Source organism: Podarcis raffonei, chromosome Z (assembly GCF_027172205.1).
Source record: "Podarcis raffonei isolate rPodRaf1 chromosome Z, rPodRaf1.pri, whole genome shotgun sequence".
Lineage (NCBI taxonomy): Eukaryota > Metazoa > Chordata > Lepidosauria > Squamata > Lacertidae > Podarcis > Podarcis raffonei.
The window spans coordinates 19,940,360-20,084,538 of record NC_070621.1 but is presented as its reverse complement, the minus strand read 5'-3'; the positions used below and the strand labels follow the sequence as shown (position 1 = coordinate 20,084,538).

The window sequence follows — 144,179 nt, the reverse complement described above, 5'->3', positions numbered from 1 at the left end:
ATGTGCAGAGTCTGTAACCTGAAGCGTATGTAACCTGAAGCGTATGTAACCTGAAGCGTATGTAACCCGAGGTGCCACTGTACGTGACCATTTAGCATCCTGGTCTCCCTCCTCTGCACAAGTTCAACTTAATCAACTTGCCAATATATGCTCCTCTCTCCCAATTAACCTCCATCTCCAGGGTTTGCCCTGTGACAGCACCTGGGGCCACCTCCAGGTCTCCAATTTCGGCCCTGAAATCTCAGGATCTGGGATGTTCCTGCCCTGGCAATGCTGGCTCTGAATAAATGTTGGAATTGGCTCTGTTGAATTTTGGCACATTTCTCTCCCCCTCCAGCCCCCTACATGGGTGTTGTGTGATTCTTGCAGTGAGCAGCATTTTGTGAACAGAGCTGATCTATTTCCATCCGATGAGCTCATTGCTGGGCTGGAATTTGCCCCCAGGGGATGTTCTACTCACACGCTGATGTCACTGAGCCAAATCCCCCCCAAAAAAAACAACTCAAGAGGGTCTTCCCTCCCTGGAGCTGTCAGTAAATATCTGTCAAACAGAAGCAACACTGGACGTTTGCAGCGAGGAGGGAACTCTGGAACCCGAGACACTGTTTTCAATCAAAGCCTGCTTCAAAGACTCACCACAACCTCCCTGGATAAAATAAGAACCCAGCTGCCTGCAACAGTTTTAAATCCATCACTGAGAGATTAAATTCTAAAGGGATTTGAGCTTTTCAATATACACAGCCCAGCCTTAAGTACCTCTTCAGTTTCTGCATTTAGGAAGTGGGGAGGGTGGGAGTGGGATGGAGAGAAGGCTCAGAAAAGGCCTGACAAACTATTCATATGATCTCAACCTTATTCTGGTGATAGTCATATAACTTGCAGAGTCATATAATTGCAGAGCTGGAAGGGACCCCAAGGGTCATCCAGTCCGACCCCCTGCAATGCAGGAATTGCAGCTAAAGAATCTTTGGCAGATGGCCATCCAACCTCTGCTTAGAAACCTCCAAGGAAGGAGTGTCCACCACCTTCTGAGGGAGTCTGTTCTGTGGGATATTGCAGTCAAATATAACTAGCAAGCATTAGACTAGTTAATGCATGAAGGGGTTAAGATCATAGAATTGTGCTCCTAGACTCTGCTAGGTCACACAACTCACCTGGAAGAAATTTATGTTTCCTCATTTGTTCATTCTCCTTTCACCAAGCAAACTGACCATGCCTAAGATTGCTCCCTACAAGCTAAGACTGCTTGTGTGGAGCTAGTTCACTATCTTTGGTGTCTCAAGATTTCTGCCTGTGTTTACTTGCGCTGCATGGATAAATGCATGAACCTGACTTTTGAAACTTTGCAAGTAAAGAATTTTTAAACTTACTAAGGTGTGTGGTAGAAATGAGGAAGCTCTGGTAGTGACTCAGGATGGGATATGTAAAAGGTTTAACAGCCTATATTCCCACGCTACACAGCTGCTCACTTTTGTGACTTTAAAACTCTGATGTGAGCTCTCTCTGGCTGGAGACTGTGTTTAACCCTGCATTTTGAATCTAGGGATCCAGTCTTTTATGAATCCCCCCATGCAGGTGATTTATATATTTCCTCCCATAAGTTCCACTGTCAAACAGCTCATGCTGTCAGGAAGTTCTTCCTAATTTTTAGTTGGAATCTCCTTTCATGTAACTTTAATCCATTGATTCAGGTCCTCCCTTCTGGAGCAGCAGAAAACAATCTCACTCCATGTTTCCTGTGTCAGCCCTTCACATATTTGAAGATGGCTCTCATGTCACCTCTCAGTCTCCTCTTCTCCAAGCTAAACATCCCCAACTCCCTCAACCATTCTCACAAAGCTTTGTTTATTCAGACCCTTTATCATCTCTGGGATCCTCGTGACATGTCAACCTTAGGTTTTTAGATGCTTTTGAAAGGCACAAAAAATGAAGACTCCTAAAGGCAAAACTTTGTATGTGTGTGAGTGTCTGGGTATGCAATTGCTTTAGAGGCAGGCAGGGTAGGTCATCTTCCTCTTCCTCTTCCAACTCTCTACCTGAATCCTTTTCTCCATCCATTCCTCCACCAGGTGGAGGTTGAGGGGCCCCTTCCCAAGTGCCAAAATGCAAACCTGTCAACCACGAGGGGGGGGCTTTCCCCACCAACAAAGCTGCCAGTGAGGGTCACTGACCTTGGCCCTGTCTTTCAGTTGCCATTCCAGAGGAGAAACAAGGTCACTGTTTCAACTTCCGGGTTGGCGCCAGCGGTTCATGGCGGCGTCCCTCTGTTTCTCTGAGGGGCGAGCTCCGTGAGTTCGGGTCCTGTCCACTACAGCGAAAGCGGGGACCGTTTTAAAACACAGGCGGGAGAAGCCTGTGACATGGAGACTCGGCTGGCAACCTTAGCGCCCCCTCCATCTGTAAAGAAACCCCCCTTTTTTCGGAGGTTTTCTGAGCGGAGAGGAGAGAGCGGCACAGTGCTGCGAGGTGATCGCTTCCTCGCAGAGTGAAGCTGCATAGCCGTGACCGGAGAGCGCCAACTTCTTTCCTGAAACTAATTGGACTTGTAACAACTACCCGTGAGTAGAGCAATTTGGAAGACTATTAAGAGCCTTTTAAAGACTGCCTAACTTGGGAAAATACATCAATCTTTAACCTTAATTCGGATCTACAGCGGGGAGGCTTAAACAGGAAGTCCGCCTTCCACTTTTGTAAATAGAATAAAGCAAAGAGGCTGCAAGCAAAGTTCTGGAAAGTTATTTATAAACACTAAAATCCAGTTCTTTGGAAGATTTCCCCCCCCCCTTTTGGCAGGAGAAAGGGGGGGTGCCTTTTTATGGACATCCTGAATACCTGCAGGGGTTTAGCTTTTTATACATGAAGAAATCCACCATCTTAAACCTGGACTTGGTCTGCTGAGGGCTTATTATACTTTGTTACTTGGAATGAGTTCTCTCTGGGTGAGAAAGTAGAGACTTTGTTTCCAGCGGCTCATAAACTTATAAAAAAGGTACAAAAAGTAACAAAATTGGACTATAATTGAAACTTTAAAACTTTTCCTAAGTATCAAAACTTTGAGATCTTATTGCAACTATCCCCCCCAAGAGGTTGTTTTGTGAAACTGTTACGAGGACTGGGACTAGGAAATTTCCATTGCCACAGAAATGATTAAGAAAGCCCAAAAAACCCTGAGAGACTATTTTGAGATAAACTTGAGCACAACGGTCAAGAAAAGAGTAATATGGGACACAAGTAAAGCTGTTATGAGAGGATTTTTGATACAGCAGAATGCAATCAGAAAAAGACTACAAAATGAGAAAAAGATAAAATCTTGGAAAAAATAAAAGAAGGAGAAAAGAAATTGAGACTGAATTCAAAATCACAGGAAATCCTGAAAGAGATAAAGTTATACCAAGTACAGTATACGAAACTGATGAATCAAGAAATAGAATGGAAAATTAAACAAATGAGACAAAAAACCTTCGATTCGGCAAATAAATGCGGAAAACTGTTGGCTTGGCAATTGAAAAAAAGACAAAAACTGAATACTATTACAAATTTGGAAGTGGAAGGAAAGAATATACAGAACCCAGGAGCGATAAGAAAGTGCTTCCAGAGGTACTTTAAACAGCTATATACACAGGAGCCACAGAAAGAAATGGACATTGATTGCTTCTTGAAATTAAATGGTTTACCAACAATTTCACAAGAAAATAAATTAACGCTGAACTATAAAATAACAGATCAGGAAGTGGAATCGGCCATTCAGAACATGCAATTGGGCAAGTCACCAGGTCCGGACGGTTTGTCCGCGAAGTACTATAAGTCACTGAAGGAGTGGATAATACAACCATTAAAGGACGTTTGTAATGAAATACTGGATGGGAAAAAGGCACCTGAGTCGTGGAAGGAAGCTTATATTACACTTATACCGAAAACAGAATCGGAAAAGACACAGCTTAAAAACTACCGCCCCATATCCTTACTTAATGTGGATTACAAAATATTTGCAGACATTTTGGCCAAAAGATTGAAAAAAGTATTAGCAGAAGGAATCCATAAAGACCAAGCGGGTTTTCTCCCGGGCAGACACTTGTCTGACAATACAAGGAACATAATAAATATTTTGGAGAAACTACAAGAGGACATTAATAGTAAAGCTGTTCTTATATTTGTGGATGCGGAGAAAGCCTTTGACAATATTTCTTGGAGCTTTATGAAGAAAAATCTACAAGGGATGGGGGTTGGTCAGGGGTTTGAGAATGGTATAGGTGCAATCTACTCAGAGCAAAAGGCCAAGCTAATTGTCAACAATGTAGTAACAGAAGAATTTAAAATTGAGAAAGGTACACGACAAGGTTGCCCAATTTCCCCATTGCTTTTTATATCTGTTTTGGAGGTCCTGTTAAACATAAGAAGAAGGGACCAATTGGTAAAAGGTATTCAGGTGGGAGCAAAACAATATAAATTGAAAGCATATGCGGATGATTTGGTATTGACACTGCAGGAACCAGAGTCCAGTACAAAAAGGGTGTTGGAATTAATTCAAGACTTTGAACAGTAGCTGGCTTTAAACTAAACAAGATGAAAACTAAGGTCTTACAGAAAAATTTAACAGATAGTGAGAAAGAGAAATTTCAAAGAGAGACAGGGTTAACTTTGGTTAAGAAAGTGAAATATTTGGGGGTGAATTTGACAGCAAAGAATGTTAACTTATTCAAAGACAACTATGAAAAATGCTGGTCAGAGGTGAAAAGGGATTTAGAGATATGGTCAAATTTGAAATTGTCATTGCTGGGCCGAATTGCCGTTATAAAGATGAATGTATTGCCTAGAATGCTATTTTTGTTTCAAGCTTTGCAGATTATTGATAAGATGGAGTGTTTCAAGAAGTGGCAGAAAGATATTTCAAGATTTGTCTGGCAGGGCAAGAAACCCCCGAATAAAATTTAAGATTTTAACTGATGCTAAAGAAAGGGGTGGTTTTGCCCTGCCGGACTTCAGATTGTACTATGAATCAGCTGCGTTTTGCTGGCTGAGGGAATGGCTACTTCTTGAAAATATGGATGTTCTGGATTTGGAAGGTTTTAACAATGCATTCGGTTGGCATGCATATCTGTGGTATGATAAGGTCAAAGTACACAGAGCATTCAAGAATCATATTGTTAGAAAATCCCTTTTCAATGTCTGGATAAGATATAAGGATTTATTGGAAAATAAAACCCCAAGGTGACTGTCTCCAATGGAAGTGAAAGCTTTGAAAAAACTCAATATGGAGGCCAATTGGCCGAAGTATTGGGAAATTTTGGAACAGAAAGGAGACCAGTTGAAATTACAGAGTTTTGAAAAGTTAAAGAATAAGGTGTGTGATTGGCTCCATTATTATCAAATAATGGAGGTTTATAAATTGGATAAAAAAATTGGATTTCAGATGGAAAAATCAAAATTGGAAACACAGTTGTTAGACTCCAAAAGTAAAAACCTGTCAAAAATGTATAATCTGCTGCTGAAATGGAATCCTCAGGATGAGACAGTGAAATCAGCTATGATTAAGTGGGCGCAGGATGTTGGACATAATATTATGGCGGCTGACTGGGAACAGTTATGGACCACTGGTATTAAATTTACGGCATGTAATGCCTTAAGAGAGAACATTATGAAAATGGTTTACAGATGGTACATGACACCAGTCAAGCTAGCAAAAATTTACCACTTGTCTGATAATAAATGTTGGAAATGTAAAGAGACTGAAGGTACATTCTTTCACCTTTGGTGGACATGCCCAAAGATCAAGGCCTTCTGGGAAATGATCTATAATGAAATTAAAAGGGTATTTAAGTATACCTTCCTAAAGAAACCAGAGGCCTTCCTCTTGGGCATGGTCGGCCAATTGGTGCCAAAGAAGGATAGAACTTTCTTTATGTATGCTACGACAGCAGCAAGAATACTTATTGCAAAATATTGGAAGACAGAAGACTTGCCCACCCGGGAAGATTGGCAGATGAAAATGATCGACTATATGGAAATGGCAGAAATGACCAACAGAATTCGAGACCAGGGAGAAGAGAAGGTGGAAGAAGATTGGAAGAAATTTAAAGACTATTTACAGAAATACGGCAAAATTAAAGAAGTTTAGAAAGAGACTGGAATTAAACAATTTGACTTTTGCAAAAGTGGTTTTTAAGAATATGTGTAATATATCATTGTGGGAAAGCAGGTAATGTTAAATCATAAGGATTTGCTAAAATAACAATTTGAAATAGAATGCAAAAAGGGAGGTGAGAGGAAGTCAAAGGAACAAGTTATGAAAAGATACTTTGGAAACTTTAAATTTATGTGTTGTTTTTTTAAGTGTTTGTTTATTTTTCTTCTTTCTTTTTTATTTTTATTTTTTGTATTTGTGTAGTGTGTAGTGGTTTTTGTTGTTATTGTTATTGGTATCGTTAGAGTTTTATTGTTAAAACCTCAATAAAAATCAATTTTTTAAAAAAAACAAGGTCACTGTTTCTTCGCAGCAAAGTAAGGCAAAGAGAAGTGCAGGGGAAATTTTATTTATTCATATTTTTAAAAATAATAATAATAATTTTATGTGAGTTATGTGATCCTTTTACATGTTTTTGTTAATGCATTGTGGTATTTTATATATTGCGACCAGCTGTTCTTTTTATTGATTATAGTTCAGTAATGATTTTCTGTAGTTGTTGAGAGTGAACGTATGCTTAATTATTATTTGCTGATATTCTGAGAATTAAATTTATCATGTGACTCTGAGGCATAATAAATAAATAAATCTTATTTAAACAAGCCTGCCCAGATGTTCAGAAAGTCTGCATGAGTTTTAATTTGTTTTAGTCTATTCTATTGTGGTGTTGAATATCTGTATGTTTCAAATTGTGGTTGTAATTCTTTTTAGTGATTTTATTGTTTTATCTTTTTTGTAATCCGCTTTCAGTTTTTTTGTCTACAACCAAAAAGTGTATAAATTTCATGAACTAAATTATTGAATATTACCAGTACTTTATTTGTTACAAGTTTATTTTAATTTTTTTAAAAAAAAAAAATTATTCAAAGTTATAACAAAGCATATTTTCCAAAAACATATCCTTATTCCCTCCCCATTTTTCCTCCCCCCTCCCCCCACAAAACCCATCCCCCCACCCCACCCCACGACTTCCCTCAGTTCCAGTCTTTGGTTTCTCCAATAATGCTATTTTCTGCATGTTACAGAGTTGTATAGATCCTCCAACTGTTTAGCTAATTATTATCAGTAAAAAAAAAATAAAAAAAATTGTGGCTGTTTATTCAAAACCTGCCAAGGAGTCCAGTTCGCTTTGTTGTGTCTTCAAATACTTTGTGAAAGGTTCCCATTCATCCTTAAAGTCACAGTTATCCTTGTCCCATAGCTTATGAGTCAATTTTGCCAGTTCTGCATAATCCATCAATTTTTCTTGCCATAATTCTTTAGTTGGGATTTCTTCAGTCTTCCATCCTTGTGCTATCAGAACTCTCGCGGCCGTTGTCGCATACATGAAGATGTTTTTCAACTTTTTTGGCAAATTTATATTTTTATTATGGGTTTTTTTGCATTGGATCGGATTGTTATGGGATGTGTGGTCATATAGAATAATAGATCCGTAGAGTTGGAAGGGACCGTGAGGGTCATCTAGTCCAGCCCCTGTAATGCAGGATTCTTGCTTAACGTGGAGCTCAAACCCATGACCCTACAATTAAGGGTCTCATGTTTTATGGCATGGGTAGGCATTGGATCCGGCCCAATGGCCTTCTCAATCCAGCTCGCGAACGGTCCGGGAATCAGTGTGTTTTTACATGAGTAGAATGTGTGCTTTTATTTAAAATGCATCTCTGGGTTATTTGTAGGGCATAGGAATTCGTTCATTCCTGCCCCCCAAAAATAGTCAGGGCCCCCACAAGGTCCGAGGGACAATGGACCAGCCCCCTGCTGAAAAGGTTTGCTGATCCCTGATCTATGGACTGAGCTATCTTCGTTGCATCTTTTGTTGTTTCTTCAGCTCATAAGCTGCATTGTGCGTAGTGATGTATAAAGGTAGTAGACAAACTTAAAGTGATAATAATAATGATGATGATGATGATGATGATGATGATGAAGGCTGGCTTCTGGAAAGTTGCTGAGTGAAGGGTAGCATGCAAAACTCATGCAGCAGCAGGCACATGACAAAGACCAGGAAAGGGAGCTTTCTTTCACCTTCCTTCCTGACCCATTCCTGCTCCTGGATGACCCAGAGAGACCACCCGCTCTTCAGGAGTGGAGTTGCCAGTCACACCTGCCAGCTTTTGAAAATCTGAAACAGCAAAATCAAAGCATGCAAAAAATAGTCAGTTGAAGCTGTCCATGCTCTGAAGAGGGATCTGCAGGCAAATGTTTTCAAGCACATTAATTTTGGTTCCTTCATTGCAGGGGCTTGGGCTAGATGACTCTACAATTCTATTATTCAGTGGAAGTTTTTAAACAGAGTTCTTATGGCCACCGGTGACCAGGGGCTTATGGGACCAGGGCTGGTGGGAGTTGTAGTCTAATACATCTGGAGGGCACCAGATTGGGGGATACTTTCTAGCTCCACCTTCAAGCTCAGACTGGAGCATTCTGAGCTGTGGAATCCACCTCCTCCTGGAATCCAGCAAGGTGGGTTTTTGAGGGGTCGTTCACACCTCATTAAGGAGGTGTGAAGTGTTGGGATTAATCCTCAATTACCCCTGAACACATGTGTTCACACTTCCATGGAGACCCTGGGGTTTTGGAGTAGGCTGCGGTAAGCCACAAGAGGAAAAAAGACCTTCAAAGCAGGAGCAGACTGTAGTGCAGGCTTCCTCAACCTCGGCCCTCCAGTTGTTTTTGGCCTACAACTCCCATGATCCCTAGCTAGCAGGACCAGTGGTCAGGGATGATGGGAATTGTAGTTTCAAAACAAGCGATTGCCAAAGAAGAAGAAGACTCTGTCCAGCTCTGGGTACCACAATTTAGGAATGATATTGACCAGCTGAAACATGTGCAGGTGACCAAGATGATCCAGGGTCTGGAAACCAAGCTGGATGAGGAACGGTTGAGGGAGTTGGGTATGTTTAGCCTGGAGAAGAGGAGACTGAGAGATAACAAGAAAGTCATCTTCAAATATTTGAAGGGCTGTCCCAGGGAAGGTGGAGCCAGAGGGGAGGACCCAAACCAATGGATCTGAATGAGAGAGAAAAGAGATTCTGACTAAGCATTAGGAATAGCTTCCTAAAGGCAAGAGTTCTTCAGCAGTGGAACAGACCCTTTGAAGGTGGCAGATTCTCCTTCATTGGAGACTTTTAAGCAGAGGTTGGATGACCTACCATCAGGGATTCTTGAGCTGTGATTCCTGCATTGCATGGGGTTGGGCTTCATGATGCGTAGGCTTCCAACTCTACCATTCTGAGGCCTGCAGCCTGGGTCTGAACTGGTGAATCACCAGGCAGATCACAGAGGACTTATGATCCAAGTTAAGAGCTTGGGCTCTGTGCTGAAGGGAGATAATTGTAGAGTTGGAAGGGACTCCAGGCGTCATCTAGTCCAACCTGCTACAATGCAGCAATCTCAACTAAAGGCCACCTCCTTTATTGGGAAACTCAGGCGGTGGGTCCTGCTAGCCCTGCAATAGCAAATGTCTTCTTGACAAACAGGAGTGAAGAGGAGGGCTGTCAACCAAGCTGGCTCTGGGCAGATGCAGCCACCTTCCTCTTCTGCTCCGGGAGGCAATTCTGATCTTCCAATCTCCGCTGGCAGCTGCTCACCTTTTCTCTGGTTCCTGTGAGTGATTTCAGCCACACACAAAGAAAAAAGGTCAGGCATATATTTTTAGCTATGCTGCCTCCGAGGCTGAGAGATGAAAATCTCGCCCACTCATCTCATCAGTTGCATGTTGCTGAACCTTGCGAGTTTCAGAGCGGAATTTGCTTGTGTGGACCAGCCACCCAACAGATGCCAGGAATGCTGGCAGGAGGCAGGGATGGCCACCAACTTGGATGGCTTTAAAAGAGGATTGGACAAATTTAAACTTGCTCAGCGCGTCCGTTTGGCACAGCTCATAAGGAGTTCCATGTGTCAGGAGACCGCCTGGGCCTCTCCCAGCGCCCCTAATCCAAGCCTTTTTGCAAGTCGGAGCGGGCTGAATGAAATCTCACACAATGCCAGGGGGTTATGTTTACAGGCAGTGATTGAAGAGCCAGCCTGGATCCTGCGAGGCTGCACACAATGGCCTCTTTGTCCCACTCGAGCCAATGGACCTTGGAACAAGCATTCAGAAGAGAGTGTGAGCCTTTGTGCAAGCTGCTGAGAGGGGAAGCTTTTCTCCCAGCCCCCAGGAGAGAATCATAGCATCGTAGAAATAGAAGGTACCACAAGGTTCATCTAGTCCAACCCTCTGCAAAGCAGGAATCACAGCAAACGAATCCCTAACAGATGGTCATCCAACCTCTGTTTAAAACCTCCACATTCCTTGATCATAGAATCATAGAATTGTAGTATTGCAAGGGATTCCAAAGATCATCCAGTGCAACCCACTGCAATGCAGGAATTACAACTAAAGCATCTATGACAGATGACCATCTGACTTCTCCTTAAAACCCTCCAAGAAAGCAAAGCCCAGGGCATGCCCGATGCTTCTGCAGCCAGTAAAAGCTTTCCCCATTGTGTCTCCCCCGGTGGGCATGGAGACGGTTGCCCAAAGACAAGGGCTAAATCATAGAATTGTAGTGTCAGAAGGGACCCCCAAGGGCCATCTATTCCAGTCCGCTGCATTGCAAGAATCACAGCTAAAGAATCCCTGACAGATGGCTAGCCAAGCTCAGCAGGGAGTAGGGAAACCCAGTGCTGCTTGTGGTATCATGTGCACTCTGAGCCACAATTGTGTTTGGCGAAAAATGGCAGCACAGAGGATGCCTCACAATTGTCAGGGTCTTCTGTGCAGTGCAATCCCCAGTAGGAGATACAAAGGCTGTATTGCCATCTTTCATGGATTGTTTAGTTGTGATTTCTCATTGCAGAAGGTTGGATTAGATGACCCTTGGGGTCCTTTCCCAACACTACAGATCTCTGGTTCTATAATTCCAAGCCCCATATTTGGAATGCAGCAATCGAAAGCTAGAACTGGCTCAACAAAAAGAGATAAAGCAGAAATGGGAGGCAGAATAGAATTACATCATCTGTCCCCGTCCCCACCCTGGGAGGCTGTGGTGCAAAAAGACACTTCAAAAAGTACAACACCCTCCTACCTGAGAGCCAGTGTGGTGTAATGATTAGAGCATCTGTCTTGGACCTGAGAAGGACCAGTGTTCAAATTCCCACTCAGCCATTAAGTCACTTCTTCTCAGCCTAGCCTATGCCACAGGGTTTTTTTTATTAGAGATTAAATGAAGAGGTGGGGAGCCATGTAAACCACCATGAGCTCTTGGAGAAAAGGCTGGGATATAAATTAAATAAATAAAATGTATTAATTGCTTAGTGAAGGAATGGTGAAATTTGGAATTAAAAGACTTTTGGAATTTGAAGGATAAGGCTTAAGGTTTGAATGGCACAGATATTTTTGGCATGATAAAAAGGTAAAGGGACCCCTGACCGTTAGGTCCACTCTGGGGTTGCTGCGGTCATCTCACTTTACTGGCCGAGGGAGCCAGCGTACAGCTTTCAGGTCATGTGGCCAGCATGACTAAGCTGCTTCTGGTGAACCAGAGCAGTGCACGGAAACGCTGTTTACTTTCCCGCCGGAGCGGTACCTATTTATCTACTTGCACTTTGATGTGCTTTCGAACTGCTACGTTGGCAGGAGCTGGGACAGAGCAACGGGAGCTCACCCCGTTGCAGAGATTCGAACCATCAACCTTCTGATCAGCAAGCCTTAGGCTCTGTGGTTTAACCCACAGCGCCACCCATGTCCTTATGATAAAGTCAATGTAAATTATGTAAATGTGGATGTTAAGAACCACTTTATTAAATGTGTTAAATTAATAATCTGGAATAGATATAAACTTAGGTGATGCACCAAGACACCATTATAGTTTTCACTGCAAGAAGCTTTCTGTAGAAAAGAGCTGATGGGTAAAGAGAAATGGTTAACTTATCAAGAGTTATTAGAGTGGAACCAAGGATATTGCAAAATTAAAACAAGGGAACAATTAACAGTGGGATGTTATAATTTCCAGTGGTTTTTTCAGTTACAATTAGCAGAGAGATTTAAGTTGGATAAAGAGACTTGGGGAATGGAACAAAGTAAGATGGATTTTGTGATACAATTGTGTAATAATGATGAACATGTTAAATTAAAAATGTATAAACTGTTGCTGTAAATAGAAATGGAAGAGGAACAAGTTAAATAATGCATGATTAAATGGACAAAAAATGTTAATAATACATAGATGAAACTGTGGGAACACATGTGGACAAAGGGGTTAAAATACACACTAAGTTATGATTTAAAAGAGAATTTTTATAAAATGATGTACCTTTGGTATCTAACTCCCGATAAGTTATTTAAAATGCATAAAAATGTTCCCAATGTTTGTTGGAAGTGTCAAGTACACAAAGGGGCATTTTATCATGCTTGGTGGATGTGTAAAAAGCTAAAAAATATTGGCTACAAACACATACATTGATACAAATGATTTTGAAGGTAAGTGTTCAACTGAAATGAGAACTGTTCCTGCTGGGACTACTGGATATAGAACTAGAAAAAGAGTATAGAAGATTATTTCAATAGATGATCACAAGGGTGAGATTGTTCTATACATAAAGTCAGAAGGACTTATTGTTGTGTAGTTTAAATGATGGATATTTATATTTTAGTAGCTTGTGCGACTTGGTTTCTATACCTTGTGAATGAGACTATTTTGGCACTGAATGAAATATAAATAGATTAATCATGTGATAATCAAAAGACATTTCCAGAAACAAATGACAGATATGAGCTGCAATTCCTGCCTTGCCAGAGGTTTCTCCTAGATTACACATTCGGCCCCTTCCAAGTCTATGATTCTATTATTCATTGGAGGTTTTTATACCAAACTTGGATGGCCATCTGTCAGGGATTGTTTAGCCACAATTCCTGCATTACAGATATTTGGTCTAGATGACACTTTGGAGTCCCTTTCAATCCTACAATTCTAGGACTTCAAGGATGCAGCTAGCTATGAGGGACAGAAAATACCTTGATATCTACTTGGAGACAAGCACTCTTAAAGTGTGTCATCACCAATGATCTCCCAATCTCCTCAAACCTGCCCTGAACCCAGACTGAAATAGGTAAAGAAACTCCATTTCCTCCAAGCAGATCTGTAGCTGAAGTCACTACCCTAATCAAGCACTTACCCCCACCCTTCAAATGGGGTATTTGTGACGAGACAGTTGTTTTCAATTACCTGAAGGTTTAGAGAGGACTTCTTTAAAAACAAAAAGCCATCTGCCCATTTCCCTGTTTTTTTTGTTTGTTTGTTGTGTTTAATGTATTGTATTGTTATGTTTTTGTTGTTATAAAAAAAAAAATCCTTTAATAAAAAAATTAAAAAACAAAAACAAAGTATTGGAGCCTCAGCTTCACGATCTGTCCTTCCAGTGAGCACTCAGGGATGATTTCCTTCAGAATTGAGAGGTTTGATCTTCTTGCAGTCCATGGGACTCTCAAGAGTCTCCTCCAGCACCATAATTCAAAAGCATCAATTCTTCGGCGATCAGTTCCGTCCACTTCCTGTCTTCTTCCCAATAACCCTTGCTCCAAGTAACTGCTCCCCATCTGACAGCTTGCTCCCCTTATCCAGACTTCTGTTTTTCAGACAGACGCATTTTTTTCCTGTGTGACATCATGCCTCCTGAAACCTCCCCCTTCCAACTCTGCTCAGAGCTCAGACAGAGGGCCAATGACTGGCCATTGTCCAGTAATTACACCTGGATGGCCCTTCTCCCAGGTGATTTCCTGGTTTAACCTGTGATTTAAGTTCTATTACCTTAGATCCATAACATTATGCATGGAATGGAGAAGAAAAGTCTTTCTTCCTCTCTCCTAACACTGCAACTCACGGACATCCAGTGAAGATGAACAAGGGAAGATTCAGGATTGATAAAAGAAAGTTAAACTGTGGAACTCATGCCCACAGGAGGCAGTGATGTCCACCAACTCAGATGGCTTTAAAAGAGGATTGCTTCTGAATACCAGTTGCTGGAAGCCACACAAGGGGAGAGAGCTCTTCAGGTCTTGCTTGTGGGTTTCCCATAAGCGGTATTTGGTTGGCCACTGTGAGAATAGGATGCTGGACTCCATGGGCTACTAGCCTGATCCAGCAAGCAGGCTCTCTCCTTATGATCTTATGTTCGCTCAAATGCTTGAGATCAGTGCTATTTTAAGACCTTTGGTTTTTTAAAAAATCAGTATTTTAATTATTGCTAAAATGCTTTCCCAGCTACATATTTTTAATGAGAGGAATAATAATAGAAAATTAACATGTTGTTAATTTTTATATAACAGTGCTATTACACAATTGTACCATTACACGGTAATGGTAATTAATATATTTTAAATATATCTTGGGTCATTGCCATTTTTGCAATGTAGTTAATTGCAAGGATTAGGAAAGTTTCTTTTTTAAAAATAGGATAGCATTATGATGCTATAGCAGTGAACCACACACACACACACACACACACACACACACACATATATATGACTCAAAACTGGTTTAGCAGTACATAAAGAATAAGTTAAAAGCCCCTGCCCCACCATGGGATTGTAAAATGGTACTGTACTTGAGATGCCATTGAATACTGCTAGATGGTTTCCCTCTGGGGCAGGTGTAGTGCACCCACCTCTTTTCACCGCCAATTAATATTGTGGCAGATCCATTCAGCCAGCTGCCCCCAATTAAATATAGTGCACCCACCTCACAGTACAAATTAAACAAATTTCTACAATTTACCACAGATTATCTAGTCTGGCTCTGCTGTCCGTTACATGGGGGGGCCCATTGCATGGCCTCAAGGCCTTTGTCAGTAGTTCTTGGCAACGCCCCCCACCCACCATCCGCAGCGCTCACTCTGCCTTCCCAAAGGCTGGTAATCAAGGTGCTGGGCTTGGGGAAGGAGGTGTGAGGGCTCTGGTAGGGTCCTAGTGTCCTTCTGTCTACTTCCTAAAACCTACCGGTAGTTAGCAATTTCCCAGCTTTGGGGAGGATGGAGGAGGTTTTGGGACCCTGCTGGAGCTTCACACCTTCTTCCCAAAGCCCATCACCTCACTTAGCCAACTTTGGGAAGGCGGGGGGGGGGCATCAAATTTTGGCCTTGCTCCCCACCCTGCATGACAAGGCAGTGTACAGCCTATGGATTCTGTGTCAAAGTACTCTTGTGGCCCACTAGGTTTGAACATTTGGATCACCCTACATGGGTATAGCCAGCTAGGTACTCAGCTAGGTAAGTATTTTTATGGATTTACTTAATTTGCATGGGCAGCTGCCTCCCTGCCACCTCTTGACTATGCCCATGCCACCCTACTTTGGGGCATCTGGTTGGCCATTGTGAGAACATGCTGTTTGGCTCAATAGGCTGTTGGCCTGATAATTTTAATGCATTTACTGCTTGCAATGCTTTATATTGCAGAGGTTTGGACTAGATGACCCTCAGGATCCTTCCAACTCTAAAATTTCGGGATTCTATTCTATGATACAGCAGGCTCATCTTATGTTCTTAAACCACAGTGCTATGTCCCTTTAATCTGTCAGCTGCCTCCAAAACTCCACACAGTCTATTGTTGCTTTTGAAGGCTGCCAATAGCATTGGGCAAAGATGCCACAGAGCTCTTTCACTTGAGAATTAGTGATGCGGCAAATAGGGCAAGCAGAGAGAGATACACACTTGAACACAGCAAGTTTTGGCTTGCACCAGCTTGGGCGAGCCAGGCGCCCTTCCCAATTGCTCTGTGATCAACGCATGCATTTGCAGGGCTTGAGCAAGGAGCTGTGAGTAATGGAGCATGGCAGAGGTGAAATGCTGCCTTGCAGAAAGGTTAGAAGCAGAGCAGCCTTGGGGGACCCAAAAATGGCCTGCAGAACAGGGTTTTCTGCTGTGCTCAAGTCAGCACCCACAAGGGAACCCCATAGGAGGTCCAAAACAAGTGGCACAACTGCTGCATCCTGAGATTTATTTCCATATTTTGGAAAGTGGTTTGTCTGCCTTTCCATCTGTCTGTTCTCTGTCAGATTGGCTGCCTTTTGAGATATTGTTGCCAAATTCTAAGAGTTCCCAAGCTGGGGACAGAAAATTTTGTTGCTGTTTACATACCTTCCAACATTTCTCTGATGAAAATAGGGACCTATTCCATAATGATAATTTTACTATTTATACCCCACACATCTTACTGGCTTGCCCCAGCCACTCTGGGCAGCTTCCAACGTATATAAAAACATAATGAAACATTGCTATCTCCAACTGTGCAAGGCAAAGCATAACCATTGTGGTTAGTAGTCATTGATAGCCCTCTCCTCCTCCATGAATTTGTCCAGTCCTCTTTTATAGCCGTCCAAGTTGGTGGCTATCACAGCCTCCTGTGGCAGCAAGTTCCGCAGTTGAACCATGCAATGTGTAATTCCTTTTATCTGTCCCAAACTTTCTAACATTCAGCTTCTGATGTGTGCAAGAATTGTAGAATTGAAGATAGCCCCACAGGTCATTTTTTCCAACCAACTGGAATCACAAATAATCATGGGGATAGCCAAGGGGGAGGCGGGGGCAGTGGCGTAGCGTGGGTTGTCAGCACCCGGGGCAAGGCAAGTAATTTGCGCCCCCTAGCCCGTGGATTTGCGCCCCCTAACCCCCAAATGTTGCGCCCAGTGCGGCCGGCCCCCCTGCACCCCCCACGCTACGCCACTGCTGGTGAAGGCGCTGCAATTGTGCGTAATTGCGCGGCGAGGTAAAACCAGAGTCCCGAGAACAATAAGCGAGGCTGCCACAAACCCCCGAGGGGTATTTAGCTGGAGGGTCGCCGCCGCCCGAAAGAGAAGCAGCCGGAGGGCCCCGAAAGAACCCGGCTCAGAAGAATCCTCGCCACAGAAGGGCGACTGGCGATTAGGAACTGCGCTAGAGGGAGTGTGACTATCTCTCCAGAGGGAAAGGCCGCAAAGGGCGCCCCACATGCCGGTCAAGGAAGACTCCCCTCCTCCAAAGCAGACCCGATCCAGGCGGCTCCATAAAGCTCCTGGAGAGAGGCGGGGTGGGGGGGGGCGCGGAGAGACAATGCCAAAACTCAGGGGGCTCCTTGAGCAGAGACACTTGCGGCAGTTTAAGACAATTGCCAGAGATGAGCCCCGCAGGGGGAGGCAGGGTCCTCTATCGCCCACCCCAGCTGCCCTTCTTGTATCTACAGCCAGTTTGGCAGGGGGCGGTGGAAGGGTCTGGAAGGAGCGGGGACCACCGCGGAGCACACATACCGGGAGCTGGAGAGGCGAGGCCCAGCCTGATAAGCCGAGAAGGGGCCAGCCCGGAAGGCGCAGCTTCACAGCCGAAGCTGTCCTCGGCTTGGGGAGCCGGAGAAGCTGTCGGGTCAGGGCCCTGGCGCAGGCCTAGCCGCTCCCGGGATCGGGGCCGCCAGCTCAGCGCTGGAGCCGAGGGAGCCCCCAGGCAGGCCTGCGAGCAAAGGCAGAGCCGCCGGGCGGTGGCCGCTTCTGCAAGGCGGCCGGAGAAGCGGGGACCCCCTCCCCTCCCCGCGTCCCTCCCCCCACTCGCTCCCCCCTCTGAAACTTTGCTAACACTTCCGCACTGAGCCTCTGACAATAGGGGCGGGCCGAGGGCACGACGCGGCTGGGCCCTCTGGACTCGCGCCCCCCCAGATGTTGCGCCCGGTGCGGCCGGCACCCCTGGCACCCCCCACGCTACGCCACTGGGCGGGGGGCAGTTGCCCCCACTAGGTAAAGTAAAACAATAGAAAAAAATAACTGATCAATCACATTGGTTCTGCCCCCCCCCAAGTCCTGCCCTCCCCTAACAAAAATCCTGGCTACACCTATGCAACTAATCATATATAACTTTTTAAACTCCACAGTAAAACATCCAAGGATGAGATTTTAGGAAAGATAGGATAAAATAAGATAACTAACAATGAAGATGGGTTTGGGCTCAACTTTTCCCAGTAGTGAAACCTTGTGAAGTAAGGCAGCACTTTAAGCAGATTATGACTGGAATATGGTGAGCAGAGCCCATCACTCTAGTCTTAGAATAAGGGAATCATGGAGTTGCAGAGTTGAAAGGGACCCCAAGGATAATGTAGTCCAAGCCTCTGTAATGCAGGAATCACTGCTAAATAATTCCTGACAATGAAGTCGTGGACTCTCATTTGTTAGAGGCTTTTGAGCTCTTCAGCTGTGGTTCCTGTGTTGCAAGGAGTTGGGCAAGTTGACCCTAGGGGACCAACTCTACAATTCTATGAAATACAAGGGGAGAAAAAGGAATCCCAGGACCTAGAAACAGAAAAGGTCTCCTTGGTTGGACCCTTCTGTTGTGGTGGGTGGGTGTTTGGAAAAGCAGTGGGGTCAAGAGTTTTCCCTGGTCATTTAAGAACTCCTCCTGAAGACTCAGCTCCATCCTCTGGCCTTATCTTATTGCAAGAAGATTACAACAGAAAGCCAAAAGCTTCTGTCCAAAAGCTCCTTAAGAGATCCCAGCAGATACAACAAAAATAGATTGAAATTTAATTTATAATTTGGCTCCACAAACATATTCCTATTGTAGAGTTGGAAAAGGGCAATCAAAATGATGCAGCGTTTGGGACTTTTTAGTTCAGAGAAAAGGTGAGTAAGAGACAACATGATAGAAGTTTATAAAATGATAAATGGCATGGAGAAAGCAAATGGAGAAATTTATTCCTTCCTCTCTTACTTGGGGACATCCAAGAAAGCTGAATGTTGGAAGATTCAGGGCAGATAAAAGAAAGTCCTTCTTAGTTCAACCGCAGAACTCTCTGCAACAGGAGGCAGTGATGGCCACCAACTTGGATGGCTTTAAAAGAGGATTGCACAAATGGGTTGGACTAGATGAACCTTGAGGTCCCTTCCAACTCTATAGTTCTATGAAATTCATGGAGGAGAAGGCTGTTGAGAGAAGGTTGTTAATGGCTGCTAGCCATAGTAGCCATGTTCTGCCTCCATGGTTGGAGGTAGCAATACTTGCTGAATACCAGTTGCTGGAAACCACAGGAGCTATTGTGCTAGAATTTGGCTGGCTAGTTTCCCATTGTGGCATCTGGTTGGTCATTGGCCATTGGCCTGATCCAGATGGCTTTTTGTTTTGTTTTTTTGTTTTTTTTAAAATATAATTTTTATTAAAGAATTTTTTATAACCACAAAAACATAACAATACAATACAATAAACACAACAAACAAACAAACAAAAACAAAAACAAGTACAATTTCAGATCTTATTTTCTTATACCTTTCTTCTCCGACTTCCTCATGCCTCCCTTTTCTGTGTTCCAATTTCTAATCAATTATTCAGCAAATCTTCCCTTATTTTAATTTAGTTTAATCTTCCTTATTCTCCTTATCTTATCCCTTACTAATAGTAACCATTTATTTTCTAGTCCAACATCATTCTAGCTTTCATTAATTTTGTAATATTTCTTTAAATAGTCCTTAAATTTTTTCCATTCTTCTTCCGCTGCTTCTCTTCCCTGGTTTCGGATTCTGCTCGTCATTTCTGCCAAACCCATGTAGTCAATCACCTTCATCTGCCATTCTTCCAGAGTGGGTAGATCTTGTGTCTTCCAGTACTTCGCAATGAGTATTCTTGCTGCTGTTGTAGCATACATAAAAAAAGTTATATCCGTCTTTAACACCCCTTGGCCGACAATACCCAAGAGAAGGGCCTCTGGTTTCTTAGGGAAGGTATATTTAAATACCTTTTTCAGTTCATTATAGATCATTTCCCAGAATGCCTTAATCTTCGGGCACGTCCACCAGAGGTGAAAGAATGTGCCTTCCTTTTCCTTACATTTCCAACATTTATTATCAGGCAAATGGTAAATCTTTGCAAGCTTGACTGGGGTTATGTACCACCTATAGATCATCTTCATAATATTTTCTCTTAAGGCATTACATGCCGTAAATTTCATCCCAGTGGTCCACAACTTCTCCCAGTCAGCAAACATAATGTTATGACCAATGTCCTGAGCCCATTTAATCATACTTGATTTAACCGTTTCATCCTGTGTATTCCATTTCAGCAGCAAATTATACATTTTTGACAAATTTCTAGTGCTGGATTCTAACAGTTCAGTCTCCAATTTTGATTTTTCCACCTGGAAGCCAATTTTTGAGGCTCCAATACTTTGGCCACCTCAGGAGAAGAGAAGACTCCCTGGCAAAGACCCTGATGTTGGGAAAGATGGAGGGCACAAGGAGAAGGGGATGACAGAGGACTAGATAGTTGGATAGTGTTCTCGAAGCTACCAGCATGAGTTTGACCAAACTGCGGGAGGCAGTGGAAGACAGGAGTGCCTGGCGTGCTCTGGTCCATTGGGTCACGAAGAGTCGGACACGACTAAATGACTAAACAACAACAAACAACATGAAGGCCAGAACCATCATGGCAGGCTGGGAATGAGGCATGGAGATGGCATGCAGGATTCTTCGGACTCCACTGCTGTGGGGAACAAGCCCCTCTAGAGATGCAACGCTCTGAACTCTCTCCAAAGTAGAGATGTAAATATGCATGCAAGTTACAACAATAACAAACCATATTTCTTAAAGATACTAATCTCCGCTGAGGCTTGATTTCCCAATGGAAACACAACCCTTGGTGAGCTCTGGAACCCCCTTGGAATATTGCTACTGCTCAGCAGATATTAGGGGTGGCGCACAAAACTCTGCAGCAATAATTTTATACGCTTCTACCATGTCGCCTCTAACTCGCCTTTTCCCTAAGCTAAAAAGTCCCAAACACTGCAACCGTTCTTCATAGGGGAGTCGCTCCATCCCCTTTGCTTGCATATGCCCAGTGCAGAATCAGCTAGCATATGCCTGGAAAGTTGCCAGCTTCCCCATCACCCGAGCAGGGCTTGCTCCTTGGAGCGGAGTCGCGCTCTGACACATGGCTCCCAGCTGCCACGGCTGGATGCCACGTGGGCTTGGAGAGCTTGTGCATGAAACGGAGCCAGCCAGGGATGAGCCAAGCCTGGGAGCAACACAAAGAGCTGGCTTGTTTACTTCCATTCGGTGTTTAACAAGCAGGATCTGGTGCAGCGCCTTGTTTACAAAGGATCTTGGCTCTCAGGTGGCGGCAGAGGCGTCTGACGCTTTCTTGCATTTCCTCACAACTGCTGTCATAGAAGCCTTGAAGCCTAGGGTTGGAAGGGACCCCTGGCCCTGGGGGGGGGTCATCTAGTCCAACCCCCTGCAATGCAGGACACAGCTAAAAGATTCCTGACAGATGGCCATCCAACCTCCATTGAAAAGCTCTAATGAATCATAGAATTGTTGAGCTGGAAGGGATCCCAAAGGACATCTAGTCCAACCTCCTGCAATGTAGGAATCGTAGTTAAGAATATCTGACAGATGGCAATCCAATCTCTTTTTCTTTGGGGTGGGGGTGGGGAGCTCACCCTTTACAGCCACACCTCTTCTGCTTCTAGGGCCCTCAGCAGGGCAGATGGTTTGTTTCCCCAACTTATTAATGGCTAATTATCCCTCTGTTGGTTTTAGGGGAGGATACCAGGAATATTTATGAATCAAGGCTCATCCCCCCCCCTTTTCACCCCACCTGAGATTCATTTCCCCTTGACCCTCAAGCTGGATGACACACTTCCAGATTTGCTCCAGAGAAAGACACTGTGGGCTTTGTTTGGACTGCCCTTTTGAACGGAGGATCACTTTTCTCATCAAAAGTTCCAAGTCCGCTACCGAATATCCAAGATAAGCAAAGGCCAGCCTGGAGGATCATTTGAATCCAAGGGAGGAGGAGATCAAGCTCCATCTCAGTCCAGGCTCCACACACTCTCTGCCTTCTAAGATTTAGGACAGATAAAAGGAAGGACTTCTTCAACACAGTGCATACAGTAATTAAACTGTGGAACTCACTCCCACAGGAGGCAGTGATGGTCACCAAGATGGATGGCTTTAAAAAAGGGCTGGACAAATTCGTGGAGGAGGGGAGAGCGATCAATGGCTACTAGCCATGATGTCTATGCTCTGCCTTACAGGCCAGAGGCAGCAATGCTTCTGAATACCACTTGCTGGAAGTCACAGGATGGGAGAGCTGCTCTTTTTTGCAGGTGCTGCTTGAGGGTTTCCCATCTGGTTGGCCTCTGAGAGAAGAGAATAAGGGACCAGGTGGGCTTTTTGTCTGATCTAACAGGGCTCTTCTGATGCTCCTGTGGAACCTCCAGGTTCAGATACACTCTATCTAGAATAATCGAATCATAGAATTGTAGAGTTGGAAGGGACTCCAAGGGTCATCTAGTCCAACTCTGTGCAATGCAGGAATCACAACTAAAGCTTTCATGACAGATAGCCATCAAGCCTCTGTTCAAAAACCTCCAATGAAGGAAGACGCACCACCTTTTAAGAGAGTCTGGTCCACTGTCAAACAGCTCTTAGCACCAGAAAGTTCTTCCTGATGTTAGTTGGAATCTCCTTTCTTATAACTTGAAGCCATTGGTTCGGGTAGTACCCTCCAGAGCAGGAGAAAACAAGCTTGCTCCCTCTTCCATGTGACAATCCTTCGGGTATTTGAAGATGACTCTCATGTTACGTCTTAGTTTCCAGGCTAAACATGCCCAACTCCCTCAACTGTTCCTCCTAAGGCTTGGTTTCCAGACCTTTAATCATCTTGGTTGCCCTCCTCTGCACACGTTCTAGCATGTCCATTTCCTTCTTACTGGACCCAGTATTCCAGGTGTGATCTCACCAAGGCAGAATAGAGTGTTACTATTACTTCCCTTGATCTGAATGCTAACTTCTGTTGATGCAGCTTAGAATAGCATTAGCCTTTTTCCTGCTGCAACACACTGTTGACTCATGTTCAGCTTATGGTCTGCTAAGACCCCTAGATCCTTTTTATATGTACTATTGGCAAGTCAGGTGTCCCCCATCTTATTTTTGTGCAGCTGGTTATTCCTGCCTAAGTGCAGAACCTGACTTTTGTCCCTATTGAAATTTATCTTTTAAGCAGACGTTTGGTGGCTAATTGTCATGGATGCTTCAGTTGACATTCCAGCATTGCAAGGAGTTGAACTAGATGACCTTCAGAGTCCCTTACCAACTCTACAATTCTATGATCTTATGGTTGGATTATGCTTCCCTGCTTGGAGAGACCTCTTGCCTGAGGTTCAGTTCACAGGGTGACACCCCAAGGCCACCCAAGAATCAGAACCTGGTCTTAGCTGTGATTCCTGCACTGAAGAGGGCTGGACTAGAGGACACTTGAGGGTCCGTCCAACTCTACCATTCTATTATTCTTTACTGGACCTTGGGGCAGGATCCATCTGCAATCTTCTTCCCCACAGTGAAGCACTCGTGGGCCTTCAAGAGGTTCTTTGGTCTAGCATCTGAAATATTTTCTCTACACAGGAGGACACCTGCAAAACCTGACCCCAGTAGGAGAGCTGAGAGCCTCCACAATCCTGTTTCCTTTAGAATCAACTGGTGTCTCTCTTCCTTTGCTGGCTCTGGAACATCACAGAGACCAACGACAGTCAATTCTGCAGCAAGAACTTGGCACTCAGCTCACTGCTGGGGGAAGTGGGTGGGGCAATTACACCAGCCTGCAAGAATTGGGGGTGGAGGTGAAATTCTAGATGCCTGCACTACATCCCACCAGAGTCTGAACAGAGCTGAGTTCCACAGCAGAGCAGAGAAACACAGTCCAAATAACTTCCAGCAGGATCAAATGGGTGAGTGGTGAGGTGCATTAGCCCTTTTGTCAAATTGGTCAAGATGGGACAACCTGAACTTAATTAAGTGGAGGATAATCCTGCACCAGGAGCCCCCTTGTCCAGCAATGTAATAGGCAAGAGAGGTCACATCCACACCAGACATTCAGGCACTTGAAGAGTCACAGTTTCTCTTCCAGAAACCCCTGAGAACTGTAAGAACATAAGAGCCTGCTAGACTGTGCCAACGGTCTACCTAGTCCAGCATTGTGTCCTCACAGTGGCAAACCAGGTGCCTCTTGTGGGAAACGAGCAAGCAGGAGTTGAGCACAACAGTGGCTCTCCCCTCCAGCAGTTTCCAGCAGCACCTGAGCAAACTACAGTTCCCAGGATTTATTTGGAGGTGGGGGTGACCAAAGTGATTGGGGGATGGAGCGACTCCCCTATGAGGAAAAGTTGTAGCATTTAGTTTAGAGAAAAGGCAACTAGAAGTGACATGATAGAAGTTTATTGAATTACACATGGCTTAGAGAAAGTGGATAGAGGTAAGTTTTTCTCCCTCTCTCCTAACACAACCAATGCGGGAAGATTAAAGACAATTAAAAGGACTTCTTGGTGAAACTGTGGAACATGCTTCCACAGGAGGCAAAGATGACCACCCACCTGAATGGCTTTATAAGAGGATGAGACAAATGCATGGAGGAGGAGAGGGCTATTGAAGGCCAAGGTGGCTATGCTCTTTCTCCATAGCTGGAGGCAGCAATCCTTATGGTTACCAGTTGCTGGAAACCACAGGAGGGGAGAATGGCTCTTGGATCTTGCTATGAGTTTCCCATTGAGGCATCTGGCCATTGTGAGAACAGGATGTTGGACTAGGTGGTCCATTGGCATGATCAAGCAGGCCATTCTTATGGTTTTATGACTGGCCTGGAGGGCCTTACTTACTTATTCATTTTCACTTATAGCCCAGCTTTTTTTCTGCAAAAAAACTCAAGGCAGTGCACATAGGTTCTCCCCCTTCTCATCCAGTCCCTGCAACAACCCTGCAAGGGTAGCTTAGACTGAGAGGCAGGGACTGTAACCTAGCGTCACCCAGTCAACTTCATTGAGTGTGGATTTGAAACCTGGTCTCCCAGGTCCCAGTCTAATCCTCACAAGAACCCTATGAGGTAGGTCAGGCCAAAAGACAGCGACTAGCCCTCAACATCACACCCAGTGAGCTCCGCAGCAGAATGGGGATCTCTGCCCTGCTCTCTCACAGGTCCTAGTCCTGACACTCTAAGCACTATGCTACACTGGCTTCTCCCAGGTTCTTCCACACATGAACATCCCAGTGCAGCTTTGCAGGGTTGGCGGTCAGGTCAGGTCTTGCATGTTGCAAATGCACTTTACACCCCAGCCCTTACATTATGCTGGAGGAGAAAGGAGACTGGCCATCCTCATCCGTACTGCAACATCTGGCTCGGGGAAATTTATCAGCAGGGAATTGCATCATTTTAATCTTTAAAGCATCTCCCTCCTCCCCTGCTAAAACCTTCCCCCCCCTGCAGAATTGCTCAAGGAAAGGAGGCAGGTTTTTTGGGGGGTGGGTGGAATTACTCCCCTCCCCAAATGCAGAGGCGGTAAAGGATCTCTTTACTGGCAAGCAATGGGGGGCTGGGAAGGGGCTCCCCAAATGCCATTGAGTGCTGAGACAGAAGAGGGGGGGCCTGAACATTCATGTCAACGAGAGATTAGTGGGGGGAGCATTTTAGGTCTCTTGCCAGCGGCCAGGTTGCCATGGTGACCTGCTCAACCTTTCAACATCAAAGGGCTGCCTGTCAGTTTCCTGCCATTGAAGTGGGAGATGGGAGTCCCCCCTTTTTCCTCTTCTGCAAGCCCTCCTGTGGGGCAGGAGTGGTGTGTGGTGAAGAGCAAAAGACCCCCTCCTCCTTGAGCAGAAGGCAGACTGGCCTGGCACGAAGCCAGCCTCTACCCCCACCTTGAAACTGGCGGCCACTGACTTCTGGAAGCCCACAAAGGACCCTCACCTGCCAAGCTGGGGTGTTTGGGGGTGGGGGAATGGGAGAAAAAGAGCTAGCCCTGGGAATTGGGGGCAGGCTTTGTCCCTGTGACAGATGTCAGGATTTCCACTCAACTCAGCTTTCCACACCAACACAGGCCACCCCCACCCCAAGGAACCATTTTTTTGCTCCTTTCAACCCTTTCTCTCCTCTTCTTCCTCCTGCTAAAGACTCAGGTTCATCTCGTGGGAATTGAGGGGGGAATGATGGTACTTGCCAGAAGAGAAGTAATGGGGCCCCACTTGGATGCTTGCAGCCAGCAAGGGAGAACAGCTGATCTGTCCTTAGAAGCACAGATCCCACTGTTGGTTTCCCTGATTGCAGGGTGGGGGGTGGCATGTCCGCACGAGGGAATGGCCACATTTTACACATAAGAGACATTCCAGCATTGCAGGGGGTTGGAATAGATTCCCCTCAGGGTCCCTTCCCACTCTACAATTCTATCATTCTATGACATACAGACATAAGAAGAGGTTGATGGGCCCATCTAGCCCAGCATCCTGTCCTCACACTGGTCAAATGCCCCTGAGAACCTAGGAAGCTAGGTAGGCTACCTCTTTGCCTGGAGGCTCCATAAGAGCATCATAAGAGCCCTGCTGGTTCAGGCCAATGTGCCATCTAGTCCAGAATCCTGTTCTCACAGTGGACAACCATATGCCCGTGGTGGGAAACTTGCAGGCGGGATTCAAGCATAAGAGCCCTCTTCCCTCTTGCGTTTCCAGCAACTGGGATTCAGAACATTGCTGCCTTCAACACAGTGAAGGCAGAAAATGGCCATAATCTCCTAAAGGTAAAGGTAAAGGACCATTAGGTCCAGTCATGACCAACTCTGGGGTTGCGGCACTCATCTATCTTTATTGGTCGAGGGAGCCTGCGTACAGCTTCCAGGTCATGTGGCCAGCATGACAGAGCCGCTTCTGGCGAACCAGAGCAGTGCACGGAAACACCGTTTACCTTCCTGCCAGAGCAGTACCTATTTATCTACTTGCACTTTGGCGTGCTTTTGAACTGCTAGGTTGGCAGGAAAAGGGACCAAGCAACAGCAGCTCAGCCCGTCGTGGGAATTCGAACCGCCAACCTTCTGATCGGCAAGTTGTAGGCTCTGTGGCTTAACCCACAGCGCCACCCGTGTCCTGGCCATCATGCCTAGCAGCTGCAAATAACCCCTTTCCCCTTCTAATGTGTCTTTCTCCCTGGCCACCATTTTGTATCTCTGCACTCATTCCAGGGCTCGTTGTGGGGTGAAAATGGGAGCAGCCACAAAAATGAAATGATGAAATATTTTTGCAAATATATATATATTCTATGTGGGCCTTTTCCTTTTTGTTTTGTTTTGTTTTGTTTTGTTTTGTTTTCCTGGAGGAAGGAGGGAAAGAAACATCTCTAAAATTCTAGAGTTTTCCAGAGGAAAGGACTTTCATGGAAGGACTTTGCCCGGCTGGTGAGCCTTGCACAGTGGACATTATTGAATCATGGAATTGTAAACTTGGAGGGGACCCCTAGGGTGATCTGAAAAAATGCTCTGCAATGCAGGAATCACAGCTAAAGCAATCATGACAGATGGCCACCTGACCTCTGCTTAAAAGCCTCAAACAAAGGAGAGTCCACCACTTTCCAAGGGAGTCTGTTCCACCGTTAAACAGCTCTTCCTCAGAGAAAGTTCTTCCTTTCTTGTCATTTGAACCCATTGGGTTGGGTCCTCCCATCTGGAGCAGCAGAAAGCAAGCGTCTTCCATGTGACTCAGGCATATGAAGATGGCTCTCATGCTACCTCCAAACTCCCACAGCCGTTCCTCATAAGGCTTGGTTTTCAGACCCTTCGTCATCTTTAATCACCCTCCAGCTTATCAACTGGGGCACCCACAACTGGACACAGTACTCCGGGTGGGATCTGACAAAGGCAGAATAGTATGGCACTAATGCTTCCCTTGATACTTCTCTTGATGCGGTCTAGAACTGCATTGACTTTTTTTTGCTACTGCTGCTGCATCATACTGTTAACTCATGTGAAGCTTGTGGTCTAACTAAGACCCCAGGATCCTTTTTGTATCTGCTATTGACAAGCCAGGTGTCCTCCATCTCACATTCCTGCAGCTGGTTCTCCCTGCTTAAGTGGAGAACCTGACATTTGTCCCTGTCAAAAGCAGCCTTGGCAGACCTAAGGAATATGTAAAGGCAAGTATGATTTTTGTCTAGTTATATTGATATTTTTGCAACCCCATTTTTCTTTCTTTTCAGCTCATTTCCTTTTATGAAATAGAGGAGACACTAGATATTAATATTATCTATACTGCATCTGCTGTCCATCAAAATGTGATTCACCATTTCTCCCGCATTGTGTTTGTTTTATCGTTTTCTAAACTATGTGCAAAATTGATAAGAGAGTTTTTTTTCATAAGTTTTGTTAGTTTTGGCCCAGTTCTCCAATCTGTTAAATTCATCTTGTGTCCCAAATCTGTTTTCTGAGGCATTACGTAGTTACCCCTCTCAGTTTGGTGTCATCTGCAAATTGGTTGAGCATCCCCTCAATTCCTTCACCCTAGTAATTTATAAAGATGTTGAACAACAACAATGGGCCCAGAACAGAACCTTGTAGCACCCCTCTTGTCCCTCCCCCCCCCAGGATGATGAGGAAAACCATTAGTTTGGGTTCGGTCAGCCAACCAGCTATAAACCCACCTAACAGTTACCTCATCTGGCCCACGTTTCTGACACACAGCAGGAACCTGCTTTACACGAAACAAATGTGGCATCTTATATTCCCTCAAATCCTTTCCACCAAGATTGCATGTGACAGAAAACTCAGTCTTTCTTCACATCTTGTGTGGTGACTGCCATATTAATTTCGCATGCAAGAGCAAGCAGAGGCACGGGGGCTATTCTCTGGATTGGTGTCACCAGAGACAGAGATGGACCTGGAGTGGAGGTGCAGCGTATGCTGAAGCAGGAGCAGAGGGCTGTTTACATTGCACAAACATCCCACTATGAGACAAAGATATATATATATATATATTCTTAGAATCATAAAATTAAAGAGCTGGAAGGGACCCGAAGGCTCATCTAGTGCAACCTCCTGAAATGCAGGAGTGTTACATGTAGTCACATCAATTTTTCTCAACCCATAAGGGAGCAGCAAATCCCAAAATTCATAACGTAAGAAGTTTCCTGCTCAGTTGGGTCAATGGCGCATCTAGTCTGGAGTCATGTTTTCACAGTGGTCAACCAGATGTCTCTGGGAAACCCACAAGGAAGAGCTGAGCACAAAAACCCTGTCCCCTCCTGCAGTTTCCAGCAACCGAGATTAAGCATTGCTGCCTCCAACTATGAAGGCATCATGGCTAGTTGCCCTCAATAGTCCTCTTCTCCATACATTTGTCTAATCTTCTTTGGAAGCTATCCATGTTTGTGGCCCTCACTGCCTCCTGCAGAAGGAAGTTCCATAGTTATCGATGCACTGGGTGAATAACTTTATCTGTCCTGAATCTTCCAGCATTCAGCTTCCTGGGATGTCCATGAATTCCAGCGCTAGGAAAGAGGAAGAAAAGCTTTCCCTGTCCCCTTTCTCCAGGCTACGTGTATTTTTAGGATTTTTTATGATCCTCCCATTCGACTTTTTTTTTCTAACCCAAAAAAATCCCAAACACTGCAGCCTCTTCAGAGTTGCTTCGCCCTCTGTATCATTTTGGTTGCCCTTTTCTGAACCTTTTCCCCCCAACTCTGCAAAATCGTCTGAGGCAACCAAAACTGTACTGAGTTTTCTAAATGTGGCTACACCATAGATTTCTATAATGGTGAGTTACTTTGCCCCTTTGATCATTTTAGCAGGCTTTTCCTATCACCACTGCACCTTGCTTTATCGTCTTTCTGCTCAAAGACTCATGGAGAGGCACAATTAAAATACGAGAGACAAATGATCCTTTAGGGATCTTAAAGTGAATGCAAAGGACCACAAGAAACTCAAAAAGTGACCTACAGATGTTAATTGTTGCTGTTCCCAAACCCCACTAATGCAGAGTACTGCCAATTAGGCTACGAATTATTTTCCAGGCCCAATTCAAAGTTCTGGTTTTGACCCTTAAAGCCTTATGCAGCTCAGGACCCCAATATCTTGAGGGCCATCTCTCCATCTTCTCTGGCCTCTCTAGATCTGCAGGGGTGGCACCTGATGTGCTGGACTGCTGTCTTGCCTTGGTAATGGACTGGATGAGAGCCAACAAATTGAAGCTTAATCCAGATAATACAGCGGCACTGTTAGGGCGTGGTTTCCTAGAATGGATGAATGGGAGGTTGCCTCCTCTTGATGGGGCTACACTTCCTCTCAAGGAGCAGGTACATAGTTTGGGGATTCTTCTGGATCCACTGCTGTCGCTTGAAGCTCAGGTTGGCCTCAGTGGTGCAGAGTGCCTTCCGTCAGCTTCAGCTGGTGGCCAAGCTGTGCCCCTATCTGAATAGGAAGAGGCTAACTGTTGTTAACTATGCTCTGGTAACCTCTACTGCAACATGTTATACATGGAGCTGCCTCTGAATATAGTTCAAAAACTTTGTCTGGTGCAGAATTTGGTGGCCAGGTTGCTCGCTATACAATGCCAATTCTGGCCTGACTGCACTGGCTGCCAATCAGTTTCCAGGACCAATTCCAAGTGCTGATTTTGACCTTAAATGGCTCAGGACCGCAATACACCAAGAACTGCATCTCCCCATATGAGACCCAGACTCTGTGATCATCATCTGAGGCCCTTCTTCATGTGCCTCTTCTGTAAGACCTAGAGGAAGGCAACATGAGAACGGACCTTTCTGCAGTGGCTCCCAGACAAAAACATTCCTATTTCATGATGCCTTTGTGTGCGTGGGATGCTTTAATGTTAAGGGGAGCCCCCCTTAAAAATGCTGATTCTAACATATATATGTGCTTGGATTTTGGTTGCTTTGACCAAAAAAAAAAGGGGGTGACTAATCATAGAATCATATAGTAGGAAAGCACACCAAAGGCTCATTTAGTTCAACCCCTTGCAAAGCAGAATTCCCAGCTAAAGAATAATAGAATTGTGAGTCTAATCTCCAACAGGTCCTCTATTCCAACCCTTGCCATGCAGATACGACAGCTAAATTTAATATTTATTCCTTGACCCAGTTTCTAAAGGAGAACAACAACAACAAAAGACACAGAAGACCACCAAATTCCATAGGAAAAAATATTTTATTAAACAATATATCAGGCTCCATCATGGCACCAGGGAATGAAAATCCCGTTATTACTGATTTTACCAATGACAATGATGTTATGATAACTGGGTGAGAACAGTGTGTGTGTGTGTGTTTGTGTGCATTGAATGAATGTCTACGAAGTGACAAGAATGTCAAGGAAAAATTAAAAAGATGTAACTGTTCCATTAAGTTTGATGACACCCATAGGGGCCCCAGCATTCCCTGAGCCCCTGGCACAGAAATCTGACAATGCTGGAAGCCAGGATGGGATCAACCAGTGGCAGCCTAAGTTGCTGCATTCTATGCCCCCCCACCCCCAGCATAAAAACCCAGGGGGGAAAACCCTTAAGTGAGGGAGGGGTATTAAACTAAAGCTTCAAGTTCCCCTACCGCCTGCCCGCCCGCCCCCAGTGAAAACATAGTGAGGGAAATCACAAAAAAGGGGAACTGTTTTTCAAAACCTTCGTCCCACGGGGGGGGGGGGCTGGATGTTGCAAAATTAGGGTGGTAGAGTTGGCAGGGGTGGGCCACCCACCTGGACCACCCAGGCGACTGAAGGAGACTCACATCCAAGGGAAGAAAAAAACGGAAGGTAGCATTTATCACAGAACTGCAGGGTTGGATGGGTCCCAGAGGGCAATCTGGCCCAACCCCCTGCAATGAGGGAATCACAGCTGAAAGTGGCATGGGATGAGGTGGCTCACGAAGGATGTATGTGGATGGGTGCAAGGCATGGCACTCTCTCTTGAGAGGCTGTGTGTACTAACACAGTAGACACTCAACCCCCTATGAGATGGGCTGGTTCACGTCTCTGAAAGGTCAAAGATGCTGGGCTTGGAAGTGTGTAGATGGCTAAGCTTTTACCACACATTAACACACACTCCTCTCTCAGCCTCATCAGCACAGCAGTCCTACCTCCCAGGGCTGGCGTGAATGAAGGGGGTTCTGCAGTCCCAGGCGGGCATGGCTGGTGATATGCTTTGCTTACATGCGGCCGGGGAATTTGGGGGGGGGGACTAGCTGGATGCAAAAAGTGCTGATTCAAGGAGAAGAGGAGACACTGTACTTAAGAAGAGACCTTGGCTATCAATTACCAGAATTCAGGAGCCTTGCAGCTTCACAATGCTCATTCGCACAGGAGCGGAATAAGGCTGTGGCCGTGACTTCTGCTCTCCCAAGTCTGACCTGGCAGGGAATGTAACCAGGACACAAAGCCGTATGTTGGAATCAGAGAACTGTAGGAAGGGACTCCAAGGTTCATCTATTCCAGCCCCCTGACCACTAGAAATTGTGCAGAGCCAATTTATTTCTGAAGGGCAAGCAGGGAACCTAACAATTTCAGGGGGAAATGACCAGCACCCTAAAGGAATTTCAGCTCCAGGGAAGGCTGGAAATATTTATGAAATGCCATTCCAGCCCCATCCAAACTGGCCATCCAGTTCTGCTGGGGCAGGGGGAGAGGACTGTGACAGATGCAGGACTCCAAAATGAATCTGAAACAACCATTTTCAAGCAGAGGTTTTGTTTGCCAACCCAGAGATTTCCAAATGGCCAGTGCCCATCCCGTGTCTCCTCTCCTCTCCCACAGAATTGTAGAATTTGAAAGGACCCCAAGGGTCACCTAGTCCAATCCCCTGCAACACCATCTGATGATGCCCTTTTTTTTGCACTGGGACTGTTTTTTCCCGCTGTGGATTCCCCGCCTGGCTTTTGGGAGGGTAGCACGCAGGAAATGACACCCCATGTTTGATGGATGAACCCTGCTAAGCCGGACTGCAGCATGACAAAATGTTTTACACCCGTTCTTGTGTGTGTTTTTTTTTTTTAGGTTCTTATTTGTTTTGTTTTGTTTTTCTAAGAAAAAGCAACCAGAAAATAATCCAGAGTTTATACAAAACATCTTTACATTATATTTTTTTCCAAAAAAAGACTAGATATTTACACAAAATAAAACCTCAAAAATACAGAAAGAAATGTTCTTCTGAAGGGGCGGGGTGGGGAGAACAACAACAAAGAAACTGTTTTAGGACCCATTAAGTCAGACACACGCAAAAATATCTGATCCTCCTCCTCTCCCCCATTCCCCTTTTTTATTTGGCTGCCCACAACTGGATGAGTTTGTTCCCTTTTGGACGAGGACCAAAACTAACCTTGGCGTTGGAACCTCCTGCAAGTGATTGCACACAAACCTATGGCGACAAGTGATGTCAGGAAAGATCTTACTGATTACGGTGGCAAGGATCACGGACAGGAGGACAGCAAAATTCCCTGCAAAGTCAGTTTTATGGAGGGGAACTGCCTCCCCTGTCGTGGTGGACATGTACGTGTGTTTGACGTATTTCCCTCTATATGCAAAGATGAAGAATATGCAATTTCCACGGTTTTCTTACAGGAAATCAAGTTTCTCAACATAGCACATTCAAAGAGAGTGATTTCGGTTCTGTTCAGCCTGCCATTTCATACCTTCCTGTTTCTTGTTTGCCTCCCCCCACAGGATCTGCTATCTAAGAAATGTATCTATAACGCCCCCCCCCCTTTAAAAAAAATAGCAAAAGAAAAACCCTGGCCCCCTTTTTAAAATGTCGTTTTGAGTCTAACACAAACTCTCCCTGACTTGGAAAACAGTGTGATGACATGGTAAAGCCAGCCTGGATTTGGTAGTCATTGATTTCCAAAAGTCGCTGAACAGACTCTGGGACCCCGCCTGACCTGCCAGTTAAATCAAGAAAACGGACAGATGTATTTGTCCAAGGCAGTATGATTCGAGAAACCTATTTGTGCTGCAGGGAAGGTAAGAAGCAAAATACAAACCACAAAACCTTAGGCTGAAACCAGCATCATTCCTTCCAATCTAGACCTGGGGCTGGCATTTCCTGCAGATATATCTACCACCCATGGATGGCCCACGGCATTTTGCCGCTTGAGGCAAAACAGAAAACAGTTGTCCCTCATGCCATCTCCTCCACTGCTGCTGGAGGCAGTTTGGAGAAGCCCCAGTGAGTGGAAGAGGAAAAAGGATGGAGAGAAGCAGGGGTGGCAGCAGCAGAGACGATGGTGGAGGTGGGAGAGAAGCAGAGGAGATGGGGGGGGAGTGCTTCTCTGGGCCGAATCTGCTGTCCCTTCCCAGCCTGCCATCTGAGGCGATTGCCTCACTTTGCCTCATGAGTGTACCAGCCCTGCTACCACCCACATTCTAAGACAGAGGGTTCTCTCCCCCCCCCCAACAAACACACACTGCTTTGAACAGCCTCGAAGGACCCTGCATCTGTGGCACCAAGAAAGGGATCGTTTGTATTAGGAGGAATGGATAGATTTTCAAAAAAAAAAGAAAGGAAGGAAGGAAAGCTTCAATTCTTTTTTAAATAAAAAATAATAATAGCAATAACAACAACAACAATAATAAAAGAGACTGTTGGTTATTTGTGGAGTCCTGAGAAACCTGCCTCCTTGGCTGATCTCCACGGAGCATGCCTGAAAAAGTGCAAGGTTTACCTAAAGCCCTTACGGGGTTTCCCACCCACCAACAGCTTCTGGATCCTGCATAGAGATGGGGGGAGAGTCAGTGCATTGGGGGTGGGGGCGGTGGTGGTGGTGGGGTGAAAGGCAGGAAGAAGCCAAACTGCATTGGACATGAAGAAGGTGCAGCTGAAGTAGCCCAACTGGGGAGACCTCAAAAGATTAGCTGGCTGTGTTTGGGTGTGGGTGTGTGATATGTGCGCCTGCTCAATTCTTCCCAAGTCCATCAAGCCTCAGATTATTGCCTTGAGCAGAAGTTTGTATCAAAAGGGAAGGCAGAGAGGGTTTAAGGGCATAGCATGCTGGCAGCTGTAATGGGGGTGGAGGGCGCCCTGCTGCGGTGTCTCCAGCTCCCTTCATGGCCTTCCGAGACCACCTGGCCTAGTCAGTATGAAAGCAAAATCTACCTATGAAGTGGAGAAATAAGGCTTTGATGAAAGCAGGGACGGCAGGCAGCTACAGCCTCAGGGAGGCATGGGTGCTGGGCCCATAGGTGTGATGGAGTAACGATGTCTCTCTCTCCCCCAGAGTAGTGGGGGCAAACCAGGCCTGGGCCTGGGGGCAAGGGGGGGTTCCTCCTCCCGTACACAAAGTAAGGCCTCTGGCATGACAAATTCAACCCAAAAAATTGAGGGCAAATGGCTGTCATTTGGGGGGGTGCCCCCAAACCTTTAGAACGTCACAGCCCAGTTGTGGATCAGGCAGATTGGGTGTGTTAGTGATCAAGTGGAGTGCAGGGCTCCCCACCCATGGAAAATGTGCTAACCCATCTGGAGACATGGGACATGGGGACAGGTTGGTGGGGAGGTGTCTGTCGCCAGACGACAAAAGGAAAAGGTTGGAGCAGGGTCTTTGATTGGCGCTTCTGCCCTGATCTGAGCACCCAGCTGGGAATGCTGGTGTGATCAGAGGAGGAGCTGAGCCCCGCTTCTAGTGCACAGCAACAGGGGCCAGGATTCCCGGAGTGCCAGCCGACCATCAAGATTTGTTCCCTCTCTTCCGCATGTGAGGCAAGCCACAGGACAGGCAAGATTCCCCACCCCAACCCCCAACTCTCCTAGGGGTTGTGGAAGCCATGGCTGCAGTTCCTTCCACTGGGGATGCGCCTCAAAGTCAAGACGTCTGACTGCAATGGGCTTCAGCTAGAACAGCCATGTTAAGTTGGGCTCTGTCCTATTGCAATAGTATCTCATAAACTCCGGGCCCCTAACTGGATCTGCTGAAGCTTGCTGTAATGGTCTTGGTTCCGTGTTTTATTTAAAAGCTGTTCCCTCACTTGGGTAATGAACTGGTGGTGGAGAAGAAAATTCTTACCACACCCTGGGCAAATAAGAACCTCAGTGCTGTTGCTAAATGGGCTAGTGGGTGACATCAGTGATGGGCTCTCTCCCTTCCACACCATATGGAGTTTGTCTGAGGGATGACGTGGTCCAAAAGTCTGTCTTTTCCGACAGAATTTTTTTTGGGGGGGAGGTGTTGCTGGGTTTAGATACAGACCTCTTGTGAGAACGGATAAGGTGACGGCTTTCTCTCTCTCTCTCCCAGCCCCCTCTTGGCCTCAGACAACTGGCTTTTGTCACTCAAAACCATTTGAGACTGAATCCAGCCTCAAAGTTCGTCAACTCCTCTGAGCTCACTGCTTGCTGGACACACCACGCCAGCAATGTTGGGATGCCTGAGAGAAGCGCTTTTGCACACCTCAAGGCAGCTTCTGCGGAACAGAAAATGATTATCTGCACAGGCCTGCACATGCATCCCTTTGTTCTCACAAAATCCCTCAAAACTTAAAGCAGACTGCGTCATGTGGCATTTTAATTGGTGCCAAGAACCAGGAAGCAACGTGGTCTTCAGTGCCGGAGCCCCCTGCCTCTGGAAAAAAAAAAGGTTGTTAACAGTCCCTATCTGTACAACTTCCGAGAGAGATTAAGGGCTCATCCACATTTTTGCTTGACACCGTATTTTGATCGTATCATGGACCGATTCATTCCCTCGGGTCTAAGAGCTTTTCTCGCCGTTCTGCGGCTGTACCTTGTGAAAATCCGGTCTTACCCAGTGAATCAGATCTTATCAGATATGTGGAAAATCTGAAGAGGGATTTTGCTTACCTGAGCTTCAGATCAGCGGGTGAGATTGGATTTTTGCAAGGCACAGCTGTGGAACAGCAAGGAAAGCGCATAGACACAGAGGAATTAATAGGGACAAGATGCATTCCAAATAAGGGCCAAGGAAAAGTGTGGGCGAGCTCTAAGAAGCAGGATGAGGACACTAGAAAGGGTAAAACAGTGGGCTTGATTCCTAATGCCTAGGGCCATTGGGTTAGAGAGCAGGTGCAGGCCTCACTGTACAGTGGTACCTCGGGTTACAGACACTTCAGGTTACAGGTTCTGCTAACCCAGAAATAGTACCTCGGGTTAAGAACTTTGCTTCAGGATGAGAACAGAAATTGCACAATGGCAGCGGGAGGCCCCATTAGCTAAAGTGGTGCTTCAGGTTAAGAACAGTTTCAGGTTAAGAACGGACCTCCGTAACGAATTAAGTATGTAACCAGAGGTACCACTGTATTGGTTTTTCGTCCATGGAAACCGCAAGTGCTGAACTTTGAGATTCTGCTTTCCTTGCAGCAGCAAAACACGCCTTGTAAGCCAGTGGTTCAGTTCTCCCTGAACGGACCCTGCACAGGAGGAAGGTGGCAGCCCATGTCTCGGACAAGATACAAGGCAGCATCCCAAACGACCCTTCCCAACACCCATTACACACATGATAAAAACTTTGACCCTATTGCCTAACAGCCTGGAGGTGAGGGCTCTTTCCTGTTAAGGTTCCTTTCCTGCTTGTTACAGAACCTGGGCCTCTTTCTGTCTGTCTCTTGCTGACTACTGCAGACCTTTATTTTAATTTTTGAAATCTTTTTCTGTTTTCTAAACTAAAAATAAAGAAGAGAGGCCCAAACCGGAGAGAGACGGGGAGAGAGAGAGGGAGAGAGAGAGAGCGCTGCTCCAAACGTCCAAGAGCAGAAGCTCAAAATGGCAAAGAGGGTCATTGGAGGAGAGGGGAGGATGACGGTCTCCAGGGCCCTGGTGCAGCTCCCGGCTGGGGGAGTTATGTGTGTAGCAAATAGTTAAAAGAAGCTTGGGAGGCTGGCGGCAGTGACTCTGAGTTCCAACATTCCGCGACTTCAAAAGGAAGTTACAAAAAAGTTGATGTCGCAGGAGAAAGTCAGGACCAGACACCTCCCCTCGCTTCGCAGGTTCTCCATCTTTGCCACACCGGCAAACAGCTCCCTTTCCCAACTTATCCTGGAGACCAGGTTTAAGGACAGCTGACCTGGCGTGCACAAACACACACACATTTACACCCCGCCCTGAGAACACCTGAAATCATAAAAGCTTGGAGTAGTGGAATCGAAAACAAAAAGGGAAAGAGTAAGTGACGGCGACGGCAACGTTCCCTGGACATGTCCGAAGAGCGAGGGAAAAGGCACAAAGCCCAAGCACGGACAGCGGTACGTGCTGGGGGGGAGGGCGGCGGTGAAGACCTCGGCACTCCCGAGGCAGGAGGGTCTGCTGGCGAGGTCCTTCTTCCTCCTCCTCCACCTCAACTACAAAATCTCCGAACTACAAAACTAAATTACTGGAGAAGAGGGAGAAGGGCGTGAGGGGCAAGGGTGCTCTGCGCTTCACCGTGGCAGCGGGTGGACCGCCTCCCACTCTCTGCCGTGCAGTGCAGTCGCAAGCACGTTTCGGGCAGGAGGGGTTCCTGGCAGAGGCCGCCCTGCCCCCCTGAGCCCCAGTTTCTAGAAAGCATTTCCAAGGCTGCTGCTCCCTCAAACCTTGTAGTAAATGTTTGCCGGGCTCTGCGGGGGCATCTCCTGGACAATGTAGACGGGGTGCCCGTAGTCCCCGCTCACTTTCTCGTAGTGAGGGCAGTAGTTGTTCTCTGTAGTCCGCAAGGGGATGATGATGTCGCTGGGCTCCGAGCCGCCGCTGCCGCCGCACTTGGGGCTGGCCAGGGTGCTGAGCGACAAGGCCTGCGCCCGCTGCTGCGTATGCTTCCGGTGGCGCTTGCGCAGCTTGATCAGCAGGACCACGAGGAAGATGATGATGAGGATGAAGATCACGCAACCCGCCCCAATGGCGGCGAAGACAGCCACCTTGGAGCTGAAGAAGCCGTTTCCCGGGCTCTGGCCGTCCTGGCCGTCCTGGTTGACGTGGTCTGGGGGTGCGAGGGGAGGAAAGAGAAAGATGGGGGGAAAGAAACTTTGGTGAATTGGCTCTGGGCTTGGAAGAGGTTTCTAGAATAGCAATCAACCTAAATCTACTAACCAAACAAAATTAACCTTAGCGATCTTTAAAAGAAGCTGGATTTATTTTGAACCGAATTCATAGTTTTATTATAAAGTAGCATGAAAAAATGCAAGCTCTGATACCCTTAACAAAGTTTTGTTAAAAACAATGGGGGCAGGATATGTGTTTTTTTGACATGGGAAGGGTTTGTGTGCCAACATCTCATTCCAGTATCTTTTTAAAGGGCTGAATTGATCCATCAGTTACAATAAGCAATGTAGAGTGCAATTTAAAAACTAATCCTCTACTACCTAATTGTTGGAGGGGATGTAATAAACTCGGTACAGGAATCCCCTCCCCACTAATCTGCATTCTATTATGTTTCAAAACCTCCAATTAATCATGGAATCGTAGAACTGCAGAGTCAGAAGGGACCCCACAGGTCATCTAGACAAACCCCCTGCAATGCAGGAATCACAGCTAAAGAATCACAGGATTGTGTGTTGGCAGTAGGCCACAGTCAAAGGGGCTGCAAATGTGCTGTGCTGGATTCGATTTGGGATCTTGCAATTTTGACGAGCTCATGTGTGTTTGTTTTTCTTTTAAAGGAAAGGAAGTTACTAGTTGTCCTGATTGTGTGCGTGTCACTATATTACAGTTTGTCCCCAAAACTATTATGTATTACCAATCCTTGTTTCTCAAGAATAAAAAGAAAATGAAAGAAAGAAAAATAAAATATAATGGCATGGGTATAGGGGTGGAGAAGGATCATATAAAATTCTATAGTGCTGTGAATGAAGTAAAAGGAAACTTAATTGTCATTTACTTTTTTTATGCTTGTGGGAACTAGTATCTTCCTTTCCTTTAAGAAAGACCCCCTGCCTGACCACTTTCCCCTTCTTTTCCTGCCACCCAGCACCAAGCCCCTCTTGATCTCACACCACGGCACACCCTCTTGACCAACCTACTGGTTTCCTGGTTGCCGCTTTGCACAAATATTAAGGCAAGGAAGGCAGTAAGAACGCTCTAAATAGGGAGGAGCTGATCCAGAAAGCGTGTAGCATTGAAATGAAACTGAGGGAGGCAGAGATCCAGGGACTGATGGAAGATCCAGACTGCAACAGGGACCAAAAGGTGAACTTCCTGGCATGTGCCGCTTTCCTGGGTGCCTTGGCAGTGATTTATAATGAAGCTTTGTGTTCGTAAAAGTGGGTCCCAGTGGTGTCATGGTTTCACGTCCAATAAAATTTAAGTTTTGAAAAGCTGTTTTTAAAAGATGAAGACAACCCCTTCCTGAAACCATGGAGAGTCACTGCTGCCAGTCCATGTAGACAAGATTGAGCTGGATGGATCAAGAGTGTGACTCTATACCAAGGCAGCTCCCTAGGTTCCTATTTAAATCGGGCCTTTATTCATGAGGACAGGGGCCTTATTTTTAAAAGAAGGGTCATGGTGAAAGCAGCTATCTCTATTCCTATGGGGAAGTAGCTCAGTGGGGACAGAGCGCTTGCTTTGCCTGCAGAAGGTCCCAGGTTCAATCCCCAATTGGCATCTCCAAGTAGGGCTGGGAGAGAGACCAATTCCTGAAACCCTGGAGAGGAGTTGCTGCCAGTCAGTGTAGACAAGGCAGAGTGAGATGGACCAAGGGTCTGACACTGCAGAAAGTAGCATCCTATGTTCTTTTACAGCAGGAAAAACAGTTATTTTGTGAACAGACAACGTACATAAAAATGACTGTGGACTAACGCAGAAATGCTGCTTTGGAAACTAGAGGCAGGCAGACCCAAACTGACCATGCTGAAGATCCTAGTGGGCAAAACCTGTATTTTCATAACTTTATACTTGCAAGGGGCTGGGTGTTTCCAGGAATGAGTACTTTTGTTTCACGGAAACACTGCACCATGGGGTGCATGGTCTGAAATATCTCCCTGCATCATGGGATTTATAGTCTCAAACATTTCCCTGCATTGTGGGGTTCATGGTCTGATTCCTATGCTCCTGCTCTGTACCTGGCTTCCCAGGGTCCTCCACAGGTGGGAGCCGGTTGCGTGGGCTCTGTGTGGCAATTTTGACTGTATTGTCAGAGTCCTTGCTGGGCCGGCTGGTCGTCAGCTGCTCAGGCATCACAGCATTCGGATCTAGGCACAAAGACAGAAAAAATCGGGATGATAAAACTGGGCCCAGAAAGAGGACATAATCTCTCTTGCTATGCACCTGACCCTTTGGGAGGTGAGTACCAGGTCGGATTATTTTATCAGCAGAGGAGCATGCAAGGTTAGAGCATGCAAGGTTAGGTTGCTGCTGGGTGTCATAGATCAGGGAAGTCAAGCAGGCAATATAGATCAGGGAAGTCAAGCAGGTGACATGCACTTAAGAGGTGGAAGGAATCCATACAACACTAAAGGACAGGAGTCTGACTTTGAGTTTGACCTGCCACTCTACAATCACATGATTCTATGGCCTCTGTGCTTCTAGTCCTCATGATTGCATATTCAATAGCTTGGACGGCTGTGCAATATCTGTGAAGGTCTCAAAGCCCCACAAAGCAATGGGGACTGATTCATTTGGTCTGAATTCTGGGGTCTTAGTGTGCGTGCCATGCCTCATACACCGGTGGCTATATTCCCTTCCCTACTTGATATATCAAAGTCTCACTGAACTACCAACTTTCATTTCAACCTGTTGAAAAAGAAAGTCAATGTGTACCCATGAAGCTCAATCATAGAGTTGGAAGGGACCCCAGGGGTCATCCAGCCCAACTCCCTGCAATGCAGGAATTGCAGCTAAAAAATTCCTAACAGGTGGCCATCCAACCTGTGCTTAAATACCAACAATGAAGGAGAGTTCACAATTCTGGCAATGAAATTGGGTTTTGGTGCAAGCCCAACTATCCTGAGCCACAGTGCTCTCAAGCCCCTGGACTTCTCAGTTGGTGGGACCCTCTCTTCTGAAGGAGGCAGGGTTTCCAGACAAGGGGGTGGGGAACAGAGGTGGTGGAGGCAGCACTGGGAAAAGTCTGGTGTCTAGCAGCAGATCTGATTGCATGCGGTTTCCACTTGGCAGGTCATCTGGTTCCTCTGCCCTCTTTTCTTTTTTGAGGAGCAAGACAATTTCTCTGCTATTTCAGAAACTGCTGCGGTCTCGCCTCCCTGCCTCCTCAGTGTCCCCTGAGCCTGAGCAAAGGGAGTGTCAGAGAAACAGGAATCTGTTTCTTTGGCTCCTGCAACTGCGGCTGATACTCTAAACAATGAAAGAACACAAGAGGAGCCTGCTGGATCAGGCCAGGGGTGGGGGTGGGGGGCATCTAACGCAGAATCCGCTTCTCACAGCAGCCAGGCCCATTATGGGAACCCTGAAAGCAAGATATGAGCACCCTTCCCTTCTGTGGTTTCCATAGCAGCATAGTAATGTAAGAAGAGCCCATCTAGTCTGGCATCTTGTTCTCACACTGGCTGCCCAAAAGCCTAGTATGTGAAACCTACAAGAGGGATCCGAGCACAAGAGCATTCCCACTCCTGCGGTTTCCAGGAACTTATATTCAGAAGCATTGCTGCCTCCAACAGCTGAGGCGGAGGAAAGCCATAGTGGCAAGCAGCCATCGCTAGCCCTTTCCCCCTCGGATTTGTATGTTAGAGCCAGCCAAGGAGATGGGCATCACCGCCTCCTGTGGGATGGAGTTCCCTGGTTTAACTATGTGCTGTGTGGAAAAGTACATGCAGGCCCCCCTATCCGCCCGCTTGTTAGCCGCAAACATAAACGCCCAAATATCACTGTATACACACAGCAGATTCAGATATTTGAACAGCCAGACCTTTGCCCACTTCCTTACTTCCTTGCTTCTTAGTTGGCAGAAGCCATTTTCAGGCAGAACCCACAAGGAGGGAGGGAGGGAGGAAGCAAGATCGGGTGAATCAGGGAGCAGGAGAGCTAAGGCAAATCGTTTCTTTCCCCTTTCTCTTTTGCTGGTTGGCTGCAGCCATTTTAGAAGTCTTCAGTCAAAATACTCTGAGCCTCCTCTTAAGCCAGTAAATAAATGCAGCTGGTGAAGAAGAAGAGGAGAGCACAGGGTTGGGGGAAGTGGGGGGCAGCGCCTGCCTCGTCCTCCTCACCTGCCTGCTCAGAGTGGAAGACTGAATCTGTTCCAGATTCTAAAGTCCGGAGGAAGGGAAGCCTTCAGCTGCTGGTAGGGGCCCTGTTGATTTGCCTTTTACACATAACTGCCCTTCAATTGCTGCTAGTTTACTGTGTGGCTTTAGCTGTAATCTCCCTCACTCTTGTGAGGTATTCCTCAGATTCCCCAGAGGGCAGGTATGTGCAAAACAAACAGAACAATTAACGAAATGAGGTCTTCCTTACGACACCTTGGACACAGGCATTAAGGCAGAAGCTCCCACCGACTCCACAGTATTATCATTAATATTGTTATTTGCATTCCTAATTGGCTGCTTACATTTGAGCAGGGTGGGTGGGTTTACAAGCATGTACTGTTTTAGGAAGGAAGGAAGGAAGGAAGGAAGGAAGGAAGGAAGGAAGGAGCCCTTCTTCCCAGCAACTTCCTTAGTCAAAGTTGTGCCTTCAGAAGGAGAGGAGAAACCAGCAGAGCTACTACCCCAGAAGCCCCAGCTGTGCAGATTCCCTTCCTCGGAGCTGGCTGTGGAGGCACCCCACAAGGATGCTGCAGGATAGAGCGGCCTGCAGACTGCCCTCTTCCCTTGTCCACTAGAAAACATCTTGCATGCAATTTTAAACCACCCTGTTTTATAGAATCACAGAGTTGGAAGGGATCCCCAAGGGTCATCTAGTCCAACCCCCTGCAATGCAAGAATCAGGTGCTCACAGCCAGTCCCGAGGACCGATTCTTGATCAAGTTCCCAAACCGCAGGAAAAATCGCATGCAAAGGCTTGGCAACTCACCCTGGCCCACTTTCATTATGATCTTCATGGAGCGTGTCTGGCAGACCCCGCCTTCCCGGTTCTCCAAACCCTCCAGAGACCCATTGGATGTAGCTGCAAAGCAAGAGGAGATTAAGTAAGGGTTAAGGTGATGCTACACACCCCACCCACCATATTATTACTAAGTCTAATTTGTTCGTTTGTTTACTTGAGAATTTATACACAGCTTGCTTGCTTTAAAAAACTCTCAAAGGGGTTTACAAACCCAAAATAACACCATCAGGGAAAAGAACCTTAAAAGTGACTCATGTAATTCTTTCAAAACATAAAATCAACAGTAAACTGAAAACAGAAAAAAAATCCCTCTACATTCTACAAAATTAAGTGCCTTGCCTTGCCTAAACAAAAAATGTTCCAAAGTGTATAGGTTCTACCATACTAAAAGAACGAATTCTCACAGGTGCTGAATGCGCATTATGTGGCAGCTGTAACGGTGCCAGTTTCGCCGATTGAAGTGGTCAAGTATGTGGGATATGGTGATCTCACAGGTAAACTGGTCCCCAGTTCTTAAGGACTTTATACATTAATAGTAACACCTTGAACTCAGCCCAGTAGGAAAAACTCCACGTAGAGTACATAACTAGAAATGATCAGCCATGCATTAGAGAAATTGCACATCACTGACTCATTCATCCACAAATGGTGGTGTTAAAAGTGGCAATGCCCCAAAGTCTTTTTGTTTTAGGAAAAAGCTTTTTTTGTGAAACATGCCTTATCACAAAACAAAATATCCGTTTGGATGCCAAAATAGCACCTCTATTGTACTACTCAGAAACGTCTCAACAATTTCCCCATAAGGATCTCATTGCTCATCTGATCGACTGCTGCACAGCTATTTCATGGCATTGCACAACAGAATTGTATAGTTGGAAGGGACCCCAAGGGTCATCGACTCCAACCCCCTGCAATGCAGGAACCAAAACAAAATGCAGACCTGTTTGCAATCAATCAATGCACCTGCAACGCAGGAAAACATGGTTATGGGCCTCTGAGAACAGAACTGGTGCAATGATACCTTATCTTAGCAACTGAAATGTAATTAAATAGGCATTTGGTGCTTCTGCGGCAGGTGGGGTGGTTGAAAACGGATTGTTGCTTCTTGCATAAATATGTGAAAATAACAATAATTTAAAAATTGGAGATGGTGCAAAGGAAGGAGAGATCTCAGGTACTGATCTCTTGCAGGTGGCACCCAAGGAGGCACTGCATGGGGCACAGAGACGCTCACAGGTGTGGTGTGCAAAGGGAGAGGAGGTGTGGCTGGCAGCAGTGGCACTAGCACTCCAGGGAATGGTGGATTTCAAATGGTACACCCAAGCGTCATCTAGTCCAACCCCCTGTAATGAAGGAACCACAGCGAAAAATCCCTGACAGGTGGCCAACCAACATCTGCTTAGAAACCTCTAGTTTCATAAAAATTGTTTTCTAAAAAAAAGAAAAACCCACAGGTAAAACACAGAAAATGAAAAACATGTAAAATATAACAGTTCAAAAGTAATTAAACTACAACAGAATCGAAAAGATCAATTTATTGAAATAACGTTAGTAAAAACGGCAAAGCACTATTAAAATGCCCTTTCCTTAAAAAGCACTCAGTTCCCATAAACCCAGAAGAAGGGCTTTGCCTGCTAGCGGAAGGATAGCCAGGAGGGAGCCAGCCTGGCTTCTCTAAGGAGGGAGATCCTAAGTTGCGAGGGAGTAGCCACCAAGAAGGCCCCGTCCCACATCCTCACCAATCATGCCTATGAGAGGGGTAGGTCTGAGAGAAAAGTCGCCTCCAAAAATCTCAAAGCCCAGCAGATTCATGAGATACCCTGCTTTCCAGATATAGGTCATAACTATCCCTTTGAATTGTGGTCAGGAGCAGACTGGTAGCCATTGGAACTGTTGCAGCAAGGGAGCTGTCTGCTCCCTATAACAAGCCCCAGTCAGTTTCTGAGCACTTTTCAAAGGCAGTCCCACATCAAGTGTGTCACAGCAGTCCTGACAGAATGCAATTAAGGCATGTGTCCATGTGACCAATTCAGATATCTCCAGGGACAGGTACATCTGAGTTAACTAGGGCACTGAAGCAGATGGAGTGTCAGGCACTTGGGGTAGGGTGGAAATCTGGGTTCAAATCATAATCTTGTTGGGATACCTTAAGGTGTAGGAAAGTGATTTGAAAAACAAAACAAAAATCCTGCAAATCCATTACAGGCGGCAACCATTTTTTCACGTGTGACATCCACTGACGCATACATCGCTTTCGATCCTGGTAGGGGGCAGAACTGGGTTACGCGAGACCACTGATGCACACAACGACCTGGAACGCAACCCCCGCAAAACACACAAACACAACCCCAACTCATGCTTGCATTCACAATCAACAGCATACACACATCCATCTCAATTTGCACATGCAGGTCAATATATATGCCATCCAAAAATGAATCCCAATGGTGTCTAAGTTTGTTCAAATGCAGCAAAAATACAAGAGAGAGGTTTTCTTAAAAGGGGGGAGGGGAGCAACCAACCTCTCGGTCAACTTGCAATATTATTGTCTGTACTCTCCAGGCTCCAGAACTAAGGGTGGGACTGTGCAGAGAGGAGAAGGAGCAGGAGGAGGAAAGGGCCAGGAGAGGCATACAATTGCCATGGAACCCCCAAGGGCAATCTGGTCCAACCCCCTGAATCTTTGGAATCACAGCTAAGGATTCCTGGCAGACGTGCATCCAATCTCTCTTTTGAAAATAGAATTGAGTTCTGCTCATGGGTTCTGCTCATGGGCTTCCCAGTGGGGCATCTGGGTGGCCAATGTGAGAACAGGATGCTGGACTAGGTGGGCCTCCTTTGGCCTGATCCAGCAATGCTCCTCTCCATGGTCTTTTGGTGCTGATTTCCCACTAATGCAGGGGGTTGGACTAGATGACTCTTACCTTCCAATCCCACCATTCTATAACTCTAAGAAGAACTCCACTATATGTTAGCAGAAACTGACCTATAGCTTTCTGTGGAACAACCTCGACCATTGTATTATGGTGCCCAAAGTTTAACTTGCACGCAGTCACTGTTAACGCTGACATCCTTTGTGAATGTAAACCCACCAGTTTTCCAAAGTGGCTGTAATTGCAGAACAGAGGGCAGCTCAACTCTCTGTCACCCCTCTCCCCTCCACAATCACCAGTCCAGACCGGAGCAACCCAGACGGAATCTCTCGTTCTTGATAGACTGGACGGAGCCACCATCCACAGACCGCAGACCTCCTGGTTCGGGGAGGCAGGACTAAAACCACAATGCCAGTGCGGTCGACAAAGGCTCCTTCTCTGATTACAAGCTCATCTGCTCAATGCCCAGGGAGGGAGAGGCAGAGAAATAGGGTCACAGAGAACTGGAGAAATGGAGTGGTTCCACCGATATGAACTCCTTCCAAAAGATGTCCCAGACAGAAGGCAGATCTCGACCAAAGATCTGAGTGGTAAGCAGGACTCCCTAGCTGGGAGCGACAGAGAGAGATCAATTGCTATTTTGCTCAAAGCAACGAAGTATATAAGAGCTTGCTGAATCGGGCCACTGACCCACCTAGTCCAGCATGCTGCTCTCACAATGGCCAAACACACCAAGAACCTAGAGGTTCCATAAGAACATCAGAAGGGTCCAGCTGCTGGATCAAGCCAGTGACCCATCTGCTCCAGCATCCTGCTCCCACAGAGGCCAACCAAATACCTTAATGGGAAATCCAAAAGCAGGATTTAAGCACAAGAGCACTCTCCCCACCCCCAAAACCTAGGTCTCCAGCAATTGGTATCCAGAAGCATTGCTGCCTCCCACGATGGAGGCAGAACATAGCCATCATGGCTAGCAGCCACCAGTAGCCCTCTCCCCCATAAATGTGTCCATTCCTCTTTTATAGCCATCACTGCCTCCTGTGGAAGCAACTTCCAAAGGTTGTGCTGTGCCAAGAAGGACTTCCCTTTTATCTGTCCTAAACCTTCCAACATTCAGCTTCATGGGAAGTCCACGAAGTTCTAGTGTTATGAGGGGGCCAAGGAAAAAAAAATTCTCCATGCCATCCATAAGCTTATAAATTTCTATAATGTTGCCTCTTATTTGCTTTTCTCCAAAATGATCATTTGGGTTGCCCTTTTCTAAACCCTTTCCAACTCCACTATTTCCTTTTTGATGTGAGGTGAAAAGAAATGTGCACAGAATTCCAGATTCACCCCCAGAGCTCCCCTCCCCACCCTACCCTACCCAATAAAAAAGGGATCCGTTCCGGAGCCCCATTTGCAACCTGAGCAGAACGCAACCCGCGTCTGCGCGTGCACAGGTCGTGACTCACCACTTCTGTGCATGCGTGTGATGTCATTTTGAGCGTCTGCGCATGCATGAGCAGCAAAACCCGGAAGTAACCCTTTCCGGTACTTCCGGGTTGCCGTGGGACACAACCTGAAAAAACGTATCATGAAGCAAACGTAATATGAGGTATGACTGTATTCAGAATAGTGGTCTGCATGCCCCACCCACTAAGGAAGGTAACAACACAATAAAACTCAGGACAGTAGCAGTTGTTTGCACATGTATCCCAAAAATGAATGTGTGAAAAAATAAATATATACACTCATCTTATCTTGCAGCAAAAAAAAAGGATAGACAGCAAAGAACGTTGCATTGAAATTACATTTATGCATTTATATTTTATTTATAATTGTATCTATATTTGTATTTTTATATAACTTCTATTTAGCTGTGATTCTTGTACTGGAGGGGGTGGGACTAGATGGCCCTTGGGGGTCCCCTTCCAACTCTACAATTCTACGCTTCTATGACCTCAGAAGGTGGTGGCCTCTCCTTCCTTGGACGTTTTTAAGCAGGTTAGATGGTCATCCGTTGGGGATTCTTTGGCTGCGATTCCAACACCGCACATGGTTGGACTACGTGACCTGGGGGGGGGGGTCCCTTCCAACAATTCTATAATTCTAAATCTAACAACAACAACAACATAAGCAATTGCTTTATAAGGTCATTCGGGTGGAAAACAGTAGCTGGGGGAGATGGGACAGTGGATTTCTACCATAATTGGCTCACTGCTAGAGCTTCACAGTTTAGCTTTTTTGCTGGATGCTTTTCCTGGTGGCAGAAAAAGGCAGCTCTTCTTGCTAGACACTTCTGTTGGAGAACACACTTTTAAGTTAGAGGTTGAGATAAAGGACGAAGGCTCCCGAAGGCAGGTAGGGCATTCTTCTTCTTCTTTTTTTTAAGGCTACAGCGCAAGGCATGAAATGAATTCTAGCCAAATCACATGGGTCACTTCTCTTCACTTTCCCTGCTTGGAAGCACCGGGGTGATAATTCTTCTAGACACGGAAAGCGCACAGGGCAGAGGCAGAAGCAGGAGGGAGTGCGCTGGGCCACACAAAGCATGGACATCAGCATTGTTGATGCCTGAACTCGCAGAGCTGGAAAAGGTTCGGAAAAGGGCAACCGAGATGATCGAGAGGATTGAACAATGCCCATGTGGGGGGAAGGTTGCAGCATATGAAGAAAGACTACAGCGTATGGGGCTTTTCAGTTTAGAGAAAAGGTGCTGGAGAGGCGACATGACAGAAGCTTATACAATGATGACCGGCCTGGATAAAGTGGAGGGAGAGAAGCCCGCCCACCCGCCCACCCTCATGCAGCCGCTTCCTAAAACTACAACTCATGGACATCCAATGAAGCTGAATGTCGGAAGATTCAGGACAGAGAAAAGAAATCACTTATTCGTGCATAAACTATGGAAGTTGCTCCCGCAAGAGGCAGTGGTGGCCACCAAGCCGGATGTCTTGAATAGAGGATTAGACAAATTCATGGAGGAGGGGAGGGCTATCAATGGCTCCTAGCCACAGTTGCTATGCTCTGCCTCCATGGTCAGAGGCAACAATGCTTCTGAACACGGGTTGCTGGAAACTGCAGGAAGGGAGAGGGTGCTCTTGGGCTCAGATCCTGCTTGTGGGTTTCCCATTGGAGCATCTGGCTGGCCCCTGTGAGAAGAGAGTTCTGGGCAAGATAGGCTATTGGGCTGATCCAGCAGACACTCCTTAAGCCTGCTAAGTAAGCATCATGCTATCGTCCACAGAACCACTTTTGCCTCCCAAGAACAACAGTAACGAGTAAGAACATACTACCTGTTTCATTTTATTGCATATGTATGTAGCCCTCCAGGGACGTGGGTGGCGCTGTGGGTTAAACCACAGAGCCTAGGACTTGCCGATCAGAAGGTCAGCGGTTCGAATCCCCGCGACGGGGTGAGCTCCCGTTGCTCAGTCCCTGCTCCTGCCCACCTAGCAGTTCGAAAGCACGAAGTGCAAGTAGATAAATAGGTACCGCTCAGGCAGGAAGGTAAACAGCGTTTCCGTGCACTGCTCTGGTTCACCAGAAGCGGCATAGTCATGCTGGCCACATGACCTGGAAGCTGTACACCGGCTCCCTCGGCCAATAAAACGAGATGAGCGCCACAACCCCAGAGTCGGCCACGTCTAGACCTAATGGTCAGGGGTCCCTTTGCCTTTTATGTAGCCCTCATTTTTTCCTCCAAGGAGCTCAAGGTGGTGCACATGTTTCTCTTCCTCCTTTCATCCACACAACAATCCTGAGAAGTAGCTTAGGCCGAGAGGCAGAGACTTGCCCCCAAGGTCACACTCAGTGAGCTTCATGGAGAAGTGGGGATTGGTACCCTGGTCTCTCCCAGGTTCAAGCCGGACACTCTAAGCACTACACCACTTGGGTACCACATAAGCACATCAGAAGAGCCTGAATGGCCCATCTAGTCCAACACCCTGTTCTCACAGTGGCCAACCAGATGCCCCAATGGGAAACCTACAATCAGGATCTGAGCATAAGAGCCCAACTCCTCTCCTACGGTTTCTATAAAAATACAAGAGGTTGGATGGCCATCTGTCTGGATTATTAACTGTGATTCCTGCATTGCATGAGGTTGGGCTAAGTGACACTTGGGTCCCTTCCAACTCTACAATGGTGCCATTCCATGAGTGCATCAGTGCAGACTTGCACAGTCTCTCCTCCCCACACACTCAGCGAAACTATAACTTTGGGGTGGGGTTTGCGTGTGTTATTTCCATCTTTCAAAGCAAAATGTGATCTGGGCAGGTTGGAAGATTTGGAACGTAGAACGCTTGGCGAAAGATAAAATGTAAGGGGGCTCTTAAACAGTAAGCTTTGGACAAAATTAAGCATTCTGAGCTGCCTCCCAGGTTCCCTTTAGCAGGTCTCTGTTATGATTTGGGCTCCAGCGCACCATTAACGTGCCGTGGCTGCAGCAAAATCCAAGCTGCTGGCCTTTTTATGGGGCTAAATGACTCTTGCAGCTGTGCAAGCTGTCTGGGTACTTTTAAAGGTGCAGGTAGAGCAGAGGCAAAACTCCACACATCTTTCCCTTTCCTTTGCATTCAGATCAAACCCAACAAAATCATTAAGTAAATCATATGAAATTCTTTCTGAGTTTAGGTCCTACAAGAAATCTGTACCAAAACAGCTGGGGGGAAAGGTATTTCAGACAGGAAATTCCTTTAGGCTCCCAGACCCAAGAAAATAAGAAGAGATTGCTGGATCAAGCCAATGGCCCATCCAACCTGTTCTCACAATGGCCAAATGCCCCAAGGAATCTAGGTAGACTGCCACCGGACCTGGAAGATCCATAAAAAGAAAGGAAGAGCCTGCTGGATCAGGCCAATGGTCCATCAAGTCCAGCATCCTCTTCTCACAGTGGCCAACTAGATGCCCCAGTGGGAACTCCACAAGCAGGATGCAAACACTAGAAATCATGGCATCTAATGAAGCTGAATATTGGAAGATTCAGGACAGATAAAAGGAAGTCCTTCTGAGTTAATGTATGGAACTCACTTCCACAGGAGGCAGTGATGGCTACCAACCAAGAGGATTGGGCAAATTCATGGAGGAGAATCACACTATCAATGGCTACTAGCCAGGATGGCTATGCTCTGCCTCCAAAGTCAGAGAGAAAATAAATGTTTCTGAATACAAGTTGCTGGAAACCACAGGAGGGGAGAGGGTTCTTGTGCTCAAATCCTGCTTGTGGGTTTCCTCTTGAGGCATCTGGTTGGCCACTGTGAGGACAGGATGCTGGACCAGATAAGCCTGATCCAGAGGGCTCTTCCTTTAAGCAGTGTCTTCTGCTTTGCCCATTTTAAAGCGTGTTCAACAATTCATTTCCTGGGCTAGATTCAGACATTTGATAGTTTAAATGCCATGCTGACCGTTTTCATAGAACATCAGCCTGCAAGCAATTTAATTAAATATAAATACACTACATTTCCTCACCAGTTGGACTTCAAACACCCTGATGGGCACTGACATTTGCATCTGCCTTCAGGAGCCTTCATCCTTTATCTCATCCAACTGAATATTTAAGGGGGGGTGCGTGCAAGCAAATACTTTTTCTTGGTGATTTAGCAAATTTTTCATTTCCATGTTCTGCATCAGTTCCAATTGCGTTTCTACATTCTGCAAGGCACCCTGGGAGTTTTACCAAAAGGCATGGGATGAATCCCTTAGAACACACACTCACAGAACAGTAGAGTTGGAAGGGACTCCAAGGGTCATCTAGGCAATGCAGGAGTCACAGTTAATTGCAAATGTGTAAAATAATTTTCAACATTAGAATTGCAACATTGCAGTCCATTTTGAAAGGACCGTGGCCTCTCAGCTTAGGAACCAGAGATGCTCAAAATGCATTTTGGCACAGACAAATGTCAGGTTCTTCCCCTTAGGCAGAAATAATCAGATGAACAACTATATGATGGGGGATACCTCCCTTGACAGCAGCACAGGTGGGAAGGATCTGGTGGTCTTAGTAGAGACCACAAGCTTCACATGAGTCAACAGTGTGATGCAGCAGCAAAAAAGGCTCATGCAATCCTAGGCTTGATCAACAAAAGTTTAGTGTCCATATGAAGGGAACGAATAGCAACCTATTCTGCCTTGGCCCCACACCACCTGGAGTCCTATGTACAGTTCTGGGCACCCCGATTTAAGGAGGATACTGACAAGCTGTGCAGAGGAGGGCAGCCAAGAGTTGGAAAGGACCCCAAGAGTCATCTAGCCCAACCCCCTGCAATGCAGAAATCACATCTCATGAATACCTGACAGGTGGCCGGCCATCTGACGTCTGCTTAAAATCCTCTAAGGAGGAGAGTCCATGACCTCCTGAGCTTGTGTGTTCTGCTATTGAACAGCTCTTACCCTCAAAAAGTTCTTCCTAGTATTTAGTCAGAATCTCCTTTCTTGCAATTTGAATCCATTGGTTTTGGTCCTCACCTTTAGAGCAGCAGAAAACAAGTTTGCTCCGCCTTCCACATGACAGCCCTTCAGATATCTGAAGACAGAGACCTTTAAAAAGAAGAAGGGGGCAACTTTCCAAAGTCTTCAAATCCTGCAGTTTGCTTTTATCTTATTTTGTATCTGAATGCTTATTTGTTTTCCGGTAATTTTCACTTCTGGAAAGCTATGCTGGGAACCTCTTGAAGGGGGAGGGGATCCAAAATAAACTAAAAACTGGGGTGAGAGGGAGTGCTTTTCCTCAAAAACCTCGGTATCTTGCAAAGCAAAGCCTTCACAGAAGTTCAAGGTGGTGTCAGTCAGAACATCTCGTTGCAGGGTGCATTGTTTGGGGCCATGTTCAGAAGGGCAGGGAACTGGGAAAGAATAACAGAACTGAAGCGTGGGAAGGGATCTCCAAGGGTCCTCTAGTTGAACCCCTCCACACACAATGCAGGAATCCCAGCTCAAAAATCCTGACAGATGACCTTCCGACCTCTATTTAGAAACCTCCAAGGAACCTCTCTTTCAGGAACTGACCACTGGACAGACGTCCAAATCAAGCATCCTCTCTCACTTGATCATCTTGGCTCCGTCGAACCACTTGGCCCGTGCGCTCACTGCAACTTGCCAGGACCTTCGCGTTTCTTTTCAAGGAAGCAAATTACCGTATTTTTCGCTCTATAACACACACCTGACCATAACACGCACATCGTTTTTAGAGGAGGAAAACAAGGGGGAAAACATTCTGAATGAAACAGTGGATGTATCATTTTTGTGCTTCATGCTGTGGCCACAGACATGTGATCTGATGGTGAATTTGGGGTGATCCAATGCAAAAATCCTGAGAATTCCTGTGGATCCATGCTTTGTAACCACGTTTTTGCACCATTGCAGCCCCAGGCAACAGTGGGTGCGTGATTTTTTTTGGTGCAGGCTGTAGCCATGGACATGCTATGTGATCCGATGGTGAATTTGGGGTGACCCAATGCAAAAATCCTGAGAATTCCTGTGGATCCATGCTTTGTAACCACGTTTTTGCACCATTGCAGCCTCAGGCAACAGTGGGTGTGTGATTTTTTTGGTGCAGGATATTGCCATGGACATGCTATGTGATCTGATGGTGAATTTGGGGTGACCCAATGCAAAGATCCTGAGGATCCATGTGGATCCATGCTTTTTAACCACATTTTAAGTGGGGAGGGAAGGAAAAACAAAGAAGGGAAAAGGAGCATGAAAGGGGTGTGCAGAGAAGCAGCTGGCTAAGAATGCAGGAGAGGGATTTAACGGGAGGGAGGAAAGAAAGGCAAAAGTTCCCCCCCATCCAAGCACCCAAACCAGCCAGCTCGCGCGCTCTCTCTCTCTCTCTCTCTCTCTCTCTCTCCCCCCCCCCCACCTGCATGTTTTCAGCAGCACCGGAGGACAGAGACAACACTCTGCTTTCCCCTCTGCTTGCCTGGAGGGGAGGGGCTTTCCCTGCTCTTTGTTCCGTTTGAGCAAACACAGCAACGAAACAGAGGAGGGTGGGCAGTAAGACCCTGAGGCAGAATGCAGGAAAGCAGCCGCTTCCTCTTTTCAGGTTTCCCTTCTCCGTGACTCGCGATTTGATTTTTGCCTGATTTTTTGGCTCCAGGGACCACACATTCGCTCAATAACACGCACAGACATTTCCCCTTCCTTTTTAGGAGAAAAAATCTGCATGTTATAGAGGGAAAAATATGGTAAAAAGAAAAATCCTCTCCCTTGCCTCCTTGCCTAACACCTTGGAGAAAGGAAGCCTTTTAATGAAAGCCGTTTAGCATTCAGAAGCTTGACGTTTCAGGGACTCCAAGAGGATGGGGAGAAAATGTCACATGAGGCTCTTGCAGGCCTTGCCGGTTGTTTGGAAATCCAAGCTCCGAGCAATGAAAGAAGAAGAAAGAGGAAGATGCGGCCCCAAACATTAGAACTTAAAAAGGGCCTGCTGGATGAGGACAACTAGTCTAGCAAACTGTTCCCACAGTGGCCAGATGCCCCTAGGAGCCTCGAAATCTAGATAGACTGCCTCTGGGACTGGAGGTTCTGGAAGAACACAGGGAAGAACTTAGTCTGCTGGATCAGGCCAATAGCCCATCCAGTCCAACATCCCGTTCTTAGTGCCCAAACAGATGCTCCAAAGGTAGACCAACAAGCAGGACTTGAGCACAACAGCCCTCTCCCCTCCTGTGGCTTGCAGCCACTAGGATTCAGAAGCATTGTGGTCGATAGCCCTCTCCTCCTCCATGAATTTGCCTAATCCTCTTTTAAAGCCATCTATGCTGGTGGACATCACTGCCTCCTGAGGTTAGGAATTCCAGAGTTTAACTCTGTGCTGCATTGAGAAGGGACATTCCTCTATCTTTCCAGAATCTTCCCATATTCAGCTTCATGGGATGTCCACCAGTTCTAGTGTAATGGGAGCTGTTTGATAGTGGAACGCACTCCCTCAAGATGTGGTGGGCTCTCCTCCATTGGAGCTTTTAAGCAGAGGTTGGATGGCCATCTGTCAGGGCTTGTTGATTCCTGCATTGCAGGGGGCTGGACTAGATGGCCCTTGGTGATCCCTTTCAACTCTGCAATATTCTATGATTCTATGAGAGAGGAGCATTTTAAAAACTTCTATGCATGATTTTATAAACATCTATTGTGTCCCTTCTTCCTCACCTTTTCTTTAAGTTTAAAAGTCCGAAAAACTGCAAGATTTCTTCATATGTCGCAACCGGGTTTTTTATTTGCACTACAACCTGTTTTCAAATGCTGCAACTATTCTTCATAGGAGAGTCTCTCCATCCCCTTGATAGTTTTGGTTGCCCTCTTCTGAACCTTTTCCATCTCCACAATATCCTTTTTGACGTTCCCGGCAGGAGAAGAGGGGTAACAGCTGTGCCCAGGGTGTCTGGCAGCAGGTGAGAGAATGATGAGCCCCAGGAAACTGCCATGGTCCAGAAAATGCAACAGATTCTCCACCTGGGTTTTGGAAACCAGGGGCGGGGGGCACAGCGGAAGAGAACAGCCCCCGCCCACCCTCCTTTTAAGCTTCCTCTGGGCTTAAATCCTGCCAGTAATAGAAAAGGCAAGGGGAGAGGAGCTTACATCTCTCGAGGTTTCAGGGGAAGACAAAAACGTGGGTGGTCCAGACTTGCTTTTTACGGCGATCTCTGGAAGTTGGCAGCAGAGAGGTCTTGGGACTCGCGGGGGATCCGAGATCAGACGAAGATCTTTGGCCCACCCAGAGGCTGAGGATCAGTGCTCAGTGGATGCAAGGAGGAGAAGTCAAGGAAGATTAAGGTCAGGCATGAGACAGGACGAGAGACAAAGGAACACAGGAAGCAGCCTTATATTGAGTACTTGGTCTATCTTGCTCAGCACTGTCTATGCTTTCTGGCAGCAATGGCCCTCCAGGTTTTCAGTTAAGGGGTCTCTCTCCTGGCCCTATCTGCAGATGCCACTGGGGATTGAACTTGCAAGGCAGATGCTCTATCACTGAGCTGCGACCCTTCTGCTAGGAATAAAGTAAGATTCCAGTCCGCATGCTTCTCAATAGCAGGCTCAGCTGAATAGGAACATGGGAAGCTCCCTTATACTGAGTCAGACCCTTGCTTCTCTTGTCTACACTGACTGGCAGCAATAGCTTGCCAGAGATTCAGGCAGAAGTCTATTATAGCCCTACCTGGAGATGCCATTGGGAAAGGGATTTTTCTGCCTTCAAGATCGATGCTCTACCACTGAGCTATGGGGGCCTTTGTTGGGCAAGCACTGCCATGGAGGATCCACTCATCCTGCTTCCCTTTTGCAGGGCTGCTTAAACTCTTGGGTTGCCCTTAGAGGAAAGAATATACAGGCATTCCCCCACTTAACGCGCATTCTACTTGCACACGACTGCTTTTACAAGGGTCGCTGCAAAGTAAGTAAAGAATCTGAATGAAACGGCATGCTTTCCCTTGCTCAGGTCAGCTGCCTGGAAGTCGCTCTTGGCCACTCACTTGCTGCGATGGCACTGAATGGAGGGAAGGCATGCTGGGCAGAGGCCTCAAGCAACTTCCAGACAGCAGCCCCAGCGGCGCACATAAGTCTCTCTCCTCCCCACACATGCTCTCTATTAAAGTGGGGGGGGCTCCCCCCTTTATGCAATTTCAGTGATGCACGCAGAGGCTCGGAACATAACCCCCATGTAAGCAGGGGACACCTGTATACAACAGTATACAGGGCCTTCAAAACAGCAGCTCAGCTTAACAGATTTCACCCGATAAACACCACAACGCAGGGTGAGATTTCAGCCTACAAACACCATGATGCAGGATTCCTGCAAAGCAAAAGGCCTGGAAATTCCTGGAAATGTCCAGCCCCTCGCAGTTGTAAAGGAACAAGTTATGAAAAGACAGGTTATCTCCAGTAAGATTTGGAGCATTACAGATTTTGGCCTGGCTGCCTTCAGCTCCCAAAACAGCATTTCTGCTGTTCTGGGTGTACATTATATGTTAAGTAGTTTTTGCTGCCTTTAAGATAGCAAAGGAAGATAGGAAGTTTCCTCGTACTAAGTCAGACCATTGGTCCATCTAGTTCTGTACTGTCTATACTGACTGGCAGCGATGGTGCTCCAGGATTTCAGGCAGGGTCTCTCTCCCAGCCTCACCTGGAGATGCCAGCAGGGATAGAAGATGGGAGTTTCTGCTTGCAAGGCAGGTGCTATAGCTCTACAGAAAGTAGAGACTCCTTCCCATCTCCTAAGCCCCTCGCTGTCCATTGCCTCCACTTAGCCCTGCAGAAGGCAGGAACCGCTGGCTCCAGATTTGTTCCAGATTTCTACTGGTCTTGAACAGAAAGCCTGACATTACACAAGTTAAGCTAAAGGGATTGAGCTACTCCTGCAAGCAAGATTTGAGAACAAGAGCCCCTCCCTTCCTGCGGTTTCCAGCAACTGATAATCAGAAGCCTTACTGCCACCAACCATAGAAGCAGAGCAGAGCCATTGTGGCTGGTAGCCATCAGTAGCCCCCTCTTCCATTAATTTATCCAATCCTCTTTTAAAACCATCCAAGTTGGTGGCTATCCCTGCCTCCTGCAGCAGTGAGTCCCATAGGTTAACAAAGGAGGACTTTCTTTTGTCTGTCCTACGTCTTCCAACATTCAGCCTCACCGGAAGTCCACAAATTCTGGAGTCACGAGAAAAGGAGAACAGCTTTTCTCTGCCCGCCTTCCTCAGGCTATGCATGATTTCTTAAACTTTTATTGTGCCGCCTCTTCATCGCTTTTTCCCTGCGCTAAAAGGTCCCAAATGCTGCAACCTTTCCTCTTGGGGGAGTCATCTGATTGTTTGAGGGTGCCCTTTTCTGATCTTGCTGCAACTCTTGATATGGTGGAGACTGGAGAGGAGGCATTTGACAGGGATCCAAAAGGCCAGCTTCCCAACCTTTCACATCAGACCCTTCACCTTTCACTGCTCCCCCTCTGCCTGAGGATCCACCTGCCCTTTGCGAGGAAGTGACCTACTCACAGCAGAAAGGGCATCGTTCTACTTGGAGCAGACAGACAGAGACAACAGGCCACCAATCACCCACAGGTGTGGGGAGAAGAGATACAACAGCTGACAATAGAGAATCCTCAGCAGTGAATATCTGAACGTAAGTGCTGGATCAGGCCAATGGCCCACACAGTTCAGCATTCTGTCCTAAACAGCCAGATGCTCCAATGGGAAACCAGCAAGCAGGATCTGAGCAGGAGAGACAATGCTCTCCCCTCCTGTGGCTTCCAGCAACTTGCGGCATTCAGAAGCATTGCTGCCTCCATCTCAACAGCCCTCTCCTCCACAGATTTCTCAAATCCTCTTTCAAAGGCATCCAAATTGGTGGCCATCCCTGCCTCCTGTGGGAGGGAGTTCCAGAGATTAACTAAGCTCTGAGTAAAGAATGGATTTCTTTTTAGGTGTCCTAAATCCTCCAAATAGTCAAATCCTGGGATGTGGGGCCCAAAATGAAAGGGGCAGGTGATGCCCTGCTTGCCTCCACGGAAGCTGTTCTGATTGTTCTACCCACATACCTCTATGGCCATTAAGTCCCACATCCTTGCCCCCCCCCCCACATCGCAATCAGGCTCGTCACATTGAGCCCCCTGGTCCTGCTCTCCACCCCAAACAAGCATCCCATTAGGCTTCACCCCAGGATATAGGTGAAACTGACAGGCCCGCTTTTCATTTTCACGACCGCCAGAAGTGTTATGTTGTTAATGCAATCTTGTTATATTTACACTGCTGAAATGTTGTTCGTTTACAATGTGTTATATATTTGCTACTGTGTTGTTTTCCCATGGTGCTATTATGAAATTGCATTTGCAATGTTTGATTCTGAGATGCATTGCTGTTTTTCTCTGCTGCTTTGAAAAGCAGCAAACAAAGAAATCTGGAAGATTCAGGAAGTCCTAACACAGCACATAGTTAACCTGTGGTATTCCCTCACGCAGGAGGCAGTGATGGCCACCAACTTGCTTGGCTCTAAAAAAGGACTGAACGAATTCACAGAGGAGAGGGCAGCTGAGGACTAACTAGAAACAATGGCAATGTTCTGCCTCCGCAATCAGAGGTAATGATGCTTCAGTGCCAGATGCTGGGAGCTGCAGGAGGGGAGACTGTTACTGTGCTCGAATCCTGCTTGTGAATTTCCTATAGGCATCTGGATGGGCCACTGTGAGAAGAGGATGCCATCGACAGCCCTCTCCCCCATGTCTAATCTTCTTTCAAAGCCATCCACATTGGTGGCTATTGGGGCTTCCTAGGGGAGCAAGTTCCACAAATTAAATATGCACTGTGCTACGAAGTCCTTCCTTCTGTCTGTCCTGTATCTCCCAACACTCCGCCTCAGTGAATGTCCATGAGTTCCAGCATTTGAGGGGGAGAGGGGGCTTTTTCTCTCTCCACTTTCTCTAGGCCATGCATAATTTCATAAACATCTATTGTGCTGCCTCTTCCACACCTTTCCTCCAAACTAAAAGTGACCAAGCAGCAGGCTGTGTCTTTGCTCCCGCCTAAGATGCTCTCAAGTCCCCAGGCTGGCTTCATCGCTAGGAGGGAAATCCCAGATCTAACAAGTCCTTGTTCCTCCCGTATAAAGGAGCCCTTGAGAGAGATGTTGCACGCTGGGACTCTTTGCTCTTGAGAAGCAATGGCAGCTGTGGGGAAGCCGGCAAGCAGAAGTGGGGGTGGGGTAGGGGCGGGGGGGGCGGGTGAGACTCTCTCCGGAAAAGCATCCCTCGGCCATATAACTGGAGCAGGTGGCGGGGGCTGAACGGCATGGCAGCTGTGCAAACCCCAAGGAGCAACACAAGGCTCGGGTCTGTTCTAGACCTCACGACGGCCTGGGATGGCTCAACGCAGCAGACTTTTTGGTTTGGAGCAGAGGCAGCACGATAGAGATATTGTGTCTGGTTCTGGAGGAGGATAATGACCGGCTGGAAGGTGTGCAAGAGGAAGGCAGCCAAGAGGATGAAGGACCTGGAAACTAAGCCTTTCAAGGAAGGGTGGGAGTTCTATCATGACACCTTTTCTCCAAACTACAAAGTCCCAAATGTTGCAACTGTTCTCTATCAAACACATATTCAATTCTCTCCCAAGTTACCCCTGCTGAATATGTGGAGACATTTCACCAAAAGGAAATGACATGGACTCCCCTATGAGGAACAGTTGCAGCGTTTGGGGCTTTTCAGTTTGGAGAAAAGACAATAGAAGAGACGTGGTAGACGTTTATAAATGGATGCAAAGCATTGAGGAAGGGGATAGAGAAATGTTTTGCTCCCTCTTTTCTAACACTGGAACTTGTGGACATCCCATGAAGCTTGTGTTGGAAAATTCAGGACAGATAAAAGAAAGTCCTTCTTCACACAGTGCAGTTAAACTATGGCACTCACTCCCCCAGGAAGCAGTGATGGCCACCAATTTGGATGGCTTTAAAAGATTGGGCAAATTCACAGAGGAGGAGAGGGCCACTGATGGCCAGCAGCCATGACAGAGTCTCTGCTCTGCTGCCAGAGGCAGCAACCATCCTAATAACAGTTGCTGGGAACCACAGGAGGGGAAAGGGCTCTTGTGCTCAAACCCTGCCTGAAGGTTTCATAGAGTCATAGAATTGTAGAGCTGGAAGGGATCCCGGGGGTCATCTAGTCCAACCCACTGAAATGCAAAAATCTCAACTAAAGCATCCATTGAGGCATCTGGTTAGCCACAGAAAAAAGAGGATGGCCTCTTTTGGCCTTGTCCAACAGGGCTGTTCTTATGTTCTTATGGAAGAAAAGCCAGCATTCAGTCCTCTAGACCAATGGGCTTTTACTGGTCCACACCAAAAACCTGCCTCAGACCCACAGCCTGCAACACGAAACCCACTTTTACATTTTGACTTTTGATTAATACTAACAATGCACACTGGTCATGCCAAAATTGTGACAGACGGAGCAGCACCCCTTAGTGTTGCTACAGAACACAAAGCAATGATATGGTGTGTGTTTTATGCTGAATCTGAGCGGAAAGGCTGAGAGGCCATTGAAAGTCAGTGATTTTTGCATTCTGGGTGGTCTTGATAGCCAAAGACCAGCCACATTCAACCTGCGCATGGGGGGGGGGACCGGACGGGGACGACAGGGACCTTTGAGGGGCCCAGCCTAGAGACTCACTCTGGACCCTGCCTGCAAGCACGGGACACAAACACACATTTCAGCTTGTGAATAGGGGTGGTGTTACATCTGATTTAGGATTAGGACTGGGATTTGGTTTGGGGCTGGGACAGGTTTAAGGCCAGAGCTGGGGCTTACCAGGATTTTGGGAACAGAATGTTTTTAAAGAAAGGGCTAGTGCTGTGATATTTTTATTGTAACAATACGTGTGTGTTTTAAAAAATATTTGATAGATAGACAGACAAGAGATACAGGCGCGCACGCACGCACACACACGCACACACACACGCACACACACCATTATGTGCATTCCACTCAAGTGAAACTGCATTTACATGCATCACTAAGAAATAAATAAATGATTTGAACCAGGAAATGGTGCCGAAAGAGCAGGAGAGAGCAGGGGAGCAGGGAAAACAGCTTGCACGGCCGCTCCAAGTGTCTCATTGCCGGCCCCCCCACTCACTCACTCTCTTTGGCCTTCTTCTTCCCGGCTATCAGGGTTCTCTTGCGGGGGGGGGGCATGCTCCATGCCTTCACAAGCCCCTCCCTCCCTTGCTCGTATCAATTGTGTTCCTTGGGCAGGGTTCGAAAGTCCCTCCGCCCTCCCTTGCCCTCTCTCTCGCCGCCTCACAAGAAGGGCAGCAACATTATTTCTTGAGGGTGGGGGAGAAACTAAATGAAAAGAAACCCGTCTCCAGCAACTTCCGAGACTAACAGGGAGATCACTGAGAGGCCCTGTAGTGGCGCTGGGCACCTGGAGCCATCCAGCTACAAACCCCCAGATCCAGTTTCTGATCATCAGAAGCAGGCAAGGGCACATCGCAGCCTGGGTGAAGGCGAATGGGATGGACGGTTATCAGCTGAAAGAGTGCTGCTTCCCAGCCTCTCTCAAAAGCACCCCTCCCCACATTACAAATTTCCCATATACGCGCGGAGTCCCTGAATGTAACCCCCGCGTAAGTGGGGGGACGCCTGTATATAAAAAAATTATACTAATGTTTGATTGCTTTTTTAATGGTTCCTTTTCCCTTCTCTGTTTCTAGCTGTTTCTCTTTTAGCTATAAAGCCACCTTGAGTCCCTGTCAGTGGGAAAAGGCGGGATATAAATATGAATATACTAATGAAAAGTAGTCGGGCAAAATAAGACCAGAGGGCAAACAGTGCAGCCGGGGAGACTCACAGGTGATGAAGTAGTCCTGGTGTCTCTTGAACTCCAGGCCCATGTAGTTGGGACTGAACTCCTGGAACTTGATGGTGAAGCGGATCTCCTGGTCAGGCCGGTTGCAGGTCACCAACACGTTGGGGTCCATGATGGTGCTGCAGGCGTCTGCCTGGCCACGCTTCACCAGGTAGAGCTTGTAGTACTCATAGGGCCTGGAGGACTCAGCCTTTGGGCAGATAATGTCCAGCTTGTCCCCAATTTCTGGGTAGATGATCAGTCCCTTTCCAGACACAAACCTGAGAAAGGAGAAGGAAAGATATTAGAGCAATGATGATTATGATGGTTGCAACCCAACCTCATACAATACAGAAATCACAATTGTTGTTGTTGTTGTTATCCCACTTTTCGCCTTAAGGTCCCAGGACAGGTAACATCATTAAAACAAAACATTAAAAGCAGTTTTTATAAATGTCCAAAATGTTACAGGGGGGTGGGGACATTTTTGACATTTTAAAAACTGCTTCTAATGTTGTGCTCACATGTACATATCTGGGTATAGATAACCTAATTGTCATAGGGGCTGCAATAAACTTGGTGCAGATGATCATTTATGGTGGACTCAGTCAGTAGAGCATGAGACTCTTAATCTCGGGGCTGTCGGTTTGAGCCCCGTGTTGGGCAAGATTTCTGCACTGCGGGAAGTTGGGCTATGATTATCCTCATGGTTCCTTTCAACTCTACTATTCTATGATATGATTCCATGGCAAGAGTTATCGAGGGATGAAGGCAAGGAGAAGGAAGAACTGAACATCAACTTAGGTTCTCAAAGGGTGTGACTCACTGCACTGGTGTGGCAGGAGAGGATGACAAGTGTGGAGGGGGAAATTCAAGGGCAATCAAATAAACATTTGAACATTTCAGTGTAGTAGTATAGTATGAATACACACACACACACACACAACCCAGAAACAGTATGAAAGATCAGAAGAGAGGAAGGCTTCTTTGTGTTGAAGAAGAGATGAGAATTTGTCTGCGTCAAATTAGACCTAATATAAATGAGATTGCCTGACAAATGCAAGCTCACACCTCTCATGGAGTTTGTAGACGTACTTAAGGTACATATGGAAGAGGCTCATTTATAATTACATTTTGGGAATGATTCATGTTCTTATGTCGCCACATTGTTTTATGCTTTCTGCATATCCCATGATCATATTATAAAGTAATCCTGTTCTATGGTATAATCAAGAACTGCTAGGAGCTGTTTCTTTTTTGCTTTCCAATGCATTTCTTATCAATAAAAAACTGGGTGTGGCACAAGCAAATTTTTATTCTGAAAGTGTGGCCCAGAGGAAAAAAAAGTTTGGAGAACACAGACTTAGGCTAATGACCATAATCTGCTCCTGGTGAAAGATAACTCAGGAACAGATGTGAAGGCAAAATTATCCTGACTGCTGCAGAGCAGAAACAGGGGCTCCAGGAGGGTGGGAGGAATAGTGGTGTGGGCCCAGACTGCTGGATGCACCCTCCCAGTCAGGCTGCGAGGCATTACCTCTTTCCTAAAGCAGGGGGGATGGGGGAGAAAGGGAGAGGAGGGGGAGAGAAAACACTTTCCACAAATGCACAACAAGGATGCAGAACTTAAGAATGGTTGAATGTAAGAATAGCCTTCTGGATCATGCCATTGGTCCATCTAGTCCAGTTCTCACAGGGGCCAAATGCCCCTAACATCTTAGGAACTGAGATAGACTGCCTCTGCAGCTGGAGGTTCCATAGGAGCTTGAGAAGAGTCCTGCTGGATAAGGCCAAAGGGGGACCATCCAGTCCAGCATTCTCTTTTCAAGGTGGCTCACGAGATGCTCATTATGGGAAACCAGAAAGCAGGGTCTGAGTAAAAAAGGCCTCTCCCCACATCAGTTTCCAGAAACTGGACTTCAGAATCATTTCTATAAGGTAAATATTTATTATCTGTTTGGAGCTGGGCTGTGTTTGTATTTCTGCTCCTCTAGCCTGTGATTCAGAATATGTTCAGAATGTCTGAAGGGGGATGTAGGAATCCTATAATTGTAGAGTTGGAAGAGACCCCCCAGGGTCATCTAGCCCAACCCCCTGTAGTGCAGGAATCACAGCCAATTGCAGAGAGGGCAAGAGAAAATAAGGTCTAGGTATGCAATGTTGCAGGTAACTATGACACGGAGCCCGTAACGCTGCCCAGAGCTTTTAAAAGGAAGTTGTTCAGAGTGTCCCCTCCTCACTGCCTTCCGACAAACCCCACCCATGTACAAAGGTCCCCTTCCATGCCTTTTGGCAGCCTGGTGACTCACCCACGAAACCACCCCACAGATCATGGGACTGAGGCCCGTTTCTCAGAAGCAGCTGATAAGGTGCGTAAGCGTTGTGCCCCAGCTCACAAGACTGAACACTCCTCCGTCCAAAGAAATGAAAGAAACAAAAACCCAGCAGTGGGAGAGATGGGAAGCAGAAGCTTCATTCCATCAGCTTTGCTGAAAACCCAGCTCTATCAGCCGCTGAATAGTTTAGAAACCAATGACAGAATTTTTATTTTTCCTCTTCCCTCCTCCTCCCTTTTTCTTGCGTGTGGTTTAAAAAAAAGAGAGACTGTAAGCCTGCGTGGGCAGGGACTGTCTCATTTTCACTGACTGCATGTAAGATGAAGAGCAGGGTGCAAATGCTCTGAATAAACAGATTAAAAATGCTTTGTTAACCCATGCATGTAGATGAAACACACTGGATATTCAAAAAACTCAATCCAGAATGCCAAATGCAGGGGTTGCAACACTCACATCCACAAAAATTAAGACAAATTTAAAGTAATTGTGGAGAGTTATACTCTGCAGGGATTATATTGCACAAATCCACAGCCCCAACCCTTGACCCAAACCCGTGGAGCTGGAACACAAGGAAGGAGAGGATTCTTTGCCCACCCACCCAAGGGTGGGTCCTATAAAGGATTTTTTAGCTGGGATTCCTGCATCGCAGGAGGTTGGACTAGATGAGCCTTAAGGTTGCTTCCATCACTACAGTATTTGTCTTCTGACTTTATGCATCACAATCCTGCGTGATTAACACCAGGGTTCTGTCCTGGGCCCAATGTGTGCACAACCTGAAAGGAGGAATTGAGAGCAACCAAGATGATAAAGGGTCTGGAAACCAAGCCTTAAGAAGAGGAACAGTTGAGAGAGCTGGCGATGATCAGCCTGGAGAAGAGGAGACTGAGAGATGGAATTACAGCCATCTTCAAATATATGAATGGCTGCCCCATGGAAGATGGAGCAAGCTTGTTTTCTGCTGCTCTGGGAGGATCTGAACCAACAGATTCAAATGACAAGAAAGGAGATTCTGGCCAAATGCTAGGAAGAACCTCCTAAGGGTAAGAGCTTTCTGACAGTGGAACAGACTCTCATAAGAGGTGGTGGGCTCTCCTTCCTTGGAGGTTTTTAAGCAGAGGTTGTATGGGCCACCTGCCAGGGATGCTTTAACAGAGATTCCAGCATTGCAGATGCTTGGACGAGATGACCCTTGGGGTCCCTTCAAACTCTACAATTCTATCTGTGTCCCAAAATCTTTGCTCCAGGTGATAAAACTCTGGCAGAAATGAAGGGAATGTAGACTGACTTAAACTAACTGGGAAAAGTCCACTCAGGCTTCCGGACATCAAATCCCACCCCTTTCAACACAGGAATCCCAGCTAAAATATCTTGGAAAGACAGGCCTTAACCTTTGCTTAAAATTCTCCAAAGGAGGAAGGTGTGCCTCCTTCTTCAAAGGTTGTCTGTTCCAAAGTCCAATGGATCTTACTGGGTCAACATATTCATCAAGCTGCCTACTAGCAAAATTCCCCTATATGCTTGTGTCCCCCCTCCCCCCTCTCAAAAAAAAAAAAGGTGTGGAGGGGGGCTCCTTGCTATTGCTTTTGGCCAGTGCTTGTGCTCAAGACCAACAGCCCTCCTTTCTCCAAAGACTCCTTTGTGCTCAAACTTGGGGGGCGGGGGACAGATATGGAAGCCTCTTTCACCTTGGAAGAAGGTTTCAGGTGCCAGGTGAGGATTTTCTAAGTTGTTCTTAGAGGTGTTTTCTGGTGGTTAAAGTGAAAGTGCCCCTTCTGAGACCACCGAGTTGAGTAAACAAAGAGAGCTCTGTTGGCCAAGGGGCCATGGGGGGCAGGCAGCAGACACTCTTGCAGAGAATAGGGGGGAGCGTTAAGGGCAATGGAGAGCCTGAAGCTCATCACGGGCAACCCAACCAAGTGGATAATAGAATCATCCCTGCATTGCATGGGGCTGGACTAGATGACCCCCAGGTTCCCTTCCAACCCTATGTTTCTATGATTCTATAAAAGCACAGAAATTCACAGCTTATTTAGCTGTGGTTCTTGCATTGGAGAGAGTTGGACTAGATGGCCCTTGGGGGTCCCTGCCAACTCTATGACTCCTCTGCTTGAAGATCTATACCTTAAGGCAATGGTTTTCCATAGTGGGTCCATGCAACCCGGGGTGCCAAAAAAGCGTGACTTGTGCAGTTTTGGGCACCGTGCAATCACAGGGGATGTGGGAGCGCAGCCCAAAAGTTGTGCATCTCAATTTTTACACTTGCATTTGTTGGAGGGTATGGTGGCACCATTCACATAAAAACTACCACAGAGATAACAGCATTTTAAAAAGTAGGGGGTCCATAGCTTGGCTTTTGAAAAACAGAGGGCCTACTGCCCTAAAGATAGCAAATGGGGCCCAACAGCTAATGGCTTATGACCATCAGCTTCTCATGGGGGCTCAGGATGAAATCTCTGAAGAGCGCGGAGCAATTCAGCTTTAATCCCCACTCACTCCACACAGTGGTTTACGGATTCCCAGAAGGGGCTTAAGCGGAATTCGATCTCACAGCCTAAGTGTTGCATCTGGCTTGATAATCTGGGGACTCCCAAGGATATACGTTAACAGATTGCGCTGGGACAATCCTGTCTCCATTAATAGAATCACAGGATTGTAGAGATGGAAGTGACCCCAAGGGTCATCAAGTCCAACCCCCTGCAACGCAGGAATCTCAGCTAAATCATGCATGACAGATGGTCATCCAACTTCTGCTTTAAAACCTCCAAGGAAGGAGAGCCCACCACCTCCCGAGGGAGTCTGTTCCACTGTCAAACAGCTCGTGCCGTCAGAAAGGTCTTCCTGGTGTTTAGTCAGAATCTCCTTTCTCATAACTTGATGCCATTGGTTTGGGTCCTACCCTCTGGAGCAGGAGAAAACAAGCTTGCTCCATCTTCCATGTGAAATCCCTTTGGATAAGTGAAGATGGTTATCGTATCTCCTTTCTTTCTCCTCTTTTCCAGGTTAAGCGTGCACAACTCCTTAAATCATTCCTTATAAGGCTTGGTTTCCAGACACTTGATCATCTTGGTTGCCTTCCTCTGCACAACTTCCAGCTTGTCAATATTCTTCTTAAATTGTGACACCCAGAACTGGACCCAGGACTCCTGGTGGGGGTCTGACCAATGCAGATTAGAGCCGTACTATGACCTTGGGACACAGGTGGCGCTGTGGGTTAAACTACAGAGCCTAGGACTTGCCGATCAGAAGGTAAGCAGTTCAACGGGGTGAGCTCCCGTTGCTCGGTCCCTGCTCCTGCCAACCTAGCAGTTTGAAAACACGTCAAAGTGCAAGTAGATAAATAGGTACCACTCCGGCGGGAAGGTAAACGGCATTTCCGTGCGCTGCTTTGGTTTGCCAGAAGCAGCTTAGTCATGCTGGCCACATGACCCAGAAGCTGTACCCCGGCTCCCTCGGCCAATAAAGCGAGATGAGCGCTGCAGCCCCAGAGTCAGCCACGACTGGACCTAATGGTCAGGGGTCCATTTACCTTTACTATGACCTTGATCAGGACACAAGACTTCTGTCAATACAGCCTAGAATAGCATTAGCTTCCCCCTTCCCCCAGCTGCTTCACACTGTTGACTTGTGTTCCGCTTGTGGCCTATTAAAACCCCAAGATTATTTTCACTTGTCCTACTGGCAAGCCAGGTGTCCCCCATCTTATATTTGTGCAACTGGTTCTTCCTGCCTAAGTGCAGAATCTTACATTTGTCCCAACCGAAATTCGTTTTGTTCATTTTGCCCCATTTCATAGGTTCTTACGGATCCTCCAGGCCAGAGTCTCTCTCTGTTCCTAGGTTGTTTGGAGCATTTCACCACTGTGAAAACCAGATGCTGGGCTTGATGGGCCATTGGTCTATTCCAGCAGCCTCTTCTTACATTCTTATGAAACTGGAGAGCAGCTGCTCTTAAAAGCATCCTATTTCTATAGAATTATTCCAATGCTTCTGCCTGTCCTTGGGTCCAGGATGCTGGGTTTGGGAACCACCAGAATGAATCAGAACAGCAACACTGTTTAATTTTTTGACTTCCTCTTCAGGCAGCTTGCTGGCTCCAAGTTCAGGATCTACCTAAAAAAAACCTTCTTATCCCCCTTTCCTGCCACCTTCTTCCTCCTCTGAGTCACAAACAACAATGGCATTAAAAAAAATTTTGGAATTGCTACCTCACCCGCTGATTTTCCATCTTCCTCCACCGACTCAACATTAATCCTCAGTCTTGCTTATTTTAGGGTGCTAAACCTCCCACAAAAGCAACCACAATCACCCAGCAGGTGACCATGTGTTTGTAATCAGCTCATGAATATTCACTGGCCTATTAGCATAACTGTACGTCTTGGGAATATATTTCCTAATGGGAATGAGTTTTATAAAGGGCGGGGCGGGGGGAGATGTTGAATCAAGCTCATCCAACAGGAAATAATGTCTCCAGAGGCAGCCTCATATTTTATACGGCACTGTAAAGAGCTTCTCTCAGCATTTCATCAGCACCTGATTTGAACACAAAGAGCTGAAAGGCTTCTCCCATCCATTCTCCTGCATTGCAAAAAAGGGTTAAATCACAGCAGCAAATGCCTTCTGAACTAAAGGCTTCAACACATTATTTCTGAGAGATGGCCCTTGCGGTTCCTTCCAACCATACAATCATACGACTGTCTTCCCCCATTTGAACCAACCTAGATTCTGCATTTATCATCTGAGGTCCGTCTCTGTGTGCCTCCTCTGGGAGAGGTTTGGAGAATGGCAACACAAGAACAGGCCTTTCCTGTGGTGGCTCCCCATTTGTGGGATGCTCTCCCCAACGAGGCTTGTCTGGCACCTTCACGACATATCTTTAGACACCAGGCAAAAACATTCCTCTTCTCCAAGGTTTTTGGCTATAGCCTTTAGAATGCGATGGGAAGGGAGAACTTTTGTTTGTTACTATGGTATGTATTTTTATACAGCTCCGTGATCTTCAGATGAAGGGAGGTTTGGAAAGAAAGAAAGAAAGAAAGAAAGAAAGAAAGAAAGAAAGAAAGAAAGAAAGAAAGACAGGCTTTGGAAGGTAGAGGATTCTCCTTCCTTGGAAGCTTTTCAACAGAGCTCAAATGCCTGTCTCTCAGGGATTCTTGAGCTGTGATTTGTGTACTGCAGAGGGTTGGATTGGAAGACCCTTGGGGGTCCCAATCTACAGTGCTATGATTCATTTGAGGTTTTTAAACAGAGGCTGGGTGACCATCTGTCCGGGATCCTTTAGCTGTGCTCCCTGCATTGCACGGGGCTGGATTAAATGGCCCACGGGGACAATTCCAATTCTCCAATTTTAGGTGAAATGCTGCTAGGTGTGGCAAGACACAGACACCCTGCTCCAAATCCAGCCCTCCAACCCCAATGCTCCAATTGTCTGGGGAGCAAGGGTGGTGGTTAAATACTCCTCTATTAATAAAGTCCAGGGAGCTAAGGAGAGGCTATGGGGCTGCCTTTGTCCCCTGCTGCCCTCTCTACTCGACCTGGACCCCTGGACCCCTCAGAGACACACTTTGAGGCCTTTCTTCCCCCTCCATGTTTTTTCACTTTTAACGAGGCTCAGAGACAAAAGGGGCCCACCTCCACGTCCTCCCTAAATGGATTTACAAGATGCATCAATGGGGCAGAAAAGAGGTTCCCTTGGCAACCCCTAAGCTCCCCCCTACACCCAAACTCAGCTCCCCTCCTCTTCTCAGCCCCAAACACAGAGATGTTTGGAAATCTGGGAGGAGGAAAATCCCTCGGTGGTTAAGGAAAACCTGATGCTTTGGTTAACCCCAGAAACCTCCCCCCCCCAATAAGCAGCTGCCATTTTGTTACTTGATTAAACCAACAATGCTCTCCATCCCCAATCACATTGGGGTCCCCTTTGTGTGCTTGAAAGGCACCTCATTTAAAAGGGGAAAAATAGGCATTGGGGTTCCAGGATTTTCCTCGTCTCTGCCCTCCCCCTGGATGCCCAAGCAAGAGAATTCTGGGAAGGAAGGAAGGAAAGAAAGAAAGAAAGAAAGAGCATGAAGACCTCCGTACGAGCTTCAGTAAGAGGGATAACAGCAGTGGAAGTGGACGCACAAGAAGCTGCAGCAACATATAGCAGTGATTCCTCCATTGGTGGGGGTTGGACTAGAAGACCCTTGGGGGTCCCTTCTAGTTCTAAAATTCCATGATACACAGAAAGTACCCAAGTGGAATACCCATGTGGAACAAGGGTTTGGAATTAGGGCCCAAGGGCTGACTTGTAAAGCCATTTCATAGAATCCTAGACTTGGAAGGAAGGGACCCCTAGGGTCATCTAGTCCAACCCCCTGCAATGCAGAGAGGGGAATACCAGCTCAGGAATTACAGAATCCTAGAGTTGGAGGGGAACTGGCCTATGGGACAGAAGATTTGGAAGTGGTGGCAGGATTGCACCCTTCACATAAGTAGAGGGCCATCAGATGGAAGAGGGGAAAGACTATCTATCTCAGCAAGGGCAGGGAGACCAAGGACCTAGGAGAGAAAGGGGCAGATCACATTATTGGAGAAAAAATGACAAAAGGGATGCAGTGGTTAAAGCTGGGTTCTCACAAAGATAAAATGAGGAATGGAACCTGGGAGAGACCAGGGTTCAAATCCCCACTCAGCCATGAAGCTAACCAGGAGTTCTATTTCCAGAGTGGTGGCAAATCTTGTTTCTGGGCTTTGCATTGTTTTGCAGACACCACCAACCACTTCAGTAAAATTCACACGTTCAGAGAGGCAACCACACTGCAGATGACATAGATATAACATAGACACATGCAAACACACCCTTCCTAAGCAAATCCAGGCAGTTCCCGATGTCATTCCAGAACACACACTCAGTAAAAAAAATTAAAAGTAAGCCTTAAGGGCTTTCTTCTGCAAAGGACCGGGGCTGAGACGCAGAGTGAGAGAGGATTCCCAGGCCAGGATCACACCCTCACGCCACAAGCCAGTCAAAGCCTCTGGGTAGCACAGAACCTCCCTGGAGACTGGGACCAGGGAGGAGAGACCAGCAGCTGCTTCAATAAGGCCTGTTCCTCTGGATCTTTGTATAAGGCAAGGACATAAAAAGAGCCCTCTAGATCAAACCAGCTGCCCATGTAATCCAGAATCCTCTTCTCACAGTGGCCAAATGCCACAGCAATTTACATATCTGGGTAGAAGGCTTCTGGGCCTGGAGGTTCCATAGCAGCACCAGAAGAGAGCTACTGGATCAGACCAAAGGGGCCCTTTAATGCAGAAATCACAACTAAAGAATCCCTGACAGATCACCTTCCTTCAGAAGGAAAAAAACCACCAATGAAGGAGAGATGAAGGTTGAAAATATTCCAAGAAACTTCACAAGATTATCTTCCAAGAGGCTGTTTTTGACCTGAAAGCAACTCTGCTTTGAAAATGATGCACAGAATTTAAGAAGCATAATTTTTTTAATGACATAGTAGAGCCAAGTGTTGGAGACCTCTGAATGTGGATTAGAAACTTTACTCCCTGGCAGGTTGCCGTCCAACCTCTGTTTGAAAACCTCCAATTGTATCACAGAATTGTAGAGCTTCATTCTGTTGCACACAGTGGCAGCATTAAGGGCAGGTGCTTCCGTCTTCCCATGGGCCTCTTAGAGCTGTGTGGGTGTCCTGGGTGTGGGGAAGGGTTTGGGTTTGACGAGGCAGCACTTTGAACTTTGCAAACAGGGTGTGAGCACGCAACGCATATATTACTGCAAGGGTTTGGCAACAGCATGCACAAGTCTTCAAAGTGCTGAAGGGCCATTTGATGGAGGACTGGAAACAGGTTTAAAAATAAAGCAGTGTGAACTTGATTGGCTGTGTGTCTCCTTTTCCAGACAAGCGTTGAGTAAGCCGCCTGAAGCTGGATCAAGACCAAGAGAGGACCAGTGCAGGCTTGCAAACTCACACTCCCTTGGGGCTGGTTCCGACAAAGATCTGTACTCAGCCTTAGCAAAGCCTAAGTTGGAATGCTGTTCTCCCCAACGCAGTCAAAGAACAAGGGGGGAAAGCTGGAAAAAACAGCAGTATACTTGACTGGAGGTTTGGAGAAAGTGATGGTGTAGGTGCACATTACTGAATATTACTGAAGAAGAGCTTGTTGGATCAGGCCAACGGCCCACCTCATCCGGCATCCTCTTCTCACAGTGGCTGAATACATAACTGTGGGGAAGCTGCAAGCAGGATTTGAGCCCAACAGCAACACTTTCCCCTCATGTCGTTTCCAGCAACTGATATTCAGAAGCACTGCTGCCTCCAACAGTGGAAGCAGAACTAGTAGCCATTTCATAGCCCTCTCCTCCATGAATTTGTCCAATGGTCTTTTGAAGCCATCCAAGTTGCTAGCCATCACTTCCTCCTGTGGGAGTGAGTTCCACAGTTTGACTATGTGCTGCATAAAGAAGGACTTCCTTTTATCCATCCTGAATCTTCTAACGTTCAGCTGCAATGGATGTCCACGAGTTCTAGTGCTATGAGAGAGGGACACTAGACTTCTGTGGATACAGCCTAGAATAGCATTAGCCTTTTTTGCTGCTGCATTACACTGTTGACTCATGTGGAGCTTGTGGTCTCCTAAGACCCTGAGATCGTTTCTGCATGTCATGCTGTCAAGCTAAGAATCACCCATCCTACATTTGCGCATCTGGTTACTCCTGCCTACTTGTGGAATCCTCCTTCGGTGCTTGTTTTTTCCTTTACATCCCAGTCTGGAGAGGGGACTCTCCCTTCTTTAGCAAGTTCTCATCTGCATCCAGACTCATGAGTACAGGGGAAAGAGCAGCCTGGAACTGGTCCCACAACCGCCCAGTATCAGTGAAAGTGCTTACTCCAACGTAAGCTCAACAACACATCGGATACCCAGACATAAATAACCATCACTCTAAGTGCCTTGTGTAAGAGTGAGATCATTCACAGGATTTTTAAAGCACCTGAAATGTGCTTCCAGACTGGATTGCTGCAATGCACTCTATGTGGAGCTGCCCTTGAAGACGACTCGGGAACTTCAGTGGGTTTGAGGTCAACAGTCAACATTATTTTCTCACTGCATCAGCTGCAGGAGAAATGCCGAGAGCAGAGGCGCCCTTTGTACATCATCTTCATAGACCTGATGAAGGCCTTTGACCTTATCAGCCAAGACACTACTCAACAAGATAGGGTACCCACCTAAGCTTCCACAAAAACATGTGCCAATATGACAGCCCATCGTCATCCACCTTCCCTGTAAAGAGCAGTGTGAAACAGGGCCATGTTCTCAGGCAAACCCTCTGCAGGATTTTCTTCTCCCTGTTGCTCTCAATATGCCTTCAGCTTGACAGAAGACAGTGTGTACATCTATTCAAAGAGGTTTGTTCAACCTGGCACATCGCTGCATCAAGACAAAAGTATGGCTGGTCCTTTTCTGAGAAATGTTTGCAGATGAAGCAGCCTTGACAGCACACTCCAAGGAAGCTCTACGGAGGCTTGTCAACCATTTTGACTAAGCCTACAGAGAGTTTGGCTTTACCGTCAGCCTGACAAAGACCAACATCGTCGTTAGCGCTCCATGCATCAGCATTGGTGACGACATGCTTGAGATGATAAATGATTTTGTGCTTCTGGGCTCCACCATAACCAGCAGCCTCTCCATTGATGCTTAGCTGGACAAGAGTACTAGCAAGGCAGCTCTGGCAATGGCTCACCTCTCCAAAAGGGTATCGGAGAATGTGATGCTAATGACCAATACCTAGATGAAGGTCTACCAGGCTTGTGTGTTGAGCATGCTGCTTTATGGAAATAAGTGGAGGGCAACCATCAGGAGCGATACCTCAACACCTTCCCCAAGATTTGGGGTATCGCATGGCAGGACAGGATTTCAAACAAAGATGTGCTCTCCCAAGCCCACAATCCCAGCATGTTTACACTCCTGTCTCAGTAACGTCTATGCTGGCTTGGTCATGTCCAAATGGAAGATGTTCTATGGGGAGCTTGCTTCAGGCACCAGGTCCATTGGCAGTTAACCTCTGTGTTACATAGATGTCTGAAAGCGAAATATGAAGGCTGGCAACATCAACCCCACCATTTGGGAATCCCTTGCAGACAACCACAGTGCCTGGAGACAGACAGGTCATGTATCTGCAGCAGTGACCAAAGGAGGAATGACCACTGGAAGGAGCACAGACAGAAGAAACTCCATGGTGCATCTCTAATGGTGAAACCAGATGCCTTCATCTGCCCCAGCTGCAACAAAACATCTCTCTCCCTTATCAGTCTCTAAATTTGGCTTGAATCCTAAATACCTGAAAGTATTCCCTAAAGTACCTCTCAGATGCTGAGATTGGCAGAGCTAGTCTTGGTATCCCTCCACTTTGGGTGGGAGGGCTGGCCAGGGGCCTTCCTTGTGGCGGCCCCTGAGCTGTGGAACACCTTTCCCACAGAGATGCATCAGGCACCATCATTGTACAGCTTCTGGAGAAAGATGAAGAGGCACCTCTTTACCCTGGTCTTTAAAGATCCTAAGAAGAGCCACTGGATCAGGCTAAAGGGGGCCCATCTAGTCCAGCACCCTGTTCTCACAGCAGCCAACCAGATGCACATTATGGGAAACACACAAGAAACACCTGAGTGTAAAAGCAACTGCCCCCTCCTGTGGTTTCCAGCAACTGGCATTCAGAAGCATCGCCGCCTCCAGCCCTGGAGGCAGAGCATAGCCACTCTGGCTAGTAGCCATTGACACCCGAGATGTGTGTTTTCAGAACCCACCCAATTCTTGTGAACATAATGCGGTTTAGCAGCTTTTAATTCTGTATTAAAAATTCTTGCAACCCACCCTGGGGCCCTGCTGGTGAAGCGTAGGTTAATAATTCAACAGCAACAGCAACAATTGACGGAGATCCACTTGAATCCCAAGGTTCCTGGCACGCCGTCAAACACACTTTTTCTTAGACCTCCAAGCTGTGCATTTGCTCTTTAACAACTTCTGGCCAGCAGCCCCACTACTTTCCCTTTCCTCCCCAAGTGAAATTCCAGAGCGCAATCCGCCTCCCAAATAAAGACTGGGTCCCTTTCCAGCACCTACCAGGCTAATTTCCTGGCCCAGCTACCAAGGGCTAATGACCACCATTGTCCACTCCGGATCCCCAGATTCCGTTTGTTCAGTCCTCGGCCTCCAAATAACCCAGCAGTTAATTATTTTCCGGCTCCAAACAAAGAGCTTCGCCTCCTGAAACTGGTCCAAAGTTTTTAGCAGCACCTCAGAAGAAGATGGCATGCTCTCCTTTGTTGGAGGCTTTTAAACAGACTTTGGATGGCCACCTGTCAGGGATTCCTGAGATGCGATTCCTGCACTGAAAGAGGTTGGACTGGATGACCATTGGGTCCCTTCCAACTCTACAATTCTCGGATTCTATGATTAATTGTAGGTTATTCAACAGAGGTTGGATGGCCGTCTGTCAGGGATTCTTCAGCTGTGACTCCTGCATTGCAGAGGACTAGACTTAATTGGGGGGGGCGCTTCCCAACCATACAATCCTATAACAGGAGTATGACCTCTCTATTCCACCTATCTCAGGTAATTCCCTCCCCCTCCCGATCCCCCCCCAAGGAGCTGGCTGCACAACGACCCTGCATGGAGTACAGCCCAATTAAGACTGGAGCCGGCTTCCCACCCCACCCCATCCTGACTTTCCTCCCAACGGGAAAGTGGGGGAGAAGTGGAAAGTGTCCGTCTGGCTCACCCCCTACCACATCCAGCAACCCCCTCACACACAAAAATATAAAATGGGCATGTCAATGTGATTATCTCCATCAATGGGTCCCCCATGCTGAGAATGAGGTAACAGGCAATTCAAAAGAGAGGCCTTTGTTAAGAGGTTTTGTGGGGTGTGGGGTTTAATGGGGGGGAGAACAAAAGAGGCTGATGAGAACTGACGGAAGCCTGAACAAAAACCGCCTGAACAAAACCCGTAAGGCAGCTGAATGCCGACATGGGGCGATAATTGGAAAAGTGAGACAATGAGGCGCTGGGCCTGGTTTTAAAGTCCCAGCCTGCCCAAGGAGGAGGTGGGGGTGGGGATGGGAGAAAAGACCCCAGGGCTCTGCTGAGATCGACAAGGAGGGAGGGAGCCCCCTACCCAAATACACAAAAGACTGGATTACTGCAAAGTGCTCTATGTGGGGCTTCCCTTCAGGATGCTGCAGGGTGATTGCTGACAGGAGTGAGGCCTTGTCAACATATGACACCTGTGCTCCAGAGATCTGCACTACTTGACCACTGGCTACCAGGCCAAGTTCAAGGTGCTACTGTTAGTTTATAAAGCCCTTAACAACTTGGGACCAGATTACACCTGCGCGATTGCCTGATCCCATATTTGCTCCCTCAACTGCTTCAACCAGTGGAACTGGCGAAGGTACAGGTGCTACGTAATCCTCACTCTGCTTCTGTAAAGACTTGATCCTTTAGTGCAGTAGCTCCTACGCTTTGAAACTCCCTGCCTATTCATATCAGGTAGGCTGCACTCTTTTCAGCGCATGCAAAAACACTCCTGTTTATGGACAAGCCTGCTTGTCTTTGCTTACAAAGTTTACAAGTAAGCCTTGCTTACAAAGTTGATGCATGTCGTAAGCTGTTCTCAGTCTATTGTTACTTTAACTTAATGAGAATTAAATTATTGTTGTTGATTTGTCTTATTGATAATTCTATTGTTTTATAGTTTTCTGTAAACCACTTGAAGTGTTTCTTCTTCTTCTTTTAATCTTCTTTTAATTATGCAGTGCATAATTTTATGAAATAAATAAATAAACAACATTTCTCCCCTGCAAATGTGAACTTGCTGAAGAAAGGAGATTCCCTACCCCAGACTGGGAAGGAAAGGAAAAAGCAAGCACAGAGAAGGGTTTTTGCACCTGGGCAGGAATAAATCAGATGCACAAATATAAGATGCGGGGCCACCTGGCTTGAAAGAAGGACATGTGGAAAAGATTCAGGGGCCCTATTAGGCTACAAGGTCAATATGATTCAATAGTGTGTTGTATCAGCAAAAAAAAAAAAGGCTAGTGCAATTCTAGGCTGTATTGTCAGAAGTGCACTGTCCAGATTAAAGGCAATAAAGTCCAACAGAAATAGTAGTAGTAGAAGAAGAAAAATCTGATGATTCCAAAATCTGGCTACTACTGTCCCAAAGGAATTGACAGCAGGCTCATCAAATTTTCAGGGGACACCAATCTGGGAGGGGTAACCAATACTGCAGAAGATAGAATGAGGACTCAGGATGACCTTAACAGTTAATAACAATAACTCTCCTTCATTGGAAGCTTTAAAACAGAGGTTGGGTGGCCACCTGTCAGAGAGATTCATGAGCTGTGATCCCTGCATTGTAGGGGGCTTCTCTAGATGACTGTTGGAACTCCCTCCCAACTCTACAATTCCATGACTCTATATTCTATAAGGGAAACCAGAAGTCCTCTTCTCTCTCCACCCTAAACTGCATCCAAAAGCACAAAGCTTCCCAAGCTCCCTGGTTATGCTTTCAGAAAGCACAAAGGAGAATGTGCTTTACGCACACGCACACATGTTCTGGCTCTTCTTGCAGGCTCCCCGCCAGAGAAAACCTTTCCCCGTCCCTCACCCAAAATTCCAAATGAGCATAGATTCCTTTGCAAAGCAGCAGGGCTCCAAACACCAGTTAAATGATCTGACAGAAGGGGATCAGGTTCCTCTGTTTGCATTTGGCTTATGAAGGCCTATGGAGCCCCTTCTCCAATGATTTTCGGGGGGGGGGAGGGAAGGTTAGATGGGAAGGTGGCTCGACCCAGCATGATTCCCCCTCCTTACTTGACCCCCAAGAGAAAGCCAAAGAGGAAGGCAGCGCACACACACACACACGCACACACACACACACACACACACACACACACACATCCAGCTTCCAAAGCAAAGAATTTCTTTGGCATCTAATGTCAGCATTGGCAGCTGAGCGCCTGGTTTGGAAGATGGGGTGAGTCTCGGCAGCAAAAGTAGTTGGGGAACTTGATTAGGAGTCTAGTCTCCAAAGAGTATTGTAAGAACATAGAATCGTACAGTAAGAACTGACCCAGTAGGAACTGGCCAGTGGCTCATCTGGTCCAGCATACTCTTGTCACAGTGGCCAAATACCCCAAGCAACCTAGGAATCTATGGGACTGGAGATTCCACTACAGCAGGGGTCAGCAACCTAAGGCCGCGGCCCATGGGGGTCGTTTAACCAACCCCTGAGCCACCTGTTCGGCGAGTCCCCACGGCAATCGCATCTGCGCATGTGCAGATGCCGAAAACTGCGGGCACGTGCACTATTCGGCCCACAGAGGGATCTCCGCTGGAGTGAACCTTGTCGACCCCTGAACTACAGCATCGTAAGAGACCTGCAGAATAGGGCATCCTATTCTCACCATGGCCAAGCAGGAATTGAGCAGAAAAGAACTCTCCCCTCCTGTGGTTTCCAACAATTAGCATTGCTGCCTCCAAGCTAAGATGTCCAACATAGTCCTCCCCTTCCTCATCCAAACCCCACAACCCTGCAAGGTAGGTTAGGAGGCAGTAACTTGCCCCAAGTTCATACCTAGTAAGCTTCATGTCCAACTGGGGATTTGAACCCTGATCTCCAATGTCCGACCTAGTCCAAAACTCTGACCACTATACCACACACTCTCTCATTTTACCTCTAGTTGTTGTATGCTATTTTAAACTACTTTTAATGCTGCACTGCCATGAAACATTTAATGTAGCAGGGTGACAAAATTCACTGGAGTCATTTACAAAAAAAAAAACCTCCAACAGCCAGCTGCGGGGGGGGGGGGGAGAGCAGTGTTAGAAACTCAATATATTTAAGCTAATTGCCAAATGGCACCTTAAATCTATGTGTTACAGCTGCCAGAATGAGATGTCTTGGTGCCATTTTTCCCCTGGTGAAATTAGTTTTTGTTCATTTCATTTCTATACCACTATAAAGAAAAAATCTCAAAGTGGTTTATAACACATTAAAACACCAAATCAAACCATTCAGAATATTCAAGTTAAATATTTCAGTTCCTTCTCTAAATGTCATTTTACTTTCTCTATATTGATTTACCTAATTAATTTATAGAGATGCCCCATAGCAGAAGTACCCTAGGGAGTCACTGTGGTGTAGTGGTTAGTGTGTTAGCCTAGGACCTGGGAGATCAGGGTTCAAATCCCCAGTCATGAAGCTCACTGGGTGACTTTGGAATGAGTCGGTCACAGCCTTTTACCCTACCTCAGAGGGTCATTGTGGGGATTAACCTGGGGTGGGGTGGGGTGGGGGGTTGAACCCTTTACTTATTGGAGAAAATGGTGGGGTATAAATGCAATAAACAAGCTCTTCTGCTTACCTGCTTAAGAAAGCTGGAGGGGGAAGGCTAGATGGAGATGTCAGTCACCAATCCGGCATCCAGAGATCTCAACGTGGTCGCAATTGAACCTGCACCAGTAGCAAAATGCACCTGGTGCCTGGCTAACTTCAAACACTGGGGAGGAGATCCAAGTGTGGGCACCCCACCCCAAAAAATCTCCTTGCAATTCAACAGGTGGGAGAAAGCGGCAGGATGAACAACTCCCTCTCTAAGAGCAGACCATAATACCCCTTTTTGTCCCCTCCCTGAAGTAGCTTATGGCTTCTGATTTGGGAAAGGAGGGAGGAGAGAAGGGAAGGAGTAGTGCAGAATTCAGATAGGAGAAATGAGATTTATTCCAACACAGGGGAGAGTGGTTTGTTTTTTTGGCATGCCAAAGAGTCCTCCCCAGTTCTGAGGCCTCTCAGAACCTCAATGGGAAAATGGGGCAGAAACCTTTTTTTGTTTCTGCATCACACTGCCGACGAAAGTTAGGCTTGCAGTCCACTAAGACCCCCTAGATCATCTCGATCTCCCTACGGTGTTAGAAATTTCCCAAGTGCCAGGTGCATTTTGCGATTGGCATGGGTCCAACTGTGACCTCATGGAGATCTCTGAGTGCCAGGATGGTGACTGACATCTGCATTTGGCAGGCCCCTCCAATTTTCTTAACCAGGTAAGCAGAAGAGGTTGCTTATTGCATTCCTCTCCCACCTCTTTCTCCAAGGACTACATGGTTCAAGCCTCTCCCTACAGAGACCCTGTGAGGGAGGTTAGGATGTTGGGAGTGGCCCAAGGTTACCCAGCGAGCTTCATGACTGAGTGGGGACTTGAACACTGAACTCCCAAGCTTCTGGTCCAAAATCAAATCACTAAACCACACTGGCTTCCTGGAGTACTTCTGCTATGTGGCAACTATATAAATTAAGTAGTTAATAAATAAGGGAAAGCAAATTGTCACTTACAGAAGGATCTCAAATATGCTCCTTGAAGCTTGAATTTGTTTCATTCTGGATCGTTTTGTTTGATGTTTTAATGTGTTGCAAACTGCTTTGAGATTTAAGTATATAAAGTGATATATAAATGAAAGAATAATTTTCATCCATGGGGAAAGGATGCCTAGACATTCCATTGTAGTGACCATAACTTAGGCTTAAAGTGGCATTTGGTGATTAGTTTATGTACCTGAGTTTCTAACACTGTCTCCTTTCTCTAACCACCTTGTAGCTTGTCAATATCCTTCTAAGCAGAAGTTGGGTGGCCACCTGTCAGATTCTTTAGCTGTAAATTCTGCAATGAAGAGGGTTGGACTAGATGACCCTTGGTGTCCCTCCACAATTCTATGGTTCTTAAACTGGAGTGACCAGAACTGAACACAGGACTCTTTAAGGACTTGGAGGTTAAAGCCACCCAAAGTGCAGGTTCACAAGAAGCCAGGAAATCTGGTTCTGGGTTTTGCACACATCTCAAGTGCATGTAAACCTTAGCAACAGTGAAGTGACACATTGCAAGTGGCAGGTTCTTACCAGAGAGGACTACAAACCTCCAGATTTCCTAGCTGCTGTTCCCTCTGTCTCCCCAAGCAAGTGTTGGGAACTCTGGAGGAGGCCAAAAACCTTCTTGTTTGTTTTGGCAGAGACAGGCAGGAGGCACACAAGCTGCTGATCTAGTCACCATTTTGGCCTTCCCAGAACACCTATAAATTCATACTGAGCTCCCTCAGAAAACAGGGGTCACCCGTCTTCCTGGAGGGTGGCCAGGCATCCCCAATTGCAAAAAAACAACAACCAAAAACCTTTCTCCTGCAGCAGAAAAGGGCTTGATTCCTCAAGGATACACTGAACTGGCAAGGAAATAAATACAGCCCTTTTCACTTAGCAGAGATTATTCGTACAATCAGTTTTTTTGGTGATGCACCCGTGGCTTCAGATTTCAGCTTCCTGTACATCTTTTGTTTCACTCACTGCGATTTGTGATCATGTGACAGCATCATAGGGTTCTACATGTGGAAGGGACCCCAAGGATCATCTAGTCCAACCCCCTACCTTGCAGGTATCACAGCTACAGCAACATGACCACATGGTAGCACTGAGCAATTGCAAATCATATCTGGGTGTGCCATCAACCCCTCCCAGCCATTTGGCTTGATCTTTGGGCAGTCCTGTTCGGTTACCAGGTTCCATTCATTGCTTGTTTCATTCATTCGCTGGGGGTTCCTGGATTGACATCACTCCATATGGAAAGGATTTGTGGGTCTTCTGGTAGACCAAAAAACTTAACATGAGTCAACAGTGTGATGCAGCAGCAAAGAGGACAGAGGAGAGGGCTATTGATGGCTGCTGTCCATGATGACTGTGCTCAGCCTCCACAGTTGGAGGCAGCAATGCTTCAAAGTACCAGTTGCTGGAAGCCACAGGAGAGGGAAAGGGCTCCTCATTTGGGTCCTGCTTGTGGGCGTCGCACAGGGATAAGTGTGAGAACAGGATGCTAGACTAGATGGCCTAGTGACCTGATCCAGGAAGGTTTGCCTTATGTTAGCTGTGATTCCTGCATGGCAGGGAATTGGTCTGGATGACCCATGGGATCTCCTTCCAGCTCTCCAATTTTTGTTTCTTACAGCAATTGTGCCCCACTCTTCAGCCAAGAAGGCTCCCAGAGGGCCTTACATGCCATCAAAACAGGCTTACAATCAAAAAGACACACAAGGGAAGAGAAGAGAAAAATCAAAGTTCTTCATATGTGATCCAACCAAGGGGCTGCCCATTCAGTTATAGGGGATTTCTTTTCTTTCTTTCTTTTCATTTTAGTGCGCAGCAACAGATTTTAAAACTGACTCTCACAGTTCAAAATAAAACAAGCAAGTATTCCTATAACCTCTGTAAGGCAACAGTTGCTGCACCTGCAACCATTCAAAAGCTCAATAAATCCAGCCATAAATACAGATTAAAGGACAGTCAAAGGGAAAAACAGCAAACGGCTTTGAAGGCTCGTGAAATGGACTGTCCAGATAGTGAATCACTCTCCCCATCTGCAAAGCTGAACCCTGATGGCCACCTGTCAGGGATTCTTGAGCTGTGATTCCTGCACTGCAGGACTTTAGGCCACATGACCCTTGGGGAATCCCTTCTGACTCTACAATTCTAGAATTCTATGGAGGCGCTGAGTAACCATGTGCCTCAATATATGTGTAAGAAATAAAAACATGCAATAAATTTAAAAAGCACTTTGTTTCAGGGCGTTATTGCGGACTATTCTGCTTCCCCATGTAGCCGAATTTAAGGAAGGAAGCAGGGGGAAAACCTCAGGTCGCATTTCTGTTCTGCATTCTCTTGAGGCAAACATAAACAGGGTTGTTTTTCTTTTTGTGAAATCCTCACATCTGGGCAAGCACCTTTTAAGCCAGTGTGTTATAGTGGTTAAAGCATTGGACTAGGACCTGGGAAAGACCAGGGTTTAAATCCCCACTCAGCCATGAAGCTCACTTGGGTGACTGACCTTAGGGGCCAAATCACTGCCCTTCTCTGCCTAACCTCCCTCAAGGAGCTGTTGTAGGGAGAGAACTACGTATGCCACCATGAGCTCCTTGGGAGGAAAAAAGGTGGGATATAATTGCAATGCAAAGAGTCCGTCCACATGAGTTACAGACAGTGGTCCTCAAATCAATGCTATTAAATATACTGGGCACTTAGAGCTCAGGTCTCTTGCCCATTTTCCCCATCGAGTCCGGCATCCTGTTCTTACAGTAGCCAAAACCTCTAGGAATCTAGATATTAGCAACTGGTATTTGGAAGTATTTACTGCCTCTGACCATGGAGGCAGAGAATAGCTATCCTGGCTAGAAGCCAACAATAGCCCTCTCCCCACAAAATTGCCTAATCCTTTTTTAAAGCCCTACAAATTGGTGGCCACCCCTGCCTCCTGTGGGACAGAGTTCCAAAGTTTAATTTGAAGTGCTTCCTAGGCTGTATTCAACCAGAGATAGTGAGTGAGTGGGAGGGAGAGAGGGAAGGGAGGGGGGAAAGAGAAAGTGGGAGACAAAGAGAAAGAGGAAGAAAGGAGGGGAAAAGAGAAAGAGAGAAAAGAGGTTTCCCAAAATGTCCGCCACCACGCAGAAAACAACTTTGCATGTCAACAAACCCAGCCTTCTGTCGCAGCCGTGAACTGGGAGGATTTTCTCCATGGCAACCATTTCCCAGGAGAGGCCTTGTGAAGTGGAGGCCGTGACCATTCTGAGCTTGCCGTTTGCAAAACCTGATCCCCAGCGAGCAAGAGGCTCCTTCCGGTCCTTGCAGGCGCCGCTGCTGGCCCTTAGCTAAGATCCTTACATTCCCTTTAAAATCAGCTCCTTCAAGACTGGAATACCTCTGCTTACGTATCCCTCTAGATATGTAAACTTCGGGTTGCAAATGCGGCAAACCCGGAAGTGTATACTTCCAGGTTTCGCCACACGCGCATGCGCAGAAGCGCTCAATTGTGCCGCGTGCATACGTGCGCAGAAGGGCGCCTCCGGTTACGCACTTTTCAGGATACGGCCATGCCTCCGGAACGGATCCAGTCCATAACCAGAGGTACCACTGCACTGCAATGGGCTCTTGGTGGGGCTTCTGTCATGCTGGATCCAGAAGCTGCAGCTAGAGCAGGATTCTGCAGCCCAGTTGCTGCAAGGCCTTGTTGTATATATAATCCCTATATAGTACTCAAAAGATCTGCACTGGTTCTCCATTTGCTACTAGGATGAGTTCAAGTGGTACAGGTGGCGGCCATTATGCATGGGGGTTCTGTTCCTGACCCCAGTGCGCATCCGTGGAAGACACATAAGCCACACACACACACCCATGTTCCGCCCTACCCTATTTTCGGTCCACTTCCTTGTCTGCAGCAACAAGTGTGTGATTGCATATCAATTGGACATGCATAAAATGGTCGCTGCCTATATACAAAGCCCTTAATAATTTAGGACCGATTTACCTATGAGATTGCCTTACCCCACAGGAGCCCACACAACTGCTGCAGACCTTTACAGGTACCACATAATCCCCATTCTGCATTTGTAATAACTCAACTCTTTTATTGTGCTGCCACCTACACTGTGGGACTCCCTGCCTTTTGATGCCTTCACTATACCATTTACTGTTTCTATTGTTGTTGCCCATGTTTCTAATGGATCTTTCTCAATATCATTTTAATTTCTAATAGTGTGCAATTACATTTTAATGTAATTTCCTGCATTTTGAGCTTCTTCTATTTTATCTTGAATCCCGGACTGGTATTAATAGTAATAGTAATAATAGTAATGGTAATAGTAAATCAATATTTTAGTGTGGAAGCAGCCAAACTTTGGAACTCCCTGCCTATTGAAATCAGGAAGGCACCTTCGCTATACACTTTTCAACGCCTGCTAAAAACATTTTTTGTTTAAAACAAACCTTACCCTGTTACCTGGAATGCTGATGTGTGTGTTTTTAGTTTAATTGAATGTTTCAACCATTTTTACCAATCATCCTATTGATTTTTAGTCTTTTTGCAAACCGCTTTGAGGTTTTCTACAATCAAGCGGGGCTTAAATTTTATGGAAAGGAATACATTTAATTGGCAATCACGACGATGAGAGCTATTATTGGCTCCGACTGCATCTGCTCAGTTTCTTTCAGCGAGAGAGGTCTCTAACCTGCCTCTACCTCTGTGGGGTCTATTTTTAAACCTCAGATGTCCTTTCTACCTGAGTGGGTTCAGCAGATCTCCAGGGAACAGGAAAATGGGATTGCTGAGCTTGTAAAAGACAAAGACAAGACTCGCCCTCAGAGAGACAGCAGAAATTAGAGGTTAACACAGTTCTCTCCTAACCAACCCAAACCAAAAGCATTTGGAGAGGTTCCAAACAGTTCCAAGCAAATACAGATATCCATGTGCAAATACTTACAGTGTTAAAACAAGAAGGATATTGATAAGCTGGAAGGTGTGCAGAGGAGGGCAACCATGACGATCAAGGGTCTGGGAGCCAAGCCCTATGAGGAATGGTTTATCTGTGGGTTCTGCATTGTAGGGGGTTGGACTACTAGATAACTCTTGTGGCCCCATCCAATTCTATAATTCCATGAAAGAGAGAGCTGGACATGTTCATTCTGGGGAAGAGCTGGCAGAGAGGGGATATGAGAGCCACCTTCAAATATCTGAAGGGCTGTCACACGGAATATGGAGCCAATTTAGAGAACTTTTTTATGCCTTTCCAATGCTTAACATGGATCATCACAAATCTATTGTGGGAAAAACCCCAAACAGAACAAAAAAGTTTCTTTTAAACGTTTATATTTTTTATATGCACTTTCTGGCTAATTGTTTTCTTTTCCTATTCCATGTTTCATTTGTATAATAAGCAGGGCATAGTTGCTTGGAGTGGTTGCTACAAATCCCACGTAAGGGTTTTTAGCTGGTCTGCATTTGTTGCGGGACCTGGGGGGAATTCACTTGGGCCCAAACCCACTCTTGGGGGCCCTTGGTGAGAATGACCCTCCCCTGGGATCTGTGGCTCCTCAAGGAACAGGCTGCTTGCTGATGCATTGAGCTGAGACAGCCTCCTCCTGCTTCAATGTAGTTTCCAATTTTTATTCCTCATTCTAAAATAAGTGACTCATTGGCCATGTGCAACGCTCAAAGCGAATTCCAGGCTTGTACTGGCACGAAACATTCATTAAGCAAATCAGAGAGTTGCAGATTCAGCATAAGCAATGTGGGGATAAATTTCTAAGTGGAGATACCCAGTTCAGAATGACCCACAGGGACCTCCAAGCCCAAATGGAGCGGAGTCCCAGACCAGAGAACTGGGCTACAGCTCATCCAATTACCGTATTTTTCTGTGTATAAACGAGGTTTCTTTTTATTAAAAAAAATAGGTTTAAAATTGGGGCTCGTCTTATACACGGGTAGTGCTGAGGGGTGTTTTCTTAATTTGGAGTACCCAAAAATAGGGGGATGTCTTATACATGGGGACGTCTTATGCGTGGAAAAATATGGTGATTTCAATAGGGGCAAATGCCAGGTTCTGCATTTAGTCAGGAATAATCAGATGCCAAAATATGGGGGGGGGCGCACCCAGCTTTATAGCAGGACATGTGAAAAGGAAGATGATGTCTTGGGGGACCACGGGCTTAACACGAACCAACAGCAAAAAAAGGCTCATGCAATTACAGGCTGTATCAACTGATCTCAAGTGTCCCAATCAAGAAAAATCACAGCACTACTCTATACTGCTTTGATCAGACCCCACTGGGAGTGCTGGTTCTGGGCACCCAAAATTCTAAGTATCGTAGAATTGTAGAGTTGGAAGGGACCTGAGGGTCATCTAGTCCAACTCCCTGCAATGCAGGAATCTCAATTAAAGCATCCTTGACAGATGGCCACCCAACCTCTGCTTTAAATGCTCCATGGAAGAGGAGTCCACAACCTCCTAACGGAGTCCATTCCACTGTCAAGCGGCTCTTACTGTCAGAAAGTTCCCCCTGATGTACAGTTGGAATTTCCCTTCTTATAATTAGGAATCCATGGGTTCAAGTTACAAGGAGGATATTCAAGAAGCACGTTGGCAAGGTTGATTGTGTGCAGCAGAAGGCAACCAAGATGATCAAGGATCTGGAAACCAAGACTTAGACGGTTAAGCTGTGATTCCTGCATTGCAAAGCATTGGACTAAGATGACCCTCAGAGTCCCTTCCGGTTTGTTTTCTGATGCTCCAGGGTAAAGACGCAAACCAATGGATTCAAGTTAAAATAAAGGAGATTCAGACTAAACAAGAAGAACTTTCTTGATGGTAAAATCATTCTGAAAATGGCGTGTTAAGGATATTCAGAATTATCGAGTATTCAGAAGCATTCCTGCCTCCAACTGTGGAGGCAGAGTATAGCCACTGTGGCCAATAGAAATTAATAGCCTTCTCCCCCATGAAGTCTAATCCTGCTTTAAAGCCATCCAAGTCTGAGGCCGTCATGAGCTCCTGCAGAAGTGAGTTCCACAGTTTAACTAAGAAGTCTTTTCTTCTAACTCTCCTGAATCTCCCAACATTCAGCTTTGATGGGTGTCCACTTTCTCTAGGCCACGGATAATTTCATAAGCCTCTATCATGTTTGCCTCTTACTCATATGGCCTCTAAACTAAAAAGTCCCAAACAATGCAACCTTTCTTCTTGCACTGCAACTCTTCTTTTTTGAAAGTTTTTAAGCAGAGGTTGGGTGGCTGTCTGTCACAGGGGAGTCACTCCGTCCCCTTGACAGTTTTGGTTGCCCTTTCCTGAAACTTTTCCAAATATCCATTTTGAGGTGACATGACCAAATATTCCAAACACACCAAATATTTGTATAATGCATTGCGATACTGGAAGCTTTATTTTCAATTCCTTCCCTAATGACCCCTAGCACCAGGGAGTTTGCGCCCATCAAATAAAGGGGACCCGGAGTTGCCCTATTATCTCCAGGTTTTGGGGAGGGAGGGCAGCAGCACCTGGAGTGGGGGGAGGAAGGAAGAGGGAGCAGGCTTCATCCAATCACATTTGCCTCATAGACAAAGAAACGAGGTCACACAAGCTCGGAGCCTCTGAAAAGGAAAGGGAGTTCATTACTTGTCAAGCCCTTTTCAATGGGGTGGAATGTGGGAGGGCCCCCTTTTCAAGGGCCAATCCATCACCCAGAGCTGGGGGGCAGGGAGGTGAGAGAGAGGAGGCCTTTGCAGAAAACGCACCACCCTGCCAGCCTTGACAGCTGGGAGTGGGGATGCTCAGAGTGCGGATACAGATCCAGGCTCGCAGGGCAAAACATATTCTGGTGGGCCTCGAGGGAGAATGGCCCAAACCATGTAAATCAGGGTGGTCCAACGTGCAGCCTTCCACAACATTTGATGCCTCCCTCCCTCCTTCAAACTGCCTTCCCAAAGCCTGGTAAGTGGGGCAGGCTCTGGGCTTTGGAAAGGAGGTGGAAGGTGTCAAATTCTGGCCGCTCTCCAGCACCACCAGCACCACCATGGTGCAACAAGGCAGTGTGCAGCCCACAGGTTCTATGATGAAGTACTCTTGTGGCCTAGTTGTTATGAAAACGTGGACCACCCTAACGTAGAATGTAGAACTGTAGCATCCATGACAGGTAGCCATCCAGCCTCTGCTTAAGAACTTCCAGCGAAGGAAGGTGCACCACCTTCCAAAGGACCCTGTTCCAAAGGAGCCTGTTCCACTGCCCGATGGCTATTGCCCTCAGAAGGTTCTGCCTAACGCTTCGTTGTTTGCAGTTGGTTGGACTAGATGACCCTTGGGGGTCGTTTCCAACCTAAAATTCTTTGATTCTGTGCAACAATTCTAGAGTGTTTCTTTGCAGGGGGTTTAAAGCTCTTAAAGCAGAAATACGATCCCACTGGGTGGAAAAAAATAATAATTGCTGGAATGAGGAAGGCTTCAGAAATTGAGAGGGGAGAATGAGCAATGCGTTCAGCAGACTAAGCAATCCAGCAGGACCCTGTTAAAGTGGGAAATGATCTGCAATAATTATTCCAGTCGTCTCTCTGGAACCAAAGTCCTGCTCAGAGAGAAAGAGTCTGAAGGCAGGAACGGATCAGGGATGCTCTACAGGTCTAGAGGGGCTGGAGGGGATCCGGAAGGTATATGGGGATGCCAGCAGCAGGCTCCCAGCAAAGAGCGGGGCCACAGCAGGCTGGCAACCCCTTGTGGAAAAACAGTTCAAATTCCAACATGTCAGTATTCAGGTAGGGGCTGGAAGGCAGGTGGAGATGCCCTCTGATTTAGAGTCACCTGGATCAGACCAAAGGGCTATCTCGGCTAGCACCTTCATCTCACAGCGCCTAACCAGACAGATGCCCTTAATGGGAAACCCACAAGCAGGATTTGAGCACAGCAGCGCTCTCCTCTCCTGGGGTTTCCAACAATACGCTGTCTCCATCTTTGGAGGCAGAGCACAGCCATTGTGGCTATTGATAGCCCTCTCTTCCTCCATGAATTTGTCTAATCCTCTTTTAAAGCCATCCAAGTCGGTGGCCGTCACTGCCCTCCTGCAGGAGCGTAACTAAGGAAGAATTTCTTTTATCCGTCCTGAATCTGCCAACATTCAGTTTCGCTGGATGTCCACGAGTCCTGGCGTCATGAGAGGAATAAAACATTTCTCTCTCCAACTTTCTCCAGGCCATGAATAATTTTATAAACTGCCGCCATATTGCCACTTCCCTGCTTTTCCTCTGAACCGAAAAGTCCCAAACGCTGCAATCTTTCTTCATCAGGGCATCACTCCAACCCCTTGATCATCTCAGCTGCCCTTTTCTGAACCTTCTCCAACTCTGCAGTGCAGTTGCGAATTCCTACGTTGCAGGGGGTTGAACTAGATGAGCCTTGGGTTCCCCTCAAACTCCACAATTCTATGATCCTTTTTGAGGTGAGTTGCCCAGTACTGTGCACAGTAACTCACAGATCAGATTAGGGGTTTCTGAACTTTCTCTCCCCACCCCCCATCACAGCTGGGTAGGAAATCTATAACTGGTTTTATCCTGGACTTCGCCTCCAAGATCATTTCACTGACACTCACCCTAAGTGCGTCTGCCTACTTTGAAGTATTTGGCAACAGTTACGCAGAGATACAACCTTTATTGCATTTCCTATGAATCACTGTAACTGCATATATATTTTTCGTAACAAAAGTAATTTTATGCTTTTTACCCTTTGCGGGGGGGTTTCTTCCATTTTTAATTGGGTGAGCTTTCTTTCAAGTTACTGGTTCAGTCTCCCATTTCTTCCTTCCAGATATATTTTACTGGCAGACAAAAAAAGGACTCTGAAAGCAGGAGTTGCCGGGGGGGGGGGGGCGACCAGATGCAGATTCATTTCAATAGCCCAGACACAGTGTCCTACCCTGTAGAGAAGTCGTTAGGATTACAGATAGCCAATATCATACAATTTCAGCACTTTAGCTCAGAGAAGAGCTGAGAGGTGATATTATCATCATCATCATCTATTTCTTTACCCCCTGCCCTTTTTCCTGAAAGGAACTCAAGGCAGCTTACAAATAAAATAAGAATAGCTAAAAACACAGGGAAGGAGAAGCAATAATTTAAAAACACTTAAACATTAATATAATTAAAATGACATATATAATTTGGAATAAACCGTATTGCATCTAATATAGATATAAATAAAGCTCTATTAAAAACATATAATCACAATAAAAGCAGCACAGCACCAGGCATTTCACTAAAGCAGCCAGTCCCCAAGCAGGCTGTTGAAACAAGGTTTTCACCTGCTGGGAGAAGGATAGCAAGGAGGGAGTCAGTCTGGCTTCTCTGGGGAGGGAGTTCCTAAGCTGTCTGAGAGGAGCCACCAGCAAGAAGGCCCTTTCCTGCAACACCACCAAGTTGAGGGTGGTGGGACTGAGAGAAGGGCCTCCTCCAAAGATCTCAAAGCCCAGGCAGATTCATATGCAGGAATACAGTCTTCCAGGTAGCCTGGACATAAACTGTAGATATAAGCCACCTGAAGATAAAACAAGCTTGTTTTCTGAAGCATCGGACGGGAGGACCCAGATTCAAAAACAAGGAGATTCCAACTGAAAACTAGGAAAAAACTTTCTGAAGGTAAGAGCTTTTCCAAAGAGGAACACAGTCCCTTGGAAAATACTGGACTATCCCTCATTGGAGATTTTTAAACAGAGGTCAGTTGATCTTCTGTCAGGGAGTCCTTTAGCTGTGATTGCTGAATTGCAGAGGTTTGGACAATTTTAAGATCCTTTTTAGGAAAAGAGAAACCAGCCTCCAGGATCACACTTTCCTCCTACCACTTTTAGCTGCTTGCACATTTTCAGGAGCATAAGCAAATTATAGGGACTCCTGAGTTAAGGGCAGCTTTTCAGTGCTGCCTCGCTGACAAGTCAGGCATTTGTGTGCCTTTCGGTGGCCTCTGGTCAAGCTATTTCTGCAGGGCAAAGTCTTGGCCTGGGGGAGGCTAAGACAAGCTTGTACAAAAGAGCTTACTGGGTCAGGCCAGCGGCCCACCTACCCCAGTGTCCTCTTCTCACAGTGGCCGAATAGATGCCCCTTGTGCAAAACCCACAAACAGGATTTGAGCACAAGATTCAATCTCTGCTCTTGTGGCTTTCAGCAGCATTTGCTGCCTCCAACAGTGCAGGTGGAATACGTAGATATCCTGGCTAGTAGCCACCAATAACACTGTTCTTGAATTTGTCCAATCCTCTTTTAAAGCCACCCAAGTTGGTGGCCTTCATTGCCTCCCATGGGAGCGAGTGACGTTGTTTAACTACGTACTAAGTGAAGAAATCCTTCATTTTATCTTCCAACATTCAACTTCTTGGGATGCCAATGAATTCTGGTGTTCTGTGAGAGGGAGAAGAACTTTTCCCTACCCACTTTCTCAATGCCAGGCATGTCACCACTTACTTGCCTTTTCTCTAGGCTACAAAAATCCCAAATATGGCAATGTTTCTTCACGGGAGAGTTGCTCTGTCCCCTTGATAATTTTGGTTGCCCTTTTCCAACCATGCACTATCCTTTTTCAAGTGAGGCAACCAGAACCGTACACAGTATACTGCAAGTGTGGTTGGCACCAAGAGATTTATCTAATGGAATTAGGTTACTGGTAGTTTTATTTTCAATTCCTTTCCTGATGTACAGCCATCAAGCTCCCTTAACTGGGAGGCAAACCTTGCTCCGAAGGGAAAGAAAGAAAGAAAGAAAGAAAGAAAGAAAGAAAGATCGTCTGGGCATACACAGAGTGAGCAACATCTTAAAAACACACTTCTCTCCTGGGAGGAAGGTGGCCTGAAATGGACTCCCTGCTTCCCTCTCACGGGAGACCGAGATCATGTTGGTGGCAAAACTAAACAAAGGAATCGCACTCCTCACAAAAGCCAAGCTGAGTTTGCAGGCAGGCCTGCAGGCAATTGCACACTCTTTCTTTTAATTAGCACGCACATTTGCAAACTGCCCTCCTGTTCCAAGTGAAGACCAATAGCTCCCACTCCTGCATCTCCACACACACACACACACACACACACACACACATACTAGCCCTGTCTCAGCCATTTCAGGGGCTGCTTGCTTAAGAGACCATGTTTTTAATCAAAGGGAAGGGAGAGCGCACCAAGCAGTTCCCTCGCAGCCCTGCCTCTTTGGGGCCCAGGCAGAGACGGCAGTTTTGCAGAGCGAGAAAGAAGAATGTGAATGTTCAGAAAGGCTTGCAAAGGCAGGACAGGACCTGGCTGGAGCAGAGAGCATCAGAAGAGCTCTGCTGGATCAGGCCAATGGCCCATCTAGTCCAGCCTCCTGTTCCCACAGTGGCTGACCAGATGCCCATTATGGGTTTGAGTGCAAGAACAAAAGAAGGTGATTTGTTAAAGGAAATATATGGAATTCTATCTCTTCCTGCCATTACATGCTTCACTTTCTCAGCCTCCTTTCCTACAGATGTTAAACAGAGAAACATAAGAAGAGCCTGCTGGATCAGGCCAGCCAGTTGCCCAAATGGAAAACCCCCAAGCAGGATTCAAGCGCAAGAGCTCTCTCCCATCCTGTGGTCTCCAGCAACTGAGATTCAGAAGCATGGCTGCTTCTAGCTGCAGAGACAGAGGATGGCCATTATCCTGGCTAGTAGCCATCAACAGCCCTCTCCTCCAGGAGTTTCTCTCATCTTCTCTTAAAGGCATCCAAGTTGGGGGCCATCACTGCCTACTGCGGGAGTGAGTTCCATAGTTTATGTGTGTATAAGTACTTTCTTTTATCTGCCCTGAATCTTCCAACGTTCAGCTTCGTGGGATGTCCCCACTGAGTTCTCGTGTTATGAGAGCGGAAGAAAAACGTTTCTCTCTCTGCTTTCTCCAGGCAACACGTCATTTTATAAACTCCCATCATGCTTTCTCTTTTTCTCACCTTTTATCTAAACCAAAAAGTCCCAAACTCTGCAACCTTTCCTCACAGGGGAGCCGCTCCATCCAACAGAGGCTGGATAGCCACCTGCCAGGGGTTGGGCTAGATGACCCTTGGGATCCCTTCCAACTGTACTATACGCAACTATGATTAAGGAGCACCTTGCAGGAAATGGGAGGCTCTTAATTCTGCATCAACACAAGGGGGAAGGGGCTTACTGACATAAGGGGGGCTCTCTCTGGTCCTCATCATCTGTAAAAAGCCAAGCTGGGAAGCTTCCTATCTCTGGTTGCCCATCGAGATATCGTGCACTGACAGCATTCAGCTGTGCAAGGTTGTGCCCATTACTGTAAATAGACCTTTGTCAAGGGCCTCTGGCAAACTGCGGAGAGCAAATCTGACCTCAGTCCTGAGGGGGCTCAGTTGTCCGCCCTCAGGCTACTGGCCGGCAGGAGGTGCGGGATGTTCAGCAACGACAAACAGGGGAGGAAGAAGCAGGTTGTAGAACTTTAGAGTTGGAAGGCAGCCTAAGAGACATCTGGCCCAACTAGTAAAAAATAAAATATTATTTTTAAAAAAAATCTGGCCCAACTACTGCAAGTTAGGAATCACAGCTCAATAATCCCTTCACAGGTAGCCATCCTGCTTTCAAGGAATGGCATCCACCATCTTCTGAGGGAGTCCACTCCACTGCATATCAGCCCTACATGATTGCTCAAGAACTTCGGATGGAAGCAAAAATCCATCCAGCCCACAATATTCTACTTTCCACAGCAGGCAGGAGGAAGAAGGAAATAAGGAAGAATTCTACCCCCAACCACTTGCCAGCTTCCAAGCCCATGGCATTTAGAGGTAGAATTTTCCTGCACATGGAAGGTACGCTGTGGCTACTCAACTAGCTTGCAATACAATTGGGAAGTGGGGAGAATGGGGAAGGGGATCCAAGGGCCATCTAGTCCAATCCCTGTTTCCCCGCCCCCCAAAAATTCAGGAATCATGGCCAAGTTTATTTTGGCTTGCCTGGCACCACCATTACTCATCTTTAGGTACCAGGCAAAAAATTCCTTTTTTGCCACGCCTTGGCTTTTAATCATCTATCGCCTTTTTGCGTGGGTGGGATGTTTTAACATAGGGGTTTTTTTAAGGAAAACACACACCTTTCTTTCTTTCTTTTCTCTCTCTCTCTCTCTCTCTCTCTCTCTCTCTCTCTCTCTCACACACACACACACACACACACACACACAAAATGCTGGTTATCATGTATGTATGGGGGGGGTTGGGTTGTTGTTGTTTTTGCTTAAAATATTGTAAATCACTTTGAGTTGCCCTTACACCAGGCTGCCTCAGTGGGAGAGATGGGGAGAAGGCTCATTCCATCATTTCTGTCAAAAATGCAGACCCATCAGCCCCTGCCCACTGCAGCAACAACAGTTTAGAAACTGCTGTCTGAGTTCTGATATTTTTGGTCCCTCCTCGTCCTGCTTTCCTTGTGTGCTGTGTTTGTTTGTAAGATTCTTAGCCTCCATGGGCAGAGAATGTCTCATTTTCATTTTTCACTGAAGCTGCTCTGGGAGCCTTTTTGGCTGATGGGAGGGGATGAAAATGCTCCGAATAAATGAAATGAAAACGAAATGTAATGTAATGTAATAATATAATAATGGTTTCCCCAGGCTGCAACACCTCAACCTGGAGGCAGAAACTTTAAGGACCTGCCGTCTCTTGTCTCCCTGATATGGGGAAAGGTCGGGTGGCCACCTGTTGAGGATTCTTTAGCTGTGATTCCTTCACTGTAGGGGGTTGGGCTGGATGACCCTCAGGGTCCCCTCCACCCCTAAAATTCTGGTTCTATGCTGACAAGGCCTCGCTTCTTTCAATAATCGCACCACAGCATTACGGATTCAGCACAAGGAAAGCCCATATAGAGGGATATAGGGGGAGCAGCCAATCCTGCGATCCCACCCACCCCTCTGCCTGCAACCTGACAATGGTATGGCCCAGGTACACCTGATGTCTCAGGTCTCAGGTGAAACAACACCTATTGCCTTCCCTTTTCCCGATCCCAGGCCCGGGAGCCCTTGGCTCCTGTCCAGCTCCTCCTCCACCAGCCTCTTTTCTAAAGTGGAGCAAGGCCGACATGAAGCCCTGCACTCCTCTCAGCACCTGAGGAAATGAGAGGCCGTCGTGGCTGTTGGATGAGGGAGGCATCCTGGTCTCATAGAGGCCAACCAGATACACCAGGGTGAAAGCAGCAAGGTAGCTACTCTCCCGCTGTGCGGTTTCCAGCAACTGCCATTCAGAAGCATCAGGCCTTGTAAGCACACAATGAGATCCCATGTAGCCAAGCATCCTGTTCTCTCAGTGGTAGACCTTATGCCGTCTGCTGGGAAGCCTGCAAGGAGGATTTGAGTACAAATGAACTCCCCCATCCCGAGGTTTCCATAAGAACACAGGATGAGGCTGACTGGATCAGGCCAAGGGGCCCATCCGAAACAGTATCCTGTTCTCACAAACAGATTTTCTCTATGCTGCGCCTAATTGAATACACTAGGTTTACTGACTAAAATGGCAAGAAGGAACTTTGAATTTTTGTGAATAGTGAGGCCAGTCAGGTGGGGAACAATCCCTGCGTGAAACCAGGTAATAGGACCCGAGCACAAGAGTCCTCTCTCCTGTGGTTTCCAGCAACTGGGGTTCAGAAGCATTGCTGCCTCCGGAGGAGAGCATAGCCATTGTGGCTAGAAGCCATCAATAACCCTCTCCTCCTCCACAAATTTGCCCAATCCTCTTTCAAAGCTATCCCATTTTGTGGCCATCACTGCCTCCTGTGGCAGTGAGTTCCATAGTTCCCCTTGATCATTTCAGTTGCCCTTTTCTGAACCAGCCTGAAACCTATTCTTTGTTTGGAGTCTTTACTTCTAAGAAGGGACACATGGAAGCCCATGTGGATCAACATTTACCCGATGAAAACAGTGAAGGGCTTTTGAGGAAGATCCTTAGGAAAGGAGCTGAAAACAAAAATGCCACATCATTTTTTTTAAAAAAAAAACCGATGGTCTGTCCTCATTTGGAACATCCTGTGCACAGTTCTGCTCACCTCAAAATCGCAAAGATGAAAAATGTTCAGAAAATCAAACAAGCAAGGGGATGGAGTATCTCCCCTTTGAGGAAAGGTTGCTGTGATTGGGGCTTTACAGTCTGGAGAAAAGGTGAGTAAAAGGTAACATGACAGATGTTTCAAAAATTTTGCAGGGCATTGAGAAAGTGGAGAGGGAGAAGTTTTCCTCCCTGTCTAACACTAGAATTCATGGGCAATTCGGTGAAGCTGAATGTTGGAAGATTCGGGGCAGATGAAAGAAAATCCTTTTTCACTCAGTGCAAACTACAGAACTTGCTCCCCCAGGAGGCAGCGATGGCCACCAACTGGGATGGTTTTAAAAGACGAATGCACAAATTCATGGAGGAGAAGACTATCAATGGCTACTAGCCAGAATGGCTATGCTCTGCCTCCAGTTGGAGGCACCTTCTGGGTATCAGCTGGTGGAAACTGCAGGAGGAAAGAGGACTCTTGTTGCTCGGATCCTCCTTGCTGGTTTTCTGCAAGAGACATCTGATTGGCCATTGTGTGGACAGGATGCTGGAATGGAAGGATGGAACCTTATCCAGCAGGTTCTTCAGACGTCCTTATGACTTCTCCACAAAATTTCACCCCTTGGCTCCGAGATGTTACCCCGTTACCCCGAATCGAGCAACCCCGGCCGTCTGGCTTTGCAGAAAAAAGGATGACTGAAATCACCCAAGCAAGGCCATTGTTCTCCTTTCCCCGGAAAGATATTTGCTACGCAGACTTCCCCCTTCAGGCACGAGGGGATAAAATTAAAACCAGACCAGCGTCTGTCTGTCTGTCTGTCTGACACACTCACAGACACGCGCATATATACAGGGACTTTTCCTGGAAGGAAAATTTCAACAGACGGTCAAGAATCAATAGCGAATTTGAAACGCAGAACGAATCGTAAGCATTTCACGAATTATTCGAGACATCTTCGCCCTGCAACTACAAAGAAATAAATGTTTAAATATTATGAAAAGGTAGAGAACTCCGATTCCATTATCTCTACCAAAATACAAAACAAATGATTGCCTGCTTACCTAGAAGCAATGCTAGATGTCCCCTTCCAACGCTACAATTCTATAAAACTGAAGATTTAAAAACAGGTAGTAAAATCTGGTAAAGCGGTGTTTGTTCCTTCCTTCAGATATTTAACTCAAGAATGTTAGCCAAAGGGATGTTTTAAGAAAAGCTAAAAGTTCCCCCACAATCCTGGCTTGGGTGGCATTCAGATAGTTATAAACTACTGTTTTAGAGTAGCAGAAGTTATGTCGGAGCGAGGAAAAGAAAACTGGAGGCAGGAGTAGTGCACAGAAATTTGAAACGATTTCATTTTTTTAAATGATTTTTATTACAGTTTTCACAATACAATAAAATACTATTTGGAACACACAGAATCAAAAAGACAAGAAAGAGGATAGAGAAAGGGAACAAGACAGGAACAAGAACGGAAAAGAAGAAAAGAACAGAGAGATAAGAAACATTAAAGATAAAGGAAGAACACTTCTGGTTTTCCGTCTGCTGGTTACAATAGAAATAGATTATTTAAGGTGTTAGTATCCATCTTTTCTACATTCTGTTAAATCATATGAAATTTTGAACCATTTCAAGTCATTTTCTCAACACCGCAAAGTGCAACACCATTTCTATCAGGTTGGAAAACTCCACACTTCTTGTTTTTCTTTTTAAAGGATATAGGCAATTTGTTCTGAAAACAAATATTAAATCACAGCACTTGTGGAGGCCAGTTAGGTGGGGGCAGAGAAGGCAGAACCACCATTATGTGCTCCAGAGAATCTCCTGAAATGAAGCACAGAATCAAAGGGTTGGCAGGGACCCCCCCCCGAGGGTAATCTAGTCCAACCCTGGCAATGCACAAATTGCACAGCTAAAGAATCTCCTACAGGCGACCATCCAAACTCTGCTTAAAAACTGCCAATAAAAGCAAGTTAGTGCAAGGTTTTTTGGAATTTGATTTTGACAGAAGTGATCAATATTACTAAAGAAGCTGCTATTTCTTGTCCAGAATGAATGCTACTGATTATTTTCGATGATACCAGTATCAACAGAACAGCTTTTATATATGATCTTGGCAGCTCAAACGGTCATTACAATTCTATGGAAAGCAGCCCAAAATCTTAACACTGGACGCTTAGTAGCTAGCACTTGCTCTGTAATAGAGCTATAGTGGAGAAAAATGCACATAATTTGATATTTCAACAAGGGCTAGAACCTCCAGGCCTTTTTTTGTATGATTTGGCATTTCTATATGACATATACAACAGAAGCATCATTTCCTGAACAACCCTTGTCTCAAGCCTGGCAAAACTGGAATAATCAAATAAAGGGGATATTCTTTAATTGGACATTGTTATTTTCACCCAAGCGCAACCAGTCTCATTCTATGTGCCTATTTTATAGCTTCACTTTTTGTCTGTCAATCTTCACCTGTCGTTATAACTGTTCTCTGTTTTATGGAATAAAACAGAAAGCTTTACAATAAACAAACCTCCATAGAATTGTAGAATTGCAGAGTTCGAAGGGATCCCCAAGGGTCATCTAGCCCAACCCCCCATGTTTTCATGACGGTATTCTCAAGGCATCTGGGAAGGGGTGTGGAATCCAAACTCCAGGCTTATCCACACTTCCTTTCCCCCATGCTTTCCACGCATAGTCCACACTTTAATGCTTTTTGTTTTCTCCAGAGCTCTCGCTGTGAAAACCCCGCTCTTTGAAAGCTCAATCAGAGCAAACAGCAATCCACAGAAAACCCGAATTGCTGTTTGCTCCAATTCAGCTTCAAACAGCGGGTTTTCACAGAGGAAGCTCCAGAACAAACAAACAAAAAGAGTGGGGGGAAAGAGAGAGACTTTACAGCGAAGTAAATGTGGAAAAGCTAGTCTTTAAAACGTAAGCAGTTTGCTTGCTTTTAGTACACAGACTTCCTCAGCTGAAGTCTCTGGCCGTATTATTTTGCTGGGAACTTAACAAGATCTCCAAACACACGGAAGGGTAGGATGTTCCCCTGCAAAGTATTCTCCGCCTTGCCGACCTGCTCTGCAATACAACCACAGACTGCTGCTGCCACATCCTCCAGCCACCCCAAATCCAAAAGTGGGAAAGCATAGTGAATGCAACGTGCCACTGAGTACAGTGCCAGCCACCTCGCCTCTAAAAATATGCTGCAGAGTTGGGAAAGGTTCGGAGAAGGGGAAACCGAAATGACCGTAGGGATGCAGCGGCTCCCCTACGAAGAAAAGTTGCAGAATTTGGGATTTTTTAAGCGTAGAGGAAAAAAGGCGACATGACTGAAATTTAAAGAATTATGCCTGGCTAGAGGAAAGTTTTCCTTCCTCGGTCCTAACACTGTAGCTCATGGGCATCCAACAAAACTGAATGCTGAAAAATTCAGCAGACAAAAAAGAAAGCGCTTCTTTTAAGTACCTAGTTAAACTATGGGACAGGAGGCACTGATGGCCACCAACCTAAACGATCATGGCAAAAAGTTCTCCATCTGTTGGGAGATCCTAAATGCAGGCTTGCTTTGAGAACCAGATCTCACAACTCTGGGACTTCATATTAACTGGACAAACTGACAACCCAACATCCCGAGAGAGTCAAACAGCCTAAAAACCCCTGACTTTTCAATAAACCTGGTCTTGTTTTATTACATATGTAATATCGACAGAACACAGAATCCTAGAATTGCATTGGAAGGGGTTCAAGGGCAATCTAGTCCAAAAGCATTCAAAAGTCACAGGGTTCTAAATACATTTACCAAACTATACCTTCGTTTTTAAAAAGGACTTAAAATCAAATGCAATTAAATGGGCATTTGGTGCTCCAGGTTTGGGGGGGGGGGCACATTGTTGAATACTGATGGAAGTTTATAAAATTATGCGTGATCTGGAGAAAGTGCAAATAACACCTGGAACTCATGGATGCCCAGTGAAGCTGAATGCAGGAAGATTCAGGATAGATCAAAGAAAGAACTTCTTAGTTAAATTGTGGGACTCGCTTGGCACAGGAGGCAGTGATGGTCACGAACCTAGATGGTTTGGAAAAAAGGGTGAGACAAATTCATAGAGGAGGACACAGCTATCAATGGCTACTAGCCACGATGGCTAAGCTGTGCCTCCATGGTCAGGGGGCAGCGACAATTCTGAATCCCAGTTGCTGGAAACCACAGGAGGGGAGAGTTGCTCCTGTGTTCGAATTCTGCTTGCAAGCTTCTCATAATGGAAATCTGGCGAGCGATAACAGCAAGCTCTTCTTATGCTCTTATGTTGAATGAATAAGTAAAGAAAATAAAATATTTGGCAGAGAAGGTCTCCTATCACAGAGACACTTTCTAGCTGTTATTTGGCATGCTATCCCTTTTTTATTTGGAAGCGATGACCAATCATCCCGCAAAGGGTCTCGAAACTTCCAAGACCCACATCAGTCCAGTTGTACAGTGGTACCTTGGGTTACAGACGCTTCAGGTTACAGATTCCGCTAACCCAGAAATAGTACCTCGGGTTAAGAACTTTGCTTCAGGATGAGAACAGAAATCGTGTGGCGGTGGCGCAGCGGCAGGTCCTATTAGCTAAAGTGGTACCTCACATTAAGAACAGTTTCAGGTTAAGAACGGACCTCCAGAACGAATTAAGTTCTTAACCCGAGGTACCACTGTATCTACAGATGCAGACCTACCCCAAAGAAAAGAAACCCTCCACTCCCCAACAGAGACACCCCCCCCCACGAGAAAGCGTGAAGATTTCAGGCTCTTCCAGAATCCTGCTCACGAATTCCAGTTCCACCCTTAAAAACTGATCTGCTGGATCACTTGGGGGGGGTCTTCAATTTCATCAAAAAGTTTCCTCTTTTCAGGGATATCTAAATATGTCTTCCAACAACTTGATGCAGAATAATTCTTTTTGTCGCGCTCAGAGAAAAGTAGCAGCTAATAAATTTAATAAATGCTCATGATGATTTTGAAGGCTGGAGAAAAGGGGTCCTTTCCCAACTATGTGACTTGAAAAGAATATGACCCCTACCACCACCTCTCCTTCCCTCCACCTTCCGGGCTTTATTCCCTGACGGACAAAGTGGGGGTGCCCTCCAGAGGGTTAGTTCACCCTTGATTTTTTTCCCCCACCCTAAAAGAGATAAACAGGCTTATAAGATAAAGGATAGCCGCTCCCAAAACATCCTGATGAAATCAGTCTCCAAACGTCTCTGGATAATTGGCACTCTAACCGGGAATCTAAACATCTCTCAGAGGACTTTTTTTTTTTTACTCTCGCAGTTGAGAGGACTGTTTGGAAAGAAACATCTGCCATTGTTAACATTTCTTTTGCACAAACCAAGTACAGAGGCAGGCCTGGAATTGCACTGCAATTATTTTAATAAAAAGGAAAAATGTGAGGTCCCAACAGTGGACTTACAGGAACCCAGAAACAATGTTATTTATTTATTTAATACAGCTACATTATCAAAGCTATTGACAACAATATAAAGATAAGCAACAGCGCAGCTTTTTTAAGCGCTCCCAAGTTGCTGGGCCAACCCCCCCCCCCCACTTAACTTCCATTAGCGTGGGTGCAAAAAGATGCACTTCCTATCATTATCACTTAGTTTTTAATTTTTTGTATGTCTTGCATTGTTGTTGGTAATTTTTCTTAGTGATCATTTTAGGAAACCACTTTGCTTTTTGGAAATCAAGCCGCCTGACCACATATATTATTATTTACATTATTAGATTTAATGTGGCAGCACCTACACTTCGGAACTCCCTGCCTATCCTCCGCTGTCCTGTTTTCGGTGCCTGTCGAAAACATTACTGTATAGACAAGCCTCTCGAGATGTTTAGAAAGTTGATGGGAATTTTAATCTGTTTTATTGTTATTTCAACTTTTCATCAGTCTTAAACTATCGTCCTCCTTTTTACTCAGTGATCATTTTGTTATCTTTTTTGTAAGCCATTTTGAGGATTTTTATTTCTTTTACAATCGAGCAGTGTGTAATTTTTATGAAATAAATAAAAAATAAATATCACATGGAGGGAGGACCCACACACTTTTCTCTACATCCAAGGATGCTTCTTGCCACTATTAAAGTATTTTTTCATTATGCTGCCATGTGCAGGGCACTCCATGGAACATTGTATTATGGGGACAGACAAGTCTCTGCCCCAGGGAGGTTCCAATTTGCATTTTGATGAGGGAGAAGTGGAAGGGCTGAATCCAAAACCTGTCCTCCTTGCCCAGCACAAGCTAGTACAATAGGTATCTCAGGTTAAAATTAATGGGGAAAAGGAGAACCGGGAAGACTGGAAACCAGACACTTAGTGAGACTTTCTGCAAATTCAAACTCAGGAAACCCCACAGCCCAGTAAAGAGAAGTGGGTGATGCTTTGTGTCTGCAAACGCCTGGCAAACATTTCTGCAGCTGGGTCTGACAGACAGAGGCCTGCCAAGGCGGCATGCAGAAGGCCTGCTGGACAAATCAACACTATGCTGGCACCAATGTTTACCATCTATTCCTGGGTGTCCCAGTGGTTTTTCCAGGGCGCAGCCAATAATAGTCTTTTTTGCTTCGACTCACTAAAAACTCAAAGTCTGGGTTTTGGGGTTCAGCTACTCTCGACAAGCCAGGTTTAGGGGTAGCCCCACAAACCACAGAGGGGCAGGGGATAAACCTGACCCCAGGTGTCGCTTGGTGCCAGACGAGGGGAGGAAGAAATATTCCATTTGCAGTGGGTCAATTTCCATTATCAGAGTGGGTCAATTTTGGGTGCCCTATTCAACAGCATTCACCAGGAACAACTACCTTCCCAGCCACACCCAAGAGTGGGCGCCAGCATCCAGTTTGGGTGCAACCTGAGATGACACTCCCCCCAGGTGAAGTGCTCAGGGCCCAAACAGAAGCCAAGGAAGGAAGCAGGTCCCTTACGAAAACCCTCAAACACCTTAAGAGTGTGGCACTTATGCCCCCCACCTTTAACTCTGCCCCATTCCAACTCAGCTCTCTGCACGCACACATACGCCAAGCCAAAATCCACTTTCCTGCAACAAAAGAACCCGTCACCCAATTTGACCCCTGCATCACAGGGGGTTGGACTGGGTGACCCTTGGGGGTACCATTCAACTCAAGAAGCCTAGTTTTAAAGCGGAGAGGAATGGGTGAAGAAGGGGTTCCCTGAGTGTAGCATTTAACAGGGGTGAAAGTTAGACAAGTCCTTGGAGGGGAAAGAATTAATCCGTCGCCTATTAAGAGAAAGAAACTCCCGACTGGCAGAGAAAAAATAGATGGAAAAGAGGAGGCGCCCCCCCTTCCAACACACACCAGGAGACTCCTTTGTCTTCCACAATCTGGACAGTGCTGCCTTGATATTTCCTGTTTGCTCATTAAGCGATTGAAAATCAATTAAAAATACATTTTTAAAGAACACACAGGCAATTCGGACTCACTTGGTTTTCTATTTCAGCAACAAAGAAGTGCCATTCTCCCCCAAAGACAATAAATGAAAATTGGGGAGAGGGTTAAAAAATTAAGAGAGAAATGAAACCACCCACTCAGGTGCCCTTTCTCCTCCCCGGGAAAAAACCCGAAACCGGACTCGGGACACGCCGGCGCCTTTCAGACGAGCGGGAGCGCCCGCTTCGCCCTCCGAGGCCGGTCAAGGGCGAAGGAACAACGCGGGGAGGGGAGAAGGGGACTCCAGCGCCCGCCCTGTCCAACCCAGCCCCGGCAGAAGGGATTCCTGGACAGAAGAGCCCGACGGACCCGCTCCCGAGTTGGGACTGAAGATGCAGCCGGTGCTCCCCGCTCCGGCCTCGGCCGGCAGCCTCCCCAGCCCGCCCTCCGTCCCCGTCGAGGCTGCACGTACTTTGGGTTGGCGGCGCTCCAGGCGACGGGCTCGAGGCTCTTGGCCAGCAGTGGCGGCGCCAGGCGGCACAGGGCGAGCAGCAGTCCCAGCAGCAGCCGACGGCAGAGGAGGCGGCGGCCGTCGTGGGTCCCCTCCGGGCGGCCCATCCTCCTCCTCCGCCGCCTCCGCCGCCGGCTTTCCGGCGCCTGCGCTTCCGACTCCCCCTGTTAAATCCACACCACGAGCGAAAAGTAAATCCCCGATCCTCCACGGCGCCTCCTGCGGCGGCTTCAGGCAGCTCCTATAGCCGGCTGCGATCCCTCTTCCTCCGGCTAGGCTAAGCAATCCCTCCCGGACTGCTCCTCCTGCTCGCTGCGCTCCAACGCCGCGCACTCTCCGGCCGCCAAACCCCGACTGGCGCGCCGCGCAGCCCTTGCCGCGCTCTACACCCGCGAGCAGGCGGTCACCGAGGACAGCCCCCGTGCGTCGGCCAATGGCGGCGCGGCGGAGAACGGGTCCTGCCGTGAGTGACGGCTGCAGGAGAAGGCGGGAGGAGCCGGAGTCCACGCCCAGCTCGGGGAGCCGCGGCCGCGGCAGACGCTCCCGGGGACCGATCCCGCGCCTGCTGCTGCTGCCACAGCTTCTGCCGCGTCGGCGCTGACTCGCGCGCTGCACGGGCCGGCTCACGAGGAGACCTATTCCTACTCCGAGTCCTGACAGCTGCTGCTGCTCTCACAGGAGCTTGACCCGTTATCTCACAGGATAACGGGAAGGGAGGCAGCCGAGCTTTAATATCATTATTACTGTTAATAATTTATTAGTGGTATTATGTCATTGGGATTAATATAACAATACTAATTAATTTTGATATCGTTTTTATTGGTGTCAATATATTGTTATTTATTAAGCAATAATAGTGTCTATACTAAGCATTTGTGAATATATTAATATTGATAAAATGTTTAAAAGATTTCGTATAGTATTGATGTATTGTTAATTTATTTACTGCCCACCCTTCACTGTCATGGTCCCAGAGGTAAAGGTACCCCTATCCATACGGACTCTAGGGTTATGCGCTCATCTCACTTAAGAGGCCAGGGGCCAGCGCTGTCCGGAGACACTTCCGGGTCACGTGGCCAGCGTGACGAAGCTGTTTTGGCAAGCCAGCACCAGCGCAGCACACAAAAACGCCGTTTACCTTCCCGCTATAAAGCGGTACCTATTTATCTACTTGCACTTGGGGGTGCTTTCGAACTGCTAGGTGGGCAGGAGCTGGGACCGAAAGACGGGAGCTCACCCCGCCGCGGGGATTCGAACCGCCAACCATGCGATCGGCAAGCCCTAGGCGCTGAGGTTTTACCCACAGCGCCACCCGCGTCCCTTGGTCCCAGAGGAGACTGCAGCATTAAAACACAATAATTTTTTTAAAAAAAATAAAACAACTTCCAACCATAAAGGAGGAAACATTTCCTCGGCTTCCCTCACGCTTGCCCTGCAAGGTAGGCTGGCGGCGGCACCAAGGTGCTTCGACAGATGTTGCAGCCTGCCAGGCCAGAGTGGAGACTTTCCTGCTTTAGGGAAGGGGGGCTCGTACTCCCTGCTTCTTTCTTTTCCCCTCCCTTGAGTAGCCTTTGCTACCTGGGGGCTGTCCAAGGCTTCAGAGGTAAGGGGCGCAGGCCCAGGCCCACCTGAAGATGGTCTGGGGGGGAGAGATTGAGCTCAGGGCCTCCTGAAAAAGGTGGTCTGTCTGTCTGCCTCTTCCAAATGGGCCTAGAGTCATAGAATGGTACGGTTGGGAGGGACCCCCACAGGTGTCATGTAACCCATCCCTCTGCAATGCAGGAATCACAGCTCACCTGGTTCCTTTCAGGAAGCTTTCCTGAAGAGACAAGAAGCCTGCTCTGCTCCCACCTGGCTAGAACACACTGACTCCACTTTATTCATAATCACGTTTTTAGGGGTGAGCTGGGGTTCAGATGCAGCCCTCTGCCCACCTGGCCAGGTCTCTTGGTACAACATGTCCCTCCCTCCTCTACATTCCCACCACCACCACCCCTTGGATGTCCCAAGTTTGCCAGTCCAGATCACACAGCATAGAATCATAAACTTGTCAGCTTGGGAGGGACCCACAAGGGTCATCTGATACAACCCCTTCAATGCAGGAATCACAACTAAAGACTCCCTGACAGGTGTCCACCCAACCAGATGTCGTGACCTGTAGTCCACAGAGGCCTCTGCTTGGACAAAACCTGAGCTGCCTTTTTTCTCTTTGCAAGGAGACTCCCAATGAGGGGGGAAGCCTGAAAAAAAAAATCCTTTCCATGCCTGGAACAACCTGGATTATACATACACAGTACTGATCAAATTCAGTGGTGAAATTGGGGGGGTGCCTGTTCCAGACCCGCATTCCCTTAAATTTTGGATTTTGCCTCTTTCCAAGCAAGCTTGCTTGTTTATTGCATTTCCATCCTGCCTTCATTTAGCACCTTTATAATAGCACCTCTTTACTCTAGTTTTTTACATTTGAGGTTTGTATTCTTATTTATTTTATTTTATTGCATTTAATTTGCGCTATTTCTGTGAAAGGGTGTATGTGGTCTTTTCCCTCCTCATTCAATCCCCACAACAGTTCTGTGAGGTAGGAGAGGCTGAGAGTGAGTATCTGGCCCAAGGTCGCCCAGTGAGCTTCATTGCCAAGTGACAATTTGAACCCCGGTCTCTCCCAGGTCCTAGTCCGACACTCTAACCACTGCACCACACTGTCCTCCTACAGAATGGCTTCTCCCCTGCAGAACTACACTACTCTGAAGCCCTGAATTGTGTTTTTCTTCAGTGAATAACCTTTTTGAGGGCAATTTTAACATGTAAAAATGAAGATTTTCAGTGCCTTGTTGCTTACATTTGTATCAGGGATGTCCCATTTAAAGTGGGTCTAGAAATTCATCCCCCCCCCAAAAAAAATTCTTGTTAGTGGGATTATCGAAAGGGAAGCCAATGGCACTCTTCAAAAATGAACCAATACCTCCCTCTCGTGGCCAGGAACAGCCACTGCTGGCTTCACTCCTGCTCCCCCTTCAGGTGAGTCATTCATAAAAACCATGGAAAGAATCAATATATAAAACAAAAATACTTGTCAAATTACCTTCTTGCTGCCGCATGTCTATTGATTGCTCCAAAGAATATAGGGGAAATCATGACATGAAAAGCTTGCCTGGTACACTCATTTTTTGAAAGAAAAAACAAAGGCAGCCACTTTTTTCTCCCTTTGTTTGTATCTATTTCTTGTAATGGTAAAAAGATACAAGTTTGTAACATCTTATAAAAACTACAGTTTAAAAGCGCCGGGGTAATACACACCCTGCCCCAATTCCCTCCCGTATAGCAAAATAAGTGAATTATTGAATACATTAGAAAAAGATTATTGCCATATGTCTCTTCCACAAACTTCTTGAAAAATTAGCGATAAGCAACATCTAAAAATTGGTTGACCATGTTTCTTGATGTAGAATCATAGAATTGTTGAAAGGCACCCCAAGAACCATCTAGTCCATGCAGGAATCTATGTAATACAGACTTTTTTATTCTTGGTGCTGTTTGTGTCTGTGATGGTTTCAGGTATAGGTTTATGTTTCTGTATATCTTTTAAGTTGTGTGCATCACACCTCTTGCTTTCTCGTTTCTTGTGATGGTACCCTCCACTGTCTGCATCTCATCACAAATATCCAGATAACCTGCTTTACCATTTATTCTGGTGAATGCAACGTCCCATGCTAGCCTTGTACTTAGTAAATCAATAGTAAGTAAGTAAATAAGTAATTGTAAGTAAATAGTAAGTAAATAAATAGCAATGCTTCCTTAATATTTACTTCCTTACTATTTATTTACTTCCTTACTATTTATTTATTTACTTGCTTACTTACCGGTACTTACTATTGACTTACGATTACTTATTTACTTACTTATTTACTAGTAAGTTAATAGTATGTAAGCAATAAATAAGAAAAATAACTAAATAATACATAACCAAATAATTAAATAACAGTCAAAGGGGATGTGTCCAATGCTAATCCTACTCAGAGTAGAAACATTGAAGTCAATGGATGGGACTGAGCTGCCAGGAGTTGAGAAGTCTTCCACCCTGGGATGGAGGTGATAAAATGGATGAAAAGCTGATTGGGTAATCCTATATATACATCCATCATTTGGATAAGAGTAAAATCGCCAGATTCTGTGACCTCAGAAGAGCCTCCTGGAACAGGGCAATGGCCCATCTCGCCCAGCATCTTGATCTCACAGGGGTCAACCAGATGCTCCAATGGGAAACACACAAGCAGGATCTGAGCATAAGAGCCCTCTCCCATCCAGTGGCTTCCAGCAACTGGTGTTGAGATGCATGGCTGCCTGGCTCCCAGAGGAGGCCATCTCTACTCCTCAATATCAAGCAGGTGCCTTACCTGCACTCTTTTTGGTGCAGGCTAAAAACATTCCCAGATGCTTAGGAAGTTGAAGCAATTTTAACCTGTTTTAGTATTTTAACTTTTGTATGTTTTAAAGTAGGGTTGTGGATCTTTCTGGATTTTATTTGTCTTATCTTTTGTAACCTGCTCAGAGGGTTGTTGTTGTTGTTGCAATCAAGGAGCATATAACAAATAAACAAACAAGGATGGAGCAAGTTTATTTTCTCCTGCTCCGGGGGCTAGGACTCAAACCAATGGATTCAAGTTACAAGAAGGGAGATTCCAACTAAATATCGGGAAGAATTGGCAGTAAAATCTATCTGAGAGTAAGACATACATCTTTGGAAAGTGGTGGGCTTTCCTTCCTTGGAGGTTTTGAAACAGAGGCCAGATAGACACCTGTCAGGGGTTCTTCAGCTGTGATGCCTGGATTTCAGGGGTTGTGCTGGATTTCAGGGGTTGTGCTAGGGGGGTCCTTCCAACTCCACAATACTTTGATTCTATCTCTTTGTGCACACAGCCTAGGAGGACTCAAAGGCACCTCGCTGGCCCCCCATCCATCCATTAGCCAATCTGTCCGCCCGCCCCCACTCTGGGATCCTCAGTACAGAGACTGGCTCAGAGCGACCCAGACAGGCCCAGCCTTGCCAACGTCAAACATTTCGGGAAGCAAGTCATAAAACCCAGCCAGGCTTCACAACAAGTTCAAACAGACCAGGCAAGGTCTGGCCACCTCATAAACATCCAAGATAAAAAAAGGGGGAGGGGGAAACACCTAAGTTCCTTCGATGCTGGTCTGATCTTCTCCCTCCCCAATAAACATCTGTGGGGGCTGCATTTGCAGAAACCTCATATGCGCTAGGATTCCCACAACTCTGTCACGGGGCCGATATGTAGCAGCTGAGTCTGGAGGACCAGAGAAGGCAGCAGGATTATGTAATGGGCTCCCCCCCCCCATAGTAGTCATAGAATCCAAAAATTGTAGGGTTGAGAGGTAGCCCCAAGGGCTAACAGGCCAACACCCTGCAATGAAGAAATCACAGCGAATGAATCTCTGGTGAATGGCCATCCAACCTTAGCTTAAAAACCTGCAATGAATCATAGAATCACAGAATTGTAGGGTTGGAAGGAACCTCGAGGGTCCTCTAGTCCAGCATTTTGCAATGCAGGAATCACCAACCACCTCTGTAGCGTTGCAGCATTTTGGCCAAGCAGGATCAGGGCTATCCAGGGTTTAGGAAAGGAAGGTTCTCAGTGAGGGGAGGCCTGGCCTGAAAGCTCCACCGTGGCCCCTTTGGGATCTACGGCATCTCTGTATAACAATATGAACACATAAGAAGAGCCCTGCTGGATCAGAGCCAATGGCCCATCAAGACCAGTACAGTGGTACCTCAGGTTACATACACTTCAGGTTACAGACTCCGCCAACCCAGAAATAGTACCTCGGGTTAAGAACTTTGCTTCAGGATGAGAACAGAAATCGTGTGGCAGCAGTGGGAGGCCCCATTAGCTAAAGTGGTACCTCAGGTTAAGAACAGTTTCAGGTTAAGAACGGACCTCCAGAACGAATTAAGTTCTTAACCAGAAGTACCACTGTATCCAGTTCTCACCCACTAGCAGGAACTGAGCAAAAAAGCACTCTTCCCTCCTGTGGTACTCTAACCACTATGCGCTGCCAGTTGCCCCAGTGGGAAATTGAGGGTTGTAGCACAAGAGCAATCACACACCCCCTTATGGTTTCTGATATTCAGAAGCATTGCTGTCACAAGAATGTAATAATAACATGAGGATCAGGTGGATCAGGCCAATGGCCCATCTACCCCAACATCCTGATTATAGATTCATATCTATAATGAATCTATGATCATAGATTCATAGAATTGTAGAGCGGGAAGGGACCATGAGGGACGTCTAGTCCAATATTCTGTAAGGCAGGAAGGTGGGACTCAACCCCCAAAACCCTGAGATTAAGAGTCATGCTCTATTGACGGAGCTATCCCAGTCTTTCTCACAGGGGCCAACCAGATACCCCAGTGGGAAACCGGCAAGCAGGATCCAACACAATAAAAGCTCTCCCTACCTGTGGCTTCCAGAAACTGGTACTCCAAAGCATTGCTGCCTCCAACCATGGAGGCAAAGCATAACCATGTGCTGTGTTACTTTACATGCTCAATTGTTTTTTCTTTCTTTCTTTCACACTGTGAATTGCTGAGATATTTGGCTAGTCTTGTTTGTTCTTCATTAAATTATATTTATATAAATACTTTCTGGTAGTGACGAGAGACCACAGGCTGCCATGCCCGGCCAGTCACTCCCATGCAAGACAGAGTTCTCTTTTGTTCTTTTTTCCTGGGCAGGTCCCAACAACCGTAATGATAAGGTTGGGGCAGGCGAAGGAACAACAGAGGCAGAACTGGCAGCAGACCCAGATCCAGGCAGGAAGCTGGAAGGGGAAAGACTCCCCTCCTAAAGAATACGGAAGAGTTGGGGATAAAAGAACCAGTTCAGAAAAGGGCAACCAGAAAGTTCAGGAGGCTGGAGCAATTTTCCATACAAGGAAGCATGTGAAGAAAGGCTGCAGCATTTGAGACGTTTGAGTTTAGAGAAAAGATGGGTGGGAGGGGCCATGATAGAAGCTTATGAAATGAGAAAGGGGTCAGTTTTCCTCCCTCTTTCCCAACAGAAAATACTTCTTCCCACACTGCATAGTTACCGTATTTTTCGCTCCATAAGACGTACCTGACCATAAGACGCACCTATTTTTTAGAAGGGGAATGCAAGAAAAAAAAAATTCTTTAAAGAGAGCACCGAGCAGAGCCTGTATGCATCACAGGCTCTGCTCAGCGCTCCCTTTCACGAGGTGAGTGGAGCGTGTGTGCGGTGCTTGCGGGCTTTTCCCCGAGGAGGAAGAACGGCAGTCCATCACTGACCAGCTGCCCTTCTCCCTCCTCAGGGAAAAGCCCCCAAGAGCCACACACATGCTCTGTGCGGCTCTTTAAAGGGAGCGCGGCTCTTGGGGGCTTTTCCGGGAGGTGGGGGAAGCAGTGGCGTAGCGTGGGTTGTCAGCACCCGGGGCAAGGCAAGTAATTTGCGTCCCCTAACCCCTGGATTTGTGCCCCCTAACCCGTGGATTTGCGCCCCCTAACCCTAACCCCCAGATGTTGCGCGCGGTGCGCCCGGCCCCCCCTGCACCCCCCACGCGACGCCACTGGGGGGAAGGGACTGAGGGGCTAAGCCAGAAGCTAGAACAGCAAGAGGGAGAGCTGCACAGCGATCCCTCTCACTGTTCTGGCTTCTGGGATAGCAGCGCAGCCTGCATTCGCTCTATAAGATGCACACACATTTCCCCTTACTTTTTAGGAGGGAAAAAGTGCATCTTATAGAGCAAAAAATATGGTAATCTATGGAATTCCCTTCCACAGGAGGCAGTGGTGGCCACCAGCTTAGATGGCTTTAAAAGAGGATTGGACAAATTCATGGACCCAGACCTCATGGAGGAGGAGAGGGCTATTACTGGCTACTAGCCAGGATGGATCTTGTCTGCCTCCATGGTCAGAGGCTTCTGGATACCAGTTGCTGGAAACATACCCTCCAGCATTCCTCAGGTGAAAATAAGGACATTTCTCACTCTCCCAACAACTGTCCCTCATCGACCCCCATTTTCTTGCCTCCCCTCACCCTGATAGAGCATTTCCCATCAGAAGAAGGGCGAGTGCTCCTGCCACAACACCAATGGGAAACAACACACATGAGAGAGCATTCCACAAGCATGATGCCACCTCTAGACTGTCCCAGTGGTATTGCGGTCCTGAGCCATTTAAGGCTTTATAGGTCAAAAGCAGCACTTGAAACTAATTGGCACCCGGTGCAATCAGGCCAGGATTGGTGTAATATGTTCAAACCATCTTGCCCTGGTGAGCAACCTGGCCGCCAAATTCTGCATCAGCTAATTTGGAAAAAGAAAAAAAGAAAACACTCTAATTGAAAATGACACACAAGTCCCCCCCCCCACCTACCCACATGTCTTTGGGACCTGAGCCAAACGGGAGCACATCAGAAGAAGATTTAACCTGATATGAACCCTCTAGGCTGACAGTCAAAGGGACGCCCAGGCAGTTTCCCCTCCAACCTCTTCTGACAGAGCATAATTGGCAACGCAGGAGTCACAGCTAAAGAATTCCTGACAGGTTTTCCTTTCATGTGGCAGCCCTTCAGATATCTGAAGATCGCTATCATGTCACCTCTCAGTCTCCTCTTCTCCAGGCTAAACATCCCGACTACCTAAACTGTTCATTTGGTGAGTTTGGGCGTGGTCCTCCGTTCTAGTAAGGTCAAATTGAATCCCAATTCTGTCTTCAGGCTCATTAGCTCCCCCTCCCAGTTTGGTGCCATCTGCGGATTTGTTGAGCATCCCCTCAGTTCCTTCAATCAAGTCATTTATAGAGATGTTGAACAACATTGTGCCAGGATACAACCCTGCAGCTTAGGAAATAACATAAGAAGAACCTTGCTGGATCAGACCAGTGCCTCATGTAATCCAAAATCCTGTTCTCACAGTGGCCAAGCAAATGCCCCAAAGGGAAACCCACGATCAGGATTGGGGCACAAAAGCATTTTCCAGCTGCTGGTGTTCAGAAGCATTCACTGCTTCCAACTGTGGAGGCAGAGCATAGCTGTCCAGTCATCAATAGCCCTCTCCTCCATCAATTTTCCTTTCTGGATGATCCCATACTCAGTCATGGGCATAGCCAGGCTTTTGTTTTTGGGGGGAGGCTTTATGATGGGGGGCAGAACCAAGTTATCTGTGATGCAATTGGTCAGTTAGTTAAGTGTTTTTATTTATTTACTTGATTTATACCCCCTGGCTACGCCCATGTGCTCAGTTCTAACAGATTGCGTGAGTGGAGGGAGTCAGGTGCGTGCATGCAACTGCTGCATGCAGAAACTCATGGGGGGGGTCTGTCCCAGCAAGCAACCTGCCATGCCAAGCCCTCCCCTCCAGGCCCAGGGACTGCCACTCCAGGTGCCTGGGAACAGGATCCAAGCCTGGGAGCTGGAACCGCTTCAAAGCTGCCTATAGGGTGGAGCAAGGAGGGGGGGCCCTCCTGGCGACCGCAGGCGGGAAGACAGGAATGTTGTGGGGTGTTGCTGTGAGAAAGGGTGTCGGCATCAGGAGGGGCCTGTCACTCAGGGAACAAAGAGGCAAAGAGCGGAGGCTTCCTTTCCAACTCCCAGGCCTGTGGTAAAAAGGGCAGCGGCAGCCCTGGGAGAGGTGGGGCTCTCAGAACATAGGAGCCCTACTGGATCAGGCCAAGGGCCCATCCAATCCAGCACCCTGTTCTCACATGGCTTTGAGAACCTAGGAATTGAGATAGACTTCCTCTGGGCCTGGAGGTTCCACAAGAACATCAAAAGAGCTTGCTCCCCACCCTCTGTGCTTTTAAGATTCCCCAACAAAAGTCCTTCCACCTTAAGGATTGTTCGTGGAGCTGGCCACCCTTCTGGGGACTTTTCCTGTGAACAATTCCCAGTCCTGTCCCATCCACTGCTCAGCGGGGCTTGGGATGTCACTTGACAATTGCTTGCAAAAGAGAGAGAGGGAGGAGGAGCTGCATGTCGCAGGGGCAGACTTTCTGAAGCAGTGCCTCAGCCAGAAGAAACTTTCTTCATGGTCTGGGCCAGGAATGAGCAGGTAGTGTCTAGGCAGGCATGCAAGGAAGAACCGAAGGTCATCATCTCGTCTCCCTGCAATTGCACTGAGGAGCCGCATGTGCGCAGCAAACCACTTTCTTCTCACTCATCTTTGTTGATGCTTAAGTACCAGGATGGGCATGTCTCTGGAGGTTGGATATTGTCCCTATTTTCATCTGAGGAATGTTGGAGAGTATGCAAATGGCACTGCTTAATTTTTTAAAAAAAGAAAGAAATTCTGCTGTCAAAACTCAGCCAAGTACAGTGGTACCTCAGGTTACATACGCTTCAGGTTACATATGCTTCAGGTTGCAGACTCCGCTAACCCAGAAATAGTGCGTCAGGTTAAGAACTTTGCTTCAGGATGAGAACAGAAATCGTGCGGCGGCGGCGCAGCAGCAGCAGGAGGCCCCATTAGCTAAAGTGGTGCTTCAGGTTAAGAACAGTTTCAGGTTAAGAAGGGACCTCCGGAACAAATTAAGTACTTAACCACATAGTACCACTGTAGTCTATAAACAAGGCTGGTTTACTGGGCCAGAGTTAAACAGGACATGGCTAGCTGCTTTGGCTATTGGACCTTTTCTTTCTCCTCCCAGCCTCTCACCCTGGGAGACCAACTTTTCCCTGCTCCCCACCAGGATCCCTCCATCAACCATATCATCATCATCAGTTTATTGTTTGTATAACGCCCATCTGACTGGGTTGCCCCAGCCACTCTGGGTGGCTCCTGACAGAATATTAAAAACACAATAAAATATCAAACATTAAAAGCTTCCCTAAACAGAGCTGCTTTCAGGTGTCTTCTAAAAGTCAAACAGATGTTTATTTCCTTGACATCTGACAGGAGGGCATTCCACAGGATGGGCACCACAACTGAGAAGGCCCTCTGCCTGGTTCCCTGTAACTTTACCTCTCACAATGAGGGAACTGCCAGAAGGCCCTCGGAGCTGGATCTCAGTGTCCAGGCTGAATGATGGAGGTATCCAGGGCCGAGGCTGTTTGGGGCTTTAAAGGTCAGCACCAACACTTTGAATTGCACTCAGAAACATACAAACAGCCAGTGTACATCCTTTAGGACTAGTGTTACATAGTCCTGGTGGCTGCTCTCAGTCACCAGCCCAACAGTGTACAATCTCTGGAGTCTAATAAAGAAAAAGAATAAAATGAAGAGGAGAGAAAAAGAAAAAAGAAGAAGAGAAAAAGAAAGAAACAGGCAGAAGAAAGGAAAGAAAGATGTGTCCATAAGACCACCCAGCAAGCAATGCTGAGCAGGAGTTTAATTTGGCAGGTCTGTCCCCAAAATGCTTGCCTCACCCCAGACCTCCTTGTCCACCCGGGAGGCTTCTTGGCGCAGCCACCTCCTCAGCTGTGCAAACAGAAGGCTGTGTCTTCAGGCTTCCAGCCTGCAAGATGGGACACTTGTTTTACCAATTCTCTGTCACCAACGGCCTACCTGCTAAGAACAGAAGAATGCACAAAGAGCCCAGCTGGATCAGGACAAGGACATCCTGTTGGCTAACCAGGTGCCTTATAGAGAATCCAGCAAGCAGGACCCAAGCACAAGAGCCCTTTGCCTTCTGACGGTTCCCAGCAATTGGTATTCAGCAATGTTGCTGCCTGCAACCAGGGAGGCAGAGTATAATCATCATTTACTGATGGCCCTCTTGTCCTCCCATCACTGCCTCCTGCGGCAGTGAGTTCTACAGTTTAACTGTGTGCTGTGTGAAGAAGTACTTCATTTTATCTGTCCTGATTCCTCCAACATTCAGCTTCACTGAATGCCCACCAGGTCTAGTGTTAGAAGGGACCCATCTCAGTGTCCTGCCTGCAGGGTTGGTGTGTTCCATGGAATCCCAAGAATTGCCTTGCACAGTGCCCTAGAGTGGCCTGGTGCCCTAGAGGTGGGATGCTCTCCCTCCATATGTTTGGCCAGGGCTACACAGGTGCCCTTTGACATCAGCTTAAAACATGATGCTATAGAATGGAGGGGGACCCTCCCCTAAATCCTAGAAATTAATAAATGGTAGGTTTTCGATTATTTGGATTATTTGAAGGGAAAACGGCAGGCCAAGCCAGGGCCACACCTGGAACAGAGGTGTTAAAAGGCGTTGATGGCCTATCAAAGAGGAATCTTGGGCCTAGGCAGACAGAGGTTGCCATGGTGATGGGGTATGCTTTTGAGGTGACAGGAAAAGAGAGTCTTTGGGGCAAGGTGTGCTGGGAAGAAGAAGGGAGAGAAGAAAGACTGGGATCCATCTTGGGCAGGCTGGCTGAAGGCTGGCTGGGAAGGATGCCTTGGACTTCAGGGCTGCACTGCTGTGGGGACAAGTTCTGCTTGAGATGACCATACCATAAGATCTGGACGCCCTCCATTGCAGACTGAAGGTGTGACTAGGTGAATAAACCGTATTTCTCAAAGTTACAACAGTCTCTGCCATGTCTCAATTCTCCAAAGGAACACAGACCCTGGGTGAGTTCCTGGAACCCCCTGGAATCTTGTTACCACTCAGCAGAGACTGGGGGTGGCACCCAACTTCTGTAGCACTATTTATTTTTCCAAGCTCTTGAGCACTTTATTGGGTATTGAGATTATCTCTAACTTCTGGCATTAGTATACTGATATGCATTGTCATTCTTGACCTGGGGTCAAGAATGACAGAGGGCAGGATCAACATTTCCTTAACAAATAAAGCAGGGGATTGGAGGAAATTGGACACAGAGCTGGGGAGTGCTAACCCCTTCCCCGACCTCCTTATCCTCCCTGAACCCCCCAGGCTGAACAATGATTGCATGGATGATTTGGGGGGGGATTGCCAAGTAGGGTTCTCCACAATAAAAGAAAATGTGAGTGTGAGTGAAGTTTGCACTCAGGTCCTGCTTATTGGTTTCTGATTGAGGCATCTAGTGGACAACTGAGAGAACAGGATGCTGAGCAAGACTGGGTGTCCTTTGGCCTGACCCAGCAAGAATCTTATTAGTTTCTTGTTTCTTCGTGTACCTGTCTGGAAAGGGGAATGACTGAGTCAAGGAGCACTAGGTGCTGTTCTGCTTGGGGTCAAGGCCCTGGAGAATCCTAACAGAGAGGCTGGATTTAAAATAATCAAGAGATAAGGTGACCTCTGGCCTCATATGCAAACTCACCAAGGTCCTACCAACCCAGGTACTGATAACCCAGAGAAGATGCCATCGTTGCAGTCTGGGCAAGAATGCAGAGAATCAGAATCTAAACTAAAGCTGCAGCGTTGCCTCTTCCCTTAGAAACCTACTGGGGAGCAATTTTGGGTAGAGTCAGTTTTTATTAGTAGTATATTTTTATTTAAAAAAACTTTATTAATTTGACACATAGTTTAGAAGAGAAAAAAAGAAACAATGGGGAAGAAATGGCGAATCACATTTTGGTGGACAGAGGATATAAAGAATAATAGAATCCTAGACTGGTAGAGCTGGGAGGGACCCCAAGGGCCATCTACTCCTAACTTCTACAGTGCAGGAAAATATAGAAAGTATAAATGACTGGTGTACCTTCACAAAAGGAATGCAACCACAGCAAATGAGCTGAAAGAAAGGAAAAACTGGGGTGCATGAAAAATGTCACCATAACTGCAAAAATTGTACTGTTTCCACACATTGCATATATCTGCCAAGACTCGCATCCAGAAGTGTTAATTTTGATTTGATTTGATTTGATTTTGATATGTGTTCTGCATTTCCAACAGCAAATGTTGAGCTCAATACAGCTCACAGTAATCCTGGTAACACTGAAGGAGGGAACACATATGTTGTGTCTCTGCCGCAATATAAAACACAATAATAGGTAAATGCAGCAAAGAATGTTAGAATAATTAATGCAACTCAGCCCAGTCATGGCTCAGTTCAATGCTGAACTGATGATCCAAGTTGCAAGGAAGGAGGTTCTGACTAAACATTAGGAACAACTTCCTGAGCCATTCAGCTGGAAGGTGGCAGACTCAGTTTTCTTTTCTTTGAAACAGAAGTCCGATGGCCATCATCTGTCAGGGATTCTTTCGCTGTGATTGCTGCATTGCAGGGGGTTGAGCTAGATGATCCTTGGGGGGCCCTTCCAACTCTATGATTCTATAAAATACCTATAGGGCTGCTACAGGGAAGTTGAGCAAGCTAGTTTTCTGTTGCTCCAGAGGGAAGGGCATGAACCAGCAGGCTGAAAAGACAAGAAAGGAGATTACCACTAAACATTAGGAAGAGCTTTCTGACGGTGGAAGGGACTACCTTGGAAGGTGGTCGTTTTGCTTGCCCTTTTGTGAACCCTTTCCAACTCTGCAACCTCTTTTTTTCAGGTGAGGTGAGCAGAACTGTACGCAGTATATTCCAAATGCAGCCATGCCATAGATTTCTATAATTGCGCGATGATATTGGCAGATTTATTCTAAATCCCTTCCCTAACAACACCTTCTGCATCCAGCCAGCATTCTTGCAAGGTAGTGACGCCTGTGTGAAGGAGACAAGCTAGTGGTGATTCCTGAATTTAGTTGTGATTCGTGTATTGAAAGGGGTTGGGCTAGATGACCCCTGATGTCCCTCCCAGCTCTACAATTCTTTAAGGCCCAGTTTGGTGCCTTCCTGGCTGTGACTGCAGGATTTTTGTGTGTGCGTCTCATTGTTGTTTCTCCAAGAGTGGGGAGGACCTTCCTGTAAATCTTCTCCCGTGGCCCATCCTGCCTAATTTATGCTCTCCATGGGGCCCTTTGCACTCTTTCATCCTTCCTCCTTAATACAAACCAGAAATTTTCTTTGGCTCAGAAAATCCTGCTGCATTTCCTCCCACTGGTTCTCCCTTCCCCACCCTCGTTCCCATTTTTTTCTTTGCAGGGTGCGATAAGGACAAGATTTATACGCAGAGGAAGGAGGCAGCGGGCAGGGGGTTAAAGACCCACATTTTTTTGAGATGCAGGTCAGGGAGGGGGATCTTTGAAGATAAATTTAACTGCCTCTTATCTTTTTGCTGGGGAGGCATCAGGAAAAGGTTCACAGTGAGGGAAGGGAAAGGAGATGTGAGACAGGCTGCGAAAGTGGGGACTGTTTTTAATAGAATCAGAGAACTGTAGGTAAGGAAGGGACCCGGAAGGATCATGTAGCCCTGTCCCCTAGTCTGTGCCAGTTTGGGGTTCATTATAACAGCATAGACCAGGCTTAATAGCCCATGCACAGGTTAATAACTCTTCCAAAGGATTCAGACGGCAAAAAAGGAGATGCTGACTAAACATCTGGAAGAGTTTTCTGATGGTAAGAGCTGTTCAGAAGTGGAACAGACAGTCGCAGACTCTCCTGCATTGGAAGTTTTTGAACAGAGATTGGATGGTCATCTGTCAGGGACTCTTTAGCTGTGATTCCTGCATTGCAGGGGGTTGGGCTAGATGACCCTTGAGGATCCCTTCCAAGTCTTCAGTTCTCTGATTCCATGATCCACCCTGCTGTGGCCTCAGGCTAGATAAACACAACTCTCATGACTTGTAAGGAGCTGGAGAATTTGAAACCTAATACCAGATAAAATGCGGGAGAGGGGCGCATGGAAGCATTTCTGACAATTCTCCAGTGTTTAATTGTCGGGGGGGGGGTAGGATGGTGTTACCACAGGTGCTAGAGGCAGATGCCCATGACCTTACTCTTTTCCAAATACAGTGGTACCTCGGGTTACAGGCGCTTCAGGTTACAGACTCTGCTAACCCAGAAATAGTACCTCAAGTTAAGAACTTTGCTTCAGGATGAGAACAGAAATCGCTCGGCAGCAGCAGCGGGAGGCCCCATTAGCTAAAGTGGTGCTTCAGGTTAAGAACAGTTTCAGGTTAAGAACGGACCTCCAGAACAAATTAAGTTCTTAACCCGAGGTACCATTGTAATTCTACAGCTGGAAGGAACCCCGAGGGTCATCTAGTCCAACCCCCTGCGATGCAGGAACCACAGCTAAAGAATCCCTGACAGGTAGCCACCCAACCTCTGTTTAATTATCTTCAGTGGCAGCCAGGTTCTGACTTGATGGACAAACATCCCCCAAACCTTTGGAAGCTCAGAGGTTGCATCCTGCATCACTACAAAGGTCATTTCCCTCAGGTTTCCTCAGAGGTTTGAGGTTCAATCCCCTGACCTCTGTTTCAGCAGATATTAGTGATCTGCTCATGTGTTTCCTTTGTGCTGACAAAGACAGCGACCTTTTTTTCTTTTTTGGAAGTCTGCCCCCCCCCCCACAACAAACTCCTAACAATATTCAATTAACATTCATTTTGGACAGCAATTAATAGTTTATATAGCAATTGTCTTCACCCAAAAGGAAAGCATTGTCCAACCTGGTCATCACAGAATAAACAATGCCAGGACGGAGCTGCAGCCTCAGATAGGAAAAGAGGTGGTAAAGGAACAGCTAGCTACTTTAAATGGATTAAAATCTGATGGGGGCCTGAGGAGCTGCACCCATGGGTACTAAAGGAGCTTGTGGATGTAATCTCAGAGCCTCTGTATATAATCTTTGAGAATTCTTGGAGAACAGATGAGGTCCCTGCAGACTGGAGGCAGGCAAATGTTGTCCCCATCTTCAAAAAGGGGTGGGAGAAGAAGACTCAAGGAACAATCAGTTGGTGAGCTTGACATTTATACAGTCAATCTTTGAGAGTTTAGAAAAGGATGCTGTGATTACTAAGACCCAACATGGGTTTCTCAAAAACAAGTTATTCCTGGTGAATCTCATTTCTTTTTCTGATAGAGTTACTAACTTGCTATGGACATAGTGTAACTTGATTTCAGTAAGGCTTTTGACAAAGTCTCCCATGATATTTTTTCCAGAGAAGCTGAATATGGTAACTGTTGGGTGAATTTGTAGCAGGTTGACAGACTAAACCTAAAGAAGGCTCACTAATGGTTCCTCGTTATCTTGGCGAAAAGGGGACAAGTGTGGTGCTGCAGGGTGTTGTTCTGGCCTGTAGTTGTTCAACATATTTATGAACAACTTGGATGAATGAATTGAGGGGGTGATAATAAAATTTGCAGATGACACCAAACTGGAAGGGCTACCTAATGCCGCAGAAGACAAAATTGTGATTTAAAATGACTTTAACAAATTGGAAAACTAGGCCCAAACTAAGAAAATGAACTTCACGTGGGACAGATGTGAAGTTCTGCACTTGGGCAGGAAGAACCAGCTGCAGAAATATAAGATGGGGGATAACTGGCTTGCTTATAGTACATGTGAAAAGGATCTAGGGGTCTTGATGGAACACAAGCTGAACATGAGTCAGCAGTGTGATGCAGAAGCAGTGGGGGGGGGAAGGGGGGAGCTAATGCTATTCTAGGCTGCACCAACAGAAGTCTAGTGTCCTGGTCAAAGGAAGTCATAGAACCTGGAATACTGGGTCCAGTTCTTTTTTTATATATATAAATAATTTTTATTGGTTTTACATATACTCACATTACGTAACATCGTACCCTCTTGTTTTATCTCTTTGGCTCGACTGAGCCTAACAACCTCCCGCCCTCCCATCTGATGGTTTACAAGATTAAACTTTACATCTTTACATTTCGCTTTGTTTCCTATCCTTGTTATATAATTACCTAGAATATTATATTACTCAACCTGAATACGCAGCAATTTCACCTTACAGATCTTCAGATAACCCTGCTAATGATGTTAATTGCTTACAGTTGTCTTTCAAACATAATATAAATTTGTTCCAGTCGTTTTGGAATGTTTAACCTCGTTGGTTCCGGATTCTTCCCGTCAGTGTCGCCAGTTCTGCAAAGTCCATCATTTTCATCTGCCACTCTTCTTTTGTTGGTAACTCCTGTTGTTTCCATCTTTGGGCTAACAAAATTTTTGCTGCAGTTGTTGCATATAAGAACAATTTTTTATCTTGTCTCAGTATCTCTCTACCCACTATACCTAATAAAAACGCTTCTGGTTTTTTTAACAAAGTTTGTTTTTAAACATTTTCTTTAACTCATTATATATCATTTCCCAGAAAGCTTTTACCTCTTTACATGTCCACCACATATGGTAAAGAGTACCTTCCTTTTCCTTACATTTCCAACATCCATTTTTTGTTCTATATATTTTGGCCAGTTTAACTGGTGTTAAATACCACCTATACATCATTTTCATAACATTTTCTTTACGTGTACTGCATGCTGTGAAGTTAAAACCTTCATTCCATAACCTCTCCTCATCTTCTAACTGTATTTTTTTTTTTTATAATATTTTTATTGAACAATTTTTTATATAACAGAAACAAAACATACATAAGCAAACATCAAACAATAATAAAACATAAAACAAGTACCATTTCATAACCCAATTTCTAAACCTTACTTCCTCGACCTCCCCTTACTTCCCGTTTCTGTATTCCAAATTCTTACAGTTATTCAGCGAAATCTTGCCTTATTTTATTATAAATTTATAATATTCACCCTTATTCTCTTTATCATAACCCTTACTAATAGTAACCATTTGTTTTAATCCAACATCATTCTAACTGTCACCAATTTTATAATGTTTCTTTAAATATTCCTTGAACTTTTTCCATTCTTCTTCCGCCGCTTCTCTTCCCTGGTCTCGGATTCTGCTCGTCATCTCTGCCAAGCTCATATAGTCCATCACCTTCATCTGCCATTCTTCCAGTGTGGGTAGATCCTGTGTCTTCCAGTACTTTGCAATAAGTATTCTAGCTGCAGTTGTAGCATACATAAAAAAGGTTGTGTCTGTCTTTAGCACCCCCTGGCCGACAATACCCAAGAGAAAGGCCTCTGGTTTCTTGGGGAAAGTATATTTAAATACCTTTTTCAGTTCATTATATATCATTTCCCAGAATGCCTTAATCTTCGGGCATGTCCACCAGAGGTGAAAGAATGTACCTTCCTTTTCTTTACATTTCCAACATTTATTATCAGGCAAATGGTAAATCTTTGCAAGCTTGACTGGGGTTATGTACCACCTGTAAATCATTTTCATTATATTTTCTCTTAAGGCGTTACACGCCGTAAACTTCAACCCGGTGGTCCACAACTTTTCCCAGTCAGCAAACATAATGTTATGACCAATGTCCTGAGCCCATTTAATCATAGTTGATTTAACCGTTTCATCTTGTGTGTTCCATTTCAGCAGCAAATTGTACATTTTTGACAAATTCTTAGTACTGGGTTCTAACAGTTCAGTCTCTAATTTTGACTTTTCCACCTGGAAGCCTATTTTTCTGTCTAGTTTAAACACTTCATTTATTTGATAATAGTGTAACCAATCTCTCACCTTTCCTTTTAATTTTTCAAAACTCTGCAATCTCAGTTTATCCCCTTCCTTTTCCAAAATTTCCCAATATCTTGGCCATTTCGACTCCATGTTTAGCTTTTTAACTGCCTTAGCTTCCATTGGTGATAACCATCTTGGAGTCTTATTTTCCAGCAAGTCCTTATATTTAACCCAAACATTCAACAGTGCTTTTCTGACAATATGATTTTTGAAACTTTTATGCGCTTTAACCTTGTCATACCACAAATATGCATGCCACCCAAAAATGTTGTTAAATCCTTCCAAATCCAAAATGTCTGTGTTTTCAAGAAGCAGCCATTCTTTCAGCCAGCAAAAAGCTGCCGCTTCATAGTACAGTTTAAAGTCTGGCAGGGCAAACCCCCCTCTTTCCTTTGAATCCGTTAATATCTTAAATTTTATTCTGGGCTTCTTGCCCTGCCAGACAAATTTAGATATATCTTTCTGCCACTTCTTGAAACAGTCCATTTTATCCATTATTTGCAATGCTTGAAACAAAAACAGCATTCTTGGCAATACATTCATCTTTATAACTGCAATTCGACCTAACAAGGAAATCTTTTTTCACTTCTGTCCAAGTTTTTTCATAATTGTCTTTAAATAGATTCACATTCTTAGCTGTCATATTCACACCCAGATATTTCACTTTTTTAACCACAGTCAACCCCGTCTCATTCTGAAACCTTTCTTTTTCTATCTGTGTTAAGTTTTTCTCCAATACCTTAGTCTTTAACTTATTCAATTTAAATCCTGCCAATTGACCAAACTCTTGGATTATTTCCAAAACTCTTTTCGTGCTAGCTTCTGGCTCCTGCAATGTAAGTACCAGGTCATCTGCAAATGCTCTCAATTTGTATTGTTTGGCTCCGACCTGAATCCCTTTAACCAACTGGTCCCTCCTGATCATATTAAGCAAAACCTCCAGGACCGATATAAAAAGTAATGGGGAGATAGGGCACCCCTGACGTGTCCCTTTTTCAATCTTAAACTCTTCTGTTACCACATTATTTACAATTAGTTTTGCTTTCTGTTCAGAGTATATTGCACCTATACCATTTTCAAACCCTTGACCTACCCCCATCCCCCGGAGGTTCTTCAACATAAAACTCCAAGAAATGTTGTCAAAGGCTTTCTCGGCATCCACAAATATCAAAACAGCCTTAGTGTTTATATTCACTTCCAACTTCTCCAAAATGTCAATTATATTCCTTACGTTCTCCGACAAATGCCTTTTCGGGAGAAAGCCCGCTTGGTCCCCATGAATCTCCTCCATCAAAACTCTTTTCAGTCTCTTTGCTAAAACATCAGCAAAGATTTTGTAATCCACATTTAATAGGGAGATGGGTCGGTAGTTCTTAAGTTGGGTCTTTTCAGTCTCTGTCTTTGGTATAAGTGTAATGTAGGCCTCTCTCCACGTATCGGGTGCCTTCCTCCCCTCCATGATCTCGTTACAGACTTCCTTCAAAGGTTGTATAAGCCCTTCCTTCAAAACTTTGTAGTATTTGGAAGTCAATCCATCCGGTCCGGGTGATTTGCCCAACGTCATGTTTTGAATGGCATCTTCTATTTCCTGTAATGATATCTCCTGATTCAAAATTGTCTTACTTTCCTGCGAAATCTTTTTCAGCCCATTTTTCTCGAGGAATTGTTGTATGTCTGTTTCATTCTGCGGCCCTTGTGTATACAATTGTCTAAAGTAGTTCTGAAAACAATTCCTAATTTCCACTGGGTTACATATGTTCTTTCCTTCCACTTCTAAGTTTGTTACCGTGTTGAGTTTTTGTCTCTTCTTTATTTGCCAAGCCAATAACTTGCCACATTTGTCTGCAGATTCAAAAGATTTCTGTCTCATTTGTTTAATTTTCCATTCTATTTCTTGATTCATCAGTTCCATATATTGTGTTTGATACAATTTAATTTCTCTTAGAATCTCTTGCGATTTTGGCTTCAGTCTTAATTTCCTTTCCCCTTCTTTTATCTTTTCCAAAATTTTCTCTTTCCTCTCATTTTGCTTTCTTTTCTTTAATGTATTTTGTTGTATCAAAAACCCTCTCATCACGGCTTTACTTGCATCCCATACTATTCTTTTTTCTACTTTAGTCCTTAAATTGATTTCAAAATAATCTTTCAGAGTTTTTTGGGCCTTTTTGCAAATCTCCTCGTCTCTAAATAAGGTGTCATTCATTCTCCATCTGAAGGAACCAGTTGTTGTTTGCTTCATCTCCATCTTTACTGCGTTATGGTCGGAGAGAGTTTTTGGGCAGATTTCCACTTTTTTTATATTCGACGCCATACCGCTAGTCACCCAGATTTGGTCGATCCTGGTCCATGTCATCTTGGCTTCAGAAAAGAAGGTTCCCTCTCTCTCTAATGGGTGTTTTGTTCTCCAAATGTCAATCAAATCCATATTGTCAGTCATTTCAAAAAAGGTCTTTGGTAGTCTTCCATCTTTGGTGACTACCTGTCTTTGTGCTTTATCCATATTTGTTGAAACTACTCCATTCATGTCTCCCATCATAATCAATTTATAGTCCATATAGTCCGTTAAAGTCTCATGCAACTTCTTAAAAAATTCTGTTTTCCCTTCATTTGGTGCATATATCCCCACTATCAGAAATTTTTCTCCTTGAAATTGAATTTCAATTGCCAAATATCTTCCTTGATCATCTTTAAAGATTTGTTTCGGCTGCAGATTTTCCTTTACATAGATCACCACTCCTCTCTTTTTTACTTTATCTGAAGATATAAATTCTTGTCCCAGTCTCTTATTTATTAACAATTTTCTATGTGCTCTTGTCACATGGGTCTCTTGTAAACAAATCAAGTCCAAATGATCTTTCTTTAAAGCATGAAATATATTTTTTCTTTTTCGGGGGTTGTTTAGACCATTACAATTCCAAGTTAGAAGTTGCAAAGTCATGATGGGGTTATTTAATTCCTCCTACAGCTCCCAATTGTTGTTCGTCCTTTGTCGGTGGTTCTGTGTCTTTGTCTAATCTTGAAGGATGTCCTTCTCCTGGATGGATCTCTTTCTGTAGGTCTTCTTCGTGTTCTCCCAGGAACTTGTCTTTATCACTCACTGTTTTTATTCTTCTTTTCTTTCCCTTGTATTTAAAAGACAAGCCTTGGGGGAACTCCCATCTGAATAGTATGTAGTTCCTCTTCAGTAGTGTCACCAAATCCTTGTAAGGTCCTCTTGCATCCAAGATACTTTTAGGGATGTCTTTAAAAATCTCGATATAGAAATCCTCAATTCGAAGGGTTGTTTGGTAATGCAGGTTCAATATTCTATCCCTCTCTTCTTTGGATCTTAGAGTTATCAAGCAATCTCTGGGTCTATTCTTCTTCTGCCTTATTCCCAACCTGAATGCACTCTCAATTTTGAACTCTTCTTCTTTCAAATCTTGCTTCCAGAAGTCAGAAAACTCTTTTGTCAAGTAGTCCACCAGGTTATCTTCTTCTTTTTCCGGCACAAGTCTAATCCTTAAGTTTTTCTCCTTGCGTTGCATATCCTGCATTGAAAGTGCCAGTTCATACTCATCCAGTTTCCTGTACACCGGTGGAAGTTTCCCTTCAACAACAGTAGCAATTTCCTTAGCTTCTTCCGCTATCTTTCGCGTTGTAGATGAATCTTCCAATAGTTTCCCAATTGCTTCTGCATTTGAGTTCACTTTATTTCCAAGGTCAGTTATACTTTTTGTATTCAGATCAATTTTCCCAGAGATTTCTTCAATTTTCTTATTTGTTTCAGCACCTTGCTTCTTTAATTCCTCTAAGGATTCACTTATTTTTCCCAAGGCCTTTGTAAACGCATCTTCTGAAGACATTGTTTTCACTCTTGCCTTTGTGGCAGCTGCAGTTCCCGAGGCCCCTGATACAGAGGCCCTTCTTTGCATAGAAGAGTCCACTTTGTATTGTCTACCAGATCTCAAAGTTGTTTCTTGTGAATCTTCTTTCTGTTTACCATCTGCCATAACAAAGTCTTTCGTTCAAGGTCATTCCCACAGTCTTAAGCTGTCAACAATAAAGAGTTCTCAGGTTTTAAAATTCCACTTGGTTGCTGAAACTGACCAAATCCTCTAGAGGGCGCAAAATCAGTTACTGAACTTTGAATTGTTCCCACACTTCCAAAAAAAACAAAAGCCCTCCAAGTCCCTTACTTTGTAAAAGATCCAAGTCAAAAATATACTGCAAATAACTTACTATGTAACCAAATACGATGTTTCAAGTTGAGAGTAACCAAAGTCTATATATCAGTTACTTTCTAACCTTATTTATAACAGCCGTCCTTAGCCGGTGTCTTTCCTCCGGCAGTCCGACCCCCAGGTAGGTAAGCAGCGGTATTCAGTTCAATCTCCTTTGAAATAGGCAGGAAATCCCTTTAAAATCTTCTTCCCCCCCTCTCCTGCCTTTTTGGGGGGGAGTTCTTTGCTTGGTGTTGGATTTCTTAGCTCATAAAAGCTCCTGTCAAAAGTTACAGCTTCACTGTCTTTCGCTTTAATCTTGCTGCAGGACGGTAAGCAGACTTCCTTTTTAGTACTTATCCGTCTCGGTGTCCAAATTCATTAATCTTAACGTCCAATTTGTAGTGCAAACTCAATCCTACTCACGGAAAGTTGCTCTTTTTTAATCCAAAATTTTCGGAAGAAGTCAGCGCTCTCCGCTGATGGCGACGCGGCTTCGCTTCGCAGGCTGGGTGAAAGCGACTCTCAGCACCGCTCCACGCACCCCTCCGCTGATCTATAGCCTTTAAAAAGGCTATTTCACAACGTCGGGGGGGGCAATGGTGCCCGCCGAGTCTCCGGTTCACAGGCTACGCGCCTGTGACTTTTAAGGGTCTTTGCTCCGCCGTGAGCAACAAGACCCGAACCCGCGAAGCAGATTTCTCCCGGAGCTCCGGGAGAAATCCGCCATTCAGCGCTGGCGCTAACCCGGAAGTCCCCTCATCTTCTAACTGTATATTACTTGGTCCAGTTCTGGGCAGCACAATTTAAGAAGGATATTGACAAGCTGAAGCATGTGCAGAGGAGGGTGACCAAGATGATTAAGGGTGTGGAAATGGAGTCTGACTGAGGGAGTTGTGTATGTTTAGGCTGCCGAAAAGGAGACTGAGAGATGCAATGGCCACCTTCAAATATCCGAAGAGCTGTCACATGGAAAACAGAGCAAGCTTGTTTTCGCCTGCTCTGGAGGATAGGACCTTAACCAAGGGATTCAAGTTGCAAGTAGATTCTGACTAAACACCAGGAAGACCTTTCTAATGGCAAGAGCTGTTTGACAGTAGAATTGACTCCCTTTTAAGGTAGCGGAATTTCCTTCCTTTGAGGTTTTTAAGCAGAGGTTGGATGGCCATCTGTCCTGGATGTGTTAGTTTTGATTCCTGCATCGCAGGGGGTTGGACTAGATGACCCTCAGGGTCCTTCCAACTCTACAATTTTATGCTTCTATAATATTTATCATTTCTATCAAATCTTGCAGCAACTTAAATTCCCTCCATCCATGATAATACATTCCAAGTTTATCGCAGCCCCTCCAACAATTAGCTGATATGGGGGGGGCGGGGATTACATTGACAAAGGAATGTAATGATATCTGCGTAGTAATTCCAAGGAGTTTTTCAGAAGAAAACTGAAAAGAGATTTTAAGATTTCAAAATTTTATTCCAATTCTTGGGAATATTTCGTTTGCCAGTATCAAGTTCCCATGCCTTTTTAAGGGGTTCCGCGGTCAAAGCAACTCATGTTTTTTCAACTAAATTTACATATCTCTTTCCCCCCCCTCCCCACCCCCCCCACCCCCGCATCCTGTGACATTCAACTCTGTGGGGATTCGGTCGAACTGTGCTCCGGTCAAAAGTACACTCCCTTCAACCCCAACCTACCCCATGATCAAAACAGATGTCCTCCCAGGTACTCCAAACTGTGTACTCTCACCATGGTATGGAAGCTTTTGGTTTGGTTTAGTTTTCATGTGTATGTCTCATGAAGTTCTATGTTGTTGTTTGCCTTATATGGCTAAAACTGAATAAAAATACTTTTTTTAAAAAAATACTATGGAGAAGAAAAAAAAGAGATTATTCGTAAGACAGAATGAAAGATCTGCTATTTATTATTATTATTATTATTATTATTAGATTTATGTATCACCTTTCATTCCCTGTTTAGGGAAGTTTTTAATATTTAATGCTGTATTGTTTTTAACATTTGATTGGAAGCCGCCCAGAGTGGCTGGGGAAACTCAGCCAGATGGGCGGGGTATAAATAATAAATTATTATTATTATTACAGTGGTACCTCGGGTTACTGACACTTCAGGTTACAGACGCTTCAGGTTACAGACTCCGCTAACCCAGAAATAGTGCTTCAGGTTAAGAACTTTGCTTCAGGATGAGAACAGAAATCGTGCTCCGGCGGCGCAGCAGCAGCAGGAGGCCCCATTACCTAAAGTGGTGCTTCAGGTTAAGAACAGCTTCAGGTTAAGAACGAACCTCCGGAATGAATTAAGTACTTAACCTGAGGTACCACTGTATTATTATTATTATCATCATCATCATCATCATCATCATTATTATTCAAACAAAGGCAAAAATACATAACAACATACAAAACAATAACCCAGGTCCCAGACTGACACCCTTAATCCCTACACCACACTAGCGTATCCCACCTCACAGGGTTGTTGTAAGGATTAAATAAGGAGGGGGGCATCACATACATCCCCTCAAAATCCTTGGAAGGAAAAAAACAAAGGTGGGATACAAATGCAACAAACAGACAAAATAAAGAAAAACTGAGCTATGGGGTTAAGAGAGACTTTTGAGTCTGACTTGTGAATTTACACCCAGCTGGCTTTTCTCTGTCTCATTTGGCTCTAGGACAGGAGGCCATATATCTGCCAGAGAGTTATCTAGGGATTTGAGCCCTGCCTCCCTTATCTCCATGATATAAGCCCCTGGTCCTTTCTAGGTATCTTGCCCTCTTTTGAACCAGGCCCCGTCTTATCAGTGGGGCCAAATCCAGGCTCTGCCCTCCACCAACCTCCTTGGTCTCTGCAAGACTGACGGGCCGTACCTTTGATGAGGCAGGGGTGTTTCTGCCATAGGCTTGCAGAGTTGGGATCCCAAAGGGTCAGCTAGTCCAACCCCCGTGCAATTCAGGAACCCAGCCTAAGAATCCCCAACAGGTGGCTGTGCAACCTCTCTATAAAAACTTATAATGAATCATAGCATTGTAGTGTTGGCAGGGACACCAAGGGTCATGTAGTCCTTACAATGCAGGATCTGGGTCTAAAGAATTAAGCTAGGCAAAGGGAGAAAGGATCACTGGAATACCTGGAAGAGATAAAGATCTAGCACTCAGCCATGCTTTCGCTGGACTCATATTTTGATCATATCCTGTGCTGATTAATTCCCACATGCCTGATAACTTTTCTTATTGTTAAGAATATATGAAGAGGCTGCTGGATCAGGCCAGTGGCCTGTCTAGTCCAGCATCCTGGTCTCACTCGCCTAATTACCCTAACAGCCTAGAAATCACTATAGATTGCCCCTGAGCCTGGAAGTTCCACAAGAGCACCACAAGTGGCCTGCTGGAACAGGCCAATGGCCCACTTAATCCATAGTCTCTATCTGCCCCCAAAATGCCAGGACCATCACAAAAACCCTATCACTAGGGCTGGGCAATACCTGTTCTTCAACATTGTGATATATTACCAGCTAACCATTGTGATATAGTGAAATATCACTACATCTGAGATAAGGAGGGGCAACTGCGCTGGAGAGGGAGGAAGGGAGCAGGAGGAGCAATCAGGAGGAATAAGGCAACCCACTTGCTCCAGTGAAGGCACAGGCAGATAAATGGGTGGGTGGGCTACACCTTCTTGGGCTCCCTCTGCTGAGGCTGTGGGAGTGAGTGAGTGGGAGAGCATCAAGTGGCCTTACAGGGAGCAAGCGTCACTCAGGAGTGAAATCTGCTGTGTTGGCGGTGGCCGAGGAGCCAACATAGATTCACGATATATTGCCAGCTCAAAATTCTGAAGCCGTTACCACAATCTGAACTTCAAACCGGTTTCAGGCAATGTATTGATATATCGCCCGGCTCTAGCCTTCATAGATCATAGAATTAAAGAGTTGGAAGGGACCCTGAGGATCATCTAGTCCCACCCCCTGCAATGCAGGAATATGCAGCTGTGCCATACGGGGATCAAACCTGCAACCTTGGTGCTATCAGCACCATGCTCTAACCTACTGACACAGCTTCTCTCTTTGTTACACAGTCCTGAATTCCCAAGTCAGAGTGGTCCAACACCCAGCCTGCAAGGCCTTTTTGCTGGTCCTCGAAGAAGTGTCTTTAGCACCAGCAGTCATTACCTTCCCTTTTTATCTCTATATTCGTTCTAGGTGTGAAGAGGGGACAAGTTGCAATTGGCTAAGACCTGAAGTGTGGGGCAAACTCTCAGCAAAAGGGATCTCCAATCTGAGGAGCATCTGCGATGCTGCTTTTGCATGCAACTTCCTCGAGGGCTTTGCAGCTGAAGGAGGGAGTTGTTGGCATCCTGCTCCATGGCACTCCTAAATGAACTCTTGGAACCAGAGCAAAAAAAGCACATGGAAGGCCACAGGGAGCCCTTCTTGGCTTCCTGCCAGCTGAAACGGGATCCTTGCTTGTTTCCCTGTCCTTGTGCACCCTCTAGTGGCCACTGGTTCAATTGCAGTGGCTGAACTCTGCACCAGAGAACCAGGGTTTCTCCAACTGGAAAGAACATAACAAAGCAGAGTCAATATGCCCATGAGGTGGACTGAACAGTGCCGGATTTATGTATAGGCTAAGTAGGCTGAGGGACACGGGTGGCACTGTGGGTTACCGTTTACCTAAGTAGGCTGAAGCCTAGTGCCTCTAAATCTAGGGGGCCTCCCTGGCCTGCCTGCCCCCCAGCGGGCAGTTTCCCCTTTCCCAAAATTGCAAACCCAAGACTTCATGCAAGGGCAGGGCAACTCAGGCCCAGCAACTATGAGACTCAGGGCCAGCCAATGGGGCCCTATTTGAAACTCTAGGGCCCAACTTGAAATTTTTTGTGGGGCCCCAATTCACAGCCAAAGTCTGCAGAATCTTAGGTAAAGGTAAAGTGACCTCTGACCAGTCGCGGACAACTCTGGGATTGCAGCGCTCTTCTCGCTTTAGTGGCCAAGGGAGCCGGCGTACAGCTTCCGGGTCATGTGGCCAGCATGACTAAGCCACTTCTGGTGAACCAGAGCAGTGCACGGAAACGCTGTTTACCTTCCCGCCGGAGCGGTACCTATTTATCTACTTGCACTTGGACGTGCTTTCGAACTGCTAGGTTGGCAGGAGCAGGGACTGAGCAACGGGAGCTCAACCCGTCGTGGGGATCCGAACTGCAACCTTCTGATCGGCAAGTCCTAGGCTCTGTGGTTTAACCCACAGTGCCACCCGCGTCTTAGAGATATAAATAAAACCCATCTAGATTGCCCTAGTGCACAGGGCCCAATTTGGCCCAATTGCTCCAATTGCCTTAAGGCCAGCCCTGATGGGACTGTGCAGGGGTTGGACTGTCAATACCTCCCCCTTCTAGGTCCCTGGTGCCACTATTCAGAGTACAGACTCCAGAGCCAGCAGGCTCAGAGTCAACAACCAGCTGCACAGCCTTTCCCAGCTCAACGGTCAGGTCAGTAGTGGTATGTGCTGCACTTTAATCAGTGGGGAGAGTGTGAGTGGGGGGCCGGCTGGGGGAGATAGACCAGGCAAGTAAGTTCTCCCAAGTCCCTTCCATTCCTTCTCTCCTCCTTGACTTGAACAGAGCAGGGCAAGCACATGTGACTGGCACTGGCCTCACCCCTCCCAGGCAGGGAAGTCTATCTTTCACACTTCACAGAGCCCTGTTGGTGCCTGCAGCATGCACTGCAGATTACCCACAGGCAGTGCTGGATTTATGTATAAGCTAAACAAGCTATAGCTTAGGGCCCCATTCTCTTGGGGGCCCCAAAAAAAACTAAAGGGGGGGGAACTAGATGTACTTTTCCAAAATATAAGATAAAAAACAAATAAAACCACCTCCATACAGCAACAGTGTTTTGTGTTGTGTAGGCTCCTATGATGTAAGTAATGGCAACCTGCTAGCCTGTGCCCTAAAATATCACGGGTTTTAGATACCTCTTAGGTCCATAAATTACCATATAGCATATATTCAACACAAAAAATGTGACAATTTGTTGTTGACGAAGGACAGCTGGACATATAAAGGGCCCCATTCCCTTCATTAGCTTCAAGAGGAGAGAGGCCTTGGGGATCAGGGAAGGCAACAGTGGGAAGGGATCTGCGGAGGGATCCAGAACTACCTGTGTAAGGCCAGGCTGCAGGTTGGTAACTGGACCTCATCCCGAGGGGAAATAAGTATAGGGATCTGTTCAGGGACAGAGGAACTGTGTTTTGTCTTATTTTATTTGTGCCCGGTGGCGTTTTCCTTTCTGTGTTTGATTTAAAGTGCCTTTTTGTGTTTGTACAGTTCACTTCTGGATTATTTAAGGAAAATTAGAGAAGATTTTTGATGAGCTTGAGAAACAAGCAAAAGCCACCTTGCCAAATGTTAACTACAAAACAAGGAGACAAAGAGTGAGGGAACAGCAGAGAAATGACAGAAGTGCACCTGATGCCTTAGATGCACTTTCTTCAAGAGATACCGGTAAGTTTAGGATAAAATCCTTTATTCTCTTTTTTCTCTTTGGCAATCACTCATAGCCGAGTAAGATTTTCTTCCATAAACACGGTTTTAACAATGAGTCCATAAGTGACTGTGGAAGCCAATTCTGGACCCACACATCCTTCCACAGTGGGGACACTGGTTCCACTGGTGGATAAAAAGGCTCAAGAGATCCAGCACTTAGCTGACACTCATGATGCACAGAGTTTCTTTAAAGCCACAAAGACCATCTATGGGCCAATAAATCATGGCATATGCCCTCTACGCTCAGCAGACAGTACCACACTTCTAAAAGATAAAGAAGCTATTGCAATGTGCTGGAAAGAACACTACCAACATCTCCTTAACCGCAACTCCCCCGTAGCTGCTGAGGTCCTCTCACAAATTCTGCAAAAACAAGTTAGAGATGAGCTTGCAGTATCTCCAAATCTAGGAGAGTTGTGTACAGCTATTAACCAAATGAAAAACAACGAAGCCAGTGGACCTGATGGGATACCTGCTGAAATCTTCAAAGTGGGTGGAATTGAAGTTACACAACTTCACATGCTCATCGAAAAAATCTGGGAAAGAGAAGCGATCCCAGCATACTTTAGGGATGCCAAAATTATCAATCTCTTTTTAAAAAAATATGGTGACAGAACTGATTGAGGAAACTATCGAGGCATCTCTCTATTAGCTGCAGCTGGCAAAATTCTTGGAAGGATCTTAGCAAACCGTCTCTTAATATCCGAGGTGACCCTTCCTGAATCCCAAAATGGTTTTCGGCCTTCTAGGGGGACAGTGGACATGATCTTCACCACACGTCAGCTTCAGGAAAAATGCAGATAGCAAAACCAACCCTTATATATGACATTTATTGACCTGACTAAGGCTTTCAACACTAAATCGTAATGCCCTGTGGACTATCCTTCTGAAAACTGGCTGCCCAGATAAATTTGTAAACATCATTCAGCTCCTCCATGATAATATGACAATCGCAGCAACAATCGCAGATAACAATGGCTCTCAAAGTGAACCATTCACAGTGAGATCAGGTGTTAAACAGGGTTGTGTTATTGCCCCAACTCTATTCATTATTTTCATTGCCATGATCCACCAGGGGTCAGCAAAGTTTTTCAGCAGGGGGCCGGTCCACTGTCCCTCAGACCTTGGGGGGCAGACTATATTTTTTTGAGGGAAATGAATGAATTCCTATGCCCCACAAATAACCCAGAGATGCATTTTAAATAAAAGGACACATTCTACTCATGTAAAAACACGCTGATTCCCAGACCGTCCACAGGCCGGATTTAGAAGGCGATTGGGCTGGATCCAGCCCCCAGGCCTTAGGTTGCCTACTCATGTCCTACACTTTGTTGAAGGGAAACTCCCCACTGGGGTATAAATCATATATCGAACAGAAGGAAAGTTCTTCAATCTGATTCCCTTATTAGATGCACTTGAAGCCAATTTAAAAAGAAGTACTGTGCACAGTGATGTTGTACAATTGTTTTCCATTCTTGCTAATCTGACAGCATCTAAGCAAGAAATTCAGCAAGGTGTTGAACTGTTGATGGAAGCATATCCAGAAGATATTGACATGAAACTTCTTGATGAACTTTTGCACTTTCACCTGTATGTGAGACAAAGCCATAGGCTTACAGCAGAGCACTCTCTGTCTCATACAGAACTTTATCAAATTATATACAGTCATACCTCGAGTTAAAGATGCTTCGGGTTAAATATTTTCAGGTTGCGTCCCGCGGCAATCTGAAAGTAATGGAATGGGTTACTTCCGGGTTTCGCCACTCGTGCATGCGCAGACGCAGACACGGGTTGCGTTCTGCTCATGATGCGAATGGGGCTCCGGAATGGATCCCGTTCGCATCCAGAGGAACCACTGTACAAGGAAAAAATTCAGCTGGCCTTTCCTTATGTGGAAGGAATCTTGCAGCTATTTCTTAGCTTTATGGTCACCAACTGCTTGGGAGAGAGGAGTTTTTCAAGAGTCAAAAGAATTAAAAATGAATTAAGGGCGATGATGTCTCAAGAGAGGTTGTCTGCACTGAGCATTTTGTACATTGAAAGTGACAAACTTAGACAAACGTATTTTAATGAAGTTTTGGATTATTTTGTTATGAGGAAGGCTGGGGGGGAAGCATTTTTAGTCTTACTGTATTTGATGGTTGTAGTTTACTTCTTAATATGTGTTGTGACGTGGGGTTTGTGATTTCAGCTCTCTTGACATAATATGCTGGAGACAGTTCTGTAGTAACACTTCTTTATTAAAGCAAACAAGACTGAGAACTGAGGAGGGGAGAGCTACATTTATAGGGACAGGGAACTAGCTAGAAAGGATACATTTTGGAGGGAACAATATCAGGCAATCACAGTCCTGCCTTTTGGAGGAAACCAATAAGACAGAGGATCCAAATACAGCAGCTTAAATGAACCAATAGTAGCTGTACCCTCTGGAACCAAAAGGCAGTTACTTTACCCTAATGCAAATACAGACAATAATAATACAGATATAAAATCCTTTGACTCAATACACAACAATATGTATTTTAAAACCGACTGTTTAATGACACCATAAAGTAGATTGTAAAAGTGCCACACTGTTAGGTAATCATGATCATATTATTTACATTTCCCAGGCAATATAATTTGGAAACTCAAGGTGTTTTTGGAGGAGGAGGAGGAGGAGGAGGAGGAGAAGGAGGAGGAGGAGGAGGAGGAGGAGAAGAAGAAGAAGGACAATGTGAGAAATATAATAGACATTATGGAGTTACTCGAAAACAATATTAATACTAAGGCAGTATTAATATTTGTGGACGCTGAGAAAGCCTTTGACAATATCTCTTGGAGTTTTATGAAAAAGAATCTCAAAGGAATGGGGGTAGGCCAAGGTTTTGAGAATGGTATAGGTGCAATCTATTCTGAACAAAAAGCAAAACTAATTGTAAATAACGTGGTTACTGAAGAAATTGCTATTGAAAAAGGGACACGACAGGGGTGCCCAATATCCCCATTACTTTTCATATCTGTTCTGGAGGTGTTATTAAATATGATTAGAGGGGACCAGCTGGTTAAAGGGATTCAGGTCGGAGCTAAACAATATAAGTTGAGAGCGTTCGCAGATGATTTAGTACTAACTTTGCAAGAGCCAGACACTAGTACCAAAAGAGCCTTGGAGATAATACAAGTTTTTGGTCGAGTAGCAGGTTTTAAGCTAAACAAACAAAAAACAAAGGTATTGGGAAAAAATCTAACAGTGGTGGAAAGAGAGAAGTTTCAGAGTGAAACTGGATTAATGGTAGCAAATAAAGTGAAATATCTGGGGGTTAATTTAACACCTAAGAATGTGAACTTATTTAATGATAATTACGAGAAATGTTGGACAGAAATTAAGAAAGATCTAGAAATATGGTCTAATCTGAGACTTTCCTTGTTAGGCAGAATTGCGGTTATTAAGATGAATGTTTTGCCAAGAATGCTGTTTTTGTTTCAAACATTGCAGATTGTGGACAAGATGGACTGTTTCAAGAAGTGGCAGAAAGATATATCTAGATTTGTCTGGCAGGGCAAAAAACCCAGAATAAAATTTAAGATATTAACTGATGCAAAAGAAAGAGGGGGGTTTGCCCTGCCGGACTTAAAATTGTACTATGAAGCAGCGGCTTTCTGCTGGCTGAAAGACTGGCTACTTCTTGAGAACACAGACATTTTGGACTTGGAAGGGTTCAATAATAGGTTTGGTTGGCATGCATATATATGGTATGACAAGGTAAAAATTCACAAAGGTTTTAAAAACCATATTGTTAGGAAAGCACTATATAATGTTTGGATTCGGTATAAAGATCTGTTGGAAAATAAAACCCCTAGGTGGTTGTCACCAATGGAGGCTAAGGAAGTGAAAAAACTTAATATGGAATCTAAATGGCCAAAATATTGGGAAATTATAGAACAAGAAGGTGGAAATGTGAAATTACAGAGTTATGAGAAATTGAAGTTTAAAGTAAGGGACTGGCTTCATTATTACCAGATAAATGAAGTATTTAAACAGGACAGGAAAATTGGCTTCCAGGTGGAAAAGTCAAAGTTAGAAACAGAATTGTTAGAACCCAATACTAAGAATCTGTCAAGAATGTATAACTTGCTGTTGAAGAATACACAGGATGAAACGGTTAAATCAGCTATGATTAAATGGGCACAGGATATCGGACATGACATTATGTTTGCTGACTGGGAACAGTTATGGACCACCGGAATGAAGTTTACGGCATGTAATGCCCTAAGAGAGATATTATGAAAATGATTTATAGGTGGTACATGACCCCAGTCAAGCTTGCAAAAATCTACCATTTGCCCAATAATAAATGTTGGAAGTGTAATGAATCTGAAGGTACTTTCTATCACCTTTGGTGGACGTGCCCAAGGATTAAGGCCTTCTGGGAAATGATCTATAATGAAATTAAGAAGGTGCTTAATTTCTGGGCTTTTCTCCTGGGCATGGTAGGCCAATTGGTGTCAAAGAAAGATAGGATGTTTTTTATGTATGCTACAACAGCAGCAAGAGTCCTCTTAGCAAAGTATTGGAAGACACAAGAACTACCCACGCTGGAAGAGTGGCAGACGAAGGTGATCGACTATATGGGACTGGCGGAGATGACGGGCAGAATCCGTGACCAAGGGAAAGAGACGGTGGAAGAAGACTGGAAGAAATTTAAATTTTATCTTAAAAATTGTTGTAAAATTAGTGAATGTTAAAATGTTATGGGTAAAGCATAGCAGATTTGCAGCGATAAATGATTGGATAAGCGAAAAAAAAGGTTAAAGAAAGGGAATTATAAGTAATTTAGACCAGGGGTTGCTGAAAAAGTTTAAAACAGGGATGCAGAAAAGGGAGGCATGGGGAAGTCGTTGAAATAAGAAAAAAAAAATATGAAATTATACATGTTTATATGTTTGTTTGTTTGTGTATTGTTTGTTTGTAATGTCTTATAATATATGTTGAAAAACTAATAAAAATTTTATTAAAAAAGAAGAAGAAGAAGAAGAAGAAGAAGAAGAAGAAGAAGAAGAAGAAGAAGAAGAAATTTTATTATTTGTTTGTTTATTTATTTATACCCCACTCATCTGGCTGGGTTTCCCCAGCCACTCTGGGCAGCTTCCAACAAAGATGAAAAACACATTAAAACATCAGTCATCAAAAACTTCCCTAAAAAAGGCTGCCTTCGGATGTCTTCTAAATGTCAGATAGTTGTTTATCTCTTTGACATCTGATGGGAGGGCGTTCCACAGGGCGGGCACCACTACTGAGAAGGCCCTCTGCCTGGCTCTCTGTAACTTGGCTTCTCACAGTGAGGGAACTGCCAGAAGGCCCTCGGCACTGGATCTCAGTGTCTGAGCAGAACGATGGGGTGGAGACGCTCCTTCAGGTATACTGGGCTAAGGCCGTTTACAGCTTTAAAAGTCAACAGCAACACTTTGAATTGTGCTCAGAAACATACTGGGAGCCAATGTAGGTCTTTCAGCGGCCGCTCCCAGTCACCAGTCTATCTGCCGCAGTCTGGATTAGTAGTAGTTTCCGGGTCACCTTCAAAGGTAGCCCCATGTAGAACATGTTGCAGTAGTCCAAGCGGGAGATAACTAGAGCATACACCACTCTGGCAAGACGGTCTGTGGACAGGTAGGGTCTCAGCCTGTGTACCAGATGGAGCTGGTAGACAGCTGCCCTGGACACAGAATTGACCTGCGCCTCCATGGACAGCTGTGAGTCCAAAATTATTCCCAGGCTGCGCACCTGCTCCTTCAGGGGCACAGTTGCCCCATTCAGGGCCAGGGAGTCCCCCACAGCTGCCTGCCCCCTGTCCCCCCAAAAGAGTACTTCTGTCTTGTCAGGATTCAACCTCAATCTGTTAGTCGCCATCCATCCTCCAACCACCTCCAGGCACTCACACAGGACCTTCACCACCTTCACTGGTTCTGATTTGAAAGAGAGGTAGAGCTGGGTATCATCCGCATACTGATGAACACCCAGCCCAAACCCCCTGATGATCCCTCCCAGCGGCTTCATGTACATGTTAAAAAGCATGGGGGAGAGGACAGAACCCTGAGACACTCCACAAGTGAGAGCCCAGGGGTCTGAACACTCATCCCCCACCACCACTTTCTGGACACGGCCCAGGAAGAAGGAGCGGAACCACTGTATGACAGTGCCCCCAGCTCCCAGCCCCTCTAGACAGTCCAGCAGGATGTCATGGTAAATGGTATCAAAGGCCACTGAGAGATCCAGAGGAACTAGGAAACAGCTTTCACCTTTGTCTCTAGCCCATTGGAGATCATTGACCAGTGTGACCAAGGCAGTTTCAGTCCCATGATGAGACTTGAATCCCAAGTGGAAGGGATCCAAATGGTCCAAATCCTCCAGGCATGCCTGGAGTTGTTCAGCAACCACCCGTTCAATCACCTTGCCCTAGAATGGAAGATTTGAGACTTGGAAATAGTTGGCCATATTGGCTGGGTCTAAAGATGGGTTTTTGTTTTTTTTAAGAAGCAGTTTAATGACAGCCTCTTTCAGCGGGTCTGGGAAGGCTCCCTCACAGAGGGAAGCATTTACCACCTCGCAGAGCCCATCACCCAGCCCTTCCCGGCTTGCTTTTATTAGCCAGAATGGGCAAGGATCAAGGAGATGGTTGGTTTCACTCGTCCAGGCAGCCTGTCCTCATCCTTGGAGGTAACAGATTGGAATTAATTCCATGCAACTCAACCAGACAGGGCTGTAGCCCTGCTCCTATGGTGGAGTTTGCCTCTTTCTGAATCTGAGCGACTTTATCTGCAAAAAACTTTGCAAAATCATTGCAGGAAATCTTGGGGTCTTTACCAGGCCCCAATGGCAAAGGTGGTTCCATTAAATTATGAACCACCTGAAAGAGTCTCCTGATACTATTTTCTGCAGATGCAATAGAGGCAATGAAGAAAATCCTCTTCACCGTCACTATTGCCACTTGGTGGGCTCGACGTTGAGCTCTAACCTGTGTCTGATTCAAAATGAGTTTTTCGCCACCGGCACTCTAGCTGTCTCAGCGATTGTTTCCTCGCCCTCAGATCTGTGGAAAACCACAGGGCTGTCTGGGCTCCATGCAATCGGACAGGGTGCTTTGGAGCCAGAGAGTCAATAGCCCTGGTTAGCTCCACATTCCAGCAGGCCACCAGGGAATCAGCTGAAAGGCCATCAACATGGGATAAAGCATCCCCTACCACTCTCTGGAAACCATTTGGATCCATTAAGTGGCGGGGGCAGACCATCAGAATTGGTCCCACCTCCCTGCAGAGAAGAAGGGTAGTGGAGAAGTCCAATTGCACCAGGAAGTGATCTCACCATGGCACTTCTTTTGTTTCACTTTTACTTAATGTCAGATCACCCACGTTAACAGGGTGATCTTCGTTTTCCTAAAAATTAATGCTTATTCCACAAAATGTTTACAAAGTTCAGTTACTGCAAATGTTTTTCAGTGTTAAATTTAACATTTATGCATTTTTTTACAGTCATACCTTGGGATGAATACGCTTCAGGTTAAGCACTTTCGGGTTGTGCTCCGCAGCGACCCGGAAGTAACAGAGCACTCGTGCATGCGCAGACACTCAAAATGATGTCACACGCATGCACAGAAGCAGCAAAACGTGACCTGCGCAGACATGCAGTTGCATGTTATGTTCGCTTTAGGATGCGAACGGGGCTCCGGAACGGATCCTGTTCGCATCCAGAGGTACCACTGTAATCACCATGGTATTTAACAATAATATCTTATGTCCTTTAGAGGAGAAATTGTGAATTGCAGAATTTTAAATACCCGTCATCATCCTTGGCTTCACTCAATTTTGTTTTTCTTCTAGTTGTGAGGGTGAGGGATTGGGAGGGGCCTCACAGGTGGAGTAACCTAGGCAGTGGCGGAGCTTCATGTTTCGGCATGGGGGGGAGGGGAGACCAGGCAAGGGCAGGGCTGGCGCGCATCCTGGGGGCATGGCACACCGCCTGCGGGGGCATGGCACCCAGCATGGGCCGGGAGGCAGCCACGATGGCACCCCACTGGGATCGCACTGCCAGGTGCGGTGTGCTCCCCCTGCACTCCTCTTCCTCCCCAGTGAGCCTAGGGCCTCTCTTCATCTAAATCCAGCCCTGGGGCTGAAGCAGCTCCATCGAGTGGTGGAACCCCAAGAGGTAGGACCCCTATGGGCACCCCACCTGCTCAGCCTTTGGTGAAGAGGTGGCGGCAGCAGCAGCAGCAACTTCCAGCAAGTTCTTGGAATGCCCCTATGAAATCTCATTAGACCATGCCAGAACCTGCCGCCACCACTTCGCAGGAGCCTCTGC

At 46.0% G+C, this 144,179-nt stretch overlaps 1 protein-coding gene, 1 long non-coding RNA gene and 1 pseudogene across 4 annotated transcripts; 1 reads left to right on the top strand and 2 right to left on the bottom strand.

Annotated features, from left to right (window-relative positions):
* Positions 1–37,507: 37,507 nt before the first annotated feature.
* Positions 37,508–106,121, bottom strand: EFNB1 (ephrin B1). 3 transcript variants are annotated; one of them, XM_053374183.1, is made up of 6 exons: positions 105,702–106,115; positions 63,058–63,335; positions 56,363–56,455; positions 43,849–43,941; positions 40,944–41,072; positions 37,508–38,863 (listed from the first exon to the last, which is right to left on the bottom strand). In XM_053374183.1, exons 1-6 carry the CDS (start codon positions 105,845–105,847, stop codon positions 38,475–38,477), a joined length of 1,128 nt encoding a protein of 375 aa, XP_053230158.1. In that variant the 5' UTR covers positions 105,848–106,115; the 3' UTR covers positions 37,508–38,474. The 3 variants fall into 3 exon arrangements, with proteins under 3 accessions (XP_053230158.1, XP_053230160.1, XP_053230159.1); XM_053374185.1 differs by lacking the exon at positions 40,944–41,072 and having other exon boundaries at positions 105,702–106,121; XM_053374184.1 differs by lacking the exon at positions 56,363–56,455 and having other exon boundaries at positions 105,702–106,111.
* LOC128406926 (protein S100-A6-like) lies at positions 39,868–40,140 on the top strand (annotated as a pseudogene).
* LOC128406646 (uncharacterized) lies at positions 52,650–56,306 on the bottom strand. Its single transcript, XR_008328562.1, has 2 exons — positions 55,884–56,306; positions 52,650–53,201 (listed from the first exon to the last, which is right to left on the bottom strand). It is a non-coding gene; the product is annotated as an uncharacterized LOC128406646 (long non-coding RNA).
* Positions 106,122–144,179: the final 38,058 nt, after the last annotated feature.

Excerpts from the sequence above, each read along its gene's own strand:
- EFNB1 (XM_053374183.1), bottom strand. The coding sequence starts at position 105,847 with ATGGGCCGCCCGGAGGGGACCCACGACGGCCGCCGCCTCCTCTGCCGT. Across the intron at positions 43,942-56,362 it reads TCCAGAGATCGCCGTAAAAA|CTACATCCAATGGGTCTCTG; the intron begins GCAAGTCTGGAC and ends CTTGCTTTGCAG. Across the intron at positions 38,864-40,943 it reads GGAGGACCCTGGGAAGCCAG|ACCACGTCAACCAGGACGGC; the intron begins GTACAGAGCAGG and ends TCGCACCCCCAG.